Genomic DNA, 121,896 nt, shown 5'->3' on the forward strand with positions numbered 1-121,896 from the left:
AATGAACGCTGGGAGATCAGAGGAGAGTAGGAAGGGCCAGGTCAGGTGACTGTCTCAGGCGGGGGACCTGTGCACGGCTGGGACAGAGGGGAGGGGAGTCCGCAGACTCAGAGAAAAGCTCCGTGCTGGGCGATGGGAAGACAGGGAAAGGAGCGGGTTTCAGGGGGCGAAGGGGATAGGACTGAGACAGAAGTCGGAGGTGAGGCCTCCCTTTGCAAACGAGGAGGAACATATGCCTCATTTGCATGCACGGGAAGGAAGAGACCACAGTGGAACCGTGTGCGTATTTTGGGGGAAAAGCTGGCATAGGATGTGCAGGTTACACCTCGTCGGCAAGGCCCCCATCCCTCGTTTTGAGGGATGAGAGTGTTTTCCGTTTTAGGAACGAGAGCAGACCGTGTTTTGAGATCCTGGGAAGGTGTCCATGGCAGCACAGTAGACCTCACAGCTGCTCAGGGAAGACACTCGGAGACTAACTTCACGCATGTGCTGACATAACTCCCCTGATGAGCCCTCAGCCTCGGGCACACTCCCTGCAAGGTGGGCAGGTGCCAGCTGTCAGCTCAGCCCACTCATTGCCCCTAGTCTCTGCAGGGGTCAGCTTGGGGCACACGATCCCCATGGTGCCCCTCCTCAAACGCTGGATCACTGTGCACCGGGGACCTTGATGGAGAGTAAAAGTCTCAAGTTGGTCGATGAATTTCAAATGCCTCCCGTGAGAAGAGGGAGGTGGACGTGGGCAGAGGGGGCGAGGCCATCGGGGTTCGTGTGCTAAAGACACGGGCTTCATAACTGCCGCTGACCTACCCACTGCACTTAGAGTTTTCACTGACTCTCAAGATTTCATTTCATGGCGACAGTGACCCTGTGGAGTGTTTTTATGATCTTGGTTTGACACAGTAGGAGATGCAGCCTCAGCTGGGGCAAGCAGGATTTCCCCTGACGCGGCTGCTGACCCCAAAGCCATGCTCTTCCCGATTCTTCCCCACCACATGTTCTTGCCATTATTCAGCCTTGAGGAGTCCTTTCTCCATCCTAATGTGCACGTTGTCCCCGCTTGAGGGAAACGCTAGCTCCCTGGGGATGCGCTGAAGCCCATCCAGCAGCACTTGGGGCAGCACCTGGGCCTGTGAGGAGAAGGTGGCAGGGTAGAAAGTCTTGTCTGCAAACCAGGAGCTTTTCCAGGGACACACGGCAGGGGGCAGTAGGGGACAGACAGGTGAAGGGTGGCTGAGGACTGAGTGAGAAAGCAGATCAGGATTAAGACAAAGAAAAGGTCCAGGTACCTGCTTGGGTAGTTGGAACTGAGACAGAGAACAGAAGGGGGGAGGGGGGAGGAGGAGGCGCAAAGGGAACTGCACTCTGGGTGTGGGAGGTGCCTGTTGGAATTGACGGGTCCTCTCTCTTGCACCCCGGCCCTGTGGTTTGCTGGCCTGTGGAAGTGCGGCAACCCCTAACTCTGGGACAGCCACTTCTATCTGGATCTTGACCGTCAGCAAATTCTCCCATTTTTCTCCAATGGAAATTCTTTCTCCTTGGTCCTGGTTCCAGCCCTCTGGGGTCCTGTGAGGGAGTTCAGTGTCTTTCACACTGAAACCTTCCACGTGTCCAAAAGCAGCGCTCTCCTGGCCACACGGCTTCTGTTCTCCAGACTAAGGCCTCGCAGCCCACCCTGCACCTGCTCCCGGGCTGATTGAGATACATGCTCCTCCACGCAGGCCACCGTCCCCAATCAGCGCACACCACCCCCCAGGGGTGTGTCATTAGCATCCCCACTTGTGGATGGGGAATCGGATTGCCCAGCTCGTGGAGCACATAGCTGTTAGCCCTCACCCTGGGGTGCAGCTGGCCCTCGCCGCCGCCTCTGACCTCCTCGCCTCCAAGCTGCCTTCTTGTGCCCCCCCCCCGCCCGAGGCAGTGTCATGACGGGAGGCGTGGCTGTCTTGCAGAAATGTCCTTCAGAGTGTGGATGTGTGGGGGCAGCCTAGAGATCGTCCCCTGCAGCCGAGTGGGCCACGTCTTCCGGAAGAAGCACCCATATGTCTTCCCAGACGGAAATGCCAACACATATATAAAGTAAGTGCGCGTCCCGGGGGCTACGGAGGGGCTGCGGTGGCCCAGGGCTTTCCTGGTGCTGGGCTGTGGCTGTCCCGCGTTCTCCTGAGTGTTCTGGGTGGTCAGGAGCCACATGGCTCACCCTGCAGGTCTCTTCCTATGCAGGGGGGTCAGGGCTGCCCTCGCGTTCAGCAGGGACTCCCAGGTTTTCAAGGCCCCATCTGTGGCCCTGGAAGCTTTAAGTCATTGGGCTCAAGGTTCTGGGTATTTTGTGTTGTTTGGGGTCAGGGAAGGGCCGAGTTTTAGGCCCCTGAGTTCTAGAAGGCCTGCTGAGTCACCAGGGAAGATTCAGGAATGGGGTGGAACAGGGAATTCAGGGCCCATGCCTGCTCTGCGGCTGGCCCTGGGCTCCTCTCCTAGGACAGTGGTCAGCAAACTGAGGCTCGTGAGCCACAGGCAGCTTGCGAGCTGCGGTTTGCCGCTCTGTTGACTAATGAGTTTGCCGACCACTGCCTTAGGGAAAAACACTTAAAAATATTTTAATAATGCACTAATGTCTTTAACCTGAAGTCAGTCCAAGCTTCTCCCCACGGTTCCCCTGGAATCTGTTTATTTTCTGATGAGATGTTTCTGGACTCTGGGCTTCTTCCCGGTGTCCTTGCCTCTCTGACCACTGAATGATGACATTCTCAGTGCCTCTCTCCCTCTCTGTCTTCTTTCCGTGTCCTTTGGTGTCAGACTCAGAGCAAATACCTGATTTTAAAAATAACCTAAGCGTGCTCTAGCAAAATGCCTGCAATGGCTTGATTGCTTAATTCTTTACACCTGCAAGCAGCTAGTTGCTTGGACAACAGGGAGACCCCGGGAGCTGGGGCCTCCCCACGCCCCCTGTGCAAAGAGGGAGCACCTGGAGCAGGACCGGGGACGGCCAGGGCAAGGTGGCAGCACGGCCCTGCTCTTTCCGCCTGGCTACCGGCGCCATGTGGATGTGCCGGGCTGCCCTGGCTCTTTGCTTCCTGTGGTTTCTTTTTTGAGAGTCACAGAAGTTCGGTTGGTTTCTGGGTAATTTTTGGCTCCATATCTTTTGGGGAAGAGCTTGTCATTACTACAAAAACCTGATATATTGGGTAAAGGTACCATTGGAGGCTGGGCTCAGCATCCTGGGAAGAGTAGATTTACTGGACCATGGTGGCCCCTGCCGCCAACTTGCTCACATGTGTGCATTAAAAATTTTATATATATATATATATATATATATATATCCATCTTATCCAATAAAAGAGAAACATGCAAATTGACTGTACCTGCGCTATGCCCACAAGCCATGCCCACCAGCCAATCAGGAGCGAGTATGCAAATTAATCCAACCAAGATGGCGGCAGCCACGGATCTGGAGGGAGCAGGAGGCTTGGGTTTCTCCCAGTGAGGGAGGAAACGAAGCTGCCTGCCCTCCCTGGCCTCTGCTCAAGGAGGTGCTGGGGGGAAAAAGCCAAAAAGGAGAGGCTGGGAGCTTGAGTCACTGGGGGCTGTGGCCAGCCTGCAAACAGCCATCAGCCCCTCACCCAGGCTGGCCAGGCTCACCAGCAGGACCCCCACCCTGATCTGAGACTCCCTTCAGGGCAAACCAGCCAGCCCCCACCTGTGCACCAGGACTCTGTCTATACTAATAAAAGGGCAATATGCTAATTAGACTGGGAGACCTTTCAGGAGACCTTCCGGATATTCCTCTGGGCAAAGCCATGGTGGCAGGGCCGAGGTAGAGGCATTTAGAGGCCAAGTGGGGAGGGCAGTTATGGGTGATCAGTCCAGGATGGAATGGCAGTTGTGGTGGGGGGTGGGGCCGTTGGGGGTAAGCAGACCAGCAGGGGGCGAGTTGGGTGCGAGCAGGCTGTCAGTGGGGATCAGTTGGAGGTGATCAGGACAGCAGGGAGGGGGGGCAGTTTGGAGTGAGCAGACCATTGCGGGGGGGGGGGGGCAGTTGGTGGTGAGCAGGCCACTGGGGAGGGAAGGTGAGGGCAAGCACACTGGCATGAGGGCAGTTGGGGGTGATTAGGCTGGCAGGGGGGCATTTACGGATGAGCAAGCCGGCAGGCAGAGTGGTTAGGGACAATCAGGCAGGCAGGCAGGTGAGTGGTTAGGAGCCAGCAGTCCCAAATTGTGAGAGGGATGTCGACTGCCAGTTTAGGCCTGATCCCTGTAAACCGGCAATAGGACATCCTTCGAGGGGTCCCAGATTGGGGAGGGTACAGACTGGGCTGAGGAACACCGCCCCCACCACCCCCGTGCACAAATTTCATGCACTGTGCCACGTATGTGTGTGTGTGTGTGTGTGTCAGAGAGGAAGGGAAAAGGAGAGAGATAGAATCATTGATCAACTACCTCTTGCATGCCCCACACTGGGGATCAAGCCCACAACCCGGGCATGTGCCCAGATCGGGAACAGAACCGTGACTCCCTGGTTCATAGGTTGATGCTCAGCCACTGAGCCATGTCAGCTGGGCCGTGTGTGTGGATTTTAAGTGGATACGTCCCAGGTCCTCTCGGGTAGCACCGTCCTGACACCCCCTGCCCTCCCCAGGAACACCAAGCGGACAGCTGAAGTGTGGATGGATGAATACAAGCAGTACTTTTACGCCGCCCGGCCGTTCGCCCTGGAGAGGCCGTTCGGAGAGTAAGTGTCCCTCCGGTTGACTCGCGCCGAGTCAGGAAGAGCCCCAGCTCACGAGCCTGAGGCGAGTGGGTGCTGACAGGCCTTGGCTTAGCTTGTCAGCCGCTGAGCCCTTCCAGCCGGCTCTCCCTGCACAGCCTCTGGTTCTGCCAGGTTCTGGCATGCAGGGCTCAGGCAGCGACTGTGGAGTGACTGTCTGGCAACCCTGGCACCAGCCCCTTGGGTGGGCTCAGATAACAGTGGACTGATATTTCCAGGTTTTTACGGGAAGGTAGGGTGTGGGACCAAACTGCCTCAGCACCTGTAGGTCAGAGTGCCCGCCTCCTGGTTCTTCGTTACCCAAGCCTAACTCCTCCTCTTCCTGGAGCTGCTGACATGACACTCCGTAGCATCAGTCTCAGGAGGCCCTCGGTATGCCTACTGGTCCCCATCTTTCCTGGCCAGCGTTCTCCCTCCAGATCCATTTAAATCTTCTCCGTTCTCCCCAGCTCCCGAGTCCACACTCTCCTGTCAATCGCAGTAGGTGACACCTTCTCTTTTATAGATGAGATAGATGGTATCAACTTCCCAAGACACACCAACCTGTCAACTTTGCCGTATCTGCACCATCCTTCTCTATCTCTTTCCTCTCCAAGGACAAGGTGTGCCTCCTGCAGTGACGGGCCAGCCCTCCACCTACACTCCAGACAGGCCTTTTATTCCTGCATTCATTTATAAATCAACATTTATCGAGTTCCCACGGCCTGGATTCATCTCCGCCTGCCTCCTGGCTCAGAGCTTATCAAACTTTAATGTGCACACAGACCTCACGGGGATCTTGTTGAAATGTGCATGATGGTTCGGTGAGGCTGCATTTCTGATAAGCTCCCGGGTGGCCCCGTGTGTCTGGTCAGAGGACCTCAACTCAGGAGCGAGGCTCTAGGGCGAAGGTTTCCAACGTAGCCCCCACATTGCAATCCCCAGGGGAGCTTCAAAACCTACTAATGCCTCTACTCCACTCACAGAGAGTTGATTTAGTCCTCCCTCTCCCCTCACATCCAAGCAATCACCAGGTCGTGATAAACTGCCTCATTCATATACTGAGCTCCCAGGTCCCTGCTAAACATGAAACATTTAGCACAAAAAAAAAACAGCCATTCCTGTCCCCATTGCTTAGAGCCTGGTGAGGAAATGTGGTTCGTGCTATGTGAGAAGTCCCGCTGCCAAGAGAGGGGTCTTAGGTGGCAGCAGGCATAGCTGGGACAGAGCAGGGCCAGTCTGTATGGATGCCCAAGAGGGACAAAGTGGAGAGGTCCCTTGGATACTTGGATGTAAGAGAAATGGAGGGACTTGAACCTGTCACATCTCTCCATTCCCAGACCCTACTTTATACCTGAAATCGTGATCGGCACCCAAGCTTCTCCAACCGCCTCCTAACTGTTCTCCCTGCCTCCAGCTTTGCCCTATCAGTCCCTTTCGCCATCAGTAGGATGCTCTTAAAGTACAAACATCACGTCATGCTCCGCTCAGAACCCATTGGTTGCATCATTGCCCTTAAAGTCCCGCCCACCCCCTCCACAGAGCCTCGCCTCACAAGACACAATATGGTCTGTGCCTCCATCTCTCATCCCACTCATTTCCCCTCTTCCATCCCCTCACACGTACATTTGCACACACACATATGCTCACCTCCTACAGAGCTGCTCCTGCCCACAGAACTAGCGTGCTTTTTTTTTCATGCATTGCTCTCTGCTAGTCCCCTGCCTCCATGAGGGTTCTTGCCCCTCCCTCTTTCTGGTTTGTCTAGGTAACATCCACTTTTCCTTCAGAGTCACCATGTTGACCACCCCTGACCTGAAAGCAGGGCACACTCTGAGTTTCTCCCACAATCCCTGCGTGCTCACCCACGTTCACATCGGGTGGGGATCGCTCATTTCATTACCTTTCTCTAATGCTCAAAAGCTCATCATTATGTCCCACATTGGGACACAATACCTGGCACATAGTAGGTGCTCAAGAAATATTTGGTGAACAAATACATGACAAGGCCCCAGAACCAGCCAAAGAAGAGGATTCTTTGTGAGGCTGCAGTGGCGGGGGGGAGTGGGGGTGGGTGGTACTTCCACTGCAAAATCCTAAGAGGGATTTGTGAGTAACTAGACTCAGCGTTACGAGGGTGAATTATTGCAACACGCCGAATGTTCTTGTAGCCTTGCTTTTAATGAAAAGTCAAAACACCCCCAAAATCCATTTTCAAGTTAAAGTACAAGTCCTTGGTGCCGTTACTGCACCACGGTGAGCTATTGCTCAGTGTGTGGAGCTCTAGAAATCTCCCTCGGTTCATTTTTCCAGTGCCCCCTAGAGCGACGTGGGCGCCGAGCATGGGCACGGGGTGTGCCATGGGCCTCCCAGCCCGGCTCCTGTCTCTGACACGGCCGTGTTTTATCCTCTCTGCCCCCAGCATTGAGAGCAGATTGAACCTGAGGAGGAGTCTGCAGTGCCAGAGCTTCAAGTGGTACCTGGAGAATGTCTACCCAGAACTCAGGTATCTGCCCTACTGTGTGAGCTTTCGTGGCTGCACGAGAGGCCCTCGCTGGTCTAGATAAAGGACAGCCTGTGGCCAGTGGGGTGTATATGGAGAAATCCACTTAGCTCCCCTTTGTCCTGAAAACCAGCAGCGGAGTGATATTAACCAGTAGCAAGAGGGATTGAGGGTAGGGAGGAATAGCGTTTCTCAGCGGCTGGGGTCTGAGCCCCGGGTGTGACTTGAGGATGTAGAATTCACAGGCTGGCTCCATTCCAGCTCCATCTGACCTTTGGCTCAGGGGGTCTTTCCTGGCTGCCTTGTTTTCCGGGGCATCCTCTTCCCCAGCTGAGTCCAGGGCGAAACGCCCTGCCATTCCCTAAACACTGCCCCCACCTCTTCAGCTGCTAGAGTTCAAGATCCAAGAGCAGCAGATGCTCACCTCCCTCGGCTTCCCTCTAGAATCCCCAAGGATTCCTCCATCCAGAAGGGCAACATCCGACAGCGGCAGAAGTGCCTGGAGTCTCAAAGGCAGAAAAACCAGGAGGTCTCCAACCTCAAGTTGAGGCCCTGTGTCAAGATCAAAGGCGAGGATGCAAAGTCCCAGGTAGGTAACTGGCCGGGGATTCGAGAACGTGTGCCTCTGTCACCTGCGTTTATGTGACGCCAGGTGCCCAGTTATACCCAGAGCCCAGCAGCGGAGCAGAAGAAGTGGGGCTCCCCCTCACTCAGGGGCAGAGTTCACTCCGCCGGGTCCCATGGAATTTCCATGAGAGAGGCCTTACCAGGCAGCATGGTGCCCGTAGGAAATGGCCATTCAGTGAGCAGCTGAATGAGTATGTCATTGGTGCCCAGCCTGCTGGCAGTAAATGCGGGCCAGGTCAGGCAGGGTGGGTGGGACAGCTACTCTGGAATATGAAATGCGAACAGAAAAGCATGCCGCTGGGTGGCACTGCTCCAGCCTGAAGTCCCTGCTCTGCGAATCGCCGCTCCAGGAGGTGACGTCAGCTTTGCTAAAGCAATCACCATCCTCTGCCTCGCCTGCCTCTGAGCAGGGCCTTGTTCATCCCCATCCTGCCCTCACCAGGCCTGGGGTGCTGCCCGCTGCTTCCCCCAGGTCTGGAGGAACCACATCGCCCCTTATCAGAAAGGTTTCTTGGTGCCTTAGTGATTCATCGGCATAGCACCTGTGGGCCAGCGCACTGCCCCTGATGCTAGAACGGCTCTTTTAAAGGGCACTGACCAAGGCATGGCCCACTTCAACCTCTGAACCATTGGCCTGCTGGACGCATTAAAGTCCACCCATCTCGCAAACGTCCCTCCTGGCTCTGGGGGGCTCTCACACACTTCCATGCTCCCTGTCTCTGTTTTCTTTGCCCGTTCCTCTCTCCAGCTCTCATGCCATTACAGTGAGTATATTCACCACAGATCTCAGGTCACAGTTCCCTTCTATCAGTGGTTTCTTGGAGATTTTCTCCATGCTTTCAGCTTTGGGAACCTCCTCTGTTTCACTGATTTCACAAGTTCTGAATCTTCATCCATCTATGAACCCATTCTCTCATTCAGCAAACATCTGCCTTCTCTGCTGACTGTGACGATGCAGACAGGAAAGGCTAGGTTGCAGGCCTCCGTGGCCCCTCAAGGGATCGAATGCAGAAAGAAGCAAGCCAGCAAGCAGCCATTCTCCTGAGTAGAGTTTTGTGAACTGTGTCTCGGGTAGAGTTTTGTCCACATGGTATTCAACGTACCCACGAGAACCAGGGACATCTCCCCAGAGGACTTGCGCTTGAGCTGCATCCTGAGAGAGGAGGGGCTCTGTCATTCCAGTCCTGCACATATGCAGCGGCTCCTCTCTCACCCTGTTCCTGCAGCACCACTACTTCCTCCCTCGGACGAGCTGTCCGGGACCCTGCCTTGGCCTCCTCACGCCTGGTCAGCGTTCCTCAGTGTAAGCACTGTGTACATTGTGGACTAGACAATTCTTTGTGGTTGGGTTTGTCCTGTGTTCTGTCGGCTGTCTAGCAGCACCCCTGGCCTCTGCCCACAAAACTGCCCAGTTGGGAACCACTGTTCGATGACAGCCATAGCCTCCAGTCCTTGCCCCTGGGCCCCCATCCGGCATGCTATCACCTCATCGTTGCTCTCCCATCTCTATATAGCCTTCAGTGGCTCCCCATTGCCTCCCACAAAAATCCACATTCTCGGCCTGGCATTTGAAGCTTCTCACTGGCCGTGACTTTTCTAAGAACTGTCCCTCTGCAACATCAGGACATGGGAGGGGCTGCCTCAGTCACCCAGGAAAGGAACAGAGGTGTCGGTTTTGTTCTCAGTGTGGAGGGCTGGGTGGGAATGGCACAATTGTCATTTGTCAAATGTTTGGAGTAGGTGACATACTTCCCTCTCTTCTGAATCGTGTGCGGGCACTGCTCTTGGGGATCCCAACAGCCAGGATGCTGTGTCCCCCTGTCCCTGGGATGGGAGTTTTCCCGTCTGTGTCCAGCTAAGTGGAGGCTTCTCAGTACTTAATGTCTTTGGCCACACGCAGAAGTGGGAGGTGGGGTTCTCTGGGTCTCAGGGAGCAGTCCCTGGTCGCCTGGCCCTGGGAGAGGATGCCAGGCCTTTAGTAGACCGGAGGGTCATAGTACCTGTCCCAGCTGACTTTGGGGAAGGGAGGAAAAGCACTCATCTGTGGGAAACTAAGGATTATCATAGTAACAGTCTTCCGAGTGAGCAGCATTTTTTTCTATACGATAGTGCCAAGCTGTCTCTCCTCGGCTTTGGAAGGAACTGCTGGGCGGGCTTGCATAGCAGCAGGGTGAGTTAAGGATAATGCAAGAACATGCTGAGATGGAAGGATGTGCAGTCTGCTCCAACTCACGACACAGGGTGCCCTTGGGGCCCCGGCCACCAGGCTGTGCGCTGGGCTGCAAGGTGGGGCCGTGCTGGATTAGACACAGCCTCTCCTAGGGGCCCATGGGTGCAAGGCCAAGCATTCTGAAGGTGTTGGACCAGTGTGCTGTCCAGTGTGACCTTAGAGATTCGAGGCTAGCTGGTGGCCCTGGTTACTCAGCTCAGATCCCATCTCACCAAGGAGGTCCCATGTTCACGGTCAACTCCGGGGTCTGCTTCTGGCATTGCCCAGAGTAACACTGATCTAGGTAATGGACGTCCTTCCTTTAAATTGTACCTGCCTCCCGGAAATAGGTGCTGATGATTCCATAGACAAGAATGTGAAGCACCTGGGACCCACAAGTCCCCATGAGTGAGCTGTTGTGGCCGTCTCGCCACAGCGTAACTGGCAGTGCTGCCCCTGGCATTCTGTGTTTCTTCTCAGTGGTTTACACTCAGAAGGAGTTTTGAATGGGAAACTTGCCTCCATCAGTGCCTGCTATGGGCTTCTGCGTTAATGGAAACACAGCCCCATAACTCTGTTTCTCCATCCAGTGCAAGGGAGCAGGCCCCAGCCTGGGGAGGCTGCATCCAGTTACTGGCAGTCCCTTCTCTCTCCCACCACTGTGGCTGTCTCCAGGGACTCCAGAGAGCCTCAGAGCCATCTGGCCTGGACCATCCTCTCCCCATCACCAGTTCCCTCTTCCTGGGGATAACTCCCTCCTCAGCCCCTTACCAGCCTGTTCCAAAGGGGACAAGGCCACCCATACCGCCTCCAGGATGTTGTCTGGGTTTCCTTCCATGGGTGTGACTGTGCCTGTGTGCACTGGAAGTGGGGGCTTCGACTTAGCCCCCAAACAGAGCCATCAGCAGAGGCCCAGCACTTACTGATCGAGGCCAGGCCAGTCTGAGCAGCTGCTGTGGCCTTCCTGAGTTCATATCTGATTCCGAGATTTGTTTAATAAACCCATTCATCACCCGCCATTCTGGGAAGTCTGACAGGCTGCAGGGGGGACTCGGAAACCCCTCCTCCCTCCCTGACCCTGCTCCTGTGTTCTGCCACCCCCCCACCCACCAAAACTCTTTTTCTGCAGATGTGGCCATTGAGCCGTGTTCCTCTGGGAAATTCAGAGGCTGAGTTATTTCGATGCCAGTAAAGCACCAGCTAATGGAAAGTCCACTTAGTGAAAAGGCTTCGATCCCTGTCTGCGCAAGACCCACTGAGGTCTCGAGGTGCTGTCCCCAGGGCCGTGCCCCATGCCCGCCTTCCCAAAGGGCGTTTGTCGTTAGGGTGTCTCAGATGTCAAAAGAACCACCCTCCTCCACCGGCCTCCTCGCCATCCCTAGCACTTTCAGTTTCCCAAACCACTAGGATGTTAAAAAATAAAAATATTTTTTAAAAAAATGCCAAAATGGGCTTTCAGAAATTAGGGAGCATTTTTTAAGTTTTTGTTGTTCACCCAGTTAATCCTTTTTGCGTGAAAACTACAAAGCCAGTGTCTGGTGGTGATGACAAGATAATTGCAGGGTTATTGTTAAAACTGGAGGCCCAGTATATGGATTCATGCACTGGTGGGGTCCCTTGGCCTGGCCTATGGGGATCAGGCTGAAACTGGCCTGGTGCATAGATTCCTCCAGGTCGTGTCTGGCCTGTCTCATCCACTCTTAGCCGGACCCCAGCAGCAAGTTAACCTACCGGTTGGAGTGTCTGTCCCCTGGTGGTCGGTGCACATCATAGTGACTGGTTGAACGGTTGGACACTTAGCATATTAGGCTTTTATTATATAGGATGCAAGCTTTGAGGTAGGATCAAGGGACAGGATAGCCCTCATCTTCTTTCCTCTTCGCAGACTGTGTGTGTAGCCTCATTTCTGGACTCTGGCAGAAGTCTGGAGGTGAGCCAGTTGTAGGTGGGCCTGGGTAAATGGCTCCCTGGCGGTCCTGCCCTTGAAGCTAGGCCCCATGTGCTTCTCTCCTTTCCTAGCAGAGCAAGGAATACTCTGGGTCAACACCAAGACCTAGCTCCACCTTCTAGATCAACTCTAGATGTGTAAGACCCTTGAATTCCTTACCCACATGGCCTGAGTCTGATTTCAGGACCTGTGTGGATCTCATCCCTGGGTCCGTCCTCCCGAGATGGACTGTGTCCCTCGCACACACCCAGACCCACGGAGAAGCATATAGAGGGCAGTGACCTAGCATGGACATGCAGGCTGCGAGTTCACCATGGGGGCGCGGAGCCAGGGGTGGGAAGGGAAGGGGGCCTGTCCAGGCTGAGAGCCAGCACTGTATGTGTCCTCTGGTCTGGTGTGGAGCCCCCGAGTGATGGCCTCCATGCCTGCACTGCCCGGTTCCCAGCAAGGCTGGGGACGGGCCTGCTCTCTGGCCTGCCCCCTCCCAGTCCGGACCTGGGGTGTGAGCGTTGTTTCCCTCCTCGCGGGGCCTGCCATTGGGAACTGGCCCAGAAGAAGAATTTTGCCAGCTGTCTCCTGTCAGAGTGGAGCTGATTTATAGTTTTAATATTTACAACCTGGAGGAGGATCTCGGGGACTTGCACCCTCTGTGGTGAGACTTGAATAAAAGGGGGCCAGAGTCAGCCATGAGGGTGGCAGCAGCAGTGGCAGAGCTGATGGAGAGAGAGTGTGCATGTACCGGTACACGCCTCTGGGTAACCTCTTTGAGCCTTGCTAGTACTTTCACCATCTGTGGAATGGGGTTAACCAGCTATCCTGCAGAATCTCGTGGAGATTAAGCTCATCTGGGTAAAGCTCCCAGCCAGTCCTGGCACACCATAGTGCTCGGTCGCTGTCAGCCGTTATCAGCAGCATCGGCCTGGTTTGCATCCCCTCTGTGCATGCAGGCGTCTTTCCACTCATCCTGGAGGGAGGCAAGGCATGTGTGAGATGGTGACCCGCATCGGCCAGAGCAGAACTTCTTGATCTGTCCCAAGGAGTGCATTTCACGACTGGTTACTATAAAAAATTTCAAGTGTATATAAACATAGCAATAGATGGAAGAATATGAGGAAACCCCATGTGCCCATTCCAGGCTCCAAGACTCTCAAGTCACAGCCAGTCTTTTTCCATCTATGTTTCATTCACTACTTTCTGGTTTAGATCTTCTCCTAACACCAGCATCTGAAAAGGGACAGAAGAATCCACAGGCAGGACCCAATCCGAGGGGACAGAGGTTCCTACCGGCCTGGTGGCCGCATCCAGGTGTGAGGGACAGGACAGAGGACAGTCCCAGGTCAGGAGACACAGCAGTCAGCATGCAGGTGGTCCTGTGGGGACAGCCGAAGGACCCACGCCTCTGGGAAGAGAGGAGGAGCAAGCCAAGTCACAGAAAGACATCAAAGATGTTAGCAGACAGCGGAGGTGGGAGAGCACCAGCCCCGAGAGGAGATTGCCCTGAGCTAGGGAAGGTGCAGAGCAAGGGGCAAGTAAACACTGTATCAGCTTGCAGGACACGGGGTCCTAGTGAGGGCTGGCCAGCTGGAGGGCCTTTTTTCATTCTTCAGCCAAGGAGAAGTAGCATATGAGTGGCCTGGTCTAGAGGCTGAGGGTCAGCTGGTCAGGGGGTGAAGTGGGGGAGAAAGGGTCCGGCCCCTACCCGGCTCCTCTCTGCAGCTCCCCTCGGGCAGCCAGTTCAGAAATCACCTTCGCCCCGTGATGAAGGCAAAGGGCAGGTCCCCCATCTATCAGCCTGGGCAAAACCTCTGGGCGGTTCACCTTTTGGTATTATTATGCCAGCCCTCTCGCCCCCTGGTGTAAGAACTGGGCAGTGTGTGGGTCTCGGGGCAGTCAGCTGCTCTCTGATCTCTGCCACTTGGAGGAAATACCTGAGGAGCGTTCCTGGGAATGACCCCTTCTCCGTGACCATCTGAGTTCTGCCTACCCGTCCACTTCCTCAGCTTCCCTCTTTGCAGCAGCTCAGGCGCCAGGGGGTCTATTCTGCTGGGGTGCCGGCGCACATGCAGCCGCTTGGAATGATTTTATTTCTCGTGACGTTCCTCTTTCCCACTGCGCTCCTCTTCCACTGCCTCCCTTGGGACACTTTGTTCCCTTCGTCTCTCCATCTGCCTCACGTTCCCAGGCCACTGGTTTAGACTCGCTTTCAGAGAAGAAGGGAGGTCCTAAAGACAGCTGGGGGGTGACCGGCCAGGTAGCTGCTAGAACTGTCCAGTGGGGAGCAGGTGCCCATCCACACACAACCTGGAGGCCACGCAGTTCCGCTGGGCTCGGGTCCAGTTCAGCTCCTCCCAGAGGGGCCTGCATATCCCGGCTGGCCCCCCCATGGGGGGTGGGGATGGAGGCTGCCGTGGGGGTGTGGCCCAAGAGTCTCTGGCTCTTCTGTAGCACGTTCCAAGGTGCCATTTGATGGATGATTGATTCCTGCCCGGCCCCCGGTACTTTTTGCCAAACCATCCTATCTCCTATCGCACGTGAGCACGGTTTCCAAGGATCCTCACGTGATGACGCTTCGTGGCCTCTTCCCCTCCAGGTCTGGGCCTACACATACACCCAGCAGATCATCCAGGAAGAGCTGTGCCTGTCCGTCATCACCTTCTTCCCCGGTGCCCCGGTGGTTCTCGTCCTTTGCAAGAACGGAGATGACAAACAGGTAAGTGCGCAGTGGGTCCGCCCTGGGGCATGGATGCCTTTGGTAACACGCCTGCCTCGGTGGGCAGGTCTAAGAGGAAGTGTTGGTAAGAAGGAGGTCCTTGTGGCTGGGGGAGGGGGAAAATGCCGCCCCCCATGGTGCTAGCAGCCATGGCCAACCTTCCACATGAAAGTCTGTTGACCTTCTTGGGTTCCCTCTGGGAGCCTGGCCAACCTTCCACATGAAAGTCTGTTGACGTTCTTGGGTTCCATCCCGTCTTGCTCTGATGCCCTCCTGAGGGCCACAAGGAGGAACAAGGTTCAGACCTTCCGGGACGCTGGGCTCCGACAGGACGTCCACCCGTTCATAGCACTGCAAAACCCAGCAGCAAGGTGCCGGCCCCACCCAGTTCCCACGAGGGAAACAGATTCCAGTGTCCGTTTTGTGTCTCCCTGGCTATGTGACCCGTGGCAGGTCATTGGGTCTCTCTGAGCTTCGGTTCCTTCCTCTATGAAATGGGGTTGATGATGCCCCCACCACCGAGTAGCTGTTTAGAGAACTTAACGGAGATGGTGATTTCTCAGCCCATGTCCATTCCCCCCCGGCTTGTCCTGCAAGGTGGGAAGCAGCAGCATGAGACCCCCGCCCCCCTGGTTGGCCCCCATATGCTGAAGCAGAGGTTTATAGGCTGCCCTGGAAACCCCCCTCCCCCCGGCGTCACCAACCCCCTCTCTCCCTCCCGTGTCTCCATGACCATGCAGACACCCATGCGGGTCATTTCTTTGGTCGCTCCTGTGACTAACTTGCTGGCACATTTTCTAGCTTATTGCTTGGAAGGTTATTCCCTTCTAATGAGTTTTCCTAGCAAACATATTGATTTTGATTTTGCTATATACATATATATATATATATATATATATATATATATATATATTATCTGATTAAAAAAAACAACAATAATACCTGGCAAGGCAATTAGTTGCAGTTTTATTTCTCCATGAGACCGTGAAGTCGGGTCTCGAGGTGACCCTAGCCTTTTAAACCAGAAATTAAGCATTTCTGATTCCGCTGGAGCTCCTACTATTATCGATAGGATGCGGCCTTCGCCAGGGACCCCTGGCTCATCCTCTCCCCTCTCCGTCTCCTCAGCAATGGACCAAGAGTGGCTCTCGCATCGAGCACGTGGCCTCTCACCTCTGCCTAGACACGGACATGTTTGGGGATGGCACTGAGAGCGACAGGGAAATCGTGGTCAACCCGTGCGAGTCCTCACTCATGAGCCAGCACTGGGACATGGAGAGCCATTGAGGACCCATGCCGGAAGCACCGGGGCTTGGCGTGGCACTTCCCCGGTGAGAAGCAGACTGGAGATCAGGCTGCAAGCAACCCGTGATTTTTGCAGACGCCCTGAGCTGGGAGGTGGAGGCAGAGCCCCCCAGGGCAGGAGCGGCCGTCTCAGGGAGGATGGAGGGAAAGCTTGCAAGCCAGGTGGGGCTGTGAGGCAGCCCCCACATGTTCTCCATGCCACGAAGTTCCAGTCCTGGCCCGGTCGGTCTGCCCCTGAATGGTGTCTGGCGACAGAGATGTGACGGGAAGTGTTCATGTTTTTTCTCTTTCTTATGCAAGAGGCCAGAGAGAAAAGCCTTCTTGTCACGAGGCCAGGGCTAAATTGAAAGATGAGGAGTGGAGGTGGTTTTGAAACAAATAAATGAACCTTAGCAGTTGTCTGTGTATCTCTTGCTTTGTTTCTCCTTACGTTCGCCCAGGGCTAGTCCAAGTTCTCCATCAGGTGGGCGCCAGGGGGCTCTGGGGTCTTGTGGCAGGTGGACTGAGCAGAGAGCCGAGAGCAGGGTGGTGGGAGACCTGAGCTGTGACTGCTGTATGACCTTAAAAAGACCTGTCACTTCTCTGGCCCCGCGTTTCCTGTTGTGTCCGGTTTGGTGGTAGGCGCTCATCAATGGTTCTTACCCAGGGAGACCTTGTTTATCTCGTCTGGGGAAATGGCATCCATTCAGGGCTCTAGGTTCCGCCTGAATGGTAGGTCCAGGGTGGGGTCCAGGCTGCTCAGCTGAGTCCCTTGGCCCTCACAGGTTGGAATCACTGCCCTAGATGGCTCTGTGGGCTCTGATAGTAAAGGATTCTTTCTCTAATCAATTCCGGTATGCTCTGTGTCTGGTGGTTGTCCATTCTTATTAACTGGTGTTTAAGAGACAAACCAATCTGTATTGTTGAAAAGCTCCTAAAACATGCCTGCACATTCTCTGCCAAGGTAAGTTCACATACTGATTAGCTGTGGTCTTGGTTATCTATTGCTAAGTAGCAGAGTACCCCAAAGCTTAGCAGCATAAAGCAACACACATTTACACTCTCCTGGGTGCTAGGGGGCAAGCATTAAGGCACAGCTTTGCAAGGCACATCAAGGCAAACATCAAGGTCCCCCGCATCAGGATGACTTGAAAGGCTATGGTCACAAGGAGATGGTGCGGCTGCAGTCATTTTGTGGTTCAACGGGCGAGGATCTGTTCTGAACTCACACAGTGCTCGTTGGCAGGATCCAGTTCCTCATGGGCTGTCGGCCAGAAGCTTCCTCTGTTCCTTGTCGCGTAGGCCCCTTCAAGGCAGCAGCCTGCTGCGCCAAGGCAAGCAAGCCAGGAAGGCCCGAGTGCCAGCAAGGCGGGGGTCACAGCCTTTTATAACCTGATCTCTCAGGTTACTTCCCATCACTTTCCCCACATCCTAGTCCACACCCAAGGGAAGAGGATTGCATAAGAGAGCTGATCCTGGGAAATTGGGGGCCCTTTTAGAGTCCTTCAGCCACCATAACTATTATACCCTACACAGATGTCCATCTCCCCTTCGCCCAGCAAGCCTTCAGTGATTGGCAGTTGTCCAAGTTCATCATTAGACATACATGACTGAAGGCTGCAGGTGTGGGAAGCCGAGGGCTGAGTGCACAGGCCCGCGATCTCCTCTCATGGTTGTATTTACTGATGCGATCCTGCTCGTGCCTTTGTTAGTTATGATTTGGCTCTTTGGTGGGACTGTTTCAGTCCCCATTGTGAAAAGAAAAGGCGGCCATGGGACAAGACATCTGTAGAAGATGATGCTCTGGTGACTCCTCAAGTTATGTGTCCGCAGAGGTTAAGCCGTCCTTGCAGGGAAGAAGAACGAACGGACAGGTTCATCAGCGCCCTTTCCCTGAGGAGAAGCAGCAGTCCTGCCCTGAAATAACCAAAGGAGCTGGCATCGGCCTCACCGGTCCCCTTGTCTCTCCATGTATGAGCCTGTCCCTGAGTTCTCTCGTGGCAGGAAAACTGGCTCTTGCCTTTATTGCCAGCATGGGGCTGGGCACAGCAAGCGCTCAGTGAATGTTTTCCTAAATGGATGACTAGTACAATGGTTCCTTGCCCAAGAGGAAGTGACTTTAGTTACTTTTTATTTGCCCACAAAAGAGTCACAAAGTGTAGGTGGCCATAGGTCTGTCTCAAACGCCCAGGGAAACAGGAGTAGATGTCCTTGCCCCGGAGGGGCAGCCATTTTTAATCTCTGCCATTAGGAGAACTAACGCTCAGTGATGCCACTGCCCTCCCTCCTACTAGGGGAGGACCGACCTAGGGTCAAAGTAAAGGACATGGAGGGTCACCTGCTAGTGGGCATATGGACAGATGACGTGAGCTGCTGGGTGTGTGTCATACTTACTGAGGTATAATTGACATATAACATTGTGTTAGTTTCAGGCCCAGGGGCATACATCCTCCTTAGTGGAAAATGCAGGTTAAAAGCTCTGGTGATGCAAACAGAAGTCGCTACAACTGGGTAGTTATCCACACGCCCTCTGTCCATGACCCTGATGGTGATGAAGCATCTGTGACTTAAAAAGCAAGAACAGCAGTACTTCCAAACCTCAACCCGTCCAGGACAAAGCGGATGGCACCCTATAGGACAGCGACTGCTCAGCGTGGGACACCTGTGACGGGCGTGGGCACGGCGAAGTGAGTGCGACCTGGTGGTCAGTTTTGGTGTGGTGGTGGTTTCCTGGTTTGTTTTTTGGTGGATGCTGAATGAGAGTCCTCAGTCAACTCTGATCACTGCGTTTGGATAAAGAATTTCCTAGAGTAATAATGGCTCAGTGGGCCACCTGTAGCTGTGGGTCAAAGTGTAAGTTTTTCCAATGGCATCAACTTATGGGAACAAAAAGAACCTATATTCTTCGTAGTGTTAGGGCTCACAAGATTTACACCCCAAGTCGAACTTGAAGCGTCACCACCCTGGAGCAGTCTTACCACACCGCCAGGTCAGGAGGTGTCCAGGTGTGGCAGAAACTCCCTCACTGGGAGCACGTCTGGCTGGTGGGAACAGATGTGAACAATATGGTCTCCTATGTAACTTAATGGTGTGGTGTGCAATTTAAATGAAAGGGATACGTGTGTGTGTGTGTGTGTGTGTGTGTGTGTGTGTGTGTTGTATTGGAAAGAAGAGAGGTGGGGCTTCAGGAACCCTCTATGTCTAGGTTAGAGTTGGAGTGATGAAGATGTGGAATGGATGGGCAGAAGTGGGAGCATTTAGGTAATTCTGGGACCAGCACAGATGGCCGAGCCAGGTGCCATATTGAATCGGAGACTCCCTCGCTTACTTTGTTTTCTTACGTGCCGTGTGATTTCTCTGTGTGAGCTCATCTTCGGTAGTTATTTCCTCTGGGTCCCCTGGTTAAGGAGGTATGCCTCAGGGAAGGTTCAAGTTCGTCTGTGTTGGGTTCCATTGATGTCAAACCAGTTTCTCCATCAGTTTCTCCATTTGTGGTTTCCACACTGTGGGAACACGATGCGAATTTAGACCCCACACCTATGGGTGGCACAAGTTTCGATTTTGATCTTTTGCAGATGATCTTTCCTAGACCCAAATTATCTTCTTGCTTTCGTGTCATCACCACTCACTCGGCAGGGTGGGGATAGCCAGGCACCCAGCTCTGTCCGGTCTCACTTCCGGCCCCAGCCACAGTGGGGCTGCGGTGTCTGCCTCTTCTTGGAGTTAAAAGCCCAGCCCTGACTATGCACATCTGGCTGCAATCCCCCTTCAGCTCCCTCTCCACTCTGGCTTTGAATTCCCACTTGTTTTTTTGGAATCGGGAACTTTTCCTCCCATCCTGCCGAATGCGGCTGTGGTTTCAAGTTGTTTTATTGTGCTTTATCCAATATTTATATGTGTGGGGGGAGGGAGCCTCCATGTCAGCTCAGACCAGAATTCCTCAGTGCAGTAATTGGCTGTCAGCACTGTCTTTCCCACTGGCTGTGGGACCACATCTTCGTATAGACACTTGGTACATTTCCATGAATAAGTAAGAGAATAAGCCTGTGATTCTTAGTCTCTCTCCCTAATTACCCCCTGGCTGCAGCTATCAGACATGAGAGTTTTAAACAGACAGCAAAGGCAGGAATGGAGGGCCGAGAAGACAAATGTGTAACAATGAACCCTCGTTATAATACACATAGATTTAGAGATCATGCATATTTTACTTCATAATGACAGGGTTTAATACCGAACGTGCTAACTGGCAAGAACTATCAGTAATGGAAATCTTTAATACTGCAGTTGAGCCCAGCAAGAGAAATCTGTTCTCATAAACTCTGAGGGATGGTGACGAGAAGGTAGACAGGGAGTGCTCTGCGACTCATTCGCCAGCATCGCGGGCATGTGCACCTGCATCGGCAGCCTGAGTCCTGCACCCTCTCCTGCAGTAGTGAAGCCCTCTCCACACACTGAGCCGCTGTCCACTGTGACCCTGGAGAGACCTTTGTTCCTTGGGCCCCTGCCAGCGCCTAGGGCAGCCTCTGGCCTGCAGAGGAGCGCCCTGAAGGCTGGAGGGCTGCAGGAGAGGCTGAGCAGCTGTGCACGCGTGGTGGTGGCCGCTGAGGCGTTGCAGAGGGCGGGTGGGAACCCGCTCTCCCCCGCACACAGAGCCAACCTGCCGAGCTCCCTGGTGGTCTGAGATCTCAGGCAGCCCGACCCAGATTAACAGAATCCGAAGCTCCGAGCGCTTTTCCATTTGCCACGGAGCCGACTAATTTAATGAAGCCGTCACAGTGCAAACCTCGGGGCTTATTGGAAAAGGACTCGAGCACGACATTATTTCACAGCAGTAGATTGCATCATTTTCATTTCACAGCTTTCCAATGGGAAATAATAAAACAAAATTACAAACATAATGAAGAAAGAAAAGGGCGGGGGAGGGGAACCAACCCTAGGGTGAGAGGCGCGTCCTCTGTGCTGACAGGGCTGGTTACCTTATTCATCTGAGCCAGTGCACGTTACCTGGCTTCGCTCGGCAGGCAGGAGCCCAGGCTGCCTCCACCTGCTGCTGGAGATAACAGGCTGCAATAACTCACTGTCCAGCGCAGCCGGGAGCGGTGAGCGCCCTGCAGAAGGCTGGTGAGATGGCCTTCTGTGCAAGTCTGGCCTCCAGGTGCTCAGCCCCACCCCCCGGTGCTGGGGCGAAAGGGCGTTGATGGACTGCCAGTGTGTGTTGTGCACCCCCTCCCTTGGGGAGACAAAGTGACTTCCCAGGGGAGCGTCACCCATCCCCAGGGTGGAAGAAAGAAGGGGTTCCTGTCCCAGGTGCTTCTGCAGGGTGCTTCAGGGTGACACGGTGAGCTGACAGCCAGAGGCTAAATCAGTCACAGACAGACAGAGCTCTCTTCCAAGGCTGTTCCCGTTCACAGCGCTGAGGTGCAAGCTCCCGGGGCAGCCAGCTCAGCGGGGCCTTTTGTTTATTCTGCAGGCCCGTCTGTCAGGTCAGCTTGAGGATACCCTGGCCTGTCCCTGCAGTGAGGGGACTGACCGCCTGCATCCCCGAGGCTCGGGTTCATCCCTGCCTTGTACTGAAAGTAAATTTCTCCCGGGTCAGGGGAGAGTCGGAGGCCATCTGGAATGGGCTCTCTTTCCCCCAGTAGCCTCCTCCAAGGCCAACCCCTCCGCATGAAGGGAGTAGTATCCAGTTTCTCCTATCCTGGAGGTCAGAAGAATGCCTTCCCTTGAGCCTGGCCCCCACTTTTTCTTTGACCAACATGCTCCTCTAACGGTAGTTAGTCTCACGGACTTAGGTCCAGGTCCTGGCTCCTACAGTTCCTCGCTGTGTGGCTCGAGGCAAATTACTTAACTTCTCTGAACTCAGTTTCCTCCTCTCTAAATGAGGCAGACAATCACAACCTATCTCATTATTTCAGTTTGAGATGAAAAGAAATGATTCATGTGATTTTCAACACAGAGCCAGGCACATGCTACGTCTAAAAATGATTGTCATCACTGTAGTCTTTTAGTGAGGTTCCAACATCAGATTCCAGAGGAAAGGGCAGGGCCTGGGAATGTGGAAGGCTGACCTTCCATCCTCTGAGGTCACTTAGAGGTCAGGCGGGTAGCAAGGAGTGGGGGAGGAAGATGGTTTTGAGGTGAGATTCTGGGAAGAGGGGCCTGTTAGACACTCCAGAAATTGTCCAGGAAAGATTATGAGGCCTGGACTATGTCACGGTGAGTCAGAGTGGACAATGGTTATGGGGGGTTGTGGCGGTGGGTGTGGGAGGAGAGGAGACGGAGCAAGGTGGGAGGATGGCCTTCATGCCAGATGCAGCCTGCTCTGCTTACCTCGCCAGAGTCTTCATGGCCCCACGTTTAATTGTTCTATTTCAGCATCTAATACCTAAGCTCAATTATTTAATTTTAAAACATTCTAGACATGCAAAAGAAGAATAGTAGCTTAGCAACCACCCACACAGTGCTTTTCTGTGCTCTATTGTTCTAAGAGCTTTAAAGAATTTAACGTAGTCAATCCTCATGAAAATAGTAGCTGTAGAATACTAACTACTGCTATCTCCAACGTACACGTGAGTCGCTTGAGGGCCGAGAAGGTAGTGTAACGTGCCCAAAGTCACACAACTGGAGTTCGATTGTGAGATTTGGGTCCAAGAAGTTTACTCCAGAGTTCCGGGTTCTTAGCCGCTGCTTCTCACATGGAGGATGGAATGATGAATGTGTGTTCTTGCCAGGAAGGAAAATGCTACAAATGCAGGGAAGGCCCTGGTGCAAAACTCCCGACGATGGCTGGCTGTTCAAATAAAGTAATTCTCTGTCTTTAACCACGGGTCCGCCACACTGATGAGCAGACTTGTTTAGTCATTGGCCATTTGTTAGGTAAGGAAGAGAGGCGGCAGCTAGCATTTGGTGAACTATTGTGTGCCCTGGACACGTGACTGCACGGCTCTGAAAGTCACCATCCTGCTCTGCAGGGGCGGCTATTGCCACCTCCTCCCGGGGCAGCTACAGGCAGGGCCTGAGCATTTTATTGACTGCAGCCTCAGCAGACATTTTATGTACTGGCTACTGTCAGGGAACACGCATCCCTGCTTAGCCGCCAGCACCGTGTGACCTGCACTTCCTCTGCAGATGTGGTTGGAAAGAGGTTCGGCCACCGAAAGGCTTGGCAAGCTTTCTTTGTCATTTCTAAGAACTCACATTTAAATCTGGTGATTATTTCTGCCAAAGTGATTCCCATTTGAAGGGATGCTTGCATATAGAAATCCCTGATTGCACATGCAGTTTCTCTCCTCAGACTTAACATCCTTCACACTCCTGGGGCTTTCCCCAGCATTTACCTCTATTACTGAAAATTATGCTACTGTTCCTTGAAATATCAATTTTAGAGGTCTTCTAGTCACTTCGTGCTGTGGTAAATAGGGACTTGGCTTTTCCATACCACTGCCCACACTTCCCTCCTTTAATCTCTGTAACATATTTATAAAATAATTTTTGGCAAAATCAACTATCAGCCCTTACACAATGAGCCAATGGTGAATTACAACCCATCGTCCTTTACTTGTACAATCTTTTGTTTTTCCCAGAATTATTAACTGCTTCATTTTTTTTTTTTTTCATTACCCTGGTTTTCTGTGGGTCTTTTACGCTATTCTCCAAATTTCCCTGCATGTTGTTATAATGCATGCTGCAGAACAGACATCCTGGGAATTTTCTCCAACTCTAATTTTGCTGCTGCTGCTGCTTCTTTTTTTCTTTCTTTCTTCCTTTCTTTCTTTCTTTCTTTTTTTTTTTTTATCACACACCTTCTTATTTATTTACTTAATTTTTTTTAAGATAACATCCTAGAATCCATTCCTAAGAATGAGTGCATTCATTTCAGGTAAATTTTTTTGAATTTAAATTTGTCAAGGGAAAAAGTTTGAATTGTAAAACTGTCTCTCTTCTATTTCACACTTGTTTTCTGCTTCAGTTCTGTATGAAATTCTGAGGTGAGAATCATTTTCCCTCCGAAGTCTGATGGCCTGTCTGTCAAGAACTCTGAAGAGGGAGGCCTTGCCCTCCTTGTGAGTTCGAAGCTGGCCTGGCCCAGTGCCATGGAGGCTGGTGGGAGAGACGGGGCTCCTGGGTCAGACACAAAGGACAGTTTATTACTCACAGCGATGGGAGAAGTCCAGATGTCAGCATCTTCTGCACCTGTTTCTCTAACCCCAGTTCTCACAGGGGACGTAAAGAGGGCCACATGACACCTGCACACCCATGGTGGATTGTGTTACAAGAGAGAAACCCTGAGCTTAGGGAACCCAAGTGTTTTTATTATGGGCACACCTGCCTTTGGCTGTGGAGGGAAATACTGTCTCTGTCTTCCAAAGCTGGTCACTAAACAAACACACCTGAAAAGGGAGTCCAGAGTAAAGGGCAGTCAGTGTTTCTCTCAGACATTCAGAAATGCAAGAGACATGTGATAATTTGCCCCGAATTGTTGCTTTGCCTCATAGCCGCTGGTATTGCTCCTGAGCTTCCCCTGGTGTCAGTGCAGTAATCTGCACTGTCGGTTTCTTTAGTCAGTTTATTAAACTTCTGACAGTGCCTGTGACTTTATCAGAATCTCCGTGGCCTAGCGCACAAGAATCTCCTAAGTCAGTGGTCGGCAAACTGCCTTTTTATTTCCCCTCTGGAAGCCTATCTTTGTATACCTGATCTTTTGATATTTCCAAATATCATTTTGGAGACTCTTCTATCCTGCATTTCTGGCGATTTTTCTTTCACTGTTTCTTTGGTTATTAGATGGTTTCCTATGATTTTCTAGCCTCCTTTGGATGTGTTTGTTTTGTTCTGTCATTCATTTGGAAGATTTTCCTCAAATTTCCAATTTCCTATGGATGTGAGAGTGCATTTAAGAATGAGAGACTAAGACAGCTGGAAATTCTGTGTGTACGGGAAGGGCATGCCACTTGGTGAGCTGAGCCACAGGGTGACGATGAGGCCTTTTCATGGGGGCCTTTCTTTCAGTCATCAGTATCAGGAGGTGTTTGCTCTCAGTTCCTCTAGTTCCTCTAGAAAACAGTCTGTCGGTTTCCTACCTGTGAGATTTATGCCGGGCATGGCTTTCTGGACATAAGGCAGGGGAAGAGAGCTGAGGCTAACACATTCCAGCAAGCATGTTTTCATGAAAGAGAATAAATTAATACATTTGCTAGACCGATGCCTGTTGATCCTGTTTCTTATGGTGGCCATACCCTCATTCCCAGCCTCTGAGGGGGTGGGCCTCAGCATAGATCCTGAGTCCCCTTTTATGATGTTGAGGAAGTTACCCACAAGCCTATTAAAGTCACAGGGTGTGAGACTTGAATACGTATTGTGCTCTCCTCGGCAGTGCAATTCTTAGGGGATGTCTGAGGAGAAATCTGAGCAGGACATTCTGGAGAGATAACCTGGGGTCCTGGTAGATGACATGGAACTTTCTAAAGAAAATAACTGCTTTTCTCTTTCTTTTTATTAATTTGGCCTTGGTTTCTTGATCTTCAAGATGGTGTTTGCCCTTCTTTTTAAAAATGTTGTCTTCATAAGGTGTTTGTAAGCTCACCACACGTTCTGAGCATCTGGTTCAGATCTCCAGAACCTTCAAGCCTTTAAGTTCGAAGGCCACTGCTATTAGGAGGCTTTTTTAATTCATCAACCGGTAAGCACAAGCCCTAGCAGGAAAGCTCACAGTCTCTTCTGACAGTGCCTGTGACTTTATCAGAATCTCCGTGGCCTAGCGCACAAGAATCTCCTAAGTCAGTGGTCAGCAAACTGCGGCTCACAAGCCATATGCAGCTCTTTGCCCCTTGAGTGTGGCTCTTCCACAAAATAACACGTGTGGGCGTGCATGTGCAGAATGATTGAAACTTTGTGGCCCATGCACTGAAGTCAGTTTTCGGCTCTCAAAAGAAATTTCAACTATTGTACTCTTGATATTTGGCTCTATTGACTAATGAGTTTGCCGATCACTGTCTTAAGTGAGTTTAATGACTTGCTAGTTGACAGTACACTCTTGCCTCTTGTGCTTGCTGCCTGTGTTTGGAGCTCTGATGTCCTAGGCCACTTGCCCCTGGTGCAAACTGCATGCCAACCCACTGCCTGGTTACCCACTGCCTGGCTAGGTAAGACCTAAACCTCAGACCTTCATTTTGCATCACCATTCAGCTATGGTCCTGCCACCTGACTCTTCTCTGTCCTCATACTGACTGCCTGGTCTCAGGCTGGCTTGTTGGCCTCACTTGCCCTGCCAAGACTCAAATCCTCCCCCCTCACCCACTACCCACCACCCAAGCCCTGAGGTCTTGCTCCGTTCTGCCTGGACCAGTCGGATCTGTCATGCCCCAGGTCCCATGGATAGAAAGAAAGGATGCTGTTGGGTGTTGGAATGTTTGGTCTAATGAGAATTCAGACAAAGAGCACGGAGGAGGAAGGGATGGCCTCAGACTGTGTCGCAGGGAGGTGTTGCACTGAAATGAGTTTCGGTAGGACTTTAGGGGAAGAGGGTTTTTGTGTATCTGTAGAGGAGGGCCAAGTCAAACCTAGGAAACCTTAGGAAATACTTAGCTGAATGCCTCCCGTTAATACAATACAGGCTCTACTGTTCTGACTAGTCCTGCTAATAACCAGATATGTTATCATTGAATCCCTATTCCAGGACCAGCACTGCATTTTTATGTATGTAGATGCATATCATTTACATGTAGTTTTGGAGACTTTTCCACAACCCTGCAAGGGAGGCACGATTATCCCCATTTTAGAGATGTGGCAAATGAGGCCAAGAGAACTGTCCTCTCAAGACTGCGGAGTGTCGGCAGGAAGACTGGCAGCCCAGGCTCCCGATGGTAGGCTCCCGCTGTGTCCCGGCGATTGAAGGACACAGCTCTCGCCTCTGGGAGGGACAGCCTCTTTGTCCTCCCAGGGAGACACGTGCAAATAGAACTCAGATCCCATCACCCAGTGTCTCCCCCTCAGCAGGCTCCTCCCTTGTGGGTGTTCAATATCCTGGGAGTGAGGTGAGGCTAATTGTGACACTGATAATGCGTTGCCACGAGAGTTGTCTGAAAGGCAGGGTGGCATTGCCAGGCTGCAAGCCCTTTGCTTTACCCCCCTTTTCGTTCCCCGTGGCCTCCTGAGACACGAACCCCGAGACTGAAAACGTATTCAGTGCAGTTGCAGATCTGAATTATTTTGTCAGACTTAGAGTGGGGCAACCAAGTAAACATTCCACTTTTGTTCCGATGAGAGCTTCCTTTCACATTTCAGATACAGAGAACAGCCATACTTTTGCCCTTTGGGCTCCAGTATCCGCCAGCAAGCTGCAGTAGGCAGCCCGTTACGCACACCATCCATGAAAATCTTCGTTTACAGAAAAAAACACAACCAGAGGAGATTGTTTACAAGGACACGTTTGTACAGGAATCCCAGTGACTCGGAAACTTGAATCCGGGGCCGTACCCTCCTCTACCTCTCCCTGGCATAGCCTTCCTGCACCTCGGGATTCATCTGTGCTGATGGGGAGACATGGCCCTGAGCAGTTTCACTCTCCCACGATGCTGCTATGAGAATCCAATGAGATCCAGAGGGTAAGCTGAGAGGTGCTCAGAAAGGTAAGGCGCCTTTGATGAGAGAAGTAGAGGGTTGGGGTGAGGGGAGAAGAAAGTCCCTGCCCAGACCCGGTCCCCAGATTTTGGGGACCCGCTGAGGTAAGCCTGTGGCCTGGCTGCCGTGGTTGCCACCCCAGAATCTGAGCAGCTGCGGTTCAGTTTCCCACACAGTGTCACCCACAGCCCTGCTCGTCAGTTAAACACTGCAGCTCCTGAGCACATTTTAATTTCTGATCATTAGTTACAACATTTTCTTGTTAATTCTGATTCAGCAGATTCTGCTGAGACAGCTCTATTTTTTCCATTTTATTTTGGAAGCGCTGCACAGAGCCTATTCGGGCAGACAATAAATTCCAGCGGCTCACCTCCCTCCGGGGATGAAGCATCTGAAACTCTGAAAAGGACACGGCCACGGGGGAGGGGAGGAGAGGCAAGGATGGGGGGAGAGCAGTAGAGATAGGGAGGGCTCCTCTTCCCAGGCTTCTTTACAGGGGATTTGGGGTGCCATTGGAGGGGGGAGTGGGGGACCTCGAGATTCTGGCCCCAGGACACAAACCTGCCAGTGGTGAGTACATCAAGGATAACAAGGTTCCCCCAGAGCTCAATGACAGGCAAACCAGGAGAAAAAATAGAACAGCCCAGGACAACTCAGCAAAATCAATTCCTGCCTTCTGCTGCTTTTATTAGATCACAGGTATCATGCCTTTGCTGTAGATTTATCTAACCTGGAGGCACCAACACAATTTTGCAACCAGCAAGATTGGATTTGAGCCCTCTGTCCCCCTCCTTCCTTCCTGTGTCCACTTGCTTGTTACGACCATTGGCATGAGTAGGTATATTCTTCCCCTTGGTCTGGTATGTAACCCCCTCCCAACCTTGGACCTAGGAAAGCAATGAGATCGCCATGCTAGAATGCTGTTCTGGTTGGTTGCACCAGGGACCAGTGGTGTTTTTAGACATTCTGAAGAAGAGCTAACCCTCACAGAAGGTTTATCATGTGCTGGACACTCTTCTTAACCCTTTTTATATGTTAATTCACTTTTCTGCACCGCAACCCTGTGAGGTAGGTGTAATGATTCCCTCCATCTTATAGATGAGAAAACAGAGGCACAAAAAGGCTAAACAACTCTCTATTGTCACACATGTATGTGTGGCAGAGCTGGGATTTGGTCCCCAGTTCCAGACCCCATGCCCTTCACAACTGCACTGCATTGATGAAACTTGATTTTGTCGCAAGATACAGCTGGAGTGGCCTGATGCTAAAGCAGGACAGCTCAGTCTCAGGGGAGGGACGTTATCTACAGCAGAGAGGAATAGGCCTAGCTGTTTGGCTGAAAGGAATTCCTGTCTCATGGAGTCCACACCAGGGCAAGAAGCAGCAGTCTAGACAAGGAATCCACATTGTGAAGCCTGGCAAAGGATCAAGGGGTGTCCCAGACTAACAGTTGATCCAGGGCAAGGTACACTTGGCAGTGTAGGCATCGGGGACAACTGCCAGCAGGCTAAGGGACCCGGGCCACACCCCAAGCTGAGGTAGGTTCAGGAGCAGGAGTGAAGAGTAAATAAGAAATCTCTACCTCACACCGTATACAAGGTTAACTCAAAATGAATCAATGACCTCAATATTAGAGCTAAAACCATAAAACTCCTAGAAGGAAACGGTTAAATCTTCATGACCTCCCATTTGGCAATGATTTCTTGGATATGACACCAAGAGCACAAGCAACACAAGAAAAAAAAAATAGATAAATCAGACTTCCTCACAATTAAAAACTGTGCTTCAAAGGATATTATTGAGAAAGTGGGGGGGAAAAACGTATCAAATGGGAGAAAATATTTGCAAGTCATTTGTCTAATAAAAGTGGTATCCAAAATATATGAAGCACTCTTATGGCTCAACAATAAAAGGACAAGCACCCAATTTTAAAAACAAAAACAAAAACGAATGAGGCATTAAATAGACATTTCCCCAAAGAAGCCAACAAGCACATGAAAAAATGTCCAACATCAGTCATTACAAAAGTGCTGATCAAAACCACAATCAGTGCCCCTTACTACCCAGTAGGATGGCTATATAAAACCAGAAAACCTTTATGGACAAGGTTTGGGAGGAATTGAAACCCTCACCCTTTGCTGATGGGAATGTAAATGGCTCAGCCACTCTGGTGGAAAACAATTTGGTGGTTTCTCAAAAAGTTACGCATAGAGTTTATCTGCCTGTCATGCTACACCTCCACTGCTCAAGTAAATATGTGCACATGCATATTCATAGCAGCACCATTCACAATAGCCGGAATTGGAAACAATACAAATGTGCACCAGTGGGAGAATGAGTAAACAAACTGTGGTATACACATAATATGTGATAATATTATCCCAGCACAAAAAAAGGAGTGAAGTACTGACACATGCTATCATGCGGATGGACCTAGAAAACATGGTGCCAAGTAAGAGAAGCCGGACACAAAAGGTCTTGTGTTGTAGGATTCCAGTTATGTGAAATATGCAGAATAGGTAAATCCATAGAGACAGCAGACTGCTGGTTGCCAGGGGCTGCGAGGAGAAGAAAAATGATTGCTTGTTGGGAATGGGGTTTCCTTTTGGAGTGGTGAAGATGTTTTGGAATGAGAAGTGCTGGTTGTACCACAATATGGATGTACTGAATGCTACTGAGTTGCTCACTTCAAAATGGTGAATTTTAAGTTATGTTTTTTTCATTGCACCTCAATTAAAAAAAGAAGAAGAAGAAGTAAGGACCTTAGAACAACCATGGCACCAGGCAGGGACCAAGACAGATTCTCCGGAGCTTGAATAGAGGTATAAATGATGTGAGGACCAAGCCCAGGACAAGGCAGTCACCCTGGTATTAGCCAGAGGCCTGGTGCTGAGCCTCAGCTTCCGGGGCCAGGGTTCTCGGGCAAGTGCAGCCCTGGCAGAGGGTCCGGTCAGAGCCAGCAGCAGAGACAGACTGTGTCCAGCTGGGCACTGAGGGGCCTGGGATCCCCTTTCTCGGTGGGAAGTTCCCAGCAGCAAGGAGAGGCAAAAGTGAGTGGCCATGGGACATGGGCAGCGTCCTGTGATTTGGGTGTTTCTGGCCTCCCTCCCTCAAGTTGTATGAGCCTGGAGGTTCAAACAAGCGCATTTCGCTGAAAAGAGATCTCAAACCCAACATGGGAAGGGCAGGGAAGGAGGGTGTGTTCTGTTGCTGTTTAGAAAACGAGCCGAACAGCTGGAGGTACTAGTAAAGCCTTCTTACTGGCCGCAGTCTCTGGCTCCTGCATTCAGTATCCTGACTGCGGTCTGAGAGATCAGAAGGAGGGATTCTTACCTCTCCGCGCCACACCCACCAGCGTAGGGTCTACTGGAAGTGGTTAGCGTGTACCTTCATCTGTGCCTCAGAGATGAGCAGGCAGGGAGCATGCTCCTCATTCCGCAGAGCAGGCCACTGCCCGAATGGAGAGCCACGCTCCTCCTCAGATGCTCAAGGCCCAAATGAGGAACCCCGGGGCTCCCAGGGGAACCCCAGCTGCTAACATGAAACATGCATGGAGGCCTCAGCCCAGACTGAGCAGAGCGAAGCTTATGGCAGTGAGTTGAGGTCCTCTAACCTCCCTCTGCACCCTCAGCTGGGAGAAGCAGGAAAGAGGAGTTTGTGAAAAGGAACAAGGGGCCTTTGACACCTCTTTCCCCTGTTCCTGCCCTCCCTCACTTCCTTTCCCCTGTTCCTGCCCTCCCTCACTTCCTTTCCCCTGTTCCTGCCCTCCCTCACTTCCTTTCCCCTGTTCCTGCCCTCCCTCACTTCCTTTCCCCTGTTCCTGCCCTCCCTCACTTCTTTCCCCTGTTCCTGCCCTCCCTCACTTCCTTTCCCGTTCCTGCCCTCCCTCACTTCCTTTCCCTTGTTCCTGCCCTCCCTCACTTCCTTTCCCCTGTTCCTGCCCTCCCCCACTTCCTTTCTAGCTGCTCGTCCTCCTTACTCCCCCTTAGGCTGCCTTTGCCCACAGAACTCTCCAGACTTGCCTACTCCTTCCCCACCCAAACACTAGTCCAAGCTCAGCTCCTTCCTTCTGGGGGTGAGGCTCCTGCTGCGTCTTCCTGTGACTGCTCTGGTCCCTCCATGTTGGGCCCTACCTCCACCCCTGCCTACTGCCCTCTTACCTTGCCTGGAGAGCCAGAGACTTGTTTGCTTGCCCACAGGATACGCTGTCTGTACTTCTAAGCATACTTCTAGGACCCGTCAGTGCCTCTTTCGAAGGCTTATTCTATCCGTTATGGTTATTTCTGACTTCGTCTTAACTCCCTTATCAGACTGTATGGGTCTAGCCAGCGCAGGGCCTAGCACATGGGAAATGATATGTGTTTGTATAAGGAAGGAAGATAGAAAGGAAGGGAGGAAGGGTGGGAGGGAGGGAGGAAGGGAAGAAGGGAGGAAGGAAGGAAGAAAAGGAAGGAAGGAAAGAAGGAAGGAAGGAAGGAAGGAAGGAAGGAAGGAAGGAAGGAAGGAAGGAAAGAAGGAAAGAAGGAAGATCTTCAGGGCACGGCTAAGCCATCCAGGGATCCCTGTGCCACCAACTGTGACTCTGGGGAATAACCTGTCTTCTGCTATCTCAAGGGGCCAGGCCTGGAAAGCAACAGCAAAGGAATCCCTTTTTATCAGAACTGAGATCAACTCAGACCTGGGCACGCTGAGACTTCAGGGACGTAAGCCAGGGATACAGAGAGAGCCAGGACCAGGTGGGGGAGGGGCAGGCAGCGGGAATGTCAGGCACTGTCCCCGTTCCTGTCACCTGCCCTGCTGGCATGAGAATGCCAGGAAGGATTGGTCGCCCAGTGGGCAAGGCAAGTATTTGCAGGATGTGGGGCCCCAGCCAGCTGAGCTGGGCCTCTTGACAGGACACAAAGCAGTAGCTCATCCTTCTCATGACCTGAGCAACCCCAGCAGGCCAGAGAGGGACCCGAAACAGACAGATGGGCCCAGACAGTTCATTCCTGACCCTGGGGAGCTGGAGGCTGCTAGTGTGTGCCGGGCTGGGTGTCTGGAACCCCCAAGTTATCTCCTTCCTGGAGCCTTATCTCCCACCCTGAATTCCAAGAAATAAAGCAGGAAAAGGGAGAAGTGAGCCAGCAGGGGAAGAGGGCGCAGAGGACAGGAGAGTAGCAGGGGCAGGTGTCGGCTCTTAGGAACCTGAAACTTACACAATCTGGAGGACTCTCTTCACAAACTACAAATGCAACATTGGGCATTGGAAGCGATCATGGGAGAGTGGCCCCAAGCCTAAGCTTCATCTTCCAGGAAGTCAGCCTCTGCCCAGCCTGGAGCAGTTGTATAGATGGGAGGGGCGGGCAGGAGGGCTAAAGTCCCCTGGACATCCAGGCACACCCCCCTCCCACCCCCTCTCTTTCTCTCCCTCACTCCTCTCTGGAAAGCCCCGCTGGGCTGCCGAGCTGCCTGCCTTCCTCCCATCCTCCCACCAATCCCAATTAAAAATTCCATTCCCTCTTTCCTGCGTGCAGCACCCTTCATATTAGGCCTGAAAACCCGTTTGCAATCAGTTGCACTAATTAATCTAATTGAATTTAATTTCCCTTTCTTGGTGTTAGGGGTGAATGAACTCCATATGCTGACTTATGTAAAGCAATATGCAAATTTGTATCTTGAGCCCAGAGCCCTGCAAATGTCTTTGATGACAAAAAAAGGCTCTGCTGAGGCCCGGGGAGGCACTAACCACTGCAACTCCTGGCCTGACGCCCCTGCCTTCCAGCTGCCTGGACTCTGTATTCCCTTCCTGAGCCATCTGGGACTTGGTCACCCTTGCTCCTGCCCTAAACGACTCTGTTGGGTCCTTCTGGGTCCCTAGGAACCCGGATGCCATATTTCCCACTTTGACTCTTCAGAATCTGGCTCCTTCTGACTGCTGTTCCTTCTCCCTCAGTCCCCCATTAAGCTCAGGAATGGGTCTTAACATTTTTTAAAACCGCACTGTTGCCTGTGTCCATGGGTTGTGCATATGAGTCCTTTGGTCAATCTGTCCCCTGGAAAGAAAACGGATCCTTCCTGGCATTCTCATGCCAGCAGAGCAGGTGACAGGAACTGTGACAGTGACCGACACTCCCGCTGCCTGCCCCTTCCCCACCTGGTCCCGGCTCTCTCCTGTGTCCCTGGCTTATGTCCCTGAAGTCTCAGCGTGCCCAGGTCTGAGTCTATCTCAGTTCTGATAAAAAAGGATTCACACATTTCCTTTGCTGTTGCTTTCCAGGCCTGGACCCTTGAGATAGCAGAAGGCGGGCACTCCCCAGAGTCACAGTTGGTGGCACAGGGATCCCTGGATGGCTTCGCTGGGTACTAAAGACCTTTCTGCCTTCCCTCCCTCCCTCCCTCCCTCCCTCCCTCCCTCTCTCCCTCTCTCTTCCTCCTCTATACATACACCCCTTTCCTGCTTCCCTCTGAGATTCTGGAAATCTGATGAGCCCCTGTAGGTGAGAAGTTCCAGCTTAGGGAGTGGTGGGCAGTGCTTTGCTGGCTGTCGATCCCTCAGCAGAGGGCTTGGGGGCAGGGAGACCAGGCACGTGGCCCCAACTACTCCACTCCCTGCAGACGGGTGGTGTCACCATGGCTGACAATGGGGCAGAGGGCCATGCACCGTGATCAGCCACGGCTGAGCCCTAGGGCCCCTGGCAGATCCCTGCCCTGAGAGCTGCCATGCGGGGAGGTGCTGAGAAGAGCTGAGCGTGGGCAGAGGCTGGTGCGCCCCGGTGCTCCAGCCCTGTGAGAGCCCAACGCTGTAGTTTGGGGGTTGCTTCAGAACAACCGGGGACGGGGAGAGGAGTGTTGCAGGTAGAGAAGATACACAATGAGCCATGAGTTAAAAAAACATTTTGGTTGAAGCTAGGTGGGGGCTCGTTGGGGTTTATTATACTTTTCTCTCTATTTCCATATGTCTGAAATTCTCCTTCACAAAAAGGGGTTTTTTAAGTCCTAGTTCTGAAGCTGGATCTAAGAGCAGGCTTTTTGCTTCCAGTGGAGAGGGAGCTTAGAGAGGGAAGGAGGAAAAGCACTGAGGCTTTATTGTCAGCTCCTGCCATGCGTGGGCTGGTGTGGCGAAGGCGGCACCCTCCCGCCACCCCCCAGGCAGGGGAAGGCAGGGCAGTCTGGGCCACAAGAGCTCGATCCCAGCCACCTGCCTGTCCTGTGGCTCCCAGAGCCCACTCACTGGGCAGGGAAGACAGCAACGTAGCAGATTCCCAACAGCAAGACCACAAGGACATGGGCCAGGGCGTGGAGGGCAGATCGGAGCAAAAGGAGGATAAGGGGCAAAAACCCACTCGAGAGCTTTGGAATATTTTTTTGCAAAATAAAAAAAAAAGTAAGGGTTTGAATTCAGTCAGGGCCGATGGCTACGTGAGGAAGGCGCCAGTGAGACAGATTCCCACAGCGTTTACAGTCATCAGTAGGTGAGAGAGGAGAGCAACAGGGAGCACCAGAGCTTGCCCCAGCATGCGGAAATCCATTCCGAAGTCGTTCATTAAGACGAGGAGTCTAGGATGGGAGAAGTGAGCCAATGTGTTTTTCCCAGACAAATTTAATTTCGGGTACAATAAGAATCCCAGTGCAGTTCCCCAAGGAGGCTGAGGATTGAAACTGGAGTCGCAAGATGAGGCGAGAGCTGGGGAGAAAAATGTGAAGCCATAGGCATTGAAGCGACAGGCTGGCACCTGCGGACAGGGAGTGCATGGGGGGGGGGGGGGGGGGGTCCCAGAGAATTTCCTTGTTTAGAGGGCAGGGCGGGGATGGAGACAGCACAGACAAAGATGAAAAAGGAGAGCTTCAAGAGGAAGAAAGAGAATGGAGAGGTAATCACAGGAGCCAGGAGAGGAGAGAACTCCGGGAAGAGCCTTTACGGATGCCACGTATTGCAGAGAAGACGCATAAAAAAGGGAGAGCGGAAAATTTCACACTAAATCCTATGCGCTGGGTTTTTCATCAGCTGTGGTGCGAGTTTGAGGAATTGGTGTGAATGTGTATCCTTTGCACCCAAAAATTATACTTAAGAAGCGATATTTTTTAAGTAAAAGCAATTTCCAAGCCTAGATCTGTTATGCATGAAATCCATACTCGTCCCTAAATCCAATCTTCCCGTCAGTGTATTAAGTGTACTTCAAACATTATTCAAGGGTCTTCAAGAACAAGGATGAATTCTCCAATTTAGCTCTGATGGGAGGAAGAGTTTATTAGTAAAAATAAATCCAGCCGAGAAGGCAGAAGGTAGAAAATGCGGATTATTAGGGAAAGTTTAAGGGGTGCGGCCAGGACTTTCATTTCTGATTTTTTTTTTCTTCAATATGTTTTCATTGACTTTTAGAGAGAGAGGAGGGGGGGAGGAGAGAGAGACAGAGACAGAGACAGAGGAGACATTAATGATGAAAGGGAAACATTGATCTGCTGCCTCCTCACACCCTCTACTGGGGATCAGAGCCCACAACCTGGCATATGCCCTGACCAGGAATTGAATCCACGACCCTTCAGTGCACAGGTTCAATGCTCCAAACAGCTGAGCCACCGTGGCCAGGTCTTCTGATATATATATATATATATATATATATATATATATATATATATATATATGTGTGTGTGTGTGTGTGTGTGTGTGTGTGTGTGTGTCTGTGTGTCTGTGTGTGTCTGTGTGTCTGTGTGTGTGTGTGTGTATTTTACCTTATACATCGTTCAATGAAAATGTATTAAGGGTATACCATGTGCCGGGCACATAGGACATGCTGGAGACAAGATTTAAGAAGCTAATAAGGATAGATCCCAGCCAAGGAGTGTAGGAAGCAGTTAAAGGGTTAAGCCTCGGACTGACCTGCTGGCAAAGTCGCAAACAAGTCCCAGCTTGGAGGGCACAGTCCTCTCAGCATAATGAAGCTTGATCTTGTGACTGCTCCCTAGCTCTTCCTGGGTAGCTAGTGGGCTGTGGGAGGGGCAGCAAGTGCTGCCAAAACACGTGAAACTCACAAGAACAGTGTAAATTACCTTGTTTTCCCTGACTATAAAGAAAGCCTCAGCTTTGCAGTCTGGATCTGTTCTGTGGCCTCAGCTAGGCACAGAAGATTCACCTAGACCCAGCTTTTTCTCTTTGTCTATCATTTCTCCATCCTTCCCCCCGCTCAGGCTCTCAGAACTCTTGGCTGTGCTGGCTCGGCACAAAGGAGGAGGCACTGCCCTGTAGGGAATTGGGGCATTTGCCTGGGGCTTTAGCACAGACGCACAGGCGTGAACCAGTGTGCAGGTCAGACAGAGCTGCGCCCTGACCCCCCGACCTAGCCAAGGCTTCTCCCACAAGACTGGCTGCCTCAGGGGCCTCCCGAATAGAGGTTCTTAGTCCATGCGGGAGGCTTACCTCGTCCAGAGCACGGTTCACAGTCCATAAGGATCTTATTGAGTTGGTCATTATCTCCATGGCTACACATGTGCGTTCTATGAAGAAAGATCCTTGACTGTCATCTCTGTGGTAATGTAGATCCTAACACAATGCCTGACACATAGTAGGTGCTCACTAAATGTTTGTGACCTGAATGGTCACATGACAGTCCAGTTTGGGTATTGCCTCTCCTGGTAAGGATCCCGTATACACATCCTCACCGTTGCCACTGCAGACAGAAGTCATTGCTCGTTTTCTGCCATTTTGGAACAAAGCAAAGACCCCGAAGTCACACAGCGGACTGGAAATGGAGCCGCCTCTTTCCCTCCCTCTTGCCCATTTAGCATGCCCTGCCTCCTAGTCTGGGCACTGAGTGTTAAACTGAGGCTGCTTTTGGTCCCCAGAGGCTCAGTTCCCAAAAGGGTGTGTGTCCCTTAGCAAGGATAAGTGCTGCAGCAACCCAGCGGAGCCGCAGTGAGTAATTGTTATTTTCTTCCTCAACATCTATCAGGAGACAAGCTCTGGCATTTATCTAACAGCAAGTGATCGTTATCTGGGGGCAATGTTCTTCCCACTGACAGTATCTTCTAAATACGAGTCAGCCAACCCATGGTCGGTCTGCCGGTGATTTCCTCCTGTGGTATAAACCACATTCAAACCAAGGCAGCGGACGCACTGGGGGAGAGGGAGGAGCAAGAGAGAAGGTTACAGAAGATGGTCATTCCACATTTGAGCCAGAGAAACCGGCCTGAGCTTTGATTCTCAAAATAGTTGATGACCGAACGTTGGGGAGAACAGAGAAGATAATACCAAGGAGAATCTTCATTTCCACTTCAGCAAACCATCATGCAAAATGCAGTAGACACCCAGCAAATTGCCAGGATGGTGGAGTTGTGGGGGTGAGGAAGGTGAAAGAAAAAGCTTTTGTGGCTCTTGATTTCTGTTGTCTTCCTACCATTAGACCAGAATGTTGAATGGGTTTGAGTCAAGGAGCTTAGAATGAACTGTCATCAAAGTAGCCCTGGACCTGGCATCAGGAGACCCAGGTTCAAGTCCAGACCCACCAATTCCTGCTTCTGGACCTTAGGCAAGTTAGACTCATTACATATATAGCACATGCCCCCCCCCAAAAAATTAAAAGCTGGGACTGATACACGCTTTTCTAAACTCGTGTTCATAATAGTAGTATGCACAATAGTCCAAAAGCAGAAGCAATCCAGTGTTCAGCAATGGAGGAATAAATAAACAAAATGTGCTAGATACAATGGAAAGTTCTTCAGCCTCAAAAAAGAAGGAAATTCTGATACATGCTGCAACATAGATGAACCTTGAGGTCATAATGCTAAGTCAAATAAACCAGACACGAAAGGACAAATGCTTTATGATTCCACTTATATGAAGAACATATGTGGGATCTAATAAACAAAATAAACTGATGAACAAATAGAACCAGAGACATAGAAGCATGAAACAGACTGAAGAATCTCATAGGGAAGGTCGTGGGTTGATGGAAAGAGATCATCCCTTGTATGCATATATGCGTAACCCATGGACAGGGACAATAGGGTGGTGAAGGCTGGGGCTGGGGAGGGAGTGTGCAGGGTGGAGGAGGTCAACGTGTGGAGAGGATATATGTAATACTTTCAACAATAAAGATAAGTTTTTTTAAACTCAAATTTAGAGACAGAAAGTAGAACAGAAGTTACCAGGGACTGAGGAGAGGTGGAAATGGGAGTTTTTGTTTAATGCATACAGAATTTCTGGTTGGGAAGATGAAAAAGTTCTGGGAAAAAATAGTGGTGATGATTGTACAGCTTTGTGAATATAATGGCATTGAATCATACACTTAAAATGGCTAAAGTGCTAAATTTTATGCTATGTATATTTTACTACAATAAAAACCCGTCAGGCAGAAATTTTTCACTTGAAGAAAAAGGATGTTATGCTACCAGCAAGTCGGGATGATTGTAATGTTTGTTTTAAAAAAATCATTAATTGCTCTTCAAAGAAGGGGCAACCAAAGACACTTACGACCGGACAAGAGAAGAGAAACAGCTCTAGGATGTGAATGTCAGTCATGAGGAAGGGAGGATTTGATTAACAAAAACTCAGTTGTTGGACAGCTTCCGTCAGAGCCCACCTAATTGCCCAACGTAAGCAAACCTGCATCAGATTCAAAGGAGCTAAAAAAATAAAATAAAATAAATCATGGTAGGATTTGACCACATTTCCCTTTAAGTCACTCAGTGATGAACATTCATGCCACATGTTTCTTGGGCTTTTGAAAGGCAGTGTTCTGTGCTGATGGTCCCCCCGGCTGTATAGATAATTGTAAAACAAACTCCATATTCCACTGACACCCTTTCTAATTACATCTCACCTTCATTAGGCTATTAAAGTGATAGATGGTAGCAATTACATTGAACCCCACTGAAAACTCCCTATCTGTGACACGCAGTGACGAGAACATGAGTTATTTACCCAGAAGCCAGGAAGGACTTGGCTGCCTCTGCCAAGCTGTGGGAAGAGAAGCCCCGTGTGACCACTGGCAGCAGGTGGATTCCTGGAGCAATGTGAGGAGGCAGGTGGCAGTAGGCACTCACTTTTCTACCGGCCTCACCAGATGCCTAGGTATGGAAAACAGGCATTATAGAATCGACTAAAACAATGTGAATACACCCAGAAGATAGTCTGCAAAATACGGAATTACTCCTAGCCAGTCTCTACGAACGTTAGTTGAAGGAACCAAAGTTGATCCTGGAGAAGAGAAGACACAGGAGCCAAATGTGGACATTTCTAGATGTTTTAAGATGAATTAGACTTGATACTTCTACATGGTCCAAAGAGGATGAATTAATTAGTGCAGAGAGCAGAACACCACACCCGTACAGGTGTAAATGACTAGGGTGTTTACTAGTTTGTGTAACTGGAGGTCTAGAGGTAGATGGTCTTTAGGGCTGGTTGAGTCAGGTGCTCAATGACACAATCTAGCTCTCAGGTCTTTCCATTCCTCCACTCTGCCATCCAGTGCCAGCCTTACCCTAAGTTGGTGATTCTAGTGTGCTTATGATGGCCAACAGTAGCAATGAGCACTGCTGCATGGTCTCTTGGTCAAGTTCAGGAGGAATGCAAGACCTAACTCTCAAACTCTCAGAATAATAAGGAACGCTCTTAGAAGCCCCCAGCAAATATCACCGTTCACATCCTGCTGGCTGAACTTGGGTAACATGCTCATTTATACGTTAATCACTGTGGTACAGATGATGGGATTGCTCTGGTTGGTTAAGACTAATCAGGACCCAACTGTAAGTCCACTTCTGCTAGGACTTCTTGGGGAAAAAGTGGAAACCTGAGCAATATTTGACTCTTGGGAAGGACTAAAGGAAGATTGATAATTGTCAAGGCCACCAACATTGTTCACTATAAGGGGAAAATAAGAGCCAATATGGTAAAAGCAGAATTGACCCATAGAAAGAAGAGCTTGTAATACTGGAGGATGGGGCACAGATATGCTGCATGCATTCCACAGCTGCCCCCTTCTAACCCAATGGCAAACACAGTTAACTAGTCAGCCAGTCTACCACTGTGCCTGGGCAGCACCAGCCTCCTTCTTAACCTGGTAATTAATCACCAGCCTCCTCCTTAACCTGATCTTCCAGACAGTCACTAACAATAAATTAGTCAGCTCTCCATCTTTCACCCTGCTGTTCTATCAGCCAGGACAGCCCAAAGAGGAAATGGGCTCGCCTGACAGGTGGTGAGCTCTTGGTCACCGGCAGTGTCCAAGCCCAGGCCACATTATCAATGCACAGAGATGCTGTCACAGATGTGATCAGAGAGGAAGGCTGAGCCCCGGCTGTGCCTGAGATTCCCCGGTTATAGATGGCTGGGTAAGGGAGCTGAGCAGTAGAGCAGCTTGGGGCAGCAGTAAGGAATGGTTTCAGAGTCTTCTTTGCTTCTTCTCCATGGTCCTGAAGCCTCAGATTCCTTACATGAGTTATCACCCCAGGGATCAGCAGTACCCCAGAGAACCCATGCCAGTCATAGACAGCAATACCTTTGCCTGGGACTTTGATCTGTGCACACTCTTTCCTTTCAGCTTTCTGTGTTTGGTTCTCATTACCACACAGACATGACTTGTGGTCATATTACTGATGCGTGTGCCTTGGAGGTTGGTTGCCTTGCCCAGGATCACACAGCTCAGGCTGAGACAGAAGCTTGGGTTTCTTCTCCTCCAGCCCAGAATGCTCCTCTAAGGCACCCTCACCTGGGCATATACCTGATAAGCAGCCATGTGGGCGGGAAGGCCCAAACAGGTCTCAGCACCTGCAGTGTCCTGATGGACAGTCCTCCCACCCACATTGACACTCCGCCTCTTCAGGAGGCCTGAGTGTCAGTGTGGGTGGGTCTTCTATCCTGTGTGGGCTTTAGTCCTCCCATCCACCTCCTCCCCAATATCCTATAAATAGGTGATGCTACTATGGCTAAGATGCTGTAGAGCCAAGATCAGATGTTGAGGCCATTCCTCCAGCTTCTCCCCCAGGAACAGATACTCCAGGTTCATCTGAGCAGGTGGGAGCCTTTGTGGTGCTTCTTCCCATTGATTTCTGGAGCCTCTAACCTCGCTGGGCAGGGGCAGAAGGGTAGGGAGGAAGTCTTGGATTAAAGTCATTCCTTGTCTAGACACATAGCTTCTGGATCCCTGCTCCATCTCTTCTCTAGGCCATTTTCAGCTTGCCAATGTGTATGAGACCAGCCTGATGTGAGGGGAGAACCTCTAGGGAGTTCTGTTTATGCCCAATGGCTTCTGACAGCACAGTGAGCCCCTCCTGTGTGCCAAGCCCCGTGACAGGTGCTTAGAGCATATTATCTGGTGGTTCTCGCTGTAGTCCTGTGGCCCAGTGTGTGTTTCAGTCAGCTCTTGGGGCTGCTCTGAAATTCAAGAGAACCTGTCTCAGTGTTCACAGCCTATAGCACAGTGTCTAATCTTAGTAGATATAAAAATAATTAGCTCACAGACTGAATGAACAATTAAACCCATTTTATAGATGAGAAAACCAAAGCATGATCCTTAGTTGATAAGCCAAAGCAACATACAAGTTGTGGCAGAGCTGGGACTAGAAATAGGTCTTCTGCCTTCTAGTCTCATTTGGAGCAAGACTGTGTGCTCTCATACTGCATGCTAATACAGTAGCCATTGGCCAATGTGGCGATTGGCACTTGGGACGTGGCTCGCGGCTACTGTATTGGACAGCTCAGCTCCAGCGTCTGCCCTTCCCCAAGGCCCAGCACCTCCACCCCTGCAAACATCAGTGCAGTGGAATTCTGCAGTTGGCAATGACACTTAGAAAAACTTTCCTACATCCCTTGGCAAAAACACACCAGGTCCCCCTAAATGCACCAGTCATTCTTCCATCGCTGTGCTTCATTCTACAGAGGGGATATGAAAACAAAATTGAAAGAGCTGAAGCAGAAAGGCTATTGATTTTTAATCCTTTTTTATCATCTAAGAATGTCAAGGTGTATTCCTCATGTCATTCCATTCCTCCCATGGGAACAGGGAGAAACTGACCCGCAAGGCCTGGACAGCATCAAGTGATGAGAATTAAACACACTTTGAAGAAAACCTCGCTAGTCAACATCATTTTTTTCTCAGTGCAATGCTTAGATCTTTACTATTATTTTCCTTGGAGTTCTTGCCAGGAGAGGATTTTTAAAATTAGATTAAGGCATGAAGTCATTAACCAGTGATTTAATTTCTAGACCCTCATTCCTCTAAATTGTTTTCTCATCACATAATGGAACCATGGCACATCTGAGCTGGAAGACAGCTTAGGGAGCCTCCGGTCCATAAAATTGATGAGGATGAAACAGTTAGTGCTTATCCAAGCTTGTGCAACCAGTGGGCTGTGTGCTCTACACAGTAATTGTATCATCACCATAATCCAATGGGGTATTTTACATTCTCCCCATTTTACAGATTGGTAAGTAGCTGAGCTAAAATTTACATCAGGGTCTATCTGGCTCAAGACTGGGACTTTCCTCTGTACCCTAAGTTTTCCAATCATTGCCTAGAGAAGGAAGCAGAGCTCTAATAACCAAAGAGAGGTCTAGTAACTACAGCAATCACGGCCTGACCTCCCTCATGTCTTTTTGTTTCATTCAATTTTATCCTTGGACCTCACATTTACACGCCCCCACGCAGCTTGCACATTTCACCCACCCTTCCTCTTTAGCTGTACCTTCTTTTTTCTTTCCCAGAAAAAACTCCAAAATACTACCGTAGTACCTGCAGTTGCCATTCAAGCCCCTCCACAATTTTGTGCTGGTCTTTTCTGCTCCATCCCCACCCCCACTCGGTCAGGGGAGGCGTCTGGGCAAGCCCGGTGTTTGCATTTCTTCTCCACTCACGGAACTGACCTTTTCTCTCGCTGTGATAAAAAGATACATAAAAACAAATGACATACCTGCACACTGACAAAGATGGTTTGGCACAGAACAGAAGATGTTTATTATAGCAACATGCATTACGGTGAAATGTGACAAGTGAAAACAATGTGCATGGTCAACCATAACCAAAATGTTAAGAGGAAAGTATTTCTATTCTGCAGATCTGGAGAAAAGCCACCAGTGTGGAGGTAGGAGCCCATGACACGGGGAGCATTTGGCTCCCCCCTATGGAAAAAGCTAAAGGAGAATAGATTTTATCCCCCTGAGGCCTCTTGGGTAGAGACAGCAAAACCAGAAACGGCTGAATCGGGTCCCCTAATAACAAAGATAGTGACAATGCAGATGAATTAAGCTTTGCATTAATTGCTAAGTTCAAGGTTTCAGCACTTGCCAGCTCCCCCTTGCAGCAGCCCCTGAGGGTGCCTGGGAGGCTAAAGTCCATAAGGGACTCACTGTCAGAAACCATGAGTGCAAAGCCCTGCTCAGTCACAGACTTCAGTGTGTCCGCCTGTGAAATGGGAGGATATGTCCACTAGAGGGGGCTGCGCTGAGCACAGCAGGTAGCTGGTCTTAGCCCTCCCAGCCAGTCTCCCTGCTACTCCTTTGGGGAGGAAGCAAGGGTTCAGGGCTTTGCCCAAGCTCAGGGAGGGAGAGGGCAGCTCCACAGGGGCACCCTGGCAGGCGAGGGGACCTGCCACTGCTCTGTTTGGACTTGCCTGTCCCATCAGGCTCTTCCTTAACTCGAATCCAAGTGATTTGCAGCCATCAGTCCACAGGGTGGCAGGAGTGGAGAGGCAGGGACCTGCCTGGGCTCCCCCTGGAATCCTGCTGTGTCTGTGGATTCTGTGAAACCAGGAGATTAGAACTGGGCCTAACAGCAATGATGGTAATAGCCACACATGTCTTGGGGGCTTTAGCAACCACTCAGAGGGCATTTCCAGACTCCCACCATTGCGCAAGGCAATTACGATTTCCACAGAAGATTATTGTCACCAAATGCTCTTTCCAATCGTTTGGTTCAGCCGCATGCGCTGGCGGAAACCACTGTGGAGTGATTTCAGCTCGGCAGAGGTCAGGGCACATACCCCGAAAGCTCTCCTCTAGGGCCACGTAGGTGCATCCGATTTGCCTTCAAAGCTCCGAATTCAGGGCCCTTTGAGATGGCTAAGAGTGGTGGCTTTCAAAAAAAATTTAAGCAACAGAACATTTTTCCCCAAAATGAAGTTTTATCTGGAACTTATGTGTTAGTTTTATAATTTCTAAAGAACAATATTTACTTTTTACAAAGTCAATCAGTGACAATGAGATTGTTTCGATGAACAAATATGGCTAAATCAGGAAGCAAGAATGCAGTTGTATTTTTGGTATCAGCTTTGGCATCTAATAATTTTCACTGTATCCTCTTTTGGTTGTACGGTGCTAATAATGCATAATAACTAATACTTCAGCACTGCTCTTAGTACCCCAAACATTTAAACTCATTTAAGCCTTAGAACCAATAATGTTGTCATTCCCAGGTACAAAAATAGAGGCCCAGAAACTCGAATAATGGTTAGAGTGTGGTCGAGATCTGCCAAAGTTGCTGGTTCAATCCCTGGTCAGGGCACATACAAGAATTAACCAATGAATGAATGAATGAATGAATGGGTGGAACAACAAACAGATATTTCTCCCCTCTTTCTCTCCCTTCCTCTCTTTTCTTTAGAAATGAATATATATATATATATATATATATATATATATATATATATATATATATATTTTTTTTTTTTTTTTTTTTTTTTTTTTTTTTTGTAAAGAAAAGAAACCTGGATAAGTGGCCCAAGATCACATAGTGAGGGAGTGGCCAGAGGTGAGGTTCAAACCCAGGGAGACTAGCTCCACAATCTGTTCTTGGAATTACTGTTCTCTTTTGCTGACTTAATATCTACACTAATAAAAGAAAGATGCAAATTGACCATACCTTCATGACACCCACCAGCCAATCAGAAGTGAGTATTTAAATTAACCCAACAAAGATGGTGGGTTAATTTGTATGCACGTGCGCCCAGAAGCTGGTGGCGGGATGCTTGTGCCTCTGGGCAGTGTGGGAAGGTGAAAAGGTGGCTCCAGGCAGAGTAGAGGCAGAAAGGCAGCTCCAGGCCAGAACAAAGGTGGTGCCAGCAGCCAGGGGAAGGAAGGCCCTTCTTGCATGAATCTTCGTGCATCAGGTTTCTAGTGTAAATATATAGTTACAAATAATTACTTTTTAATTGACTGCCCTACAAATCCAGGCTATTTTTTCCCCATTAAATTGAGAGGGCAAAATACATTTTATTTCATGTTCTAACACTTGAAATGCCCCCATTAAGAGTCTGGGAATAGTTTGAAAATTTCTGACCTAGAGCACAAGGGACATATTAAAGGGACAATCTGTCTGTCAAAACACATGTGCAGAGGACCCTTGGGGTATAGCAGAGACAAAAGACATTGGCTGGCTTTCACCTAGTGGAAATCTCCAGCCTCTGGCTCCACCAATATTCCCCATTACAAATCTTCCAGCTGGTAAACAGTATGATGCCACTGACATTTAATTGAAATGTCAGCACATTTAGAAAGAGCCCTGATGAAACTGCCAAGTTAAAGTTATCACTGATGACTTAAGCTAAATGGAAACAGAAAATCACCACTAACACCCATTCCCCTGACAAGCTCACCCCCCCACACACACACACACGCACACATACGCAACACACACGCTATAATATCAGATGGAGAGAGAGCAGAGAGTTTCAGCTGTCCAAAGGAAATTTACAGATGAATTTTTTATATGGAGTTTTATTCTAGCTATGAAAAAATGTGGGGGCCATTGGAAAAACTTGTGAAAGTAATCAGGTCTGAGACAGGCCAGTGCCCATATAAATCAACACAGCAAGCATACACTGATTAAACTGCCATTGGATAGTAACATTACCTGCATTTATTTGCATAACTCGCAGTTTACAGAGGCCATGGCAGATGGCAGAAATGCCCCCAATTCCACACCACTCCCTGCACCTTCATCTTACACCATTGTAACTCTGCGGCACCCGCCCACTCAGATGCTGGGCTTCAGCACGTGATTTGCTTTGGCCAAGGGGATGTTAGAAAATGGGATATGAGCAGAGGCTTGAAAAGCACCTGCCTTTTCTCATTCATTCTTGTCCTATGCCATTGCCATTGGAAGAACATGACCATGAGCAGAGTCAAGGCATCCCAAAGCCATCCCAGACCAGCAAGAGTTAACCAGCTCCCAGGCGTATGAGTGGTCCCTACCCGTATCAGCAGAGCTATTCTGGTGGCCTGCAGCTAACCAGTCACATGAGCAAGCACAGTTAAGAGCAGCCAAACCCAGATCCGCCAGACCCTACAGACTCATGAGCTAATTCTGTGTTGACTGTTTTATGCTCTTGTAGTTTAGAGAGTTTGGTTAAGCATCCCAAACGTGAGGGCAGATGTCTGATGAAGGGACTTGCCTTGCATGACCTCCTGCACCCCCTCCTTGGGAGGGAATGTGGGATGGGGTGACATCCTCATTTTATAGGTGAGAACAACGTGATTCATACAGTTTGAGTGCTTTGCCTTTATTTCCACAGCTGCTGTTTCTGATACCTGGCTCTCTGCTCATGCTTAAGTCATGCAGCCTCTGAAATACTTAGCCAGTAGCATTAACCTAGAGGCTGAATCCACTTTTTTCTTTTAGATCAAAGAGACAGTTTTTAGAAGTTGAAAGCACAGGGGGAGAGCAGATGCTTTAGAAGTTCTCGGGCCTGAAAGGCAGGCGCTGCGCAAGCATTTGGCTTTGCGGGCCCCTCTCACTCTCTCACGCCGGGATGCCGCCTTCCTTCCCTGGGTTCCACTCTGCTCGGAGGAGATATGCGATTCCGTCCGTGTCAGATGTGTGTTCCTCTCGCCGTCTCTCTGTGGCTGATTCCACTCACAGGCATTCTTCAAAAGCTTCGCAGAAATCCCTGCCAGGCCAGAAAAGCACTGGGGAGTTAGGAAGAAACGATCAAAAACAAGTTTCTTGACCTTGCAACACTCGTCTGAAAAATATACTCTAGCTCCTAATTTCCCCAACGAAAGCCCAAACTCGTGTGGATCCCGTTCAATCTGGACAAACCTACAAGTTGAACATCACCACCACTTTCCAACCCCCCCCCCCACACACACACACATACACACACACACACACACACACACACACACACACACACACATTTCTCTCTGTTTCAGAATCAGAAATGCGCTACTCTTGCTGGATACCTGGTCCATCTAGGGAGTGGCAGAGCTGGGGGTCCAGCCCAGACAGCTTCCTCCGTAGTCCAAGCATTTTGAACTTTCGCCTCTTCTCATGCACCTCCATCTGTTCAGAAGTCTCTTTTCTTGCATCGTCTTCACCTGAGAAACCCCTGGTTTTTCTGTAAGATCACACTCATGTCTTTAAATACTTTAAAGACCGACGGACACCCTTTGACTTGTCTGCTGGGGGCTGGGAGGTGCCGAAGTCCCTGCTGCCAGAACCTCATGGCAGCCTGGTGGGGGCAGAGCCCTCAGGAATCAGGGGAATAGTAACCTTGTTCTACTTTAAGCTGCCCCCAATTAAGGGTAAAACATAATAGACCCCAAGAAGGTAGGTTTTGCATGTTCAGGGGGAGGGACAGGAGTACTTCCTGTTAGGAATAGGTAAGTCTAAGTAGACCCATTTATATACTTTAAGTGTGTCTTAGACACCTGCTCATCAGAGCCTTCACATGTAGAGCAAGTCCCTACTGCCACTCGCCCCATGGACTGTGCCCATCACGTTGACTAGAAAGGCCTCTTCTCACCGATCCACTCGCTGACCTGTGAGCTCCTCCGAAGCAGATGCCCTGGTTTGCTCGTCTTCGTATTTTCCTATCTCTCCTCTAACTTCCCCATCCCCAACTCTAAGCACCTACCACCATGCCTGGCACATACTGGAGGCTCCGTATTTGTTTGTAGAAACATGAAAACCAAAGCAAGCTGCTGGGCATTAGGCTCCCTGGTTCCTCTGAGAAGTAAAGGCACCTGCTCAGAGTCTTTGGTAAATTCTCCCAAAAATTGGGAGTGTAGTAGAAAAAGCATGTGCTCTGGAGCCTGAAGATCCCAGGAATATCACTTAATATCATGTCTTTAGTTTCCTAATTTACAAAATGAAGACAGTATATGGTAACATCTTAATACTATTACTTAAAAAAAGAGAGAGCTCATTTTTCCAGAACCTATGACACATGGGGGAGGGAACCAAGGTGGAGAGAGTGACAAGCATGTGTATTCTGAAAAGCTTTCCCATAGGATTCATATGTGTAAGCCCACAACCAACAAGAGAATTTCTAGTCAAGATGTGAAGAAAGGAGAGTTGGGTTGGAATGGAGGAGTACCTCGGAATTCTGGGAGAACTTAGAAGCTTAGACAGTGAAAAAAGGAGTGGAGTTGACTCTCGGAGGAGGGATAAAAACAGAAAACACGGAGAGGACCAGACATATGTAAAGGAAGGTCACAGCTGGGTATATTTATTATCCATTTAGACAAGAGGATACATACAGAAAAGGGCCATTAAGATATCATTGTAGATGTCTTATTGACCCTGTCTGTTTTGAGGTGTGTGTTTTTTATGGAATTTAATGGTCCAAATTAATGGAGAATAACAGAAGGTTAAGAGGGTGTACTCAGGACAATGACCGGGGCAAGGATGGGGGTAGGGAAAAGCTGTGGAGATGCTTTCACTGGGGACTGGCCTTGTGGGAAAAGGAGAATACAAGATAAAGGAATGGGTGTTGGCCATGAAGCAGGAACCAAATTGTAGGACAAAAGGCAAGCAGGGAGTCTAACATCCAAAAGATGGCCCCAGACAGGATGTCCCAAGAGAACTTTTGAGAGATGCTCAAACCCTTGGGCTCTGAGGTTGACTTAGCCAAAGCCCTCAGTGTGTCCTCCCTGGACCTTTGCAGGAGCCTCACAGCTGCTTTTTGTATCACCCATTGGGGCTTCCATTTAAGTATCTTCCCCACTACTACCACCAAAGTGATCTTTGTCCCTCTTTGTTATTGGCATATTAAAAGCATAACCATATATAGATTTATGTATTTGATATACACATATATACACATATTGCTTTTTGTAATTATTTTCTTAAAAGGGGATATATAATTTTTCTAATTATTTCCTTAAAAGAGGGCTTGTTATATATGTCTTTCTGTATCTTTCTTTGCTAATCCAGTGAAACCCATTCAATTCCCTCTAAAATCTTCTGGTAGTTCTTAAATTCACACCTTTTTATGGTTACATAATATTCTTCCTTATAGATGTACCAAGTCTATTCAGTTAGGGGCCACTATAAACACTAATAACCAATTCAGCAAATATACAGGAGTTGGCAAAAGTAGGCTTACAGTTGTTCATATGGAAAAAGACATGCAAATTAAGCTCCATTAATTCAAAAGAATGGCACGATGGATAGATTCTTTTTATTTAAATAGGATAGATTCACAGAAGTGGAATTGCTTGGTCAAAGTATATATATACTTTGAGTATTAACAATTGTTGCTTGCTAGCTCCCAAAATAGCTAAAACTAGATCATCCCAGCCTGGAATGTATGAGAACATTCTTTATTTCTGACATCCCTGCCGGCAACAGATATGATAGTTCTTTATAATTTTTGCAAGTCTGATGGGTGCAAAACAATAGATTATTGTTATTTTAATTTAGACTTCCCTGACTGTCAGTGAATTGAGTATATTTTGTGCCATTTGCATATGCATTTCTATGAATTATATCCTGTTATAATTTGTTCTGTTTATTGTGATTTAGTCTTTCAGTCGATTTATAATTTCTCTTTCAGTAGTAGGGAATTTACCCTTTACCTGCCATCTGAATTACAAACATTTTAGTGGATCTATTGCATGTCTATTATTACGATGTAATTTAAATACCAAAATATGCACCTTTTAACGTGCACACTGCATTGGTTTTTTAATACAGTCACAAGGTTTTGCGACCATCACCACTAACTCTAGAAAATATTCATTACCTGGTCAATACTGGTCCCGACTCACTTGTCTGTAGGCTCCATGAAATCAGAGACTCTATCGGATTTACTGGTGTATCCTCAGTGCACCAAACCCAAACCATTCTTGGCATCTTGCAGGTGATTGAATGCACTTCCATGCTTCTTCACCTTTGCTCTTGCATTTACCTGGGACACCCTTTTTCAATGGTGTATGTTTAATCATCCATCTTTAAGGCTTAGCTCAAATATCTCTCCATTGAGTCCAACCTAAACACATCCTTCCCCAAATCAAAATGAGTGACTTTCCTTCTCTCTGCCCCTAAAACATCATCTCCAAAATGCCATTTTAGCATTTACCCCCTTTTATTGTAATTATTTAAATATGTGTCTCCTTGTTCACTAGATTTGAATTCCTATCAGGGAAGGGAATGAGTCTCAGTCACGTACAGTTTCGAACACTGAACTTCACACTGACTGGCTAGATGCTCCATAAATATCTGAGCCGGAAGAAGGTGGATTCAGACTCTGTCTTTTGATGATGTACAGTCTTGTCTCCAGTTTGGCCAGGGATCCTCCTCTGCTGAGCACCTTTTTTGCCTATCTATCTAGTTCACCTGCTAGTCTCTTTCAGGAATCATGGAACCACAGAATGTCAGAACTAGGAGGGGAAACTGAGACCTCACAGTGGAAATGACTTGTCTAGGGCCACACAGTAAAGATAAGAGCCGAGGCCAGGACAAGATCTGTAATCTTTTAGGCCAATATCTTTCCCATTTGAGTCTCTCTCTCCCTCTCTCTCTCCCTCTCTCTCTCTCTCTCATCCTTCATTGCACTACCTTTGACCAGTTGCTTCCTTAATGGGAGACACTGGAAGGCAAAGTGTCTGGAGTGAGAGGAAATCCAGGAGCCAAGGGATAAGTGTGTGTGTGTGGGGGGGGGGGGGGGTTGTCTCCTTTCTATTGTACATATAGTCCTCTGTATGGCTATATTACGCTCCTGAAAGTGAGCAGAGAGCAGATAAGTCCTTGAACTTGACAGGAGCAGTGGGGATGGAAGTCATCCCTCCTGATTCATCCCAAATCACCTGCCTTCTCAATGATGCCCAAAGCGCCCCCAACATGGGCATGGCATACTCTACCATACCAGAGATGAGACCTGAACAGGGAACCAAACACTGTGAAATGTCACCATCACCAGGAACCTAGATCCCTAAATGCCATGAAAAATGATAAGCTTGTGTCTACATCTCACTCCATTGCCTTGGCCGACAGCAACCAGAGAAAGCCGCTGACCTCTGTCCTGCCCCGGTGCCCTAAGGTCAGACAGAAAGCAAAGAATAGCTCAAAGGGATGTCAAGTTTCTGCACCTCCCAATATCACATTAAAACAACAACAACTACGACAAATGCATCACCCTCAACAGACACGGTTTTATTGTAATTGTTTGGAATTTGAATAGCATGCCATAACCACCCCCATAACTTGGACTTCTTTAGATTTATTAAGCTATTTTATTGAATGGTGGGTAATAAACATCCGGGATTAACAGCTCTGCAACAGCTCTGAGCCACTTACATATGGAATCGCTAAACTCCCATAAAATAATTATGAATGAGTTACCATGCTGACAAACCATAATCGCCAGAAGTTCAATGCAGGCTCGGGGCCTTCTTGAAAAGTTTGTTCTTGTTTGCAGCTTTGAACCTCGTCTTCCTGCTCCCGGCACTCCTCTGCCTTCCTCTCTTTTTCTACTTTCTTCCCACTCCATCTGTCTTCTCCTCTTCCACCATTAGTCCTCCTTTCTTTCATTTGTAATACCCGGGAGTAATATGGTCTGTGAAGAAAAGAGGAGAGCTAGGGGGTCAGAGATATCTGAGCTCAAGACAGGGGTCTGCCACCTGCCAGCTCTGAGACTCTGACCAAGTCACTGCTTCTACCCTTTCCCTCCTAAACCATAGTCCGGAGGGATATGTAGAGCATCAGGACGTAGGAGGCTTTGATAACTTTAGGCTTCCTTCCTCTCTCCACCCGCTCCTGCTCAGTTCATCCCGAGCGTGACTGCTGGCCCAAAAGGAGCCTCTTTTTCCCGGGGCTCCTCTGACTTCATAGCTCTGCCGGGCTGTCAGACCCTGCCCAATTGGGCCCACTGCCTTCCTTTACTATCAACTTTATTACTTTATCTGGGCCTTAGTATCCTCTGGATTTTAATTCAAATCAGATAAAATTTGTTAATTGTGTTAAAGTCCACATAACAAAGTTAATGTTTTCATCGCTTTTAAGGGTACCATCCAGTGGCATTAAGTACATTCATATGGTTGTCCAACCATCACCATCATCCATCTGTAGAACTCTGCATCCTGCAAAACTAAACTCTGTATCCCTTACACTTTGACTTCCCAGTGCCCCCACCCCTCAATCCCTAATAACCTCCATTCTACTTTCTGTCTCTATGAATCTTCATATTTTTTGCAGCTTTATATTTATAGGCTTAATTTTATTTACTTGTATTTTTTAAGCAGAATAATTTAAATTGCACCATCTATTAAATTTTTATCTCTCTTTATATTCTACATTATTGTGAGCATTTCCCAATGTTGTTAAGTGTGTGTGTGTGTGTGTGTGTGTGTGTGTGTGTGTGTATTTAAATGGTTGTACAATTTTGTACAATGGTTGTACAGGTGGCTCGGATATTAGTAAGTGGGAGCATATGGTACTTGACCTTTTGTGACTGGCCTGTTTCACTGAGCACAGTGTCCTCAAGGCTTATTCAGGCTGTAACGTGTCTCAGAATTTCCTTCCTTTTTAAGGCTAAATAATTTTCCATTGTATTTACCACATTTCTGTGTCTGTTCATCCATTGATGGGCACTTAGGCTGCTTCTACTTTTTGACTGCTGTGAACATGGGTGTGCAACATCTGTTTGCAACACCTCTCAACTCCTTTGAAATGGAATTGCTGGAGCACGTAGGATCTAAATTATGAGGAAATATCACACGATTTCCAAAGCAGAAAAAAAAATATGTTAAAAAAAAAAACAACTCTTCACTAATTTTTGGAAAATATATGTGCCTATGGATAATTTGGAAAATATAAAAGTCTGAACAAGAAAATAAGTTACTCATAATGCCACCATTCAGATGAGATACCCAGCGTTTAAATTTTGAAATACTTCTGTCAAATCTTCATATTTTTTGCAGCTTTATATTTATAGGCTTAATTTTATTTACTTGTATTTTTTAAGCAGAATAATTTAAATTGCACCATCTATTAAATTTTTATCTCTCTTTATATTCTACATTATTGTGAGCATTTCCCAATGTTGTTAAGTGTGTGTGTGTGTGTGTGTGTGTGTATTTAAATGGTTGTACAATTTTTTCTATGAATAATGAAAAATTTATTAATAGAACACAGCTAAATTAAATCAATGAAAGTCTATTAAAATTGATTTGTGTGTAAAATTATATTTTGTTCTTAGAAGAGGTGATACTAATAAGTATATAAAATTCATCAGCTACCTAAAAATTTTTAAATTTGGGGTCTTTAAGGAATGTAAAGCTTCATCCCAGCACCTGTATCCCCTACTTCTTCGTTTTGAAAACAAATAAAATAGTTGTTTTCATTTTGAAGAAGAAATAGGTAATGAACATGTAAAAACAAATACCTTGTCTTATATGCTGGAAAATACGGTAGGGAGGAAAAGTACCTTATCAGGCCGATGCCTAAGGGAAAACTTACAGGTTTTGTTTTGTGTCTCCTGATGCCCTTCGGGTTGCCCTGAGGGGTGTAGAGGCCTTGCATCTAGGGTGGAGGCCTGGGTGGGGTGTGGGATGGGGTCTTGGATGACCAAATCCATTTGCCAAAGAGGATCTGAGCAGATATGAGAATCCTCTTTAGCAAATTCTCTCTCTGTAGTTGTCTCCTTTTAGCATCTTCTGTGAAGTGTCCCAAATATATATATTTGCTTTGTGCAATTGAATTGACAGTTTTGCATATTAAAAGAGTGATGAGTGGACAACAAATGAATAAAGCTTGATCGTTCAGTTGAAGAGTTTGCAATCTCAAATATAGATAAAAATAGATGTTAGTAGGCTTGTGCACACCTCCCCAGTAGCATCTCCTTATCAAGGAAGCATAACTATTTATCTGACCCCCCCCCCCACTTGCATTTCTTGATGATAACTGGCATTATCTGAGCCTGAGTGAAGTCTGATCTGTGTAAGGCATCTCAGTGTAGTCCTCACACAGTGGTACTTGGCAGTTTTAATGTCCTTATTTAATTACTGTGATGGTGCCAGCACCCATATAAATGAACTTGCTGAAATTCCATAGTGTGTCAGTGGGCAGTTGGCAGCCCTGTACAGAGTCCATAGGAGCCTCAGGTCCAGGCCCCAGGGTTCCCCATTCCTCTTCTCTAAGGCCCTGCCTGCTCTCCTCCTTTTTTAGGAGGTTCATGTCTCTGCTCTCATGTAGTTCTTTTTGTCACCCCCAAAACTGCCTTAGATGAAGACAGTCTCCTCAGGACATTCCTTTCTTTCTCTCCTTCCCCCTCCCTCACCTCCCAATGAACACAGGCATCTATATATATAAAAGTCTAAGCAACCAAAAGGCTGAATGACCGGTCAACTGGTTGCTATGATGCACACTAACCACCAGGAGCAGAAGCTCAACGCAGGAGCTGCCCCCTGGTGGTCAGTGTGCTCCCACAGCCAACCTCTTGCGATCCCTACCCCTAGCCACCCCCTCTGCTCCCTATTGGCCCTGATAGCTGGCCAGATCAAGGGACCCCACTTGTGCACAAATTCGTACACTGGGCCTCTAGTGGTTTTATAGTGGTTTTCTTGTTCATGACATTGGAGAGAAGATGGAAAAGCCCAGAAATTCATAGAAGGTGCACTGGCTCAACCAAGCTTCCTAAGATCATTTGCTTACAGGGTTCCTGGAGACTCTCTCATTGGGACTGAGAGCCTCTTTTCAGGTGACTGACTCAGAACTAACTGTTCCCACAGTACCCTCGTTTGAATTTTGGCTGGCATGACCCAAATCTCCAGTGGTTTCCCAGTCCCTGCAAGTGGTTGCTCACCTCCCTTTTGTCCTAAGCTCGCTGCCTCTTCCTCCTTAGGGTCTGCTCACCTCCAGGGTTGGTCACTGACTTTTCTGGGCCAGTGACAATTTCCCCACCAATTTACTATTGCGCTTCCTCTGTCTCAAGCCATTTGTACCAACTTTGAATATGTCTAATCTGTCCTTGTTCCTACTGACTCGTCACCTTTCAAGAAGAAGGGTTTTCCACAAGGCCCCTGGGTTAGCGAAAACATGAAAATGGGGAGCACAGCTCACTCCAACCCTCCCTCATCTACCATGTGCACTGGTGGCCCTAGGCCTTCTTGCCTCAAATTCCTCAGAACTTGTCTATCGAGGGTGCAGTCAAAGAAGGAAGCAGTGATCAGAGGCCCATGTCTTATCCCCTCACCCATTCCTAGTCCCAAGATAAGAAATGGTCCTGGTTCATGCAGCCTCCTTGGGCTGCAAGGACAGTGACTGCCCTCTGAGTGTGCGTTCATAGACCTGGTATCCACCAGAGGAGTTCACCCTGAGGGATGCTGGAACATTGCAAGGGGCAGAGCAAGCACTGGGTAGCCCTGCCCAGACACCCACACACCTCTCAGTGTTGGCTCCCGCTCCTTCAGCAGGTGCAGCACTTGGATTTCTCCAGTCCCTATCAGGGCGGCCACCCTATCAGAAGGCAGTAACAGGTTCATGTCCTTTGAGCCCACCCATGACTAAGGCTTCCACGTTAGCAGCAGAGCTCATTTCTCCTTGGCCAAAGGCTTCTGTCTTTCTCAGTTTAGCAACATGTGGCAACAGCAGAAATGAAGGATGCCGGTCTCTGTTGGTCTCTTCAGGTAATACTTGCAGCATGTGGCCTTACTTATTGAAATAGATCTTCAAGAAACAAGTGAACATGACTTCCTTTTTCCTACTGTACCTCCTCTTGGTCAGTGCGTCAGGCTCTAAGTCTCTGGGTTGCCACCTTTCTCATTTCCATAAATGTCTATGCTTCTACCTTAAAAGTCCCAATCTCTCTCCCAACCCAGTTCTCCTGAAGGCCCACCACGCAGGTATATGTCTGGTTTACTAAATCTATTGAGTATCAGACTTAGTATGTAAGCAATTTCCCTGCCTTTGCTTTTTTAATTCTCCTGGTGCCTGATGAGTTAGATTCTGTTATCTATCATCACCATTTTGATGTTGAGGAAACAGGCTGAGAGTTAAGTAGCTTGTCCAAAATTCTGCAGTTGGTAGAAGGGCCAGTCAGTGGGCAGTTGGCCTTGAACACCTGAGGGATTATAATGCCTTCCTTGTAGGTAATGTTGGGTTTGTCACCTGTTGCTCTGAGTTTAAGAAAGTGACTTGGACGGTTCAGAATCCATCCAGAACAATCAATAGCACAACAAATTTGGGCTGGGTGAGTTTCCATTGCCTCATTCTTTTGGGAACTAACAAAAATCACCTCGCTTTGTTGACTTTGCTGTTCGACCCACAGAGCCATGTAAAAAATGCATGAAATCTATTAGATGATCTGTTTGCCTGTGTGGCAAACACTCTTCCTGTTTGCTCTGCCATACAGTCCCCTTTGTCATATTTAAACATTTGATTTAATCCCTTAAATCAACACTGGGAGTTTTTCTTATGAAAAAGGGAGGATGGAGCTAATAAAAGTGAACAAGTTGGGGACAGTATTTGTTGGGGGTATCCTGGAGGGTAGTGATGGGTCAGGGTTGTCAAAGGAGCTTTAGTATCAATGATGGTGTCTCTTAACCTGGGTTCTGGTAACTCGGGTATCACTTTGTGAAAGCTCATCAAGCTATCCACTTGGGAGGTGTACTTTCTCACCAATCTCACCCCTGCCTGGACCACCTCCACCTTCTCTTGGTAGGCTCCCCCCTCATCTGTCCCTCCTCAGCAGGGCCTCCCACGAGTCCTTGGTTGAGATGAGGTTTCCCTGTAAAACCCTCCACAGCACTGACACAAGTGAAAGTATCTAGCTCTTTCTGTGGGCATTGGTTTCATGTGTGTCTCTCCGCTAGACAGCAACCAGGGCTTTCTGTGTCCACTGGGTCTGCCACTGGGTCTTCTGGGCCTGGCCCAGGTGGCCACTGGGAACTAGTTGGTAAAGGAATGATTGAGGCTAGAGAGAGGGAAGCAGATAGAAAGACAGAGAGATAGAGGGAAGAAGAAGATGAGAGGAGGGGAAGAGATCTGGTATTTTGAGGCATGGCCAGAGGCTGGCAAGGGTGAGCACTTGTGAGGGTGTTAAATGAATGAGTGAAGAATCTCCTGAGAAAGAAGTCTTTCCAACAGAAGGTGGACTCTCTGTGGGCAAGCTTGGCTCATATGGGAGTTGGGGAAGAGGGGGACTCTGAGCCCAGTCTATCTCAGATTTTCTTTTGGTTCAGGGGAAGTTGCTGTGAGTTAGACGAAATTTTCCTCTACCCTCCAGGTTCTTTGGATAGTCTAATCCTATACAATAAAAGGCTAATATGCAAATTGTCCCCTTGGGAGTTCAACCCCTATGCATGCACTGACCACCAGAGGGCAGTGAAGAATGAAGGAAATCCCCAGCTGGCAGCGCCAGAAGGCCCCCATCAGCCCTGATTGCCATCCGGGCCTAGAGACTCTACCCATGCATGAGTTTTGTGCACCAGGCCTCTAGTAATGAAATAAACACAAAACAGATCAATAAGAGGAAATAAAAGGAGTTAATTCATGCATGGGTATGGGAACCCTGAGGACATGAGAGTACCAGAGCCCCACCTGCAGGAGGGCTCAGAGAGAAGGCACTCTGAGCTAGGGATGAGGTAGCCTTGAGAGCTCCAAAGAGTCCTTTCTGGATAAGAAGAGCAGATGTTTAGTGAACAGGAGTTTGTCCTGCCTACAGATAGCTCAGAAGAGGTTGTCTCAGATAATCCCTTATGGTCAAGACCCTGATTCAGGCTCTTCTTTGTAGTTTGTGGAGGGACAGAAGTTTCTCTTGAGCTGTGGCTAAAATTGCCTTTCACTCAAAACAATCCACAAACCAGAGGCCCATTTGGGGTGACTCGTTCTGAATCCCCACACTGAAAAACAGAGCAATTTCTCTGTGATTCTATAGGACACAGAAAGCCTGAGGTGGGAGTCACTGGGTGCAGGTGGCAGCCCTGGGGACAGCCGAGGTGCTGGCAGAAGACATGTGAGGTGGCCACACAGTGGTGATGACAGTGAACATCTGAGGTGCAGCCCTGGTGGCCCAGGCTAGGGCAGCCACAGCCAGGTCTGCACATTTGGCTGCCATGGCAGAGGCCTCAGTTGGCCTTGAGACACAAAGGCCATTGTATACAGGGAAGGCAGTCACACCTCAGTGGACAGTGGGTCCCTCCATGTCAGAGCAGATGCGAACTGCCCAAAAGGGAAGGATCTGAGGGGCATGGTACACTTCCTCACACCAGAGGAAGTCAGCTGGAAAGTCTCAGCTAGAGGTCACTGGGTTGATGACCCCAGGCTAGAATTCTCTGGAACACACAAGCCACTGAGCCGTGGCTTTCAAGGAGCACATATGAATGAGCAGAGAGAATATCTGAGAGCCACTGAGGCCCCCAAAGCAAATAGGCCCTTGGTTTGGTGAACAGGTCTTCCTTCCAGTCCCTCGCCTCGGCCATTCTTACGGCAGAACTGACACCACAGCCACTTGGCTCCTGGCTCCAGGAACACTCCTCAGGGGGTGTTTTCCTTTTTTAACTCAGTATTCCCAAAGACTGCTCTGGAGTGACAGGGGGAGCTTCTTTTTATGACACGGGAGAAGACAAAACTATCATCAGCAAGCAGGAAAACTTACTTTTCTATAGGCACTGTCTCAAGGTATACTGATTGGGTAGGACTTTCTAAAGCATTTTCACATCCTTTTCCTTTTTCTGCAACTATGGCTTTCAAACGTTTTTGATTGCATACCCTCTTAGTGAAATCGTTTTGAGCACACGCATATGTATATTTATTCATTAATTACGCTTAAACAAGAGTGTGTTTATTGTTTACTGTATTTATAGTCAAAGTCCTAACAGAGTGTGTCCCCTGGGATATAGGCACCCCAATAAATAAATATGAGGGAGACGAGGCTGGCATTGGAAACCACAGTTAACAAGTTAATCAACTAAGCGTCAGAGTAGGGGGAGGTGTGCTCAAGTCAGAGAGCCAGCAATTGTAGGACTGAGATAAAAACCTGGGTTCAGGCCTTGAGTGAAGCTCCTCACCTATGGTCCTGCCTCCCAGGTGCGTGGGCTGAGCCACACTTCCCAAGCGCTCTCATTCCCAGTCCCATCTCTTCCCCCCGCCCCAATCCGGGGATGGATCCCATCACATCTGTTCCCAATGATTCCCACACTCCTCTTGCTGCCCTAGTTTATCACCCCTCCTATAACCTAGGAGGAGCCTCGCCACCAGGGTTCTGCAGGCAGGAAGCATCTGCTCTCCACACCTCATTGCTTTCTCTCCCTCCATTAAGCAGGGGTGACGCCAAGACCTTCCCGAGTTGCCCAGTCCCCATTCTGCAGTGATCTGTAGAGAGATGGTCTCTCCAGCAGGAAGACCAAGCAATGGGATTTACTAAGCGGCCAGTCTTGATCTGCAACACATGACGAAGGGGCTTCCCTGTGTGAGAATGAAGCAGGCAGGAAGCTTGCTTCTCGGGTGGTTTTGTAGAAACACAATTCCCTGAAGTAAAATAAGCTGAATATCTGGAAACAGTGAGAAACCCAAAACCCAGGCAGCCAGGAAATCTGCAGCTGGGGGCACCAGGAAGTGAGAAGGGATCAGGTGGCAATTGTCTTGGGCCCAGTATGGGGAAGATCTTGCAGTTAAATCCAATGTCTCCTCTCAGAGAGAGGCGCCCAATGTTTGCTGATTATTGTTTAACTGAGGTGGGGCAATGCCTAGGGTGCCCTTATAAGGAAGAGCCTTAGGGGAAGAAGCAAACAGATGCCAGCTGCCAGCACTGAGGGCTGCAACTTCACTCCCCCAGAGAGACTGCCTCTCTCAATCCCCAGGCTGTGCTGAGCCCTGGGACCTACTGGGATCCAGATCCCTTCGGGAATACTGCTGACACCGAGTGCTCCAACAGACATACCTGTTGGAATCAGGTAAGGTGTGAATGGTGACCTCCCAGAGCTTTGGACCAAGAGAGTCTCTTAAAATTATGTAGATTCCTAATCTCCAACCCCAGAAATATGTTTTCAGTAGCTCTGAAAGCTGTATTTTTGATGTGGTGTGTAAGGATAAGCTTTAAGGAAACCCAGGGCAAAGGATGAATTGACTCCCTAAGAGAGTCTCTCTTAATCATTGAGTCACTTTTGCTTTCTACTCATGCAAAGCTACAACCTTGAGCACTGCATTGACCATAACAGATACCCCCATCTGTGTCCCCCATTCATAGTTTCTAACTCATGGTCAGTATTTAATACTGAGGGGAGGAATGGGGCCCAGGCCTGGCCTTCTGTTCTCTAATGAGCCAGCTGAATAATGATACGATCAGAGTTGAAAAATCTGGGTTAGTCCCAAAAACTAAGGGCCACTTCAGAGGTTCAGGTGGTTCCTATACCCCTGCAGCTTCTTCCCAGTCAATGCTTGTGCCTCTGTGGCTGCTGGAGGTGTATCATCCTGGAGATGTGATCCTGGTCTCAGAGAGAAGAGCTCACGCTGTTTTGCTTGAAGCCAAGCTAACCAGGTTGCAATAAGTGCGGATATGTTTCCTCTGTAGTTTCAGTTGGGTTGTGACCTGCCCGCTGCCCGTTTGTTCTGGCACACACAGAACTTTGCTGATGCCTGGGTGGCATTCCCTGGATCTCCAGTTGCCACATCCTCCTGAGTTTCGCATTGTAACCTGCTGGACCCAGACTTTGTGGGTGATAGCTGCAGGAGGACTCAATTGGTAGCACATTGGTTGATGCCAATCTATTTCTACATATATATATAAAAGGCTAAGTGACTGACTGTATGTCCATCCAACCAACCAACTGACCGGCCAGTACATATGATGTGCACTGGCAATTTAAAAATAATCATTGATTCACGCATGTGCAATACATGTAAAGGTCTCACTGGTGCCAATTGCACACGTGTTTTAATTTTATAATACCATATTATATATGCTATTTTGACATGTAATTTCTTGCAGTAACGTAATTACCACATGAGTCTTTCTTCTAATTAATTTCCTTTCACAGTGCACGAATCTGTGCACTGGGCCACTAGTGTAGTAATAATCTGCCAACTGTGTAATAGGGAAGAGTTATGTGTAACATGAGTTCATTATATCCCATTTATAGATAAAAAAAAAAAAAAAAAAAAAAAAGTGAGGTACCTGGTGAGTGACTTGCTGCTGAGTGCACACCAGATGCAAACAATGGAGCTAGAGCTAGATTATTCCCAGGACACTGTCTTATCCCCCTGTTGGTTGTATTCAGGGAGGGATTCACTAGAAAAAATGCCTTAGAAGAAGAGGTGTTATCAAGAAATTACAAACTAATGACCCAAGTATTGGCATTGGGTGCTTCCTCTCTTTCCAGCACTGTGCGTGCTCTCACCATTTGTGTCATGTGATACTACCATTTGGGCATGTTACTTAACCTCTCTGGGTCTCCGTTTCCTCATCACTAAAATGTATTAACAACAGCCTCTGCCTCACACAATTACTGAACATATTAAACGATATATGCGAAGTCCTGGGCAGTGGCTGGCCCATGGTCCATGTTCAAAGAATTTTAGTGCATACTGTTTATGTTCCTTGAGCCTGGAAGAGAGCTGACGCTGAGGTTAATATTCTTGCTCTGCCACCTGGGCCACAAGGGATCCTTAAAACCGAGAGTGGCCAGGACCTCGGCTTGATTTCTCTCTGACAGGAGGTCCCTTGGGCAGCACGCTGGTCAGCCCTCCAGTGCCCACCTCCTCTGCCGGAGGGTCAAGCCCTTGCAGCTCAGGGAACTGAGCAGCCTGTGGACAGAGATTCTGAGGGGCAGGTCTCCAGCAGAGCTGACCATGCACACCTGCCTTCAGAGCCCACATCTGGGTCCGCTTAACTCTCAGGTGCCTGAGGAAGGAGGTCAGGGACGTTTTCCTTGTTCCCAGTCAAACGTTGTCCTCGCCCCCCTCAAGTCCTTACCCAGAGGTGTCTGCCAACCAGCTGCGCCGTGTTGCTCAGCATTGTCTCTGAAACGTCCAGCTTCTTCTCAGAAAAGGAAGGTAAGAGACTTGCCTGAGGCAGAGATTCAGGGGGAGGCCCTCAGATGGCTGGCTGCCAGGCCACCATAAGCATGTTCCTTCCAGTCAGCGGCTGTCCTAATCCAGTGTTGCTTCTTCCAACTCGGTTCTCAAACCTTGTCTACTCACTTAATTGGGTCATTTTATCCAGATAGACACAGGACTACCCCAGTCCCCTGCCTGCCTCACCTTGGGAAGTGGTCACGCGTCTTTCCCAACTCACTGTAGAGTTGCACGGATGGAAAAATTCCCTCTTTCTGTTTATTCCTCCCTTCTCTGCTCTCGCTCCTCCTCACCTTCTCTGTTTTTCTCTCTCCCTCCTTCCTGCCTCCATCTCTTCTTCTCTGTCCTTTACTCTCTTTCTCTCCTCTCTCCCTCAAACCGTGCCTCTCTCCTTCCCTCTCTCTCTTTGTGCTCTCTCTCTCCCTTACTCTACCTCTCTTTTTCCTGGTTTCCCCTCCTCTTCCTCTCCCTCCATAGCCCAGAGGTGTGTCCAGGTGGCATACAGCTAAAAGTGGTTTTGTATTTTTTTTTCCCACCAGAGAACAGTTAAGTGCCTTATTTTCTCCACTTGGGTGGCTAAATTATTCTCGATGTGTTAAACAGTGTAATTAAACACATACACACGCGGGCGCGCCGCGCCTTCCCCCACCCTCCCTCGCTCCTTGTCAGCAGAGAGAGCGTGGGCCCCAGCCTTCAAGCTCTGTTAGTTTTAATTTGAGTTGTGGAATTAGTAATGGGTTTTGCCGGAACACTGCTGTGGGAAATAGATCGCTCCTAGAGCAGGGCTTGGGCACCATTTCAAATGAGTATTTGTTAAGGGGAAACCGTCCCTTGTCGTGTTCTGCTACATTACATCCGATTTATTTCCATTGTTCGGAGAAACACCAGCCAGGAGAGAGCGGTGAGCACCACTCCTGGGCAGGGAGCGCCCAACGCTGCTGCCTGCTTCTTGCTTCCCAGCTGATGGGAAGCAAAATGCAAGACAGAACCACCCTTGGTCGCTGGCACTTGCTAAGCTCACCCTGGACACCCTGGCAAGCCTGGCACCTGCCGCTGTGAGGCCCAGGGAGCTGCTGCCACTAGCAGGAATGAAGGGGTGGGTGGTGGCAAACATACAACATTGAAGAAAAGCAATTGAGTGGAGAGGACCCCTACAGGTCAAAGTTGGAAGGGACCTTTCTTTCCTCTTTAAGGGTGATTTTGCAGCCCTTCCCCCGCCCCCATTTTTTTTATTAGGGTATTATATGTGTACATATCTTACCAGCCCCCCCCCCCTTACTCCCATACATGCCCTCCCTTCCCAGAGTTTTGTGACCTTTGGTTATGCTTATATGTATGCATACAAGTCCTTCGGTTGATCTCTTATCTCCCCCATATCTCCCTACCCTCCCCACTGTAATTTGACAGTCTGTTTGTTGCTTTACTGTCTCCGTATCTATCTTTTTGGTCATCAGTTTATAATGTTCCTTATTATCCATCAATGAGTGAGATCATGTGGTGTGTTTTTTTGTTTTGTTTTTTTTCATTGACTGGCTTATTTCACTCAGCATAATGTTCTCCAATCCCATCCAGGTTGCTGTAGCCCTTTTAATAATTGTCCCACTGCAGCTTGGTCATTCATCGTGGTATGTTGTCATTCATCGCCTTGGCAGGTCTCTTCTTAGGCATTGTGCAATGAGGCAGCCACTAGCGGGGGTGGGGGGGGTGTAAATTTCAATGAAAGTTAAATGAAACAGAATTTCAGATTCAGTTCCTTAGTTGCACTTGCCATCTTTCAAGTGCTCAGGAGCCATGGTGAACGGTGGCTACTATCCTGAACACAACTCTGGGACCTGGAGAAACCTCCGGGGTAGACCAGGAGGGACCTAGGCAATGTCTGGGGTGCTCACTGCCTGTTACAGGGCCTCAGTCACTGGGCTCAAGTTTAGGGCCAGGCTCCCTAGGGAGAGTGATGGTCACGAGACCTACCACATAGCTTTTACTATGTCCTATGCCAAGCCCTTTGCAAGAATCGTTTCATCTAATGCTCACCTAATACTTCGAGACGGGTTTTGTTGCCACCAGCCAACCCATTTTATGTGTAAGGAAAGGAGGCTGAGATATTCAGGTCATTGCTCAAGATCATTCGGTCACTAAGCAACATCCGGATTCAAACCACAGTTTCAACCTGACTCCTCACATGCTTACTCACCATCCCATGATGTCATGTTTTTTTTATTCTAAGGGACAAGGCAAAGCTCCGTTTTTCAAACAAGACCATAAGATTATTTCTTTGTCTTTGATGTTTGCCATTTTAATTATGGTAAGTCTAGGTGTGGGTCTTTAGGGTCAGTGAAGAAGCAAGGGGAGCCTCATTGTGGGACCAGAAGTGATTAAATCTCTGCTCGCTCTGACCAGGATTATCCTGGAGGGCTAGGAAATAGGATTCAGGGCTGGCTCTCAGTCTGTCTTTCTCCCAGTCAACATTTCTAGATTTCCAGTTTCCAGGAAGTAATCTCTAGGTTCCTGGTGTGTTTACCTAGTGGTATGTTTGTGCAATTAGAAACAGTCACCACCTTTTCCAGGTAGAATCCTATATAATAAAAGGCTAATGCCCAAATAGACCGAACAGTGGAACAAGCGGTCGCTATGACATGCACTGACCACCAGGAAGCAGACACTCAACACAGGAGCTGCCCTTTGGTGGTCAGTGCGCTCCCACAGGGGGAGCACCGCTCAGCCAGAAGCCGGGTTCACAGCTGGCGAGCACAGCTGCGGTGGTGGGAGCCTCTCCCACCTCCACGGCAGCATTAAGGATGACCGACTGACAGCTTAGGGAGCGGGCCTAACCCATCAGTCGGACATCCCACAAGGCTCCCAGACTGTGAAAGGGAGCAGGCCGGGCTGAGGGACTCCCACCCCCACCACCAAGAGTACACGAATTTTGTGCACTGGACCTCTAGTACAACTATATTCCAGAAAACCCTTCTTCTTGCGAGCAGACTGCTTCCTGGCCAGCTGCCCCATGCTATTCTAACATCCTTCTTTGGGTTCCACATATAGTGTTGATGTGCCTCTTGAAATGTATCCCCCAGAACTGAACACAGTGGATTAAATGTCCTTGTGGGGTCAGGAGCATTTTGTACAGGGAAGGGGTGGGGCTATCCTGTCCAGAGCAATACCTTACTGCTGTCACAGCAGTTCCGATTGTGTCTAATCTTTCGCCATATCGCCTCATTTAAAGTAGGAAACCAAGTAGGCCATACAAAATATTTTAAAAATGAAATTTAGCCATGGCAGACTCACTATTTAAATACACAATTAACTTTTAAATGTGAAGACAGATTTGCAGTTTCCTTGGTTAAATTTCATCCTCTTGGTTTTGAGATATTTTTGAATTTTCATTGTTCTTCCTTTCTTTCATCATTAAGAATGATGAAAGAATTGAAAAGTATTTTCATTTTCATTTCAATATCTTTCAGGGCAGGACAAAGAACAGAGTTCTGTGACCATTACAGTATATATATATATCAATGGCATTCTCCTATTCCTCCAAAATAATAGGAACTCTATTTTTGGAAGAAAAAAAAAACAAACAGAAAAAGAGGCAAAGGGAAAAGTTAAGTAATTGGTTTTGGTATGGCTATATTTGCTTCTAGCAATATGGAACTTATTTCCTGAGTACTCAAAGAATTTCTTTGCAAATCCATGTCAGAATTCTACTATGAATATTATACTTCTTAAAAGTATTATGGAGTTACAAAAATTATTAAAAATCAGTGCTTTGGGAGAATGAATGTGGTTAATGACAACAAACTTCCTGGCTTAAAAAAAGAGATTCTCTCACAAAGTTTCTTATACTAGGTTCCCATAAGAATTAACATTTGGCTCAACTTATTAAAATTAAACTTCGAAGCAAAAATTCATAACACATTTATATTTGTATAAAGTGAAGAATATCTGTTATCAAAGACACTGCCAAGAAAGTAAACAAATAAGCCAACCACCGGGAGAAGATTCTTGCCACACATATGGCCAACAAAAGATGTCTAACTGGAGCAAAGTATCAAGTCAGTAAGAAAACGGCGGCCCAGTAGACAAATGGTTATTGCCTAGTTTTATAAACACTCATTTTGCACGAGAGGGGATATGAATGAAGGACGAACATATTAGCTGTAATCAAGGGAACATAAGTTAGGATTGCAGGGAGTTGTCACTTGACTCCCACCAGATGGGTACAAATAAGGAGCCTGCCAATACCACGCATTAGTGAAGATATAAAGCACTGGGAACTCTTTACGTTGCTATTGAGATGAAATCTCGGTACAGCCTTGGAAAATAGTTTGGCATGTTTAGTGAGGTTGAGTCATACTCTAAGCCTAAAAATTCTATTCAGTTGTTGAACCATTTTACATATCCACCAATAATATAAAAGTTCCATTTTAAATAGCATAGATATAGATATAGATATAGATATAGATATAGATATAGATATAGGTAGATATAGATAGATATAGATATAGATATAGATATAGATATAGATATAGATATACAGATATTCTTATTGATTTTAGAGAGGAAGGAAAAAGGAGAGAGATAGAAACATAAGTTAGCTGCCTTCTGTATGACCCATACTGAGGACTGAGCCTACAAACCAGGCATATTCCCCGACTGAGAATCGAACCAGCAACCTCTTGGTGCATGGATTGACATTCAACCATGAAGCCACACCAGCTAAGCGAAAGTTCCAGTTTTCATGTTGCCTAGTTTTATGCAATTGCATTTGAAAATAGGCATGGTTATTGCCTAGTTTTATGTTTAATGGGTTATCTTTCTGTTATTATTGATTTATAGGAGTTTGTTGTATATGCTGGGTACACATCCTTTGTCTGATATAGGTGTTACAAATTTATCTACCACAGGTTTGCAAGTATGTCCTCCAATGTTTTCTCCTAAAAGTGTTTAGTTTTTACTTCTAGATTTTATTTTTTGCTTGATTTTGTGTGTATAGTATGTAAGGGTTCTTCTGTGTGTGTTTGTTTCCATATGGATAGCCTGTTGATCCAGCATTATTTTTTGAAAAATGTTTCTATTCCCATTGAATTGCTTTAGAAACTTTGCTCAAATTAATTGACCATATATGTTTTGGTCTATTTTTGGATTCTGTAATCTGCTCCATTAATCTTTCTGTCTATATAACTCTATTAATTTATCTATTTTCCAATATTATAGCTTTATATTAAAGACTGTAGTCAGGTTAAGTCTCCCAAATTTTTCTTTTTTTAAAGCATTTTTTTTGTTATTCCAGATCCTTTGCATTTATATAAATTTTATAGTAAGCTTGTCAATTTCTAAAAAAGAATTTTGATTAGGATTGTATTGAATCTATGTATAAATTTGGGTAGAATTGCCATTTTGGCAATACTAAGCCTTCCAATCAATGAACCTGATGTGTCTTTTCATTTATTCAGGTTTTCTTTAATTTCTTTCAGCAACGTTTTATAGTTTTTGGTGTTGAAATCATAGAGGTCTTTAGTTAGAAAAACTACTCGATGAAAAAAAGTCTGATGCTACTATTTTTCTATTGTTTATTCCTAGTACACAAAAATTGATTTTTATATTAACTTGTATCTTGTGACTTTGCAAAACTCATTTATTAGTTCTAGTAGTAATTTTACAGTTTTCATTTTTTTTTTTCTTCTTTCTGATATTTTGAACTTTTATTTTCTTATTGAACTGGTTAGGACCTCCCATACAATGATAAATAAAAGTGTTGACAGTAGACACCCTTGCCTTAATTATGATCATAAGGGGAGGAAATACACTCTTCTATCATTAATATGATATAAGCTGCAGGTACTTCATAAATGCCCATCAGTTTAAGATTACTTACTTTTTCTAGATTTTTGAGATTTTTTATCATAAATATACTTTGAATTTTGTCAAGTAATTTTCATTATATTGTTTAATATAGTAATTACACTGGTTGATTCTTTTAGTCTTAAACCAACTGTATATTTCTGAAATAAACCCAACTAGGTCTTGATATATTTATTTTATTTTATTTTCCTTTTTACATTATTGGATTTGATTTGCTAAAATTTTCTTAAGAATCTTTGCCATCTGTGCTCATGAGGTATGTTGATCTGTAATTTTGGGGGTGAAGATTCCTTTATGAGTTGCTATTGGCAGTGCTATGCTGACATGATATGTTCAGCTATGTTTCCCTTCTGCTCTACTTTCTGAAGACATTTGTTTTGTTTGTCCTTGAAGTTGTAATAGAATTCACAGTGAAAGTATATGGGTCTAGAGGTTTCTTTCTTGGAAGGTTTTTAATAACAAATTCCATTTCTTTATTAGATACAGGGTAATTCAGATTTTCTGTTCCTTCTTGTATCAACTTTGGTAAATTGTATTTTTCAAGAAATCTATCTACTTTCTGTAATATCGATTTTGTTTGAATTGGTTTGTTCATAGTAGACTCTTCCTACTCCTTTAATGTATATAGGCTGTGTGGTGACAAGCCCTTGTCAATGATGATGCGATGTTGGTGATTTGCATTCTCTCTTTGTCCTTGACCAGTTTGACTCTAGGTTTGTCAACTTTCTTGGTCTTTGAAAAAAAAGTCAGTTTTTGCTTTAATTTTTTACTGCTTTCTCTTTTATTAATTTCTGCTAGTGCCTTTATTATTTACTTCCTTCTACTTGTTTTAGGTTTTCTTATTTCCCTTATGATGTCATCTTTGACTCATGAATTACTTAGAAGTGTTTAATTCTGGATTTGGGGGATTTTCTTAAAATTATTATTGATTTCTAATCTTAACTTTGTTTCTGTTAGAGCATGCTCTGTGTGATTCATCCTTTAGAAATATATTGTTTTATGGCCCAGCATACTGTCAGTTTTGGAGAGCATATCTCATACATTGAAGAGAATGTATATTCTACAGTTATGTATAGTGCCGTATATATATCAAATATATCAAGGTGATTGATAGTGTTATTCAGATCTATGGTTTTACTGATTATTTTTTGTCTAGATGGTCTATTAATAGCTGAAATATGAGTGCTAAAATATTCTACTCTAATTGTGAAATTGTTTTTCTTTCCTTTAATTCTGTTACGTTTTGGTTCATTTATTTTCAGGCTTTATTACTAGGTGTCTACACATTTATGATTTTTATTTATTCCTGATGAATTTTTGCCAATATTAAATTCCCCAGTTTATTCCTGATAATACTCTTTGTTATGAAGTCTATTTGATCAATCTATTAATCATCCCAACCTTCTTATGTTTGTATGATAAATCTTTTTCATTCATATTTTACAATTTACTTGTGACTTTGTAAAGTGTGTCTCTTATAGGCAACTTATTGTTGAGTCTTGCTTTTTTATCTACTTTGTCAATCTTGCCTTTTAATTGGAGATAATTAACATTTAATTTAATTATCGATAAATATGTTTGGTTGTATGTCTGTTTTTTAGTTTGTTTGTTCACTGTTTCCCCTTTATTGACTTCTTTTGATTATTTAAATATGTTCTGGTATTCTATTTTGAATTTATCTATTGGTGTTTTGACTATATTCTTTTTATTTTTTGTTAGTGGGTGTCTAGTCATTATAATACACATACCTAACCTGTCACACTCTATTTAACACTTCATACAAAACACTTGCAACCATTATAGACTCCTTTAATCCCCTTCCACTGTCCTTTATGTTATAGTTGTCATATAAATTATATCTGAATACATTGAAACCTGTCCAGAAAAATATTATATTTTCTCAAAACACATACATATATTTTTAAAGAATTTAAGGGGAAAAATAGTTTTAAATATTTACTCAGCTATTTAATATTCATCCTTCCTAGAAATTCCAAATTCCCTGTTATGATTGCCCTTCAAATTGAAGACTTGTTTTGTCATTTCTTCGCAAGCATGTCTTTGCATGATAAATTTTCTTAGTTTTCCTTTGTCCAAAGAGGCTTTATTTCACTTTTATTCCTGAAATTTATTTTTACTCAATATAGACTATCTGATCATTTCTACATTAGATCACTGCAGAATTGGCACCTGCCAGTTGGTTGTTTTCTCTTGAGAATGAGACACATTCTCTTAGTTCTTTTTATTTTTAATAGTTTGGGATTCTGTTGGGCAAAGTGAGTGTTATGTTGTTCAGACTGTGTTCTGTTAGAATCCTCTGGAGAATGTTTATTTTTTTAGTGTAGTCTATCAAAACAATTAAGTTGTCTGTGCATTCTAGCTCATCTTCTGTGGGCAGTGATCAAATCACAGTTCATTCCTTTAAGCTTTTGTTATGCCGGTTTGGACCTGTCCCATACAGCCACAGTACAGATGGGTTAGGCCAGTGGTCAGCAAACTCATTAGTCCACAGAGCCAAATATCAACAATACAATGATTGAAATTTCTTTTGAGAGCCAAATTTTTTCAACTTAAACTTCTAATGCCACTTCTTCAAAATAGACTCACCCAGGCCGTGGTATTTTGTGGAAGAGCCACACTCAAGGGGCCAGAGAGCCTCATGTGGCTCGCAAGCCTCAGTTTGCCAACCATGGGGTTAGGCTAAGATTCGTTTCTACTCAGAATTAGAGGACCACATCCTCTGGCTCTCTCCCTTCTCAGCCTCTAACCACCAATTCCCAGGAGGGCTGTGGACTTAGAAGAAGAGAAAGAGAGACTTTCTGGCATCCTGACCTTGGATGTCCAGCTTCCGGACCTGTCAGGAAATACATGTCCTTTGCTGAAGTTCCTGGGCTGTGGTATTGTTTTGCGGCCCAAGCGAACTAAGACAGTCACCCAACCCAGCAGAAGACATAGGGAAGGACCCAATTGAACTCATTTTATCAACACCGAGGCAAGTAGAACAAGCTTCAGAGCCTGCAACGCACCTCTGCCTGCTTCTCCTCTTCCTCCTGAGTCTTGATTCGTTACCTCACGCAGCTTCTCACATTAAGAACTTTTTATCAACTCTTTTTGCCTTTTTTTTTTTTTTTTTTTTAGCTCTTCCCGTACCATTTTTCTTGCTCACCCCCAACAGCTAACCCAGCAGCCAGACAGATTTTTATCCTGAATACCAGGTAGGCCTTCCATCTTCTTTTTCATTAAGGCAGCTGAGCTTCCCCTGCCTTTTTTATCTTGCAAAGGGAGGCAGGCAGGGGAGGGAAGAAAAGAAATAAGCCAAGAAGCCCTCCTTGCAGTGACAGGCAGGAAAATTGGTTTGCCTTTTCTGCTGCACACAAAAGCGAAATGTCCCGTAGATCCCGCCGCCTGAGAAAGTGAGTCCCCACAGCCCCAGAGGACAGCCTCTGGTGGCCAGAGGGAGGGGCCTGGGACTGGAGACCGGTGCTGGGTGGAAAAGGTGAAGGGATGAAGAAGTACACATCAGTGGCTGCACAATAGTCAAGTACAGCGGAGGGAATATAGGCAAAAATATTGCAATAATGTATGGTGCCGGGTGGGTACTAGAATGTTGGGGGGGATCACTGTGTCAGGTGTCTGGTTGTCTGACCATGATGCTGTACACCTGAAGCGAATACACAATCATAGTGAATGTCAACTGTAATTGAAAAGATAAACACCAATTTTTTAAGTGACCTTATAGGCTGTTCCTTGACAAAGCCATAAGCCATTCAGAGAGAAAGGTGAACCCCATCGGTGTGAAGGGGGCTCCCCTTCCTGCCTGCCTTCTCTTTCCTCATCAAGATCCTTCTCCCTCACAGAGCAGCCCATCTCCTCCAGCAACAGTCACCCAGGCGTGCCCCCCGCCCCACCCCCTGGGCCCCTTCTCCTTCCACCCGGACGCTCAGTAGATGCCATCCCTTGGCCCTGGCTCTCACCCCTGCAGACCCCTCTGAGCCCAGCCTGTCCTTCCTAAGGGCAAGGCCTCATATCAAAGGGGTGGGGCTTCTGCAGACTCCCTTTGTGGTCAAAACGGTGGTAGTCACACTAATAGCCATTATGTATTGATCACTCTCTGTTTACACGTCACAGTGCTCAGTATTTGAGGAGCACGGTTTCATCTGAGCCTCACGACGTTAGGCCCTGCGTGTGATCACCATCACCACTTTACAAATGAGGAAAGCGAGTCTTAAAATGGGATTCCTCAAGCCAGCCAGTTCCTACAGTCAGCGGGCAGGCAGGGCCCTGCCGGCAGCCTGGGAACCGGCCGCCAGATGCAGGGCCTTTGCAAGATTCTGATGGAGAAGTCAAGCCAAATTATTTAGGCTCATTCTGTAGACAATTAAGGGCTGCTTAGTGGCCGTCGTGTAATTGCATCATTTAAGGGGAACTACCATTTGGTTTTCATAAACGAAAATGAGCTCATGGCTAGAGTTTATCGCATAGGCTGATCCAATATTTCACTGAGATGTAGGTGGCGTGGCGAGGCTGTATCGGTTCCACGGTCGCCAGGCATGGGCAGAGCTTAAAGACCCATAGTTTTCACAACTCTTAGGGATGTCTCAGGTGTCACTGCCTTTGTCTTGAATTTACAATCAAGCCTATTGTTTTTTACTTGCTCTGAAGTGATATTTCAGCTCTTACTGATATTTCAGCTTTACCACTAGTTATATTATTGGTCGTGAGCTCGCCTCTAAACCCTATAGAGAGTGGTGAGGTATGTTGACATATTTTTCACCTGTTATTCTTTAAGAACTACACTGAAATGTCCTAAATTGCCTGTATTCAACCATTTTTACCTTAGGTTAAACCATATGAAACTGACTCCAGTCAACCATTTTTGACCTACAAAAAAATGACAGTTTCATGTGGTTCAAACTAATAGCTCAAATATAAATTCTTACCTCATTTGCTAGAAATTGTGTGTATAATACCCTCCAAATATGTAGGTACTGTACCACTTCACAGAACCTATGAACTGGTATTGTAAGTAATTCGTAACATATCCTATATAATAAAAAGGTAATATGCAAATTGACCATCATGCCCTCACAAAGATGGCTGCCTACAACCAGGCCGGCAGAAGGATTAGTGAGGGACGACCAAATGACTGAATAGCAGACTGTGTGGGGAGACCAGGCCAGCAGGGGGGCTATGAGGGGTGACCAGGCTGGCATGGGGGGGCAATTGGGGGTGACCAGGCCAGCAGGGGAAACAGTAAGAGGTGACCAGGCCGGGGGCGGGGGGGGGGGGGGTTAGGGGCAACCAGGCCAGCTGGGGGGGGGGGGGGTGATAAGGAAAGGAGGCGCAGTTGGGTGTGATTAGGCCAGCATGCAGAGGCAGTGAGAGGTGATTAGGCCAGCAGGGGTGGGGGCAGTTAGGATAAGGTGACCAAACATCTTGCTTTTGGCGGGACAGTCCCGATTTTTAACAATTTGTCCCACGTCCCGCAGCGTTTTAAAATCGGGACTATTTTAAAACACCACGGGACGCGGGACAAATTGTTAAAAACTGGGACTGTCCTGCCAAAAGCGGGACGTCTGGTCACCTTAAGTTAGGAGCAATCAGGCAGACAGGCAGGCAGGTGGGTGATGAGGAACCAGCAGTCCAGGATTGTGATGGGGATGTCCGACTGTCATTTTAGGCCAGTTTAGGGGGATCGAGCCTAAAACGGCAGTCAGACATCCCCCAAGGGATCCCAGATTGGAGAAGGTGCAGCCTGGGCTGAGGACCTCCCTCCTTGCACATTTGTGCCCTGGGCCTTTACTTATTATCATCAGCCACTATAAGGAAATCGCTATTATTTTTAAGTTTGCAGCTATGTTTCTCTCCATGCTTCAACATCACCTGATTCCTTTGTCACTGTGAAGTGGGAATGGATAGGGGATTTTGTGCTCCCTAGACAGACACTGGTCAAAAAAAAACATGACAAGCACAGCTCTCAAGGCGAGGGAGGTTTTCCAAGCCCCACAACTAGTAAGTGTGGATTCAGGATTCAGATGGAAGTCAGCTTGCCTCGCTGACTGAGGAAATGATGCATATTTTCGTAAATGACGGCAGTTACACCTCTGTAGCCTCCTGAACAAACGAACGAAAACCCAATAACCCAGGCTTCCATGATATCCCTGTGGGGAAATTAGGTTACCAGCATTTACTGAGTGCCAGTCACTCTGCTTGGTATGTTAGGTAAACCTCATTGAATGCCACCTCAAGCCTTGGGAGGTTGGTGTCATCAATCCGTCCTGGTGGGAAACAAGTTCACAGGCTTGAGACTAACTCAGTGTTGCAGAACAGGTACTGAGCGCAGGAAGCAAACTTCAAAACCCATGTGAATGCTCATCACCTGCTTTTTCTTGTTCCTCTCCCCCCCTCGTCCCCCTATTTATTTTACCATCAAATCCTATTGGTCCTACCTGTACAATGCTCCCTGGAACCTGCTTCTCCACCATTTTCCCTGTTAACCTTTGAACACTGTCTCTCCCATGGACAAATGCAGCAGCCTCCTGAACTCCACCCTCTCTCCATCCCTACCCACCCCCCATATGGCCTCCAACTTGCTCCACAACTCTATGCATAGATCTGATCACAACCCACCTCTTCCATGGCCTTGCGGTGCTGGCGAGGTAGAAGGCATTTCCCAGTCCAGCCTTTCAGCTGTGGGGAGACACTACCGTTCCATGCTTCAACCACGGTGGGTCCCGCAAGCTGGGTCCGGGCCAGAAAGGACGTTGCTTCCCACAAACCTCCCTTAGAGGCTATCTGGTCGCAAACGATGTTCACTCTGATACATACCAGCACCGCTCCACTGCCTCCTGCTGTGTGCTGGCTCCTGGCACAGGTTGTTGTCCTGACCTGGCCGAGCATGTAATTTCCTGTACCTGGTAGAAACCTCATGTAGTCCCTGTGACTGTCCCCCTTTATCCCACATTCTTTTCTGGTGCCTGCCAAGTGGCACAAGGGTCTGTTTGGTCTTGCCGCCACCCAACACATGCCTCCTGTAAATTTCCCTTTAAGAAGTCTATTTGTCAAAACCGGTTTGGCTTGGTGGGTAGAGCATCAGCCTGCGCACTGGAAGGTCCCAGGTTCGATTCCGGTCAAGGGCATGTACCTTGGTTGCGGGCACATCCCCAGTAGGGAGTGTGCAGGAGGCAGCTGATCGAAGTTTCTCTCTCATCAATGTTTCTAACTCTCTATCCCTCTCTCTTCCTCTCTGTAAAAAAATCAATACAATATATTTTTTTTTTTTCAAAAAGGAAGTCTATTCATTACTAGCCAGTCTCTCTTCCGTCGTTCCCTCCTCTCTCCTGACAGATGTGGATTTTCAGATCCAGAAACTCTCCCTGGTCTGTGTGTGCTAGCACCCACCTACCTTCCATCTCGGCCAACACTCCCTGTCCCCAGCCCCCACTCCCCGGACCCCTCCAGCCCTTCTCATTTCCTCTAACACCCATGACCTTTCCAACCCAGCTCCTAAGCTTCCTTGCACTTGCTACTGAGGGCACCTGAAGAGACTATCTTTTTATTTTTTTTATTTTTATTTTTTTACTACCTACCATTTTCCACCTGGCAATTCTCCAAGGCCCAATTCAAAGGGCACTGCCTGTGGGAGAGCCAACCCAGACTCTCGCTGGCAGCTCATAGCTCCTCTGTGTCCACAGGACTTTGCACACATTTTTAATTAGACAGTTTCTGTTGAATGATAGAATGTTGAATGTTGTTGTTGAAATGTCTAATCTATCTCTCCCACTTGGTAATGAGCGCCTGGAGGATAAAGATCATGTTGTATTTTCTTTGGATTGCCAGCACTCAGAAAGCGCTTGGCACAAGGTCAGGACTCAATAAATATTCATTAATGTGCAAATACCCCCGTAGTCTCTGGTGCATATAGAGCATACTGAGAAGCTGCTCGGTACAACGGACTGAAACGGAACCGAGAGGAAGGATGACTGACTCAAGTCTGGGCTCGTCTACCAGCTGGCTGTGTCACCAGGGACAGCACTGATCTGGGACTCAGTCCCCTCACTTGTAAGGGGGGGGGGGGGCTGAGGAGGGGACATCTGAGTGTCCTTCCAGGGCTCACGTAGGATGATGTGAAGTGCTTGACAGCTCATCTCTAAAACTATCTTTTTTTTTTTTCTCACCCAAAGAAAAAGACATTGGAGGTCTTCAGAGGAGAGTCATGGCGCACACTCAGGAGCCTCTATCCCAGATGCCTGTCATCAAGTTCAAGGGCCAGGACTTTAAGACCCTGAGGGACCGTTGCCTAAGCAGAGGCCTCCTGTTTGAGGATGAGACCTTCCCTGCCGATATTTCTTCCATAGGCCCTTGGCTGCTCCAGGGAAAACACCTCTCCAGCCTGCGGTGGGAGCGCCCACAGGTGAGTGAGCCCCCCAGGCACACACCCAGTCCTGGGCCCTCTGAGCCAGCCCGCCATGGTCCCTCCTATGGCCCCTGTGGACCTCTGAGTTCTAATCCAGCTCTAACACCGCGCGCGTCCCTAGAGGACCTGCCTCGGTATTCTCACCTGGAAAATGAGGAGGCATAGGTGTGAAGAGTGTCTCTGAGCTCTCTTCTGTCTCCATAGTTGAGCCTGTCATCACTCTTTCTTCTCTTCCGGTATGACTGTCTTTCTCTTCTGTTCCTTTTTTTTTTTTTTCCTGTTAGAATTTACTCAGAGGGAAGCTACCATGTCAGTCACCTGTATAATAGGATGAATTTAAATAACTGACTCGCCTCTCTCCCTTTTATTTGTATTTCCAGTCTTGCAAAGAGGCCCGATCACCTACAAAAGAATTTCAGACATCCGCTGGGAAATTAGGAAGCTATTTCAGGGCCACATTCCAAGTCCCCTGAACCCCCACCCCAGCAGATGGCCACTCACTCCACCTTGCAGCAAGGGGAGCCCTGTTGGTTTTTCCAGAACCATCTCAGTTTCATGGCATGAGGCTCCAGAGGACATTGCTCAGCCAACTTAACATTCTCATAATCTCATCAGGGCCACGGTTGATGACAAAGACCCAGGTAAGGGTCACTGTCAGTGCCCTGGTGCTCAAAGCTTCGTTCGTGCTTCTAAGAGCAACCAGCGGAACCTAAAACAAGAGAAAATGCCATCGTGGCTAGTGAGCTAACAATTATAACATCAGCAAGTATTACTGAGCACATATTAAGTGTCATGTACTCTACCGAGCCCTTTCAGTAAAGTCACGTTAGGTCATCCAGAAAAGGCGCTTTCTGGTGAAACAGAACAAGACACAGAGCTCTGGGGGTGCCAACTCAGGACAGACTTGAAGCCTTGGGGAAGGGGGAGGTTAGTGGGGACCAGGTGGCGCTTGGATGTGCTTAAAGAAAGACGGGGTGCTCCAGCCTTCTAGGACCCATCTTCCCAGCCAGCGGTGACATGCCTCCCTCCCTCAGGCCTTCCCCTCCTGAGGAGGGCTGACCAGAGAACGCTGTTTAACGTTTGGAAGGGTTAAATATTGTTTTGTCGGGGGTTTTTTTTAATGTGTTTTCTTTTCCTTTTTTTTCATAGGCTGCTGGGCAATAGATGTGAGACCACATCTATAGTGTTTAAGAATTTATAACATCCATTTAGAAAGTGTTAATTCCAGAAGCATCTCAACTTGTCATGTCTTTGGGGGCCAAGGAGAAACGTAGGCAAACAAAAGTGAAACGACTTACACAGAGTCATGCCAGGGGACACAGACAATAGCATGGCAAAGGCCTGGGGTGGGCATGGAGGCTGGTTAGAGGAGTCAGTGGGGGATGAAGGGGACATATGTAATACTTTCAACAATAAAGATTAAAAAAAAAAAATCGTTCCAGGAACCAGGGATAGAGGCACCAGAGCCAAATGCAGTCTATTCCCATTCCTCTTCTACCAGGGGCTCCTTTTTTTTTTTTCATTCCAGCACTTCTTTTAAAGTGTATGTGTGAATATGTCGTATATCTTTGTGTTTCTTATCGCAACTGGCAGTATAGTACTTCCTAGAGCTTTCCATGTGTCTTACTTTGTCTCCTTTGTTCTTCTTTATTTCATGGATAATAATTTTAAAAATCCCATTTATCAAGTTTGTATATGCGCCAGGTGTTAATCTAAGCACGCTACCCATCACATTGTGTTTCATTGCCACGGCAGTCCCGTGAGGTTGATAACATTGTCACCCCCATTTGGTAGGTCGGCACTGCCCAGTAGAACATTCCGCGAGGATGGAAAGGTTCGTTATGTGCCGTTCATTACAGCAGCCACTGGTCACATGTGGCTATTGAGCACTTGGAATGTGGGTTGTGTGACTGAGGTTCTGAAGTTTTCATTTTATTCTGTTTAAATGAACTTAATTTAATGTACCTTATTGGAGAGCACAGCAGAGTCACCAGTGTAAGTCAGGTAGAGGGATTAAAATGTCCGCATTGTCCCCATTCTTTAGTGAAAAACTTTCCACTTCTCAACTGAGGAATGGGCTATAGGCCCAAACCACATTGTGTGCTGGGCGCTCGGAACGCAGCACCCAGCCCCACTGTGGATTCTGGCCCGTGGCCATCCCAGAATGCAGCACTGCCTGCCCAGGCAACAGCTTTCTCCTTCCCAGGGGCCAGAGTTCCTGAAAGGATCCTTCCCTCAGAATGATTCACCTTGGGACCAAAATGAGTTCTTCGATAAAGGAAAGGGTTAACAAAGTGGAGACATGAGTGTTAAGTTGTAAAAGCAACAACTAACAGAAGGTGAGAGAAAGTGAACATGCCAACAGCCAGTTGCCATGGAGCGGAAGAACTTTGATGCCAATAAAGCCGATCTTCTTGGCAAAAATAGAGGAGGAAGTGATGCTGCCACCTGGCCCAGCCTGAACTCTGGGCCGCCCTCTGAAAGAGCCTGTCTAAATGCCCGTATGCTAAGCCTGGCGCTCCCTCATGCCAGAGAAGCACACTGTCTGGGGACATGCCTGAGCGGTCTTTGAAAGGAATGCCGGAGTCACTGTCACAAATAGACCCCGTGACGTCACATTGGAAGAGACCCCTTCCGCTCAAGAGAGGGGGTTTTCTAAAACTCCAGGGAATTTTGCATTACGTGAGTTTCTGGCCTATCTAACGTCACAGGGGCTGCCCCAGACTTTGCACTGAGAAAGAGCTCTGCAGTTCAGAACTAATGTATATCCTATAGCATATAGCTAATAGGAAATATATCCATCGTCCCTATTGGTAGATGTACTCTGAGAAATTGGCTCACGTGGTCACGGAGGCGGAGAAGTCCCACCCTCTGCCATCTGCCAGCTGGATACCCAGCAAAGCCAGTGCTGTAGTTCAGTCTGTGAGGGAAGGCCTGAGAACCAGGCAGCAGATGGTGTAATTCCCGGTCCAGGGGCAGGAGAACGCCAATGTGCCAGCTCAGCAGCCAGCCAGAGAAGGGCACCTTCTCCCTTCCTCTGCCTTTTGTTTTACTTTCTCTGGATGGGGTGAGGTTTATCCACACTGGGGAGGGCATTTGCTTTCTCTGACTCACATACTGATGTCATCTGGAAACACTTTAACAGATCCACCTAGAAATGGTGTTAGCTGAGGACCCAGTCAAGTTGACACAGAAAAACAACCATGGCAGTTTTCTTCTGCACAAATGGGTGTTTCCGTGCCCTCGAAAGGCCAGACTGTCTCCCAGTATCAGGAAACACCAAAGTCAAGAAGCCCCTACCTGCTGGTGTGGTCCGTGGGGAAGAGCCGTGCACCGTGGAGGCAGGTTGCCCCATCCCAGCTGCTTCCTGTGGGCCCTGGAACAAATCTCGGCTTCTCTGCATCTGCTCACTCCGCCTGGTGGGACTCACCCGAGGAGCTGTCAATCCTGGGATCTGCCTCCCGAGTCCAAGCTGTAGGAGGTGGGACCCAGCGGTCTCCATGCCCTCAAAGTCCATGGTGATGGAGTCGTGTGTGGGGTGGATACTCTGATCCTTGCCAGTGACTGCACTGTGTTGGTGTTTCCGGCCCAGCTGGAGATAGGGGGGTTGCCCAGAGCCAGCGCCTTACCATCTTCCCAGCCATCTTTACCCATTTTCTCTGGGGGCCTTGTCCCAGGAGATCAACTGGGCAGGTGAAAACATTTCTTAGTCTACTTCCAGCTCTTTCTACCTTTGAGACTCTCTAGCACCCCTGGAAGCCCAGGGAGGGAAGGAATAGGCAGCTCAGAGGTCAGGGAACTTAGATGCTGGTTTTGTACCCAAAGGAGATTGATGTTGACTATGGGCTTTTTATTGGAAATAATTGCCATTTGATTTTATAACATTAAGATACCTTCCTGTTCTTAATTAGCTAAAATGTTTGTGTTTTTTTGTGTTTATTTTTATAACCTGGGCAAATCAGAGAAACTTGTGCATTTATCAAATGCCTTCTGGGAAGGATATAAATTGCCTCTTCTTTGGCCCATGTAAGTACTTTTTCCATTAGATATCCACCCTGGCAAATTTCTATGGAAAACCCTACTGAGGGTGGATCAGTCTTGTCATTTATGGTAGATTCGTTGGCTGAGTATTTTATTTCACGTGTTTCCCTGAGTATAATCAGCCTGGTGTGTATGTGCTTCTGGGTTTTTGTTTTGTTTTGTTTTGTTTTTTGGTGGTTTTTGTTGTTGTTGTTTGTTTGTTTGTTTGTTTGTTTTGGTGTGTGTGTGTGTGTGTGTGTGTGTGTGTGTGTGTTTGTTTTTCTCTCTCTTGGGTTGGGCCTGCAGGCTATGCTGGCTTCTTAGAATACATGGTGGCAGGATTCTTCTTCCTCCTTTTCTTTTTTTTAAACAATGAAACTGTACGTGACACTGGAATTGTCTAGTCCCTGGAAGTTTGAGACAACTCAGCAGGAGAATCACGGGTACTTACATGGTAGGGAAATGTTCTGGGGCAGTGATCGGCAAACTGTCGCTCGAGAGCCGCATCCACGGTTTGCTGCTCTGTTGACTAATGAGTTTGCCAACTACTGTTCTGGGGTCATTTAAAAATACTATTCCAAGGTTATTGATCTTTTCAGCTTATATACTAACTTGAATGATTTGGGGCAATGTTCATTTTCGTCAGAAAATCATTAGTGCTTTTAAGTGAATTAGCATAGAATCTTCATGTTTTATATTGCTAAAACCCAATTTTCACTACTTTTATTTGGGTTTCTCTACCACACTTGCCAAAGGTTAGATCTATGTAAGCCTTCTTGCCCAAAAAGAACAGTTTACTTGCACTGTTGATTTTCCTGTTTTATAAATTCATTAATTGTGCTCTTCAATCACTTCTTTCCGCCTATGTTTGCCAGGCTCTCTTTGTCTTTTTCTTTCTCACATCTGTGAGTCGACCACTTAAATCATGTTTTTATTCTATGTTGTTTAATAATGAATGGATTTGAGGCGCTGGGTTTGTCTATGAATATGGCTTTTCAAATTTTGCAAATACTGCAGATGGAGGGAATCGATATTTATTGAACTTACGCCCTGCCAGGCGCTGCGCTAAATATTTTGCTTCCTTCCTGCTGCGTAAAAGGGAAGGGCGCTTGCTTTGCCAGGCTGCTGGGAGGCAGCCCGTGGACAAAGCGCCTGGCCCTCGGGAAGGGCTCATAATGGCAGCCTGTGCCTGGATCGCTTTATCATTGGAGTCTCCCATTTTACACACGAGGAAACGGAGGCTCAGCAAAGGAAGGGAAGTTTCTCAAGGCTACCAGAGAGCAACCCAGAGCAGGATTCCACACCAACTCTCAAGCGCACACACCCCTCCCCCGCTGATCACTGGGGGGGACAGGAATAGCTGTGCTGGGGGTGGCTCAGAAAGCTGAGCCTCCACTGCGGCCTCGGCTTCCTTTCCAGTGGAAGCAGGGACAGAGAAAGTCCGTGAAGTGCCCCGAGTTGCTTTGAAATTGGAAGAGTTGTTCCCTCTGCAGAGAGCTCTACTGAGCACATTCTGCCCAACCCTGGGGGCAGCAGAGTTGGGCCTAGCACATCCATTCCAGGGCCTGGGCCCCAGTGCCCCTCTGCCATCTGAGACAGCCAGTTACTTGTGGGCAGATGGCAGGAGGAGGTGCAGTGAGTCATGGCCCCTCACAGCCAGCTGGACCTCCATGTTTGCAGACATGCACATGCTTGCTGGCCCTGTGGCGGCTCCACCAGGAATCGTGGTTTACAAAGGGCTGGCCGGTCTCACAAGGCAGAGACTTCGCACCCGCATGGCTGTTGAGCAAATGAATCTATTTCCACTTTGCAGCCCTGCTCTCTGGGGACTGATTTGTCAATGTGAAAAGAAATGATACAGGCACAGTTACCAAATTCCGCAAATGTGTGCGATGAAAATGCAGGCAGAGCTGCAGGGAGAGGATGCTGAGGATATTCGCACCCGCTCCTAGCAGGGACAAACCTACAGGCTGGTGGGGCCAGGGCAGGAACCATACCTTCAGCCCAGGATTTCCCCAAAGGGCCTGGGGAGCCCCTCAGGAACTCTCACCATCCTCATGTCTGCTGCAAATTCCCAAAATTCTCCCAGACACTGCAGCACGCCCGAATCCTCCAGCGACCCTCTTGGTAGCCAGCAGGCACTGTGCGTGTTGGAGGTTGGGGAAGAACTAGGCTCTGTGTAACAGCACCTGGGATGAGGGGCCTGGGTCTTCTAGAATCCGTCAGGGAGCTGACAAAGATCCGAGTAGCGCACGTCCTGCATCCCGAACAGCACGTGTCTACACTTGAACCTGGAGCCCAGAAGGCCTAGGCTGACTTCTAAGAGATGACATTTCACACGGAAAGCTTTATTATGTTTATAAAAGTTTCCTCTAATAAATGTATCCGATTCTTTTCTTTTCCTCATTTATAACCTCTTCATAAAACACTGCCTGTTAGGACCAGGATAGCTGAATATCTGATATGGGATTCTGAGACCTTATTTATGCTGTCTCCTCATGCAGTTGCTTAGGAGTATTTATTGCCTGTCTCACAGTTACATATACACCCTGGTGACATCTGCCTTCCTGATAACAATAAAACCTGAAGAATGAGGGGAACTTTTAAGCACCTCTATTTAAGAATTAACCTCTACCTCTACTTCTCAAAGACAAAGTGAGTGATGTCTTGGGTACCACTCTGGGACATAGAGGGATGAAAAATGCTCATGGCTTTTCTCCCTCTTTCCTAAGGATTTATTGATGGGTAAAGCGAAGCCTCATTTCATCCTGGAGGGTGCAAGCAGATTTGACATCCAGCAAGGGGAGGCAGGTAAGAACCCACTGTCTTCTCTTCCCGCCGTGGACCAGGGCAGCTGCACAAAGTCAGCCTCTGGCTAGGAAGGTGTGGAGGCCCTCAGAACTCTGTCCCAGGTGCTGAGGCCAGCCCCCAGTGCTACTGTAGATGGACAGCTCATGTCCAGTCTGCAGCCTGCAAGTCAGCTTAGTAATGGGTGTGCAGAGCTATTGCAGTGAGACATTATCAAATAAAGGGGGGAAAAATGGACACAGGGTTTGGTCTGAGCACTGGGTAGATAGAAGCATCCGGAAGATGGGAAGGAGAGAGAGAATGAGAAAGGGGAAGCAAGTGTTCATTGAGCTTTTGCAATGCTCTGCTAGATACTGTGCATGAGCTGTTTCCTTTATGCCCCGTAACATCCCCACTCTATATGTATATGCAAACCCAAAGGGTCCAAGAGGTAAAACCATGTCCTTCATGTCACATAATCAATAAGTGACAAAGTTGGGTTTGAATCCAGGGCTGTTTGACTCCCTCCCACCCACCAGACAGCCATGGATCAAAGTTGTTGCTAACAGCTGAGCAGTCTGGACAGGGGAGAGGAGGGCTTGCCTTGGACGGGATCAAGAATGACTGAGAAAAACCCCTGAGTCAGAAACACAGGAGTGGAGGGGTGGACAGGCTGGGAGAGGAAAGTGGGCAGGGAATTAGGAGACAGCACAATCAGACTCTTGTAAGAACAGACTCTATATCCTTAAAACACCCGCCTGCAAGTTATGCCTGCACCTTGACTTGCCCTGATGGAATCACGGTGTCTTGGGCTAAGTGGATAGAAGCCTGTGTGTCAGTGTTGGGAAGACCCCCAGCAGCCATAACCTTCCTATTAGAGCTTCCCCTATGTGGAGATGGGACCTCTCTAAGGCCATTTCTGTGTCTGACACAAAATGGCACTCAAATAATTGGTTGTGTTGAAGATAAAGGAGGGAAGATTCAGGAGAAGGAGGTGATGCTCATGCTCAATGGGTTCACCATGGCATCCAAGGAGAAACTCAAGGCCACATTGCCCTCAAGGGGGAAGAGGAGAGAGCCCCTGTGTAGGCTAGAGGGGTCCTGACACAGTAGAGGCTGAGCAAGTATCAGCAAAGAAAAACACAAATCTGTTTGCTGACAACAAAAGACACTGTCACTTTAGTTCTGAGTACCTCTGGCAAAATGAGAATCAGAAGACAAGTTGGCCTACCAGTCCTGCCAAAGCCTGCCTGCTGTTCTGATGACCTCCCTCAAACCATCATCACCTCCACCATCAATCACTCCACATCAATCACCCACACCATCACCTCCCCATCAATCACCCTCACCTCTACCATCATCACCTCCACCATCACCTCCACCATCAATCACCCCACCATCACCTCCACATCAATCACCCCCACCATCACCTCCATCATTAATCATTACCACCAGCTCCTCCTCTGTCTTACTTAGAACTGGCCCTAGTGAATTCTTCCTTTAGTTCTCTCTCAGATGGAAAAAATGCATTATTGAGAAGGACAAATGTGGACTCTGGTTACAAAAACATGCAAAATGCATGGGGTGGGGCTTCCAATAGGCCTCTCATACTTGGCATGTGTCCCCTCACAGGAGACTGCTGGTTCCTGGCAGCACTGGGCTCCTTGACACAGAACCCACAGCATCTGCAGAAGATCCTGATGAACCAAAGCTTTTCCCGCCGGTATGCAGGGATTTTCCGTTTCTGGGTACGTGCACCGCTGGGATGCTCCTGCATGGTTTTCTCTGAGTTTGGGGAGTGACTGTCTTGAATAATCTCTTGTCTGACACCCTGAGATGTGGAAGGGGCACTAACTTATGTGTTAGTCACACTGCATAGCGCCAAGAAAGGGTGTGAGCTCATGACCTGACAACGCCTGGGAATGATAAGAGTAAAAATGTTCTCATGTAAATTACTTTATTTTTGTATTATTTATCCATTTACTTTTGAGAGCACATTTATTAAAGCTGAGGACAGTGAAACCGGAAGGGCTTAAGATAGAAGGAGCAACAGGAGAGAGCTTAGGCGGGGCTGCTTTGGCTCACTGAGAAATCAGAGAAAAGGGGCCTTGGGGACAAGTTCAGGGGATTAATCCAGGATGAGCTGCCACTGCCTGTTGCTCCCCTGGCGGTACGTCTCCTGGGGTCCCTTAGAGTTTAGTAGATGTGTGCGTGTGGGGGAAAAGAGGAAGGGAGAGGCATGGGTATGCTCTTGAGAGGGTGGGTGAATGCTCATGTAAGTTTTTTGTAAAAGGCAGATGCAATCGGCAAAAGAAAAAAAAGAGTCTTTGATCAAGCACCCCGTACATCATCAAGCTTTTGTCTATGTCTAGTTCTGTGCCATACCTGGTTATTTTTATTACAGTAGCTTTTGAGTAAGTTGTAACATCTGGTAGGATGATTTTACCTTCATTATTCATTATTCTTTTCTCAGAAGTATCTTCCTAATTCTTGCACATTTATTCTTCAATGAGAACTTTAAAATCATTGTGTCTAATTAAAAAGAAAAGCCATTGTGAGGCGAAGTGGAGCGGCATTAAATTTATGTATTAATTTGGGAAAATTACACTTTTATTATGTTAATGATTCTTTCCAGAAACACGGTCTATCTTTCCATTTATTCAGAACTAGTTTTATGCCCTTCAATAAAATGTTATGGTTATGTTTTCATATTGGTGCTATACCCTTCGTGGTAAATGTAGTCTCTTATATTTTACAGTTTGTAGCTCATATGAATGAGATTTTCCCCCTCATTTCTAGCTTCTAGATGTTGCTGAAAAGAGAAAAGCCACTTTTTATTAGATATTAAATTCCATCCAACCAATTGACCACATTCCTTTATTTGTTCTAACTTTTTCTTTAGTAGAGTCTGGACTTTTTAGGTATCTAATATTATCTGCAAATAAAGATGATTTTGTTTCTTCTTTTACTATTTATAGAACTTACTTGCTTTTGTGCCTTGTCTCTTTCAGTTAGTACCTGACAATTTTGAATAAGAGTGACAAGAGCATGCCGAGACCGGTTTAGCTCAATGGATAGAGCGTCAGCTTGGGGACTGAAGGGACCCGGGTTCGATTCCGGTCAAGGGCATGTACCTTGGTTGCGGGCATATCCCCGGTGGGGGGTGTGCAGGAGGCAACTGATCGATGACTCTCTCTCATCGATGTTTCTGGCTCTCTATCTCTCTCCCTTCCTCTCTGTACAAAATCAATAAAATATATTTTTAATAAAAAAAAAAAAAAAAAAAAAAAAGAGTGACAAGAGCAAAACTCTGCCTTCTCTGGATTTTAGTTATATAGTTTCCTGGTCCTCCATTCTTTAAATACACTGTTGGATTTAATTTGTTAAAAATTTGATTAGAATTATTGCATCTATGCAATATGTAGAATTGGAGGCTAGTTATTTTTTAATGTTTGAGTTATACTAACTTTTTAAAGTAAACCCATTGAGCTTTGGATAGAAGAAGTTCACTTACATACTTTGATCTGATATAATTTGGAAAATGGTGTTACTTATTGGTTATCTTTTCTTTGAAAGTAAAATATATAACAGATGCAGATGATTGAGGCTTTGATTTATATAATTACTTTTAGTTATTTTCATTAATTCCCATTTATTTTCTCTTGGTTAATTTTATTGTGGTTTTTTTTTTAATGTTCTGAATCTTCAAATTTAATATTCTTAGGGTTTTTTATCATAAAAACTTTGAGATTAGAAAATTTCCTCTGAGGTCTTATTTCTATCTATAGGTTTCAATATAAAATATCTTACTTTTATTAAATTTAAGATAATACATTTTTAATTTTAAATACATTTTAAGGGAGGTCATCTTTTGGTTGTAGAGTTTTAGATTTATTAAATTACGGTAAAAATATAAACCATAAATCTCTACGTTTGGGGAAATTATTAAAATTTTATTTATGGTCAAGCCCATCACATTTTTGTAAATGCTTCATTTACAGTTTATATAATGTACAATCATCTCTCTTATCTGGGCTTATTTTTTGTCTGTGTGATTTGTCAAATTCTAAAAGAGGTGATGAAGTTCCCCAAAGTTAGAGTTTGGAGAGTTCCTCCTATGCTTTCAGATATTCTGGCTTTATATTCTTCCTGCTATATTCATTAGTGCCCAAAGATTCTTATTATCTGGTTGGTGAAATAAAGCTTACAAATATATTCCTCTTTGTCACATGTAATGCTTTTGGCCTTCAGTTCCTCTTTATCTGATATTTATTTTGCTGTTCTTCGAAAGTAAGTTGGGAAAATGGGGTAAGGGTGACTTGAAAGTAAATTGGGAAATCAGAGGAGCTTTTTCAAGCCAGGACTCGCTCATTCTGCTGTGCTCCAGCCACCATCTTAGGTCCTGAATGGAAAGGCTATTGAAAAACAGTTTCTATAATACTTTCAAAATTGTGATCTCACTTTCAGTCTCATCTGATCCCAATTACAACCCCAGGAGGCAGTTCTTACTCTTACCCCCATTTGACAAATGAGGATCCTGAGACACAGAAAACTAAGTGTCTTACCCAATGTCTGTTGCTCAGGTAACTAAAGACAACACCAGGACTCAAGCACAGTTCTACTGACTGTAGACTGTCTGCTCTTCTTGGCTTTCCCTTAAATCCAAATCCAGACTGGGCTATCCTTCCAGGACCCTCTTCTAAAGGCTGGGATTCGCTTTCCTTGGTGCTTCAGCCACATTTCACGATCTCCTTCTAGTAACATCCCTGCTGGCTCTTGACCTCACGCACTGATGCATCTTCATTGCAATAGGGTCATGAATCCGCAATGGTGCCGAAACTGGTGCAGTGCCCGGTTCATTAGTGACCATGAAAACATCTTTGATTTGTCTCCACCAACACCTCCATCTTGGTCTCCATTTTTGCTTTGCAAGTGTGTCCTCGGCTAATACAAAGGCCTGACATTTGGGACATCCAGCTGTGGAAAAGGCCCTGGGGCTGGCTTCCTGTCATTGCCGAGTAGATGACAGATCGCATCCACCCAGGTTATGTTCAGCCCACCTGTCGCAGACTTGCCTGCATCAAGGCTCAGGCCTGAAGCCGGAAGCCCTGCTGCTTAGCCAGCACTGGAGAGACCAGAGAAGAAACTTCAAAGGGCCGGCTTTGTTAAGGATTTTCCTCATTTGCTGATGTCCTGGGTGAACCATTAAGAGTTGAATGCCGGGGATTGAAGCAGTCTGTTTTAGAGAGGAACATCTGCTTCATTTGTGCTCTTAGCAGCAGCAGTGCCAGCCGGTGTCATTTCTGCTGCTGTGATGGCAGGGCCAGAGCGAGGCTGTAACGCTCAGTCCTCCTGTGCACTGCTCATCCTGCAGTCCCCGGGCCTTCGCCCACGCTCTCCCTGCCATCTGGGATGCCTTTCCCGCCTCTTCTCCACCTGCCCAGCCCTGCCTCCTCCCCCAAGTCTTCAGCTCTCCTTCCCCATGACAGCATCTGTATCTGACACTCAGCATCTGCTTCCTCCACTGCCCTTCTGTGCCCAGCTGACTGGGAAAGTCTTCTGCTTGGAGCTCACAAAGGACTTGCCAGGATGAGGCCAGACTTAGGAGCAAAGTCAAGCTAGAACCTAAGTCTCCTTTCCCTCTGCTGCATCCTCCTTGACTAACTTGGTCTGTGACTCATTTTCTCCAGCGGAGATGACATCCCCTGTCCATCAACGTGGGCTGAGATTTGCTCTGGGGGGTCATGTAGTGACGGTGGTTATCTTCTGACACAGGTTGTGCGTCCAGGAGCTCCCTTACCCCAAGGCTATTGAGCCGTATGTCCATCTCTCTTCCAGTTCTGGCAGTGTGGCCAGTGGGCAGAAGTGGTGGTTGATGATCGCCTGCCTGTCCTGAACAGGAAGTACCTCTTTGTGCATCCTCTCAACAACCAAGAGTTTTGGCCATGCCTGCTGGAGAAAGCCTATGCCAAGTAAGGATGGGCTTGCCCCTGAGCCCAGGGCCTCAACGTTGCCCCGCCTGTGCAGCTGCTAGGCCTGGCGGGGGCTTCCCACCAGCCAGCCCGAAACTGTCGGCAGATTTGCTGAATGCGAGCGATGCCCCTGGGAGCACCAGAGCCTTTGCCATCTAGCTGGGCATACTCCATAAGCATTCACTGTGTGCAAGGCTGTGTTGGGCCCTTGGAAGGGACCCAGAAGCACCCAGCAAGGGGTGGGCAGGGCAGGGCTGGACAGAGATATGCACTGGTGATGGTATCATTGCAAGGGCTGGTAGAGAGCCCAAATAAAAGAACATATCACGGTCATAGTCTGCTGAGAGGACAAGGGAGAGAGAAAACAATTCTGACTTTCAGACTCACAGAGTCAGTCTGAGGCTACACAGAGGAAATGGCATGGAGTGATGGGTAGGATTTCAGCAGGGGAAGAAGTAAGTATGTGGGGGAGGCATCCCAACAGCAGGGGTGATTCCAACAGAGAAGTAGGGAAGGGAAAGTTCAAAGTGAGGTCGGGTCGGTGGGGGTCTGCTGTGGCTGCTGTGGGATTGCATTTATGGGGGAGGGCGGGGGAGACGTTGTTCAGTGTTATATGGTCCAAACACCATGATGCAGGGCTGTCTCCTGGTGTTGACAAGCTCGGGGACTTACAAACACCCCAGTCACCTTTTGCTTAGATTCTTCTGGGCTACTTATATTCAATAGAAATTCACTGAGCATTTAACCACAGGCCAGGCTCTGTGCTTGGCACTGGGTTATAAAATCTCAGACTGGTTCACATAGGTGTGTGCAAAAGTGCCTGTGTGTGTAAGAAGTTACTTTCTAAAGAACCACACAGGCGAGGGACACATCAGAGCTAGAAATCAACAGTAGGAGACGAAAGCCAGAGGACCACGCCTTTCAGGAGAAAATGGGCAGTGGCGAGTGTTGCCTCATCGGGTTTTCTAAAGGTCATCCTAACCCTAACCGGCCCCTCATGCCCAGGCTCTGAATGGTGAAGTGACCCGGGTGTAAGTAATTGGCCTCAATCTACTGAGGTCCTCGGTCATGTGACAGAAGATGTTATTTAGCAAGACCGAAGACCAGGTCCAATCCTATTTGGGGTCCTGAGGGGTGGTGACAGTGCAGACTATTCGGCCCCTGTCCTTCTGGGGGTCACAAGCTGAATAGTAAGACATCCTGAGACCTCTTTTTTTGCCTTCTTCCTTTTGAGCCAACTTGTCAAAAGGGAAAGCAGTTGCTCTCTCCAGTGTCAAGAAGAGCTGTTGGTTAGGATTGGAGAGCGAAGCCCAATTTCCAGTCTGGGTTATTGAACCAATTCATGTGCTTGGGGCGGTTCATTCATAAACACTGCCATTATCTTTCCAGTATGGAGTCAAGCATCACCCTTCAGGGCCTTGTTTCTCCTCATGTCAAGGGGGGGGGCGGGGCGGGGAAGAGCTGGCAGCTCACAGGGAGAATCAAAAAGCCTGTGGAATGGAATGATGACTCTGACGCCATTTTGTTAACAGCTGACCTAAGGCGGTCATTCAGCTTGAAAGGAAATAGGCAGCTGGACCCTGAATCCACATTCCATTCCCTAAAGAAATCTAGCCAAGGATAAATCCTTTGGGATGTGAGCAGCCAGGCTCAGAGAGGTGAAATGACTTGCCCAAGGTCACAGGGAGCTTGAGGCCACACTGGACGGAGATGGCACATGCTTTTCCATCATCCCTTCATGCTGTCAGCCCTATGGGAAAGGATTTCTCTCTTTTGCTTCTTTGGTACTCAGTGGCTGGCACATGGGGACCATAGCACGGACACACTGAAGCTCTCTGTCCAAAGGAAATGGCTCTCTCTCCCTCCAAGAGTGTAGGCACTGACAAGTGAATATGTGGCCTCCAAACTTCCGACTCTCCTGTGGTTTCGAGTCCGGAAATGCACTGGTCAAGGCAGCCAAAGGGGGAAGGAATCTATGTTTGCAGATCCCCCCCCCCCAACCCCTGAGGTCATAAAACAGAGAGGAGATCAGGGGCAAGATCAGGTAGGCTGCATGCCATCCCATCTAGAATCTCCACAGTTAAGAATTACAGAATTTCAGCCTCCTTTCTGGCTCTGACTTGGGCATCTGAATTCTTCCCTCTTTCTTATGGTTTCTGGAAAGATAGACATGTCCCCGAAATGAGGCTGAAGCAAACGGATGAGAACAAGGCTCTCTCAGAATTCCCGGTTCGGGTGACGAGGCGCAGTGACAGGTGTGGTGAGCACAGTGCTCGCTGTCTCTCCTTCCCTTTCTCTCTCCTGTCAGCAAAGGGGGCTAAGAATAGCTGCCATGTTCCTGACGCATCAGCAGGATCAGCAAGCCTGTGCTTGTGAAGCAGAGAGGCAGCGCCTTGTCAGAACCCCCAGCTGCCACTGGGACGGGCTGTGGGCCCTGCAGAGAGCCAGTGAGAGGCTGTGAAAGCACGGAAGGAGGCTGCTGGGCGCGGGTCCTGTGCTGGCATCGGGGGTCTCTCTGGTGACTGCAGAACGGTGGGGATGCAGGACATCAGCCAAAGCCTCAGACCCTGAGGATGCGGGCCTGAGGAGACAGGGCAGAGCCTGGGAGCTGCTTTCCTGGGGTGACCTGGGTGCAGCTCTCCTGGAAGCTGGGGGTTGAGGGAGGGCCGTTGCGGGCCGGAGGTCACACTGCTGGGCTCAGAAATGGGCCTCTGAACTTGCAGTGCCCTCAGCAAAGCCCTCCCCATCTAAGATCAGGAGCCAGGATACTTGTGGGAAACCAAGAGAGGCAGACATTCACACCCCACCGGGCAGTCCTGATTCAAGGCAAACTGTGCTGTTGACCAAGCAAACACCTCAGAGATATGAGTCTTGTACCAGGCATAACCCTGAGTCCGAGGGCGGAGGAGAAAGATAAGATTTAGAACCAGTTTGATGACAAGTTGAGGTCAGTCACGCGGTTGTGCCTGTGGAATGGCTGTTTAGTTCTGTGTATCCTTTCTCTTGTTACTAAGACACTTTTCCTAAGCCACCGCGGCATTTTTTGCCTGGAATGGTGTCCCACTTACAGAGGCTGCGTGGTCCGTATTTGCTGAAGTGAACTTACGTGAATTCTGGGTAATGCTCCAGAGAAGAGAAGGACAGAGGTGGAAATAGGGTAAGAAAGGAGTGTCTGAGGGGCCCCCAGACCTGATCCAGCCAACCTCACCGTTTCCAGGTGAAAGGCTGAGGTCGGGAGGGAAAGGTCTTGTTCAAGGTCACAGGCCCATTAGAGGCAGCCGCAGGGATGGGCCAAGGCCTTGATCCCCGTGTGACTCGCATTGCCAGGAGGGAGGCTGTGATAGGAATGTCGCTGCCACTGACCCGTGAAGGGCTTAGTGTCTGCACCCCCCTCACCTGCTATCTCCCTGGTGCTGCTGGGTGATAAGTCTGAGAATGGGGATGGGAACCCGGCCAAGGTGTGCACAGTGTGAGAACAGAGGCTGCCTTGGCCACAGCAGGCATGGGGGGGGGGGGGGGGGGCGGGGCCATGAGCTCTCTGAGGGCAGGAATGGGGTCCCGTTCATCTTTGAATGCTCAACACCTAGCATGACGCCCCACATGCAGTAAGCGCCTTACCAGTATCATTAAAATTGACAGGAAACAGTGGGTACTCATCATAATCATATCCAGTGTTTATTAAGGGCTTGCCATGAGCCAGGCCCTAAGTCCTAGCCCCATGAGGTTAAGTAACTTGTCCAAGGTCAAGCAGCTAAATACAAGGTGAGGTTGGGATCTGACCCCTGGCCTGCAGGTCCAGGCCCTGCACTCCTGACCTCTACACAACACTGCCACTTGCAGGGCTGTTCAAGCCCTGGGAGACCAAGGAAAGGATGTGACTATGGGTGGCAGGTGCCTAGAGGCTCCATCCAGGTGAATGGGAGGTGGGTGACCGTGGTCTGGAGATGGACAGGCAGTCCATCGCCTGCAAAGCATGCAGAGGTCAGGTGCGCAGCCTCCCTTCCTGAGGGTCTCACTGACGGCACCACAGGGTTTGGTTCTGACTTTCTCTCCCAGGTTCCGCGGATCCTATCAGCACCTGCACTACGGCTACCTCCCCGATGCCCTGGTCGACCTCACGGGAGGGGTGGTCACCAGCATCGACCTGCACTCCTCCCCTTCTGACCTAGTGACGATGGTAAAGATAGCTGCCAACGCAGGCTCCCTGATGACCTGTGCCACACCGGCTGGGGTGAGTAGCCCAGGAATCCTTTGTGTGGGCCTGGGCTCTCCTCACCTGGAGTGTGCAGCCACTGGCTCATTCAGCTAGGGAGGGAGCCCTCAAAGCCACGCCCTGCAGCACAGTAGGTCATGCTGTGCTTTACCGAGGTCATGTCCTTCGATGCTCAAGACGGCCCTCCTCTGAGAGAGGGATTGAAGGATTCGCTGACAGAGGAGGAAATGGGCTCAGAGAAGCCAAGGAAAATGCTCCCCGTCACACAGCCAGCAGGTGGCCAAGCAGGTTGTTGCTCTCTGACCTCAAAGCCTTTGCCCATTACTTCCCCGTGACCAGGAGCAATGGGTCCAGAGTGAACGTCTGTGGGGGGGGCCTTTGATTCTCCTTGTTTCTTTATGAAGGCAGCTTCCCAAAGGCAGCATGGCCCAGTTTGAAAAGTCTGAATGAGCCTCCAAATTAGTAGTCTGCTCTGAGATGGTCAGCTTCCTACTCACAGGGTGAGGATGCCTCCTTCACTCTTGAAACATGTGGGCTTTGAGCCACCCAAAACTAAGATGCTCTTCAAACCCCAATAACTTCTGGGACGGGTTCCCTGCCATCTCATGGATGGCGAGTGACTGGGGGAGCAAGCACCTGCTTGGACCGCCCCCCCCCCCCAACTTCTCAGGCTCTATCAGTCATACAGTGGGTGATCTCTTGGGGTATGAAATGCCTGGGACCTCAACCACCCAGCAGCCTTCAAACCCCGCCTCTAGAGAAGAGTCCCAGGAATGCACGCCCTCCAGCCGTGGCCCAGGGCCCATGAACTGTGCTGTTCTCTCTCTTGGGAGAACCTGTGAAAGTCTAAGGCATGGTCTGCTTTTCTCCCATGAAGCCAACAGGGAAGGCCACGAGAATGGAGAATGGGCTGGTGAGCCAGCATGCCTACACCGTGACTGGGGCCGAGCAGGTAAGGCTCCATGGGCTGGGCCCCATGGTCTTGCTCCTTGGAACAAGGTGTCAGAACCACAGGCCTCAGCAGGCCCAGCAAAGCTGAAGCGAGTGTTTATCACCCTTACCTGCGGTGGCGCCCATCACGAACAGCTGGGTCCTTCTATTTGTCCAGAAGTTCTGGTGCCCAGGACCCTCATCCCCCAGGGATCCTGCTCTCCTGAGGGCTCTCAGGCAGGATGAGGGGCTGCCTGGACAGGGGATTATCCCTAAGGAAAGCAAACTGAACTAGCCAGTTGACTCTAGGGGAAGTTTTGCCCTGAAGAGTTTTAGTTGTAGCATACCAACTAAACCACTGTAGCAGACGTTCCAAAATACAGGGCTCAGACAGGCAAAGTTTGTTTTACTCTCAAGTAAGCAGGTAGTCTGAGAGCTAGTAGGTGGCTCTGCCGTCCACAGCATTGGACTTCCCCCTGTGAGTCCTGGGCAGCTGCCCCAGACCCCCTCCTCGTCCAGCCAGGGGAAGAGAAGGAGGCCAGGGGAAAGGGATGCATCCTTTTGGAAAGGCACACTCTCAGATTCCATTAATCTGAACATGTGGCCACACTGAGGCGCAGGGAGTCTGGGAAACATACTGTCTAGCTGGACCACCACATGCCCGGCTGGAACTTTATTCCCATGGAAGAGGGCAGGGTGGCCACGGAGGACAGTCTTTCCCTTGATACAAAACTGACTGGGTGCACAAAGACATATGCAATTCCTGTGTGCAGCATCATCTGGTCAAGAAGATACTACTAACGTCCAGCTTCCTCCGTTCAAAAGTAAAGAAGCGGAGGCCTGTGCAGGGACGGTCTCTCACAAGGTCACACAGCTACTTACAGTGGCTGGGTCAACACCACAGCTCCTCAGTTCCCATCTTTGTTTATCATACAGCCATGTGGCGACAGCGGTTCCTGGCCTGGTGATGACTTCCCACAAACGTTCCCCATCTCGGTACTTCCCACAAACCTCGAGATGTAATACTGTCTTCCAGGCCCTACCAGATAGCATGCCAAACTCCAGGGAGCATTTTTCATGGGCACTTATGGGCCAAGGAAAGCAGGGTTCTGGGGTCCGTTTCTAGCCTGCTTTCTCCTGCTGGCCTGCCCTCTCTGTGTCAATCTATCTCTCCTGTCCGTTGACCTAAGGCCCCTTGGTCCATTGTTTCATGTTTTGGTGAGTGTTCCAACCCACAAAACAAGAACAAAATCTTATGTCTCCCTAAAGAAATCAGAAACAACTCCTTCCTCTGCACAGTACCTGGGAGACAGGAGGCACCTGAAATGCTAGTTGGGTCAATGGATGGATGCCCTCGTAGGAGTGAGTGAATGCATTCGTCCTTGGCCTATGAAGGGGGCATTCTTGATCTTTCATCAGAGATCATATGTGATGAGCTCAACACACATTTCCCAGAAGTAAGGAAGTGGTTGTCCTGATACACCCGTCCCAGTGGCTCCAGACTCCCTTCCTCTGAATTCCCCCAAGCATTTCCCTGAATTCGCGGTAGGGACAGCCAATACCATGTCCAGGCACCACTCCCCACACGTCCCCTGACCCAGATGTGGACAAGTCTGGGCTAGAGACAGCAAATCAGTTTCCTAATGAGTCAAACTTGATCATTGGCCACGCTGCCTGGATTGCTGTATGGACAAGACTTTGGCACTGCTTCCAGATCTGGGGAAAGAGCTGTGATTGGTGATGGTACCTGTGCTGGGCATGGAATGAAAGAACCATGGTGCCTGCATGAGGCATCTGCCATTCCTGGGCCCAGCCCTTGTTATTCATAGAGACGGCCTCTGTTCCTTCTCTGAACACAGGTGAGAAGGGACTTGTGTGTTGAGAGGTCCAGATGGCCATGGGTGTGAGGCCACACAGAGGCTGGGCATGGTGAAGGCAGGACCATCGGGTTATAGAGCGATATATATATATATATATATATATATATATATATACACACATACACACACACACACACACACACACACACACACACACACACACACCCCAAGGGCCGAGGGAAGGGAGGTGAACTCAGGACTCGGGCTGTGGGGCTTTGGGCTCCGGATGATTCCTTTACCTATGTGAGCGTAAGCTCCCCCACAGCACACACATTGAGTTGTTCCTGAGTGGATCAGGCCACCTCCCCTCTGAAGGGGGTGATGAAGACTCCGTGTCCTGTCAGCACTGTCCGACCCCTCTGTGGCTGCTGACACTCCCCAGCCTGTGCTGTAAGGAGCACCAGCCTGGTGAGAGCCTCTGGGGAGCTCACCGGATGCCCTGCTTGGAGATTCGCGATGGACATGAACATGTTAAAGGCTCTGAGAAGGTCTGTATTAACCAGACAGGTACAGCTTAATGTTAATCAACCATGAAACCCCTTTTCTAGGAATAAGCATTAACAGCCTATGGGACTACCATTTGAGGGGATATGTCTAAGGAAATACTGTCCTCGGATAGAGAACCTGGATTAGCTCTCGTCTTGAATGGACTCCTGAGCCACACGGCCACAGGCCATGTGACCACCAGGAGGGCACTGACAGAGAAGTAGTGGCAGAGTCGGACATGGAGCCAGGGACTTGCCTCAGTGGAGATTTCTCCTCCAGAAAGAGAAGGCTATAAATCTCTGCGAGGGTGAAGATTAAACCAGCCCATAAATGCTGTGTGCTTTTTAATCTGCTCATCCTCCCTCTGGGCGGGACACGGACAGGAAGATAAATGAAATTGGCATTTTTTATTATGTACCTAGCCTGGTCCATGACTCCCGTGGGCAAGGGGTGAGTGTTTATCTGCATGCCTCATTTAGCCCTCTCCCAGCCCCCTGCAGTCCCTGGCCACTCTCCTCTCCTGGGCACAGCGGAGCCTTGACTGTCTGGTAGGCACTGAGGGTGGCTCAGTAAGCTCTTTGGGCCATGGGGCACTCATTACTCATTCCTTCTTTGTGGGCGCCACCAGGTGCTGGCAGTCAGGAGGTCGTGTGCAAAGCCTGGGGTGCTCCAGGGTAGGGCAGAGAGGGACAGGGAACCTGGGTTTGAGCAAGGAGCCCCCTAACCCCCATCCCACGAGGCATTTAAAGTTGGAACGCCTTCCACTGCAATGCCAGCCAAAGACAGAAACAGCCAAGGAAAAGCCACAGAACAGAGCATTACCCAAGCTGGGATCTTGGACCCTCATCTCACTGCACTGCTCCTTCATGGCAATGCTTTACTGGTGATCCCGTGGGCCTCGACCAGGTGCTTGGGTTATATGCGGGGTCATGTTCACAGCCACATCAAAGAGTGGGCTGGGCACTGGAGCGGCTGTTCCTTTATTCTGCCCCCTCCCCCCCTCCCCACTCCGCACCTCCCCCCCCCCCCCCCCCCCCCCAGTTCCAAAATTAAGAGCTTGGGCTTTGGAGAGTGGCTATGGCTAGGGTCAGAATTCTGCCTCTGCCACTTTCTCTGTGGCCTTGGGAAAGTTGCTTAACCTCTCTGATGCTCAGTCCCCTCCTCTACAATATAGCGATTGTGTAAAAACCTACCTCAGAGGATTGGAAGATGTCTCTCCCATTCGGCACTCCACCCAAGCCTGGTTCCAAGCACACGGGTTCTTTCCCATGCGACGATACTCAGCTCAGCCTCCTCTGACCTGGAGTCATTGAACAAGTCCGCCCCCTCCCTCACCCCCAGGCCTCTGTCTCCGTAGACAGCATTAGCACAGATCAATAGCCCAGCTACAGCTCGATCACGCTTTAATTTTTCTCGCCAGGCAGAGCGCTGCTGGATCCTTGACTATAGGTCCAAGGGTCGCCATTATTTCATTGTAATTTTTCAATAGTCCTGCCCTCTGGCCTCAAGTGTCTAAAAAAGCAAATGTACCAACTCCCTTTCTGGGAGTGAGTGATACCGAGGTCCCCGGGGAAGGAAAGGCCAAGCCCTGGAGGCTCCCTGCTCCGGAACAGAGATGGGGAGTGGGGGGATAAGGGTGGGATGAGGTGGGCTAGCCCCTGACATCTTCACTTCCAAGTGGTCCCAGTCTTGCTCAAATCCTCCTGCTTACCCAGGACAGTGCTATGAGACCCAGCACCGCTCCGAGTGGGTGCCTGGCAGGGAAGCAGCCGGGTCTGGGGTAGCGATGCCCACTGCGGATCACTCGAGACCCACAGTCCTCCCCTCTGCAGCTGGAGGCTATTTGTCCGCTGTCCCATCAGCTCACCCTAGGAACGATGGGGTAGGCCCTGCTCTGCAGGGTGCTGAGCAGAAGGGGCCATGTTCTCTGCCTCAATCTAGCTCCATGCAGGCGGCAGGCATTGATTTTTTTTTTTCCTTTCCATTTTTTTTTTCTTCCTGGCTGCAGCCAAATGAGGTCAGAAGTTAAATTAGTCCTTGGGGGTAGAAAGCAGCTGCATTCACATCCCCTCTTTCCGCTGACTTCGGCTGGAAGCCTCTGACTGTCCTTTTCTCTTCTTGCAGGTTCAGCACCGGCGGGGCTGGGAGGACCTCCTCCGCCTGTGGAACCCCTGGGGCCAGGCCGAATGGCGAGGCCGCTGGAGCGATGGGTACGGCTTCTGGAAACCTCTCTATCTGTCCCGAGCCCCCTGTTCAGAGGCTCCTGCCCAGTGGAGTCTGTCTCTCCTTCTGTGGATCTCACCGCAGGCTTTTCCAGTTCACACCTGTCTGACTGTGGGTCCGTCTCACACTCCCATGAGCCCATGCCAGCTTAGACGTTTAGATTTACACCCTCTGAAGGCTGTAAATGTGTCCACCGCAGGGACCGACTCTGTAGGCTCTGCAGGGTCAGGTGTTTGGGCTGAACTGTGAGGTTCGCCATTTCCCACCAGAAACCAGGCTGGAAGGAAGCGACAGGACCGCACTCGCACTGTCTCCAGGCAGGTGATCCAGTTCCTCTCTCCTCCTCAAAGAATGGAGGCGGAAGGAGAGAGCCGAATGGTCTAATCCCGGCCACAATTGAAATTTCAGTTGCACACACTTGAAGGCAAACTTGCATGAATCAATAGCGTATTGATTTACACTACATTTATTTTCCCTTACACACCACAGGAAATGTAATTATCGCTTAATTATAAAATTGCCATGTTACAATAGCACATCTGACTGGCTCAGCCTGCAGCCAGGGCCTGAGGGGTGGTGCCTGCCTGGCTCTCCCAGCACAGAGGTGACACAGCCCCCCTCGGCCCTCGAGGAAAGCCACTGGCAGAGAAAGATCTCATTACCTGCCTGTGCCTCTGGGCATGCCTCCCCATTGAGGAGACCTCCCCCTTCTGCCCAGGAGGGTCTCCTCCTTCACCCCAGGTCCTAGGACTAGCTTCGGGAACACAGTACCCCATGAAGGGGATAATTTTAATTATTAAGCAAGCAAACAATTAGTGCATGCCTACTGTGTGCCAAGGCATGTGTTAAGCCCTCTGTTGGTAGCATTACCGTGGTGAGCAAGGCTCACTGAGCGCATGGATCTTGGAGGCTAGTGAGGGGACAGCCAATCAAGCCTCTTTGGAAAAGACCATGATACTGGGAAAAATAGAAGGTGGCAGGAAAAGAGAAAGACCGAATGTGAGAGGAAATGGCTCCATAAAGGAAACCCTAGGCAGGAGCTTACAGGAGCTGAGAGGGCCGATGAGGACGTCACTCATCAGGTGGCTGGGAGTCAGAGCTGACTCAAAGGCAAGTAGCACACAGACAGTAACAAATAGCACAGGGTACCCTGTGCTGAGACAGGAGTGGGACAGGACACTATGGATCTCAAATGGGAGTGGGGGGCACTTGGAGTGGCAGGAGGGGATAAGCAAAGCTTTCAGCAGAAGTGACTTTTAGGAAAGAAAAGTGAAGTTCCTGGGTTACAGGACCAAAGGGAGAAAGACTATTACAGGCAGAGGGAGCATCATGGTGAAGGCCAAGGGCAGGAGGGAGGACACCAGGATTCTAAGAAAGTGAAGACATTCATACTTGCTGGAGTGTAGCATTTGCGGGTGGGTGTAGGGAAACAGGGAGTGCTCAGGTCAAGCCGGAGAGGTAGGCACAGGCCAAGGTGCTGTCTCAGGAGTTTGACCTTCATCCTGGTGGTGAAAGGGAACCGCTGATGTGTTCTAAGTGGGGGAAGGCCATACTCAGATTTCCGGTTTAGAAAAATCATTTTGAGGTCAGTGTGGAGAATGGATGGGAAAGTGGGCAGGGCTGAGCCCAGGGAGACCAGTTAGAAGCGGAAGAGGGAGATGGGGGTCTAGGGAAACAGCCACGGGGGATGGGAACATGTGGGTGGGTTTAGGAGGAGTTTGGAAGCTGGAATCAAGAAGTCATTATTATGGGTGATTGGATGTTCTTGGTTGGGCACCAGGAAGAGGCAGAGGGGAGTCCAGTGGGGGACGAGTTGATTTTGAGGTCACTGTGGGGCTCTGGTGGAGACATGGGATGGACCCTGGCATGTATCCACCCAAAGCTCAGGAAAGAGGGTCGGGCTGGTGACAGCCTGGAAGCCCTCGGCACAAAGAGGATGACTGATCCTGTCACGAGGTAGAATGACACCCTCCACTTGTACCCAGACAGCGGCGGAGGACTGGGCCACGGGCCCCTGCTGGGCCACGTGTGGCTGGGATGAAACGCCCATGGGAGGACTCACCCTATGGTTCTCTGTCCACACCCAGGTCTCCGGAGTGGGAGGAAACCCGGGACCCACGGAAAAGCCTGCTGTATGACAACAAGGAGGATGGCGAGTTTTGGTATTTAGTCTTCTTTTAAAATTGCATTTTAAATCTTTAAACAGTTGCCCACACCCTCAAGCATTCCCCTTCCCCTGAAGTTTTGTGAGACTAGAGATTGGCTTTGCAGAGACCTGTGTAGAGGGAGCCTTTTTTCTCAACCGAGACAGACGCTTTGAAGGGGCAATTCCTGGTGTGTTCTCGCTTTGGGTGACAGACGCTTCATCTCTAAAATGTTGGAACTTCCAGGAAATGTTAAGGGTAAAAGGAATATTGGCACTGGAGCTTGGAAACCAAGTTTCCTGGAAGCTGGGGTGCATGGTCTTCATGCCTGTATTTCCTGTGCTTCTTAATAAATGTGTTTTTACTAGGGGGGGAGATCCCCTCAGCCTGGCTTGCTCCCTCTTGCAATCGGGGAGCCCTCGGGGGATGTCCAGCTGAAGGCTTATGTCTGCTCCCCCCTCACCCTTCCCCCTGGGGAGCAGACCTAAGCCGGCAGCCAGACATCCTGAGCGCTGCTGCAGAGGCTGTGAGCCCGGCTTCTGGCTGAGCGGCTCTACTCCTAAGGGAGAGCACTGACCACCAAGGGGCAGTTCCTGTGTTGAGCACCTGCCCCCTGGTGGTCAGTGTGTGTCATGGCAACCAGTTGTTCCACCGTTTGTTCTATTTGCATATTAGCCCTTTATTAAATGGGATTGATTTCAGAGAGAAAGAGAGAGGGAGTGAGATATAGAAACATCAGTGAGGAGAGAGAATCATTGATCTGCTGCCTCCTGCATGCCCCCCTACTGGGGATCAAGCCTACAATCCTGGTATGTGCCCTGTCTGAGAATCAAACCGGTGACCTCTTGATTTCTGGGTTCATGCTCAACTGCTGAGCCACACACCCCCACCCCACTGGGCTCTCCTGTGCTTTTTGTTGGGGCCTGCATGAATTCCAAAAGAGTTAGCTCAGCTTATCACCCAGCCGAGGCTCTAGAGCTCACAGTCAGACACCGGTGTCTCCGCCCAGTGGCTATTGCAAGACTAGATGTTGTGAAAACACATTTCTGGCCGTATGCTCTCATGTTAAAGGATAAGAGGGACATTTCTCTGAAGGGCTGTCTGGTTTACTTAGTGACACTTAAAATAAGAGTTAGCATATGGGGAAAGGAGGCTGGGTCTAAGTAATTAAGAACCAGGGAGATGAATGTAAATTAGAAGGAAAAATATTCCCAGTATCTCCACTTTAATCACAGCATGAGGTGAGATGTTCAGTATTGAATTCATTTCATTCTGATAATAACAACCTCGACAATGAAATTGGCAAAGGGCCCCAGGGGAGGGCGATTTCCTCACAGCTCAGAGGACTCCTGGCAGAGGGTCTGGCCGCCGTCCCGCTGGCCAGGAGCAACTTGGAAGTTTGATCTCTGGGTCTAGGAGATGGCAGTCAGTGATCAAGCCTTTGCCAGGTGACATGCAAAACCCAGGATTTCCCTCTGCCCTTGTCCTCCCAGCCACGAGAGGGAGTGGAAGGGTACTTGACCTCAGGTGACGCAGAGTGAGAAGGAGGCTCTGATCTTGGGTTGGGGAGTGATAAGTCAGCGAATGCTGAAGCTGACAAGCAAAGGTACAGGCAAGTGAGGGGAACCCCCACCCTGGGGACAAAACCAGTGCTCATTAGGTGACGTGTGTCTACTTTTAACAGGATGTCGTGTCGAGATTTCCAAGAGAACTTCTCCTGCCTGTTTATATGTAACCAGTTTCCAGTCAACCTGGACCTGGGACACACGTCCTATGAAAGATGGTCCCAAATGACGTTTAAGAACCGCATGACTCCGGAGGACACCACAGGTAGTAGTGATCCTGGCAGACGGGATGCCGCCAGCCCTGGCCCCATCCTGGTTTCAGGTCTCAATGGCTCTTGTTCTGACCCATCAGCCTGAAGTTGGACAGAGAGGAATTTGTCAGCCTAAAGGGACAGCAGTACTTCTCCCAGGGAAATGGGTGCTGGTGGGGTGGGCAGGGGGATCTCAAATGTGTCTCCCTGACCTTCCACTCTCCTACCATCTCCCAGGAGCAGAATAGATCCATTTCCAGGACGGTGGGGGGAGGGGGGGAGGGGGCTGGGTTGAGCTCTGTCCTTGCCACGTACTGGCTTTGTGACTCTGGGAATGTTGCTGGTCTCTGTCCTCCACCGCCCCTCCTGTGGACAGTGGGATTGGTAATTCCTGTGTGGTCCTAGACACCACAAGCATCACTCAGACGTAAGGGCAAACATTCCTGCCCCAGTCGGTGTGTCCTGCCTCAGGGCGCTGATGCCAGAGGAAGCCCTCAGAGCCTGCCTCCGGGCTCCTGAGATAAATCATGTTGGCTGTGACCCTGGGAGCGTCACCTACTCTCACTGTACCTCCCACTCCCCACGCGTGGTTGAGTGGAGGGTGACCCTGAGTGTGCTTACATAGCCTGCATAGGAAAGGCTGTGAAACAATGTGTGTGTATGAGTGTGCATGTGTGCTGAGTGTGTGTGTGTGTATATGAGTGTGTGTATGTGTGTGTGTGTGTGTGTGTGTGTATTGAGTGTGTGTATGAGTGGACATGTGTGTATGAATATGTGTATACGTGCGTGAGTATATGAGTGTGTGTGTGTGTGTGTGTGTGAGTGTGTGAGGGTGTGTGTACACCTAGACATGTGCATTCCTTCTCCTTAGCACTTCCTGTCTTGAATGGTTTCCTAAATGACCCTCCCTCCACAAAGTGTCCCTCTTTCAACCTCCAGGCTCTTCACTCTGCTGGTCTCATCTCTATAGTTTAAAAAATGTTTTCACCAAGTGGTGAATGTCTTCCTCCTCCTTGTTTTTAAAAGGAGACTGAGGCTCACAAAATAAAGAAACTGTTTTCACAGCTAGTAACTTTGGACACTGGGGCCCACACCCGAGGTTCTAACCATGCCCAGGGCTCTCTGAACTCGATGTGTCTCCCCCAGAGTCCCAGGGGCCAGGAGCTGAGCTGAACCCCAGCCCCAGCTCTTTATCTTGCAGAAGGACTTCAGAGGGACACACAGTACATCTTCTCTGTGCCGGAGAGCGTGGGAGGCAGCAATGTCGTTGTGTCTTTCAACATCACGCCACAACATATAAAGGCAGAAGATGAGAAATTTCCACTAAACTTTCAGGTGTTCAAGGTAAGGCCGCGTGCTTCAGGGTTTGTCCTTTTGGGACATTCGTGTCCACCTGGGGGAAGTGGGGAGGAGGGGGTGTGAGAATAGCCAATCAGGCTAGAAGATGTCACTAAACCACAGCCTCGGAGATACACCCCAAAGGGGCTATGGAGTTCATCAGGTCCAGCTCTGAACTTGCAGGAACACCTGGCACAGAGAGGAGATTAGACTTAGACTTGACCAGGTTTACAATGGGACACACCCACCCACGCCAGCATTTCCTGGTGTGCCGCGGCTCTCATGCTTGTTGCTGAAACCGTGGTCCAGATCTGTCTTACCTCCAGGCCCTATCAATGTCTCGCTTTTCCTCCCAACTTTGTCATTATTGCTGACAAGTGATGAATAACCACATCTGGCTGAGCTGACAAAGGGCAAGCCTCCTCCTCTCAGTTCCCTTCTCCCCTCCTTCATGTCCTTCCCCCTCCTGCTCCCCACAGTGGGTTCGCTTTCCTTTTCCACAGCTCCCCTCTGGCAGTATGCTGCGGTCCCCACTCATCCCTGGGTGTGCCAGGCACCCCGCGGACCACACAGAGAGACGGAATGCAGGGCCCTGAGCTGGGCTGCTGGGATCTGCTTGCCCTTGGGAATTGAACTGGGTTTCTGAATCTGCCTTTCTTCTTCTTCCCCACAGGTCGACCCTCAGGTATGGCTCACCACCGCCCTCACTGGGCTTCTCACGCCTCTGTTGTTGACTGTCAGTCAAGTGTTACAGACTGACACCCATGGACCAAGAGCCCTCCCAGGCCCCCACAGTCACACTTCTTGCTGCCATTGAGCAAGTCGGTTCTGCAGGATCAGGAGTCTGGACAGGGCAACAAGGGTCCAGTGGAGGGAGGAGGGCAGGAGAGCAGGGAAGCAGGGAAAACCTTATCTTCTACATTGCAGGGGACATGATATTCAAGTGTGGGTATATGTGTGCATGTACACACACAGGACAGTGCTGGCTCTGCAGAAGAACTAAGCTCATCATTGCTTTTGCCAGAAGGGCACAAGCAAGTCAGGCTCCCAACCTGCTGAGGCTACTGGGCATGTCAACAGCATCACTTTGGAGATTCCATCCAAAACCCTGGTGCATTCCTGGGACAGCCGCCTGTCTCCCATCTCATCTTGTAGCACAGCCCTGTTTCCACCCCCTGAAAAGTAAAGAAAACAAAACAAACAAAGAAAAAAACCCTTCTCCCTGTTTTTCCCCAAGGCGGAGCTCACAAATAATCATGTCAGGCAGCGTAACCATTCTAAATGGAATGCCCATGCTCGAATGTACTGGGGAAAATTTATTTAGTAAGGGGTTTTTATTGTGTAATATGTATGTGACATCTGGTAATGGGAACTGCATTATATTTATTGTTTTATCTCTAAGAAAATATTGAAATAAAAGGAAAATGATCAGGGCCTATTATTCTCCAATGAAAAGACATTTCAGGGCTCCGCTAGGAAGAGGAAATGGAGGAAGTGCAGGGAGCCCCACTGTAGCTATCCAGAGAGAGTGTCACAGAAGGTACAGAGCAGAGGGGTCTGAGGGCTCCCGGAGGAACCCAGTGTTAAAAGAGTCTCACTGGTTCCCATGAAATTCTTCAGAGAGGTAAACCCAGAATCCAAGATGCTGTTAGATTCAATGAGATAAAACCACTTGCCATTTTTCTTTGCATTCATTATAGTGTTAACATCTACTCTGAGTGGCCAGATTATAATGATCTCTGAACGCATGATAATCTGGCCACTCAGTGTAGACTGACCACAGAGTTGGGATTTTAAAATAAGGTTTTTCCATGTAGAAGAACTGCATTGTGGGTAGTTAGCAAAAAGCAGAGGACTAACTAGCCAGAGGCTGGGGGCCACTATCTCCTGGTCCCTTGACATATCAAGATTTGCAAGCTTTCCCCTATACATAAGTACACTGAGTGGCCAGGTTATTATGCGTTCAGAGATTATAATAATCTGGCCTCTCAGTGTATATTAAATAATGGTTTAAACTCTCTTGCATTTTGTGGGTTTGGCCAAGCACCGTATCTCTTGGTTAGTGGAGAGGCGTCTGGAAGGTGGAGGGTCTCCCTGGTGGCTGATATGCAAACCCACCAGGGCTTTCTCACCATCCCCGTGTTTCCTCTAGTTTCAGCACTTCCAGGAGAGACTGCCATCCACCTTTTTCTCCCGATTCAGAAGCGCTGACAAGGGCATTGTGACTAAAACCAAATACAACCTCACAAAGTGCTTCACGCTGCGCCCAGGGACCTATGTGGCAGTTGCGTCCGCGCACAGAGAAGCAGTTGAGTTCTTGCTTCGAATCTTCCTGAAAATGCCAGACCCTGACCGGTAAGAACCTCTGGGGTTCCAACTGCAAATTCTACTTAATGCCATTAAAACCCATTGTGGAGGGTCTTCAATGCCATGACAATGGTCCAGATGGGTCAGCAAGTGTGCACCCTGCTGGGCAGCTCACCCTTTCCTGGACCCAAGGCAGACGTCCCCGCAATCATGGCAGTCCTCACAGTGGAGCATGGACGGCGCCTTCTCAGTCCAGGATGCCAGGCAGCCACTTGGCTACCAGTCGGAGTTGCAACTTGAGGTGAAGCTTATCTGCCATCCTGGCAATGAGGGTTACTATCCATGTGTATCTTGCTAAAGGAACCTCTTCCTACATGGTTAAGGACCAGGTGACCCAAAAGACTAGACATATGGTCATGATGGTCTTTGTCTACCAACTGTCAGAGCTGCCCACTTCACAGCCTGCTGTGCCTAGAACACTCCACTCAGTCCTTGGTGGCAATGCCCCTTTGAACAGTGAGCAGGCATCCTAGTCACACTGTCCCCCTGATTTTCTAGGAACCTGGGCAGCGGTTTCAACCTCAGAGCACTGCAGGTAGGTGTGCAGGAAGGTGGCTGGTAGGTCTCATCGGCCACATTTCATCTCCAAAAGCTTCTTTCTTCTTCCTTCTTGCCTCACCACTGATCAATGAAAACAGACATTATAATGGGATGACGATGGCGCCAAGGGGCAGGGCAGAAAGGAGAAGGCCAGGCCTCCAAGACCAGGCTGGACCCAACCATCTTCTTTCCACCAACTTCCATTTTCCCATTCCCCTAGAGCTGTGGTTGGCAAACTGCGGCTCACGAGCCACATGTGGCTCTTTGGCTCCTTGAGTGTGGTTCTTCCACAAAATACCATGGCCTGGGCAAGTCTATTTTGAAGAAGTGGCATTAGAAGAAGTTTAAGTTTAAAAATTTGGCTCTCCAAAGAAATTCCAATTGTTGTTCCGTTGATAATTAGCTCTGTTGACTAATGAGTTTGCCAACCACTGCTCTAAAGGTTTCACCCAATTACTAGATGAAACCTCTGTCCCAGATTTAGGTGGGGGATTCTTGTGCCAGACAGGTGCCTTTCTTTTCCAAAAATTTGATGTGGGCTATTTTCCCTTTGATCCAGGCAAGTCTTCCAGAAAATGGCTCCCAACAAAGCATTTTCTACAAATACGCCCAGCAGGTATAGTACTCAGCATGGGGACAGGAGATGGAGGGACCAAAGGGAAGGAAATCTGTCCCAGGCTTTTATCAGGATACAGAGAGGAAAAGTAACTTTCTGGGTTATTTCATCAGCCTCCTTCTCTGGCCATCTCCACAACTGACCTGGCTACCAAACTCTGGAGAGAAATGATGTCCCGCCTGGGTGACATCTGGGATGGCATGTAGAGCTTTTTAAATCTGTAAACAAGCAGTTGGCAGCATCCCTTGAAATCTTTCCTTCTCCTGCTCTGCCAGCTCCCACTAACCTTGGCATCATTCCTCCCGGGAGATAGCCAGCTGCAGAAATCACCAACAGAACTCTTCCTGCCAAGCAAGCCACCTATGTACACAGGGGATTTTCTTAATGGTTTTATAAACCATTATAAAGAACTCCTTGACTTGTCAGGATAAAAACAGCTGCCAAGGGCTCTACATGATGGGCTTTTTATCATTAATAATCATGTTGGGTGGAAAGTGATACAGATGATCATGTGCATGGTGCCAGCCCTGGGCCAGGCAGAGGCCAAGGACAGGATGGAAGCCAGACATTCAGGCTGCTGGGGCAGTGATGGTCAGGAGGCAGCCCAAAGGGAAATGATTCAGGAGCCTATGCTCAGAGGAAAACTCAAGAAGTAAAAAATGTGGCTGGCATGTAGGGTACAGGTTACAAAGAGCAGCCCAGTATGGACCTCCTTGAAATTAATATGGGCCCAGGATTTAGATCCATATCTGGGCTGATTCAAAAGGCTCTTGACCTAATACAGTCTGTGAGGTCCTGAAGGCAGGGATAGAATCATATGCATTCCTTGTCCCCAAGACCTATCACTGCCTTTGGCACAGAGAAGATAGGGGCTCAATCAATTTGCATTGAATTAAGAGAGATTAGCTTCCCCTAGAGCAGATGCCCAAGCTAAGGTCACTGCCCCAAGGTGGTCAGCAGGACTAGGTACCTGAGACCAAACTCACCTTCATGGGTGAGTGGCAAATCCTCAACATGGATTATGCACCTACGCATCTGAAATAAAAGTGATAAATTGTGAGATGATAAATGATACGGATTCCCTAATTAGGACTTTTCTAAACAACAACCAAATGTCTCTCAGGAAGGGAGACCTGCAAGAGGGAGATAGGATGCATGTGTCAAAGCTGCTCACCTTCTCGTTTGGTTGGAGTTCCTCACCAACATGTCAACTGCTCTGCAAAGCAAGATACCATGTTTCCTTTGAGGAAAAAACTTGGTTGATGCGGGGAGGGGGCACACCAAAAGGACTTTCCTGAGCCATGAGACGTTGGAGGAATGACCTAAGGGCCAATTTCAGACACTGGCAGAATTTCTGGGGGCATCATGAGTGGTCATCCTTCTAGCTAAAATACAGGCTGCAGGATTGTTCTTGCTTTTAGTTCAGTGTGATGAGGCCAACCGTGGGGACAGCGTGTCATCTATGGGGTGCTGGTTCTCAGAAGACCCTAAGGAGGCACCTTCTCCCACCTGACTTGGCCCCACTCTGCAAAGCCACCTGCTGGAGGCCTCATTCCAACTCCTTCCCCATGTCAACTCTTTGCCAGGGTGTTAAGGTCCCATCAGCCCCACAGCTTTGACCAGACTGATGTAAGAAATGGCCACATGTAGAGCAGCTCTTCTCTGTAAAATCATCATGGAAGACACTGCCCAAACAGCCATTCAGTGTCCCTAATAGAAAACTGAATTCCGTTAACGCCTCCAGAAGTTCATTCCAGGAATGTTTCTCTCCCCTTAACCTCAATTGCTTCCCCCTTTCTGCGTCAGTGTCTGGGAAGACTAGCATTAAGTAATGGGTTCAATTAGAGCAGCTTCTCGTAGCTTAGGTTCCCAGCATTTTAATCTCCTCTCACTCCCCACACTCAATCCCACACATGTGCATTCAATAGTTATATTTTCTTAGTCTCTTTCTGGAAGCAGATGGGGAAACATACCTATGGGGCTGAATTGATTCCTTCAGCAATACTTCTCCTGAAGGACTCCCAAGTGCAAAGCATGGTGGGGAGGAAGCAAACACTGCTTTCAATCTAATAATGAGTGAAGAGATAAACGCAAGGTACCCACACAAGGTATCAACCGTCAGGAGTAATCAGCACCACAGGGGTTCCAGGGAGGGAGTTATTACCGTGGCCCGGAGCCATCCGGAGGGCTTCCTGACAAGGGTGAGCTGGGCACTGGGTGGGAACTGTGGCTAGCAATCTGAGTGCTTTGCAGAGCCGGGCAGATGTGAGCCTCAGCTCCTGGGCACCCGATAATTCCTCCCTTGTTTGGACCAGGGACTAGGCATTGATGCCGCCCAGCTTCAGAGACTTCTCAACCAGGAATTCCTGAAAGGTAAGGACCTGCCATTCCCACCATCACCCCCATTGCCCAGACAGCCCAATGTCACCCTCCCTGACCCTTCAGTCCCTCCTGTTCTGCCCCCTCAGGACCTCCAGCAGACACCTTCTCTTTGGATGAGTGCCGGAGCATCGTGGCGCTGATGGATGTATCCTTTGCAGTCATCTTCCATCTGCTCTGTGGGCCTCCCAAGGAGTCTAATGAGGGTGCTACAGAACCCTTTCTCTCAGAATTTTCTCTGCTTCTTGGTTCTGAGAGCTCACCAAAGGACCTGGGTTTCTGTGGATTCTAGTCTAACCTTCTAACTCTCCAAAATACTGGAAACTGTAGTGCCCTAGCTAGTTTGGCTCAGTGGATAGAGTGTCAGCTTGCGGACTGAAGGGTCCCAGGTTCAATTCTAGTCAAGGGCACATGCCAGGGTTGCGGGCTCAGTCCCCGGTAGCGGGTGTGCAGGAGGCAGCCGATCAATGAGTCTCATCATTGATGTTTCTATCTCTCTCTCCCTCTCCCTTGTCTCTGAAATCAATACAAATATATATTTTTTTAAATAGCTGCAGCAACAATGACGATAGTTACCATCTATCAAGCAGCTACAGAAGCACTGAAACTAGTGGAGAAATCCTCAGCCTATACAGCAGTTGGACCCCAGTGGCAGATGGGAGATAGGGTCGGCCATCCAGTGACTTGTTCAGTTTCCATAGTCATGTGGCAGAGCAGGGCATCAAACCCAGGTCTTCTGCCTCCCATTCTGGCTTCTTTCTCTGATGAGCCATGTGGGCCTATTCCCTGGCAGACAGGAAAGACTAGCTTCCTGTGTGCATAGCCCCCAGCACGGTCCCTTCAGGGTGGGCGATCTCCTGGGAAGAAGACAGACGTTGCTCTTTCACTCCTAACAGGACTTGATTGGGAATTAGGAAGTCGTCACTGTCAAACAAGAGGGCTTCTTGATGAAATCATAAATCAGGCCCTGGATCTGCCAGCAGACGAATCAAAAAAGCTATAGCAGTCCCCCAGCCTGGGGGCAGGTAGCCCTCACCTCCCCTGCAAAGCAGGCAGGTCTTTTCTACCCTCCCTCCTTCTCACACTCCAGGCCCTCCGAGATCCATTCTTTTCTTCTCATCAGCTCTCAAGGGACCCATCGTATGGAATGGCTAGGGCTAGCTTTAATGCGTCCATTCGCATGCACACCTGACCCACATTCACCTCTCATGCTATTTCGGGAGTTGCCATGACCCCCTTAAGCTCCTCCCCACTCAACTGGTGAAGGCTATGGTTGGGGCTGTCTGGATGCAAGAGATGTTGGCCTCCCCTTTCTCGGGGCTTTCTTTTCCTTCCGACTCTCCATCTCCCCTGGGCACGTCAATCCAAGCCAGGTCCCTTCCAGGCGCAGCAGGAGCCAGCTGGCAGGAGGCCCTGTCCCATCCATGTCACGAGTTGAAGGATGGAGGGCTTGTTGGTGGGACCTGCGGCCCCTCCGCTCAGTGCGTTAACAGTGGACTGGTTAACTCTTAACTCCCGGCAGCTGAAAGTGAACGGGCAGCTGGACCAGGAGGAGTTCTCCAGGCTGTGGAGCCGACTCGTCTGCTGCCAGGTACCGGCATGTTTGCTTTTAGCGAACACTCTTGCTCCATTCTGTGTAGCAGATATTAATGGGCACTTTCTCCTGCACCTGGGTTGAGGGGTGCAAAGAAAAGGAGCCTCACCAGGCCTCAAGGAGAACTCCCATTGTGTTTGGGGAGACGTACGGACGAAGTGGCAGGGTGAGGAATGCTCTTGGAGGGTGGAGGAGAAAGGAGTCGCCATGGAGTGTAGCTAAACCACCAGCTAGCCTTGCCCCACATCCATCACCCTGCTCACGGCCACACCCCCAGGCTGCCAGTTCACCTCCTCCCCTGCACCCTCATGAGCTGGAAGGTACATCAAAACCAAAACGTGTGTGGCCACCCCAGTGCTCAGGACAAACTCTAACCTCCTCGGAGCTGTGCACGAGACCCTCTGAGTTACGGCCCTCCTTTAGGGTCCAGGAGAGGCCCTTCCACTCCCCCATGCACCCCAACTAGGAGACTGCTTGCTCTTCCTCCCTACACTCCCAGCCTGGCCAGCACCCACCCAACCTGGGAGACCAGTTCATACACACCATCCCTGTGGGGCCTTCCCGGGGGGTATTGCCCACCCCCAAGGCCCTATGAGTTCTCCCCTCAGCTCCTAACACTTGAACTTGCAGCAGGAAACTATGGCTGTCCCAGGTTATCACCTGATCCCTGACTTGGGTCATTTAGGGGTTCCCACAGGCACTACAGTGGCTGATATGCCCCCCATTAGATTGTGGGGTCCTCTAGGGCTGGGGCTCCCTCATAGCCATCTTCTTTCCCCACTGCCTTCCTTAGTGTCTAGCACACAGTAAGTGCTCAAAGTGCTAAACAAATGACCAAACTATGAATTACTGAGTGAGTGAGGGAATGAATACCTCTCTGAGAACACTCTACACTTGGTGGATATACTCACCAACAAAGCCAGGTAAGGCCAGAAAGGGTGTGTAAGCTGCTATCTCACACTGACTGTCTCTTGACGTCAGCCTCAGACATACCAGCGGGAGTCCCACGGCCTGCATGCGTAGCCCAAAGCGGTCTCTCCCCTGCCTGGGCATGCTTCCTCACCTCCGGAGTACAAGGACAAGCAGGGTTAGTGTGCAAATCGGGGAGAGGCAGGGCTGTGCTGGGAGAGGGAGAGCCCCCTGTAGAGGTTGAGGCGTTGGGGTTGCTATGGCCTGGGACTGCTTAGTTCTGGACACAGGGAGCCCCAGCCCTGGAGGACCCCACAATCTAATGGGTAGGGGGGGCCATATCAGCCACTGCAGTGCCTGTGAGAACCCTCACTATGCACAGAGCACTCTCCGGGCACTTTATAGGTGTCTGCGCAGTTACTCCGTTGGGCCTGTGCTGCAGATGGGGAGGCAGCCTGGGAAGATCCAGTAACCTGCCCAAGGCACAGCCGGGCCGTAAGCCAGTCTGTGCGCTTCACCACCCTGTGCAGACTCCTTCCCGAGCTCTCCAGCTGCCCTGAAGGCATCGAGCTGCCTGAGTGTCAGGAGCCCAGTGCAGGGTGAGGGAGAGGAGAGAGCAGGATGGGAGAGCGGGTTGGGGAAGAAGAGAAGCCCCCACCCCCGCAGTGGGAGGTCAGAGTGGGCTGCCTCCTCGTCTCCCGCTGGGTGCCCTGCCTGCCTCTGAGCTGAGCCTCCAGGGAGGGAAAAGGGGTTTGCTTGAGGCACCTCCTTCTGCCAGGACGTCCTCTGCACCATGGACACTGGGACTCACCCAGGCTCCTGGCTTCTTTTCGGTGTCAGAGCGTTTTCCAGAACGCCCAGAGGAATGCAGGCGTTTTCCTGAGCTCGGATTTGTGGGGGGCCATAAAGGATACAGGTAAGGCAGGGGACCCTTTGATGATGGAGGGTGGCAGCGTGTGGGGAGTGGGGCGGGGGGAACACCCCTCATGGGCTGCAGCAAGGCTGGTGCAGCGGAGCAGGCAGTCCTGTGGCTCCTCCTCCCCTGGTTTACACCGGCCTCTGGGGCCTCCAGCTCTGGGCTCAGACTCTGCTTCCTCTGCCTGAGTTCTCAAGGGCCAGTCAGTGTTGCCGGCCGCCTTCTCCCGGCCCAGCTCTAACTGTGGGAGAGTAAGCCACATGATTGAAACCCTACCACCAAGCCGCCCTCGGGGACTCTTCATCTTGGCATCGCAGCTAAACACCCACGGGCAGGCTTCTGCGCTCGACAGAGGGTTTGGCGCTAAATGAAATCAATGGCATCTCTGCTTCAAGGAGGCAGGGCTTCCAGTCCTGGGCTAACGATGCAGCTCGGCAGGAGAGCCTCGTAGATGGGCACAGACTTGTACTCGTGCCAGCTCATTCCATGGTCTCCATGACTCTGAAACCGGGGAGGGCAGAAATTGCCGTCTCCACGGCGCCATGTGGGGACAGGCTCGCACAAAGGTTAAGTCAGGAAACCTGTGGCCCAGACTTCCTTGCAGGGATCTCCGTCAGCAGCGAGCTGCTGGATCTCATGGCCCTCAGGTACAGCGACAGCGCCGGCAAGGTCAGCCTCCCCAGCCTGGTCTGCTTCCTGATGCGGCTGGAAGCCATGGCAAGTAAGTGTCCCCTGGGGACCTGCTGGAGACCTTCACAGTGACGGGAAGCACAGGAGAGGACCAGGGGTGCACTCCTGCCCTGGCATGGGCAGTGGGTGGCCTGGAGTCCTGCCCCAGAAGCTGTTGCCCCAAGAGACAGAGCCAACGCTAGCCTGCGTAGTGGTGTCATCGGCTTGTGTCCCCAGCCACCCTTCTGCACCGTTTTCTCCCCAGGAGATTCCCTTATCCCGGGGCTCTCATCTCCTCATCACCCAGTTTACTCCGTGCTTCTTCTAGGGTCATGCTGAATACTGGGTCCCTCTCCAGATTGTGTTTATAGTTTAAGCCTGCTCTGTAGTCATGCGGCGAATGACTTGGTCTCTGCAGGAGGAATTGCACACGCCAGCAAATAGCTGGGGGCAGGAGGTCTTTCCCCAGGACTCAGAAACCCAGCTATGTAGGCCGGAGGTTTGACACTTTTTAGCAGCATACCTCTTTGCTGTAAATGAAATCTTATGTGAAAGCCCAAGCTACAAAAATAGCTCAAAATGGTCCTGCTGAGGTTGAGGTAGCAGTGGCATCTGGCCTCGGCTCTAATCCTTACACCGCCCTGCCTCATGGCATCACTGTAAACCCTGCTCCTCTGAGCTATACGATTCATGTTAAGATGGTGAGAACAGCCCTAGCCAATTTGCCTCAGTGGTTAGAGTGTAGGCCCATGGACTGAAGGGTTCCGGGTTTGATTTCAGGCACCTTGGGCTTTCAAGGCACGAACCTCAGTTACAGGCTCAATCTCCAGCCCCAGTTGGCGTGCGTGCAGGAGGCAACCAATTGATGTGTCTCTCTCACATTGATGGTTCTCCCTCTCTGTCTCTACCCCTGCCTTCCACTCCCTCTAAAAGTCCTCCAGTGAGGATCATCCAAAAAAATAAAAAGATGGTGAGAACAGAGCCCTGGGAGGGTAAACAAAAAGCCTGAGGCATAAACCTGTTCCAGAGAGTTGTCAGTCGGATAAGGGAGGTTCCCCAAATGATGCCCCTGAAATACTTCCAAAGAAAGGCCCACACTGCCCCACGGCCAAGTGCGGAGATGCATAGTGCAGGGAGACTGAGAGGGAGAGAGGCATTGGGCTGGAGCAGCCAGAACAGTTTTGAAGACTTGAGCCCGAGCTGTCCCTGGAAAGAGAAGAGAAGGAGAGGTGAAGCATCCCTGTGGAGAGGGAGAGAGTGTCTCTGGCTTCACACAGAATCGCCGCATTTGCTTTTATACGGGCCTGTCCTGATTCCTCTCCCCTCTACCCTAGAGACTTTCCACAAGCTTTCCGACGATGGAAAAGGACTCTACCTGACAGAAGTGGAGGTGAGCCGCCTTGCCCTCCCAGAGACAGGACCAGCCCAGCCCTCCTCTCCTCCCCAGATGCCAGGGGCATTTTTCTCCCTGAGGATATCGAACAGGCTGTCAGAGGCCAGCCAAGCTGCCGGCCCCCCTGCCTCCAATTACCACCTTTATATATTGCTGGCTGCCAAGGCTGCTTTAGGAGCTTGGCAGACAGATTTTATTTTTTTCCGATAGCTTAATAAAGCAGAAGATTATGTGGAAGTCATAAATCCAAGCAGGAACTGAAGCACACCTGCTGGGCTCACTGTACATTAAACTTCCTCCCATTGAGTTTTAGAAAGAGCCTCCTGGCCCGGCCAGCTGGTCGACCTCATCTACCCTCCCACTGCCTGGCAGTGCAGGGAGTAGCAGGAAATATGCTGTGACAGGGGCCAGACCTCCTGTGTGGGTTGGAATTAGCCAGAAAGGGCTGGTGAGACTAGACTGAGATTTTTCAAGGGCGGAGGGTACCATTTGCCCTGATCTGTGTTAAGCTCCTGAGTGTAAAGACTGGTTGTAATGAGAATGTTTATTTCCTAGTGGATGAACTTGGTCATGTACAACTGAAGCAAGGAGTAGAGCAGACCCCAGAGTCCAGGTAAGACATGGCAGCTTTAGAATCATTTCTTCTTGGGGCCCAATTTCCCTTCTCCTGCACACAAGACCTTCTCCCTGGAAGCAGCCTCCCAGAGGTGAAGGAGCCCTTATTTGTGTGAGCCAAGGGGGACCTGAGCTTTCAAGTGTTGCAGATTTCATCCAAGTCATGGAGACCAGTGGGCATTCATGAAAGAGAATGGCCCAAAAGTCATGAGTGAGGGATTTAGAATCTGTTTTTAAAATCAACTTACTTTTTATTGAGGTATGATTGATAGTTAACATTGTGTTAGTGTAGGTTTTTAACAATGATTTAATATAAGTACATATTGTGAAATGATCACCGTAATAAGTTTAGTTAACAACTGTCACCACTCATAGTTACAAATATTTTTGTTATGATGAGAACTTTTATGATTTACTCTCTTAGCAACTTTCAAATATACTAAATGTTGTTAACTATAGTCACCACACTGTACATTCCCAGGACTTATTTATCTTAGAACTGGAAATTTATATCTTTTGATCACATTCACCCATTTTGCTCACCCCAACTCCCACCTCTGAAAACAACCAATCTGATCTCTGTATCTATGAGTTTGGTTTTCTTTTGTGTTTGGGTGGGTTTGGGGTTTTTTTGTTTTGTTTTGTTTTTAGATTTATAAGTGAAATCATATGGTATTTTTGTCTTTCTCTGTCTGACTTACTTTATTTAGCATAATGCTCTCAGTGTCCATCTCTGTTGTTGAAAATGGCAGGACTGCCTTCTTTTTTATGGCTGAGTAATATTCCATTGTATATATACACCACATTTTCTTTATCCATTCATCCGCTGATGGACACTTGAATTGTTCCCATATCTTGGCAATTGTAAATAATGCTTCAGTGAACATGGGATACAGATATCTTTTTAAATGATTGTTTTTGTTTCCTTCAGATAAATATCCAAAAGTAGAATTGCTGGATCATATGGTAATTCTAGCTTTAATTTTGCTGGGAACCTCCATACTGTTTTCCATAGTGGCTGCAATCACTCACCAATTTACATTTCCACCAACAATGCACAAAAATTTCCTTTTCCCCACATTCTCTACAATGCTTACCTCTTGTCTTTTTTATAATAGCGATTTCAATAGGCAGGTGTGAGTTGATATCTTATTGTGGTTTTGATTGGCATTTTCCTGATGCTTAGTTATGTTGAGCAACTTTTCGTGTACCCATTGGCCAATTGTATGTTTTCTTTGGGAAAATATCTATTCAGCTTTTCTGTCCATTTTTAAATCAATTGCTGGTTTTTTTCTACTGAGTTATATGAGTTCTTTATATTTTTTTTATATTAACCCCTTATCAGATATATGACTTGCAAATATTTTCTCCTATTCAGCAGGTTTGCCTTTTAGTTTTTTGTTGATTTCTTTTGCCTGCACAGAGGCTTTTTGGTTTGATATAGTCTCTCTTATTTATTTTTTCCTTTTGTTACTTTTGCCTTTGGTGTCCAATCAAACAACTCATTGTCAAGACCAATGTCAAGAGGATTATTCCCTATATTTTCTTCTAGGAGTTTTATAGGTTAAGGTCTTATGTTCAAGTCTTTAATCTATTTTGAGTTGATTTTTGTGTATGGTATAAAATAGGGGTCTGGTTTGATTTTAGAATTCTTAGCTGAAGTTCCGATGAGGAAAGGCAATCTCTCGTCACAGCAAACATTAATGTGAGGAGCCACAGAAATGATCAGACCTCGGGGAAGTGAAAATTGGGTCCAGCTCCAGACCTACCACTGCCTCACTCTGTAGCTTTGGATGCATCACAGGCATCTGAAGGCAGCTGCATCTATTTCTCTAGCTTGAGTGCGCTGAAGAATTAACACCCATGTAACATTGTCTTCTACATTTTTACTTTTCAGAGAACTGACTTACAGATACATAGTCTACATCCCATCCTACTATAGCAGAAGCCCCTGCAGAGCTTGATAGAATACAGTAGGCCCTCGGTTGCCTCGGAGATCCGTTCCTACAGCGCGATGTAATGCGATTTTTGTAGGAACATAACCCACATAAGCACCTACGTCACTCACCTGGAGCACATACACAGCAGCAATGAAATGAAACAGTAAAATAAATAAATAAATAAATAAATAAATAAATAAATAAATAAATAAATAAAATTTTAAAAATTAAAGAAAGATAACAATTCCAGCCCTAACTGGTTTGACTCAGTGAAAGGTCCGAGGTTTGATTCTGGTCAAGGGCATGTACCTTGGTTGCAGGCACATCCCCAGTGGGAGGTGTGCAGGAGGAAGCTGATCGATGTTTCTCCCTCATCGATGTTCCTAACTCTCTATTCCTCTCTCTTCCTCTCTGTAAAAAAAAATAAAATAAAGTATATATATATATATATATATATATATATACATATATATATATATACATATATATATATATATATTTTTTTTTTTTAAGATAACAATTCCTGACCTTTACTTGTGGTAAATAAATAATAAAGCACATACCTATGTACATATATCGAAAAGAAGGAACTTTTTAAATAAATAAATGGGAGATGGTGACATAACCACAAAATAACATATGTCAAGTCCAATGTAACCCAAGACTGTCTATTTCTGAACTGGGGAGCTCAATATTTTGTGTTTCCATTGTTGGACGCCTTCGGGTGTTAGGTTTTCTTTAACTAGAGGTGACTTCCCTGGAATTTTCTATTCATGCTTCAAGCTCTACTCTCTGGACCACTAAAATAGACTTGGACATGCCAGACCTTCAAATACTTCGCTGCCTAACCCAAAGCCTCTCTTCTTTCATTGTCTCTGATGATTCTTATCTGGGACCTTTTGGTGACCATTCTCTATATGCCAATGTTCGTTTGGCTCGTAGTCTCCTAGGCAGCAGACCTGTGATTAGCACATTCTGGGGTCCTATTTGTAAACAGCATTTATTTAATCTCCCAATCATGTACCTTGAAATTAAGACACTGACATGGTCTCTCTAAAGAAAAAATATTTTAGCATAAACATTTCCTGATGAATACCTGGTGCCTCCTAATGAACACAAGCCAACAAACATTGCAGAGATTCAAGTTAATTAGACTCAACTATATTTTTCTGAATTCCCCTCTCAATCCTTTTTAAAAATAGAACACTTGATCATTTCCAATTTGCATGATTTCTAGTATCAGGAATGACTCTTCAATTGTATCTTTAAGCTAATTTTGCATGTAGAACCTAAAGCTTGAACTTTTGAAATAACTGAACTCTCATTATCCTTTCTCCATAAAAGGTCTCAATTCTCTCTGTCAGAAGGAAGTGTGACATAAGTTGCATGGTTACGTGTGTTTCAGTCTCTTTCAGTAATGCCTACCATTAGTCAAGTTGAGGAAGTTCCCCTCTATTGATAGTCCGCTGAGTCAACGCACTTTTAATTACCTGCTGGTGTCTGTGTTCCCTGCCACACTGTAAGGCTGGGCATGCCTTCTCTGTGGCTAACGTGTTAGCACACAGCAAAGTGCCTGGCATAGAGAAACCCTTCAGTAACCATTTCCCAAATGACTGGAAGGAATTCTCCCTTTTGTCCTCATCCCAACTTTGGTAAATATCGTCTTAAACCCAAGTCTTCCTGCTATTTCAGCTGTTCCTCTATCTTCTTCCCCATTTGGATTACTGCGGAATGGACAGTTAACAATATCTTGTTATAATCTCTAATACATCATGGTCAATATTCTTTCAGAATGGCTATTGTCTAACTGGTGATCTTCTTACCCCTTTAAACTCTGCTTTCCTAAGTCCAGGGCACCTTTTAACTCTGTCCAGCATTCCTTTACTTTGATGCTAGAGAGTCAAAGTTGCTTTCTTCCAGAATTTTCATCACGCCCGGGTTAGAAAAGAGATGTCCGCCGTTGGCCAGCATTCAGTCCAGAGCGTTCCCTCTCCTCCCTCATCTGGTCCTCTGTGTGATGAAGCAGCCACTGGAACATGGGAAGGCCTTGTCTGATGAGCTTCTGCCCAGAGCCTGGGGCGTTGAAGGCCCTCAACAGTCTACTTTCCTCAAGGTCACTCCCCACAAGCTGTGTCAACAAGCTTCAATCTGCCCTTGGACTCTCGGGGCAAGCTGTGGTGTCCACCATTGTGAACCCACCTCTGTCTCCCTCCTTCGGCCATCTGCTGCCTCTGCCTTGTTAAGTGAGGAGGGAGAACTGTGCATCCTGACAACGCCTGTTCCTCCCCTCCCGTCAGGTCTGTTTCTTTTCAACAAAGCGTGCGCCTCCAGGGCCTTGCGTGAGCAATGTTTATGTGAAAAATCTTCAGAGCTATCAAGTTCATACTTTTAAAAAAATGACTCAGAAAATACTCAGAGCATCTATATATGGTCTTTGGACATTTGAGATGATGTTGATTTTAATTAGTTTCCATCTAGCGGTTTACTACACTGCAAGTCACACCTGCTGATAGTTTGCCCAACTAATGTCATGTACATTCATGTGGATCTTCTGTCAATGTCGCGTCTTATTCTAACAACGTTAGTAGCTGTAACAGTTTCCCACTATGCAGAAATAAGGTGTGGGTGCAACATGCCAGCTTCTGCTACTCTGCAGGAAGGTAAAATGTGGCAGCAGTAGCCTCAACCCTGCCGAATTACCCACAACCCAGCAACGTTGTCACTGGAGTGGGTTCGCTTCTATCCTAGTAAACTAAAGTGACCAGACATCCTGCTTTTGGCGGGACAGTCCCAATTTTCAACAATTTGTCCCGCGTCCCATGGCGTTTATCGGGACTTTTGAAACGCTGCGGGACTCGAGACAAATTGTTAAAAATCGGGACTGTCCCACCAAAAGCGGGACGTCTGGTCACCTTATAGTAAACCCGTCTCTCCATCCTTCAGACCAACGAAGTGCTTTTCGAGAGTTGGGAGTCTGGACTCGTCCTTTTGGTGTGAAAACTCCCTACCTCCTTTGGCAGACCAACACC

The 121,896-nt window shown here is 48.5% G+C and overlaps 2 protein-coding genes across 7 annotated transcripts in view; both read left to right on the forward strand.

Annotated features, from left to right (window-relative positions):
- GALNT14 (polypeptide N-acetylgalactosaminyltransferase 14) overlaps window positions 1-16,441 on the forward strand; it is a 168,961-nt gene extending 152,520 nt beyond the window's left edge. For 2 of the 3 annotated variants that reach the window (XM_036434854.2, XM_045580562.1), the window contains 6 exons: window positions 1,950-2,076; window positions 4,634-4,726; window positions 7,164-7,247; window positions 7,689-7,833; window positions 14,619-14,738; window positions 15,867-16,441. In XM_036434854.2, coding sequence (XP_036290747.1) covers window positions 1,950-2,076; window positions 4,634-4,726; window positions 7,164-7,247; window positions 7,689-7,833; window positions 14,619-14,738; window positions 15,867-16,025 — 728 coding nt within the window. In that variant the 3' untranslated portion in view covers window positions 16,026-16,441. The remainder of the gene's footprint in view (window positions 1-1,949; window positions 2,077-4,633; window positions 4,727-7,163; window positions 7,248-7,688; window positions 7,834-14,618; window positions 14,739-15,866) is intronic. The other variant, XM_045580561.1, reaches the window with a different exon arrangement.
- A 44,108-nt stretch (window positions 16,442-60,549) lies between these two features.
- On the forward strand, window positions 60,550-121,571 carry CAPN13 (calpain 13). 4 transcript variants are annotated; one of them, XR_006741379.1, is made up of 24 exons: window positions 60,550-60,726; window positions 76,888-77,117; window positions 83,873-83,951; window positions 85,560-85,675; window positions 89,766-89,899; window positions 93,956-94,130; window positions 94,990-95,064; window positions 99,533-99,618; window positions 101,719-101,793; window positions 103,460-103,605; window positions 104,793-104,935; window positions 105,603-105,614; window positions 107,082-107,284; window positions 107,795-107,831; window positions 108,396-108,452; window positions 110,768-110,825; window positions 110,921-110,979; window positions 112,354-112,422; window positions 114,175-114,250; window positions 114,843-114,971; window positions 116,254-116,309; window positions 116,868-116,925; window positions 118,825-118,896; window positions 119,537-120,221. XR_006741379.1 is itself a non-coding variant. In XM_045580564.1 (23 exons), the coding sequence occupies exons 2-22, from the start codon at window positions 76,920-76,922 to the stop codon at window positions 116,892-116,894; spliced, it is 2,010 nt and encodes a 669-aa protein (XP_045436520.1). In that variant the 5' UTR covers window positions 60,550-60,726; window positions 76,888-76,919; the 3' UTR covers window positions 116,895-116,925; window positions 120,788-121,571. The 4 variants fall into 4 exon arrangements, 3 of the variants coding, with proteins under 3 accessions (XP_045436520.1, XP_036290753.1, XP_045436519.1); XM_045580564.1 differs by lacking the exons at window positions 118,825-118,896; window positions 119,537-120,221 and adding an exon at window positions 120,788-121,571; XM_036434860.2 differs by lacking the exon at window positions 119,537-120,221 and having other exon boundaries at window positions 118,825-119,035.
- The last annotated feature ends 325 nt before the right edge of the window (window positions 121,572-121,896 follow it).

This window comes from Pipistrellus kuhlii, unplaced genomic scaffold (genome assembly GCF_014108245.1).
Source record: "Pipistrellus kuhlii isolate mPipKuh1 unplaced genomic scaffold, mPipKuh1.p scaffold_m20_p_13, whole genome shotgun sequence".
In the NCBI taxonomy this organism is placed as follows: Eukaryota; Metazoa; Chordata; class Mammalia; order Chiroptera; family Vespertilionidae; genus Pipistrellus; species Pipistrellus kuhlii.

What these genes read in the sequence shown, in the direction of transcription:
- CAPN13 (XM_045580564.1), top strand. Translation starts at nt 76,920, where the DNA reads ATGGCGCACACTCAGGAGCCTCTATCCCAGATGCCTGTCATCAAGTTC. An exon ending in CAACCAGGAATTCCTGAAAG is followed by an intron (nt 110,826 to 110,920) that starts GTAAGGACCTGC and finishes CTGCCCCCTCAG; the next exon opens with GACCTCCAGCAGACACCTTC. An exon ending in TCTACCTGACAGAAGTGGAG is followed by an intron (nt 116,310 to 116,867) that starts GTGAGCCGCCTT and finishes TTTATTTCCTAG; the next exon opens with TGGATGAACTTGGTCATGTA.